The sequence below is a fragment of the Cibotium barometz genome, chromosome 54 (assembly GCF_041138505.1).
Source record: "Cibotium barometz isolate CiBa-2024 chromosome 54, ASM4113850v1, whole genome shotgun sequence".
NCBI classification, from domain to species: Eukaryota; Viridiplantae; Streptophyta; class Polypodiopsida; order Cyatheales; family Cibotiaceae; genus Cibotium; species Cibotium barometz.
The window spans coordinates 1,874,811-2,018,989 of record NC_141099.1 but is presented as its reverse complement, the minus strand read 5'-3'; the positions used below and the strand labels follow the sequence as shown (position 1 = coordinate 2,018,989).

Here is a 144,179-nt window from a genome sequence, read left to right as displayed (position 1 = left end):
TTTTTTTATTATAAAAGTGTTACTTTTATCATTATGGATTTTTATGCATAAAATGATGCATAAAAGATTTTTTTTAATTACAAAAGTGTTGCTTTCACCAATATTGATTTTTATGCATAAAATGATGCATAAAAGAATTTTTTATCAAAATAAGAGTTCACTTTAATCCTATGTTTAAATCCCATGAATATTGGAAAAATGAATAAGTAAATACTCACTGAAGGAAAATTATACCGTTTTATATTCTCTAGGATAGTAATGAGAAAATTTAGAAAAACTATCGAAGTCAAAAGTTTAGATAAATGACTAATTTATTCCTCATAGGAATTCGTGTTTAGTTTCGAATTCAGTAAAGTAGTAATTGAATTATTACCTTTGAGAAAGATAGATAAGGGAGAACCTTTCCAGATTCAAACCCTGAATCAGACTATGACCAAGACATAACTCCTTCGTCAGTTTCATGAATTGACAATGTGATCAGTTCAGTAATCTACACTCAAATCACCCACCGAATCTGAAACTAAGTTGAGACCTTTGATTTTGATATGAGGATCAAGAATTCAGAATTCGAGGAATTCTGCTTGGGAATCTAGACCTATGATCTAGAAGTCTTGGGATACGGATTTAAGATATACTCATTATATTCAAAACTGAAAACTTGCATAGAAACCCTGTTTTCTTAAAGGACTGTCTTATGCTAGAATGTTGGAGGGAGCATTTGGTATATGTGTGTTCTAAGGGAAGTTCGTTTGCAACAGCTGGTGGGGAGTGTTCAAAGGATGGCTCACATGGCAAAGCCTACCCAGGTCTTGACCAGCCTCGATATGGTTAAAATGGTGCACTTTTGGTACGATGATATGGACGAGGGCCGTCCCTGAGTGAAGTGCCAAGACACCTAAGGAGGATCCTGGAGAGTTCTGACCAGGCGATGCACGGGCTCGCGGTGCCGAGGACACCCATGCATATGTCGTGGAAGATATATGTATGGTGACAAGAAACTTATTGTTATCTGTTTACTGGATCTTGTTGTTGACCTGCTGGTCTCAATGGAGAGTCCAGAGTGATACTGTTTTGTGAGAAACAAGGATTGAATGGAAATTTTGAGTTGTGACATCTGTACCTAGTAATTGTTTGTCAATGGATTGTTTTATAAATTAAAGTTTCAAGAGGAGTGTGTGAGTATTTGTTTTCTAAAGAAAAAGTTAAGAAAGGCTTTCAATTATGGGTGGGTGAGTACTTGTCTGGTTCTACTATTCTAGTGGTTGGGCGGTGGTAGGCTGGAATGAGTAGAGTTTTAATAATAAAATTGATTAATAGGATTACGCCTAGAACTCGACTAGTTAATTAAAAACCTGAAGACTTCTCAAATGAATAGATCAACGACTATGCCTATTTCAATTAGGAAAAAAGTGTTGATTCCTTCAAGTTAAATCTATTATAGTTTCCCTTCTATCTGGTTTATTCAGATAAAGGTTAGATCAGCCTTGACTTCGTTAACCTTTATTCAGATAAAGGTTAGATCAGCCTTGACTTCGTTAAGAAATTCAAAATGGTGGAATCGTCCCCGCTTTCCGGGCATGGGAAATTTTCCCGATTTCGGTTTTTGGAATGACCACCAGCTTAGTCTCGTGCCCGGACATTCGAGGGCGAGGCCCCGAGTGGGAAACCCTGCCCCGCGCAAGAGGGAGCTGCTTCCGCTCTGCTACCATCCGAGAATCCGGTGCATAGAGGGGGCTGTGGGATCTCACAAATTCATTCATTTTGGTTTCTAAGAATCCAGGGGGGACAAAATCTATTCCTCAAATAGGCTTTAAGATTGTTTCAGGACTGGGTATTCCTATCCAGATGGTTGGTGTCACAATGGTTTCTCCATGCCACTTTGGTTGTTTCCACAATTTTCAGCCTGGCAACAAGAGCCATTTTGCTCCGCTCATTGTAGCCTGTGACATCAAAATACTCTTCCATAGCTTCCACCCATTTCTCCATAGCCTCGCACAGGTTCTCCCCTTATTCTTTGAAGGGTCCTGGTTGAGTTTTGTGAAGAGCCTTGCGAACATCAGGGTCAAGATCTTCCTCTTCAGAGAGAGGGTTTGGCTAACAGCCACGGTTTCCTCGCCTCATGATTCTCCAAAAATGATATATTATTAAATTTTTATTTTGATATCGTCCACAAGATCCTAAGACTTAAGAGGTTCAAAAAATAATTTCTTAAACAAGATAAATGATCTTATTGGAGATCTATGACATATGTCCGGTAATAGGTTTTGCTTTATCAGTTCATCCATAAACAATCACTTATACAATAAGGAATTTTTCTCCAAAAAACATTTCTTTATTTATATAAAAGTTGCAACATGTACATAGAGCAGCTCAGCTCCAGAAATCAAAATCTCCTCAAGAGATGCATAAGACGACGGTACTGGGGGCTATAGCCATGCCCTGATACAAACGTTCCCTTACTGCCAAGGGAGCTACTATCTTCTCCTTAGAATAAAGCGACTAAGGAGTCTGTAGATTTGGCATGAAAGTCTGAAATTTTGAGGCGTTGAGTGATAACAAATAACACCATGTATCACTTTCAGCTTCATCAGAATCATGGTCAATGAGAGATTTTGCCTTAGCATCGCACGACGCTGGTCGCAAGAGGTGCGGACATACTGCCCTGCAAACCACTTGTGCTGTCGTCTCTCCACTGGGTCAGGAAAATATAGATCCTTGAAATGGCATGCGAGTCTGGCTCGGCTCGTTCGAGTTGTAGTGGAAAAGATGAGATGCTTGAAGGTGAATGCAATCATGTCTTGTGACTGGGTAAGGTCAGGAACACCAGATAAGTGTGGAACTTCCATTTATAAAAACAGTTTCTTTGATTAAAATCTTTATTAATGAAGCTTACGGAATGAAAATACAATATGTAAATGCTTTTTTTGAGTTTTTTTATCATCAATTTATGATAAGAATTCATATGTCCTTATTAGCTTTCAACAAAGCTTTGATACCAGCTGTGAGACCCCCCTCCGGGGGCTCCGATATGGCAAAAGCAGCGTCGGCCTTCGGGCGGGGCGGGGATCCACACTCGAGGCCTCGCCCACGGATGTCCGGACGAGAGACTAGCCCGGCGGTTCCTCTGAAACCGAGCCCAGAAAAACTCCCCTCGCCCGAAAGGCACGGGCGATTCCGCCATGGGAAAATCTTCTAAAACGAGGGAATTATTCTAACGAGTCAAAGTCTTAACTAGTTAAACTGATCTAACCAAACCTAAAGTCACATGGTTAGATCAAGAAGAGACTTGCACTTGGTCCATGGAATCACCGCTTTTTTTTGTTGAGAATTTATGGTGCTCATGCTAGGTGACACAAGTGGAGGAGATAGAAGACACAAAGTCATACAAGAAATCTCTTGCTTATTAAATTTCTTGCAAATGCAATTGGGCTCTACTCTCACACAAATTGTGAAGAGTTCCCATCCTTTAAATAGGAGGAGGCCACCCCTTTGGGGTGCCTTTACACACGACCTTAATTTCAACCATCCAATATTTTGCCCAAGACTAATGGTTACAATGCCTATATTCTAATACCCCCCCTCAATACCACCTATGAATGCTTGGAATGGGTGGTATTGCACATAGAATCCCCCCCTTAATCTATGGATGGAGATGCCTTTATAAATAGGCGTACAATGGTGTTCATGGTGATGTGATTTACTAGGGTTTACCAAATACCTTAGAGCTTCAAAGGCTAATAATGGCCTTTGAGTCTTTAGTTGTTGTCGATGACGATGTACACCTTAATGCGGGTGCACTCCACTCTTTATACTTGCTCGTTCATCTTTCCACTTTGACCTTTCAAACAAGTGTTCAAGGGAATGGGTTGGGTTTGGGAGGGTCTTACCACTTGTCTTAATGATTTGACAAGAGCAGTGTCTACTCCACTAATACAATGAGAAGGTACAAGCTTATTTAGAGTGATTAAGGAGCTGATTTCATGGCTCACAATGACAAGAAACACTCTTCTTGACTCATGAGTACATTGCTTATACATGTGCCAATGTCTCTTACATAAACAATGCTAAAAGAGCTCATGCAATGTCACTAAAAAAATGAAATAGACGCATGTTAGGATGCATTGACCTCTTCTTAGGTTCAGCTTACATGCTAAACACAATGAGTTCATAGTGGAATAAGAATGCATTGAACCATTCATGGGTTGCACATGGCTTATGGGATGCCATTGCACCATACTTGCATGGAACAAACTCAAGAAATAAGTGAAAGTTGAATAGAAGCACCCAAAATTGATGTGCTTACCAAAAACCTTCATAATAGAAGATTTGCCTGGAGAGAGAGCCCAATCTAGACTGTAAATATTGAAATCTACAAGGGATGCCAGTTAAATATAAATTGCTCTTTGTGCTTGAGTTTGGATGTACTGTGCAGATTTGGAATGGCCATATGTCTCCACATCGCAGGGGGTCTGGGCATGATAGCCATGGTGATGAAACGTAGTATGTGTGTGGATTCCAGTGCCCAAAAGATCTTGATAAAGGCCTAAATAGGCATTGCAGTGTAGCATGGGAACCACCTTTAAAAAGTATATATATATATATATATATATATATATGTATATGTATAAAACACCACCAAGTGGCAAGTAACAAAGGAGCCAGTTGGCCGCTTCCTTTAGCTGCCAGCTTGTCCGCCAACACGACCTTCATGAAGGTTGGCGAAAGGAGTTTGGAGGGCGGTGGCCGCTTAGACAGAGGAGACTTCAAGCGAGTGGGAAAAGAACGGAAGATAGTATGTTTTTTGTGGGAGTGCAAGGCTGATTACGAGGAGAGAGCTGTCGAAGAGACGGCCGCTGGACAGAATAAGAGAGTTGTTTTGCTGGGGTTGCAGGGGAAGGAGTGTGAGTGCTGGCTAAAAAAACTGCTTCCACATACAGGTGGTGGATGACAGAAAGAGGAGTCCTCTTAGCGCATCAACTGTAGCAAAGGGAAGAGGCTGGCGCAGTACAGGGGGCCGCCTCGTTGATGAGAGAGTCGCTCTAGGTGAGCAGCCAGCAGAGATAGGCAGAAGGTCGCCTGGCGGGTGATCGTGCAACCACAGAGGTGAGAAGAAGGTGTTGCCGCCTTGTATAAGGGGTTGCTCTCTTGTGATACTGCAGAGGCTAGTGGCTGTGGGCAACGAGTGAAGGCTGGCAAAGAGCTGCAGCTAGGGGAAAGTTGTCGTCTTGCAGGGGACCATAATCCAAAAATTTTAGAAAATCTTGACCCTTAGGCTAAGGTCTTTTAAATAAATTTTAATTAATTCCAATTGCACCTTGGAAAATTTATTTTGATTTTTTGTTTCAAGGAAACATATTTTTGATATTTGTAGAATCTATATATCTAAAAATATCTCAATATTGAATTACCACTCTCTAGAATTTTTTATCTCACTAGGTAAAAACAAGGAAAAATAATATTTTCTTGTATTCAAAAACAAGGAATGATTATAGGGGATTGAAGTAAAGGCTTGTTCATTATTAAGGCTGAGGAGGAATCTTACATCCTCTCCCACTTGAAAAATGGGAGATGTCCTCATCTCGCCAAATGGGGGTAGTATTTTGCCAACTCTTCTTCTTTCTCCCAGGTGGCGTCTTCTAGAGGGAAGAACTTCCACTTTACTAAAAATTCTTTGAGGACTCTGCTCGTGAGAATCTTCTCCCAAACATCAAGGATTTCCTCAGGTTGGAGTACCATCTGGCCTTGAGTCAGAGAGATCAATTGTTCATCAATCACAAGCACGTGACTTGGGCTGGGTACGTATTTCTTAAGCAAACTAACATGGAATACATCATGTACCTTGAGATGGGGAGGTAGAAGAAGTTTGTAGGATAGATCGCCCACTTTCTTTATAACAGCATATGGCCCACAATATCTGGGAGAGAGCTTCTTGTACTTCCCTACGGATAAGGAACTTCTTTTTGGTCGTACTCGAATGAAGACCATATCTGATTCTTCAAACCCTCTCTCTCTGATCTTTTTTTATCTGCATACTGCTTTTGCCTATCTTGGGCTGCCTTTATATCTTTACGGATTGATTGCATTTGTTGGTCCATGTCAACAAAAGCATTTGTCTGGACATTTCGACTCTGATCAATGGGTCAAACCAAGTCAACGGTTTAAGGCAATCTTGCCCATACAAAGCACAAAGCTTTGAAAGGACTCATCCCAATGCTTTGATGATAAGAGGCATTGCAAGCCAATTCGACCAGATGCAAATTGCTTAACCACTTCTTGGGTTCCCTGCCACCGCAGCATTCTATTACCTAATTCACTCTTTCAGTCTGGCCATTTGTTTCAGGGTGATAGGTTCTGTTGAGATCCAAGAAAGTTCCTACTGCCTCGAAGAATGCAGTCCAAAATTTTAATGTGAACTTGGGATCTCTGTCACTTACTATTCTCCTAGGTAAGCCATGTAATCTGAAGATTTCTTTAAGGAAAACTCTGGCAATGTCATCGACTATAGTGTATGTTTCTTTCACTGGAATCAGATGGGCAACTTTGGTTAGTTTGTCAACTACCACAAAATTGGAGTTGTAACCTGATTGCACTGAAGGTAATCCAGTGACAAAGTCCATACTGATACATTCCCACTTCATCTGAGGAATGTCTAGAGGCTGCAGTTTACCTGGCATCTTGACTCTCTGACACATTAAGCATTTTTGCACATGATCAAGTACATCCTTTTTGAGTCCTGGCTATAGAAGAAGCTTTTCTTAACAAACATATAGGTTTTTATAAACCCTGGATGTCTAGCTATCAGGCTATCATGGGCTTCTCTCAAAATTCTTCCCTTTATTCTCTCATCATTGGGGATACATAGCCGATTATTATAATACATGCATCCTTTATCCAATTTGTACCCAAGAACTCAACTCAGTTCCTGAGGAGTCTTGCCTTCCTGCATCAGAATTCCTGCATCAGAAGTGTAGCAATAGGGGCAAAGAATTTGTCCTGCATGATTTTCTCCTTTGCTTCATTGATCAATGGATTTGACACCACTGTAATTGAAAGCAAGGAGGCTTTTCTGCTGAGCGCATTTGCCACCACATTTTCTTTTCTCGGTCGATACTTAATTTCAAAATTGAATTCTTGCAAGGTTTGCATCCATCTCCTTTGACGCATATTGAGATCCCTTTGGGTGAAGATCCACTTCAGACTTTGATTATCTGTCATCAAGGTGAACCTCTATCCCAAAAGATAATGTCTCCACAACTTCAAAGCATACACTACTGAGAGTAACTCAAAGTCATGGATGGGATAATTTCTCTCTTGTGTTCCGAGTTTTGTGGATTCATAGGCATCTGCATGACCTTCCTGCATAAGAGCACCGCCTAAGGCAAACCCACTGGCATCAATAACTACCTCAAAGGGTTTGGTAAAATCTGGTAACTTAAGGACATGGTTGGTTACTAAGGCTATCTTCAACTTGTCAAAGGCACTCAGACACATTGCAGTCCACTGAAAAAGTGTACTCTTATTGAGAAGGTTAGTTAAAGGGGATGCTATCTGAGCATACCTAGGTATAAAGATCCTATTAATCCTAGAAATCCTTTGACTTCCTTTACTGTCTTGGGTTCTGGCCATTCTACGACTGCTTGGATCTTTGTGGGGTCAGGAGAAATCCCATCCTTTGATACTATGAATCCCAAGTATTCCACCTGGCCAACAGAGAAAGAACACTTGCTCTCCTTTGCAAAGAGTTGGTGTTTCCTTAGGATTTCTAGGACCTTGCACACATGATCTTCATTGAAAGATCCCAGTCCCCACCGCGCAATGAATTTTGGGGTGCTAGCAGTGGAAGTAGCACTTCTTGCGTGGTCCCTCACTTGGGGCCTTGCCCACGTATATTTAGACAAGAGACTAATCCCTCGGTTCTTCCAAAACCGAATCCAAAAAAACTTCCCTTGCCCGAAAAACACAGGTGATTCCTCCAGGATATTTTTACTCTAACGTAGTCAAGAGCCTTTAACTAAGTGAACTAATCTGACCGTACCCGTAATTCCTATAGTCAGATCAAGGAAAAGATTGTACTTGGATCATAGAGACCAACTTTTTTTCCTCATTGAGAGACACAGCCGTTGATTCTTTTCCATAGAACAATGTTTACTTCATCTATCGTACCATAACAGAATTGAGTCTCATTTTAGGGATCCATTAGTCCAACCTAACCCCATCCAGTCTCGTGGGTTAGCCAACTACCCAACCACTGTAGTGATGGGATCCATTTAAGAATTTGGTTAGGTTTTGTCCTGGGTACCAGGGAAAAGAGTTCCCAGGTCCCCTAGCCGGATATTCATGCAAACTTAAAACATGTCACACCACTTACGCACCCAATATGAAATTACCTTTTTCACATATTCAGCTATCTTTAAAACAATCTTTTAATGAAACTATAGTATCACTGATCATAATCCTCCAAAGTATCTGGTTGAATCCTAATTTCTAATTTTTCCTTCATCGATGTACCTATGGCATCATTGGCAACCAGAATGCTCACCACCTGTCCACTTCAGGGGCCTTTTTGATAGTTCCTAGCTCATAGTACCTGGCAATATATTCACTTATAAAAATCAAAATAGAATCTCCGTTGAAGATCAGCAAGATCAACCAATAGATCCATATAAAAGAGCCATGGACCCATCCGTTGAGGACCAGCAAGGTCAATCAACCAGATCCATGCCCAAATTCAGAAAACAACTCTTACTCCTTGTTCCAATATCTTCCATGACGTACGTGTGGGTATCTTCGGCGACTACCCTATGGTCAGCACTCTCTCGGACCCTTCGCAGGCCACCTAGCGCTTCACTCATAGGTGGCTTTCTATTCATTCACATCACATATCACATCTATCCCAATTTACATCACATCTCATTCACTCACATCCTGATTCACATGACATCACATCTCATTCATTCACATCCCGATTCACATCACATCACATCTATTCACGTCCATCACATTCATTTACATCACATCCATCACATCACATCCATTTACATCCATCACATCACATTCATTCATATCCATCATATTCATTCATTCATATCCACCACATTCATTCTCATAACCATCCCATCACATACATTCTATCCACATTATTATATCACATACATTCTATCCACATCATATCTCATTCATACACATCTCATCTCATTCATCCACATCCATCCAATCGTTCACATGTATGACTACTCACATCTATCCATACATTCATATCTATCACTTCACATCCACATATATTCATGTCACATCACATTTCTTTACATCACATCACATTCTTTCACATACACATCCACATCCATTCTTTCACATACATCCACATCCATTCTTTCACATATACATTCACATCCATTCTTCACATACACATCCATATCCATTCTTCACATACACATACGCATCCATTCTTCACATACACATTCGCATCCATTCTTTGCATACACATTCACATCCATTCTCATCACATACACATCCACATCCATCCATTCATTCACATCTATCTGATTCACATCACATCTCATCACATCTATTCACATCACATCTCATTTCTATGCAAGTTTGATTTTCTTTTGAATACAAGGAGTATTTCTCAGTTTGATTTTCTTTTGAATACAAGGAGTATTTCTTGAATCAGTATCCCCAAAACTTCTTGATCGAAATTCTGAATTTCATACCAGAATTCCTCGAATTCCATAACCTTGATCCACTTTCAAAGGGTCTCAAACTTAGTTTCAGATTTGGCGGGAGTTTTGAGTGTATTTTTCTAAACTGGTCACACCTTCTTTCCTCAAAACTGACGAAAGAGTTTGGTGTTGGTCATAGTCTGATTCAAGGTTCAAGTCGGATAAAATTTTTCCTGATCTATCTTTCTCAAAAAGGTTTGATAATTCAGTTACTATTTTACTGAATTTCTTTCTTTGAATATTCACTTAACTGATTTCTAAATTAGTTACGAATTCCAATGAGGAATAGATTAATCATTTATCTGAATATTACGATCTTGATAGATTTCCTAAATTCTCTTTTTACAATCCGTGTGAATATAAAACGATAGAAATTTCTCTCTTAGAGTATTCATTATTCATTTATCAAATACAATCCGTGTGAATATAAAACGATAGAAATTTTTCTCTTAGAGTATTTAATTATTCATTTATCAAATACTCATAGAATTTAAACATAGAATTTAAGAGAATTCTAATTTTGATATAAATTTTCTTTATGCATCTATTTATGCATAAAAATCAACTTCAATGGGAATAACTCTTTTATATTAAAAAAATCCTTTTATTATGCATCTGTTTATGCATAAATTCAAATTTAATAGGAAAAACACTTTTAAAATAAAAAGAATTTCTTTATGCATCTATTTATGCATAAAAATAAAATTTAATAAGAATAACACTTTCGTAATAAAAAAATTCCTTTATGCATCTTTCTATGCATAAAAATCAAATTTAATAAGAATAACACTTTCATAATAAAAAAACTTCCTTTATGCATGCATCTTTCTATGCATAAAAATCAAATTTAATAAGAATAACACTTTTGTAATACAAAAATTCATTTATGCATCTTTCTATGCATAAAAATCAAATTTTATAAGAATAACACTTTTATAATAAAAAAATTTCCTTTATGCATCTTTCTATGCATAAAAATCAAATTTAATAAGAATAACACTTTTGTAATGAAAATAATTTCTTTATGCGTCTTTCTACGCATAAAAATCAAATTTAATAAGAATAACACTTTTGTAATAAAAAAATTCCTTTATGCATCTTTCTATGCATAGAAATCAATTTTAATAAGAATAACACTTTTATAATAAAAACAAAATTTCTTTATGCATCTTTCTTTGCATAAAAATCAATTTTATTAAGAATATCAGTGATAACCATGCATATTCATAGGTGAATATGTACATGGAGTAATTAGAATATTTCTTTTAGATGCAAAAATGGTGGGAATCACTCTTTTGGAATAACATAAAAACAAACTTTATTTTTCACAAAATTCTGGAAAATTTTGCCACAACCTCCTTTGAAACCATTTTAGACACTAGGAGGATTTTTATATCCAAAAATATCAATTTTGAATTACCTCCCTCTATACATTTTCTCTCTCCAAGCCAAAACAGGGTAAAATAGAATCTTTCTTTAATTTCAAAGAGGGGAATAATTGTAAGATCAAAAGGGAAGGCTCTTACACCTGCACACCTCAAAAGCTCGAGGAAGGAATCTTACATTCATGATTTGCAACATTTTTTTAGTATACCAAGATATCATCAAAGAAGACAAGAACAAAATCATCCAAGTATTGTATTCTCTGAGAATATCCTGCATAAGACGATTAAATGTTGCGCATTAGTCAATCCAAATGGCATGACTGTGAACTCATAATGCCTATAGCGAGTATTGAATGCTGTCTTTGGGATGTCCTGCTCCTTGATTCTGATCTGGTAGTACCCGGATTTGAGATCTATCTTTGTGAACATTTGGGTCCCACTTAAATGATCTAGAAGCTTATCAATCCTAGGGATAGGATACTTGTTTTTAATTGTTAATTGATTCAATCCTCTGCAGTCAATACAGAGTCTTAACATTCTATCTTTCTTCTTTTGAAAGAGAACGGGCGCACCCCAAGGTGAGACATTGGGTCTCATGAATCCCTGCTCTAACAGTTGTCTTAACTGCTCCTTAAGTTCTATGGCTTTTGGGACTGGCATTTTGTATGCACGCTGGGCTACTTTTGCTGAGCTCCGAGGGTTAACTCGATCTCATGATCTACTTCGCAATATACGGAAGCATCTCAGTCAACTCTTCAGGAAACACATCTGCATACACACTTAACCACTCTGGTTCTTTAGCCTTGCATTTTATCTCTACTGGATTCATTTTAACGACATACACAGCTTGCCTCTTTCTGAGCCCTTTTAATAATTTGGAAGCCTTGACTAATTGTAGCACTAGGGATCCAAAAATTCTAGTTCCTTGAACTTTTTTTCCGTGAAGGTCAAGGAAAAAGATGGTTCCTTGACTAATTGTAGCACTAGGGATCCGAAAATTCTAGTTCCTTGAACTTTTTTTCCGTGAAGGTCAAGGAAAGAGATGGTTCCTTTGTGACAATGAATGTCAGCCTGATTCTTTTGGAGCCAATCCATTATTCCAAGGATTCCATCATAGATTCCCAAGGGTAGTGCTCTGAACTGGCACTCTGTTACGTTCCCATCTAGGCTAAACTAAATAAGGTCTATCTCAAGGTGTGTGAAAAGAGTCTTTCCATTGGCCAATTCCACTTGCATAGGTTTCCTTGATTTTTGATTTGGGACTAATTTATACAGACATCCTGGGGAAATAAAAGAATGAGTACTGCCTGAATCAATCAAAGCTTGAATTGCTTACCCTGGTACTCTGCTAGAGTCTGGAGGACTGAGAATTGACAATTATTTCCCTGATGCTCTATTGTTGCATAGATCTATCCTTTTTCTTCCTCCACTTCATCAGCTACAGTGACTACTCTAGCTGCAGTCTGAGGTGGAACTCTCTCTCTCTTTGGTATTCCAATTCTGGGAGGGAGTTTGGAGACTGCTTTGCATGGAGGTTGCAGGCTGAGATGGCACTCTTCTGGGGTTGCCTTGATTCTGGCGGCACGGGGGACCCTGATTGGATTGATACGAAGGAGTTTGTCTTTGAATTCTGGGACCCTCACTTCCTTGGCCCACAGAAGGTGATGGGCAATCCTTGAGCTGGTGCCCAAACCCCTGACATCCGAAGCACCTGTTCTCACTTCAAAGCTCTTCCCTTTGCATTCTTTAAAGAGTCGGAGTTCCTGAGAAGGAACCTCAAGGGAAAGGTCTTCCTTCATTCCTGAAACTTCCCCTCTCCAAATTCTGGTTGGGACCTTGGTGTCTCTTTGGAGGCGGAAGGTTGGAAGAACTTCCCCGTGTCTGAAATCTTTTGAAGGATGAGGGAGCTGGCTTTGGTGGGACTTTCACGAGATGATGAAAGCTTTGGCAAAGTCCTTCGCCATTCTGACAGCTTATGCCATGGATACTGGCTTGACATTCTTGACCAGTGTGTCTAAGGGTTCGTTCATTCCCCGAATGAACCTAGCCATAAGTTTCTCCTCATCTGGGGTGGTGAATACTTGAGTAAAAGAGCAAATTCCTGGTGATATTCTTTGATAGTTTTGCTCCCCTAGTTGAGCTCTAAAAATTCATTCATTTTAGTTTCTAAGAACCCGGGGGGGACAAAATCTCTTCCTCAAATAGGCTTTAAGACTGTTCCAGGACTGGGTATTCCTATCCAGATGGTTGGTGTCACAATGGTTTCTCCATATGCTACCCTGGCTGTTTCCACAATTTTCAGCCTGGCGGCAAGAGCCATTTTGCTCCGCCTCATTGTAGCCTGTGATATCAAAATACTCTTCCATAGCTTCCACCCATTTCTCCACAGCCTCGCCCAGGTTCTCCCCTTATCCTTCTTCGGTCATGGTTGGGTTTTGTGAAGAGCCTTGCGAACATCGGGGTCAAGCTCTTCCTCTTCAGAGAGAGGGTTTGGTTGACGGCCACGGTTTCCTCACCTCATGATTCTCTAAAAATGATATATTATTAAATTTTTATTTTGATATCGTCCACAAGATCCTAAGACTTAAGAGGTTCGAAAAATAATTTCTTAAACAAGATAAATGATCTTATTGGAGATCTATGGCATATGTCCGATAATAGATTTTTCTTTATCAGTTCATCCATAAACAATCACTTATACAACAGGGAATTTTTCTCCAGAAAATATTTCTTTATTTATATAAAAGTTACAACATGTACATAGAGCAGCTCGGCTCCAGAAGTCAAAATCTCCTCAGGAGACGCATAAGACAACTGCATTGGGCTGCTATAGCCATGTCCTAATACAAATGTCCCTTAGGGAGCTACTATCTTCTCCTTAGGAATAAAGTGACTAAGGAGTTTGTAGATTTGGCATGAAAGTCTGAAATTTCGAGGCGTTGAGTGATATAAAATAACACCATGTATCACTTTTAGCTTCATTAGAATCATGGTCAATGAGAGATTTTGGCTTAGCATCGCACGGTGGTCGCAAGAGGCGTGGACATACTGCCTTGCAAACCACTTGTGCTGCCATCTCTCCGTTGGGTCAAGAAAATATAGATCCTCGAAATGGCCTGCGAGTCTGGCTTGGCTGGTTCGAGTTGTAACGGAAGAGATGAGATGCTCGAAGGCGAACATAGTCATGTCCCCAGTTTCATAGTGAGGATCCTTGATCTCTCATCATGGTAATCTATTTTTTTGACTGATTGTCCAACTAGATTCTTGGTGATTTCGGTCAAACGAAAACTAGTTTAGTTCAACGGTAGTCTATTCTTTATATTTAGGAACTGGAATCGGTCATGAAGTTTTTGCTTGATTCAGATTGAGAGATGGACAAGTAAGTTTACTGTCCATCCCTCTTGTAGTCTAACCAAATTCATTCGGTTTAGTTCTAATAAGGATTCCCTTCAGATAAACATCTATTTTTGGGTAAATACCAATTTAGTGATTTAACCAAATAGAATATCTAAAGATATTCTTTCTATCACTTAATTTCTCAACCTTAATTCCCTAGGTAGAATTATGGTGGAAATTCTTTCTATCACTTAATTTCTCAACCTTAATTCCCTAGGTAGAATTATGGTGGAAATTCTTCTTTTGACACTAAAAATTAATTCAAATCCTTCTTTTCTTAAATATCATAAAAATTTTCTTTCAACTAAAAACCAATATCTATTTTTTGAATAAGCTTGAAATTCCTCTTTTTCTCATTTAATGAGTGCAATCCAAATGTCATGGGAATTCCTCTTTTATCATAACTTAAATCTATCTAAAATTTCTCTTTAAATTAAATAAAAATATTTAATATTCCAAATATACCAAGAATTCTTCTTTTTCCATTTAAATGATTGAATTCCAAATATGATGGGAAATCCTCTTTCATCATTTAAATCTTTTCATGCATAAAATAATTTTAACTAAAATTTCTCTTAAAAATTACATAAAAATATCCATTAATCCTAATATGACAAGAATTCAAATTTTTTCATAACACTTTTACAATAAAATAATTATTTTTTTTGTAATATTTTTATAATAAAATAATAATTTATTTATTTTTTTCATTTCTATGCACGAAATTCAATATGATAAAAATAACATTTTTATAATAAAATAATCATTTTTTTCTTTACAGTTTTATAATAAAATAATAAAGTATTCTTCTTTTATGCATACCTCTATGCATGAATTTCATTTATGCTAAAAGCAACACTTTTATAATAAAATCTTCATCTTTTATGCATACTTCTATGCATGAAATTCAATTATGCTAAAAGTAATACTTTTATAATAAAATATTTATCTTTTATGCATGCCTCTATGCACAAAATTTAATTATGCTAAAAGTAATACTTTTATAATAAAATATTTATCTTTTATGCATGCCCCTATGCACAAAATTCAATTATGCTAAAAGTAACACTTTTATAATAAAATATTCATCTTTAATGTATACCTCTTATGTATAAAATTCAATTATGCTAAAAGTAACTCTTTTATAATAAAATATTCATCTTTTATGCATACCTCTATGCATAAAATTCAATTATGTTAAAAGTAACACTTTTATAATAAAATAATTATCTTTTATGCATAATATAAAAATTCAATTTTTCCATGATTACTATGAAATTCTTTCAATTAATCTAGGATGATAATTCCTAGAATATGGTAGGAAATCCTCTTTTCATGCTTTGAATGAAATTATTTTATGTGTAAATTTTTATAAAATTTTGCCATAGCTCCGTTACTATAACTAATAAATCTCAATTATTTTAAAGGATAGGTTATCTTTAAGGGAATGATTAGAATTATCCCTAATTGGATCATCAACCCTTAATGGATTGAATTAAAAATAATCATGGAATACATAAACTAAAAGTATAGATTAAAAGAAGACTATTAATTTATCCTCAAGCATAGATTAATCTTGGATTAAGAAAAAGCTTTATGAAAAGCTTCATTTGGATTAAGAATGGGTCATGAGTATGACCATTTCTTAAGTGAGAGAGAGAGAAAAAACCATTAGAATTAAACATAAATGGAAATTTATGTAATTCTTTACTATCATAAAATTATTAACTTCAATAGCATTTCAAAAACCATACCAATTAAGATTCTCAAGCTTGAGAGGGGTTGAGAAGAGAGAAACATTGAGAAATTATAGAAAAGATCAAAATTCACCATACTTACCTTACAATTTGCTTGATTCTTTATTCACGGTAGAGGCCCCCAACAACCAATCAATTGGTTGTGTATATTGATGGAGCCACCAATGGGGATTGAAGAAAGAGAGAAGTGCCAAAAACTAGTGAATTATTAAAGAATTCACAGCTCTTGGCTTAGGTAGAGTAGAGTAACAATGTGTAAACACTATATATTTTCAACAAGGGGGAGGCTTCTATTTATAGGAAAAATTGAGCTCCTAACCAAACAAACTGATTCTAGAATTTTCCAAGTCAGTTTGGTTGAATTTGGACTAGATTTGGACCTAGTTTGGTTACTTTTTTATTCTGTTTGGTTTCATTTTGATTTGGTTTGGTTCAAGAGAGATGAGAGATAAAAATATCACATTATTTTTGAGTTTAAAACTCATTCAAGCATGTGAAATATGCACCTCCTTTAAAGAACTCCCCTTCCTTACATATGTGTCAAAAAATGGAAAGATCATACCCAAAATATCTCATATTTTTAATATTGCTCATAGTTTTTTACTAATAAACCTTGTAAATATTCAACTCTTCATCTTATGTGAGCATTTACTCATTTTTGGATACTCAATTTATCTCATTTTTTTTATATTACTCATAGTTTTTTACTAATAAACCTTGTACATTTTCAACTCTTCATCTTATGTGAGCATTTACTCATTTTTGGGTATCTTCTTTTACAAATAGGATTTATCTCCTCCCTACACATGGATTGATGCTATTGGCCCATAGGAACCTTAATTGGACCATAATCCAAAAATTTCTCAAAATCTAGACCCTTAGACTAAGGTTCTTTATACCTATTTCCAATTAATTCCAATTGCACATTGGAAAATTCTTTCTGAATTTCTGTTTCAGGGGGATTCATTTTAATAAGGTGAGATATTTTTCTATCCAAAAATATTCAAAATCTGAATATTCTCTCTCTAGAATATTTTCTCTCTCTAGGTTAAAACAGTTAGAAACAAGGTCTTTATATTTCTGAAGAGGGATTGATTACAGGGGAAGATACTAGACATCAAAAAGGGGGTTGGGAGAGGAATCTTACATTCTACCCTACTTAAAAAATGCGAGATGCGAGATGCACAAATATGAGACTTAGAGAAAAATTTTAATCAAGATTAACCACCAAGAAAAGTCTTAAAGAGAGCAAGATTCAAAATAAGAACAAGATTTAAACTTAATTCATTCTCAGAACTTATACAGTAAAGATAGAAGAACTCTTTACACTTCCATAAGCCCGTCCATCATATGGTCACAAAAGCAGCACTCACAAGCTGCACAAGTATAGGGTAACTCATCTATGGGAATGATTCTGCTGGTTATTGCCGCATCTATCTCAGTGGTATGAGGTGATCTAACAAAAGGACCTCTGAGAGGCAACCCAAAAACAGGGTAAAGGCATATCTAAGGCTTCAATAACCATGGCCAAGCGAACATTGTTACGAAAGTGCTGCTGACCCCAGGGTGTTACCCTAGTTATGTCTTGATAGGTGCGCCATTTGGTCTGCGCTACAGAAGTTCCCAAGTGAGGGAAAAGTGAGCGCTCATACTGTTCTATAAAATCTTTCTTCACAGACTCTCTTGCGTCTTGAAGGTGAGAAATCATCATGGATAAAACTAATTCTTGTTGCCAAGCCATGAAGGAGATTAAGAAAGAAAGGAGATCGATGGAAGTAAGATTGCTGTGAGCGACAAGTAAAAGTTACGACTTATATAAAGGAGGGAGCTAGCGTAACTTAGAAGCCAACGGTAACTTGCCACTGAAGTTTTACCGTCTTTCCATGATTTGGGTTTGGCACATTTTTCTATAGAAGGCATTAAGAATTTTGAGATGAGGAGATAAAAGAAGCTTGTAGGCTAAGTCACCTACTTTCATTGAATTCAGATATAAGACCCACAATATCTGAGGGATAACTTCTTATACTCCCCAAGAGATAAAGAACTTCTTTTGGGTCGTACTCGAATGAAAACCAAAACCTTGGTATCCAAAACGCCGATTTTTACTTCTGAACTCATTCCCTTTTGAACATTCCTCTCGGGAATTTCAGTTAAGCTAGTCCTCAATTTGTCATCCCTTAACTTGATCTACCCGAGTCAAGTGTTAACAGTAGCAATCTGACAACACAATCTACTAATCTCATAGGGATTTGCTGAATTCATTATCATCATTCCAGTTATATGAATATCATCACAGGGACTCGTCCCATTAATCCTCATTGTGGTTTTGTTCAGATTATTATATTTCAACTAATTTCAGAAATCATCATTTTTCAATCAGAATCCAAATCAATTCATCAATTCTCAAATAGAATTAAAAATCATATCAATCACATTCGAAATCATCATCTGGATAGCATTAACGCTTATAATTTCAAGTCTTAGATTTACTCGTATATACTGTCAGTAAAGAGCTACAGTTATACTCTCGGTATATACGGTAGTCACGGCCCTTGGAATTATAAGGTAAATACCATCATGTCTAGGCCTCAAGCAAGGGATTCTATATAATTGCGGTATTTCCATCTGAAGACCCAATTACCAAATTACGAATTTCAGTTTGAATATCAAATTGTATGAATTATATCACACAATTACAACCTTTTTGTGCTTCTTAATAAATTTTTGACATATTTGGTTTCTCAGTTGATCTTTATTAGCCAAATGCTCTGATACCAACTGTAAGATCCCTGTTCCCACCGAGCAACAGATTCAGGATACTGGCAGCAGCGGAAGTAGCACTTCTCGCGCGGGACAAGGGTCCCACATTCGGGGCCTCACCCACGGATATCCGGATAAGAGACTAATCCGTCGGTTATTCCAAAACCGAACCCAGAAAAACTTCCTTTACCGGAAAGCACGGGTGATTCCACCAGGAAAACTTTTTACTCTAACGTAGTCAAGATCATTTCTGATCAAGCTGATCCAATTGCATCTTCAAGATACTTGATCAGATCAAGGAAGAAACTTACACTTGGATCATTGGGATCAATGCTTTTTTTCCCATTCAAGAGGCACAGCCGTTGATTCCTATCCATAGAACAATTACTGTCTGGGATTTACTTTATCTATCGTAATAATAAAAGTTGAGTCTCGATTTACGGATCCATCAGTCCAGCCTAACCCCATCCGATCCCATGGGTTAGTCAACCGCCCAACCACTGTAGTGATGGGATCCAATTTGGAATTTGGTTAGGTTTTGTCCCGGGTACCAAGGAAAAGAGTTCCAAGGCCCCCTAGCCGGAAGTTCATGCAAACATAAAACTAGTCACACCACTTACACACCCAATCTGAAATTGCCTTTTTCTCAACATCAGCTAACTTTAAAACAATCCTTTAATGAAACCATAGTATCACTGATCACAATCTTCCAATTTATCCGGTTGATTCAATTTCCCATCATTCCTTCATCAGAGTATCTATGGCATCATTGGCAACTAGAACGCTCACCACCTGTCCACTCAGGGGCCGTTTCAATAGTTCCTAGCCCATAATACTCGGCAATATAATCACTTATCAAGATGGACTCTCGTTGAAGATCAGCAAGATCAACCAACAGATCCATATAAAGAGCCATGGACTCATCCGTTGAGGACCAGCAAGGTCAGTCAACCAGATCCATGCCCGGTTTCAGAAAACAACTCTTACTCCTTGTTCCAATATCTTCCTCGACGCACGCGTGGGTATCCTGGGCGACCCAGAGCCCGAGCACCGTATGGTCAGCACCCTCTAGGATCCTTCGCAGGTGACCTAGCGCTTCACTCATAGGCTGCTTCCTTGGCCCCTCATCCACCGTACCGGAAGCTCACCATTTTAATCGCACCGAGGCTGGTCAAGACCTCGGCCGACCTTGCTACGCGAGACATCCTCCATTGACTCTTCGTCAGCAGTTGCAACTTTATCAGTTAGGTCTCCACGACCTTAATCACAAGATGGTCAAAATGCTTTCCCAGCATTCTTGACATAAAACAGTCATTTACAAACAGCATTTACAAACAGTCACAAAATACAGTTTCTATATGGAATTCCGTCTTTCCACATTATCCCTCCTCAATCCACATTACTTATTCCACATTCCCTTCATATGTACTCATTCTCATCCATTCATTCATATCAACGACACATTATTTCCCATACACATTCACCTTCATTATTTCCCATACACATTCACCTTCATTATTCTTCATACACATCCATGCATACATCCATTTTCACATCCTTATTTATACATCCACATCCACATACATACATCCTTATTTATACATCCACAGCCACATACATACATCCATACATACACATCCACATGCATACATTCACATCTACATGCATACATCCATACATCCACATACATACATCCATTTCCTCATTCCCATTCATATAACCCCATACACCTTCTCATCTATTCTTTTTCATCACATCCATTCTCACCCTATCACAACCTATATTCATCTTATCTCATCACATACAGTTCTTATCTCATCCCATACACATCTTATCACATCTTAACTCTTCTTATCACATCCTAACTTATCTCATATGCATCTTATCACATCCTAACTCATCTTATCACATCCTAACTCATCTCATATACATCTTATCACATCCTAACTCATCTTATTACATCCTAACTCATCTCATATACATCTTATCTCATCACATACACTTCTTACCTCATCCCATACACATCTTAACTCATCTTTTATGCATACCTCTATGCAAGAATTTCAATTGTGATGAAAGTAACACTTTTACAATAAAATAATCATTTTTTTTCTGTAATATTTTTATAATAAAATAATAATTTATTTATTTTTTCATTTCTATGCACGAAATTCAATATGATGAAAATAACATTTTTATAATAAAATAATCATTTTTTTCTTTACAGTTTTATAATAAAATAATAAAATATTCTTCTTTTATGCATACCTCTATGCATGAATTTCATTTATGCTAAAAGCAATAATTTTATAATAAAATCTTCATCTTTTATGCATACTTCTATGCATGAAATTCAATTATGCTAAAAGTAATACTTTTATAATAAAATATTTATCTTTTATGCATGCCCCTATGCACAAAATTTAATTATGCTAAAAGTAATACTTTTATAATAAAATATTTATCTTTTATGCATGCCCCTATGCACAAAACTTAATTATGCTAAAAGTAACACTTTTATAATAAATTTTTTTTTTTTATGTATACCTCTTATGAATAAAATTCAATTATGCTAAAAGTAACACTTTTATAATAAAATATTCATCTTTTATGCATACCTCTATGCATAAAATTCAATTATGTTAAAAGTAACACTTTTATAATAAAATATTTATCTTTTATGCATAATATAAAAATTCAATTTTCCCATGATTACTATGAAATTATTTCAATTAATCTAGGATGATAATTCCTAGAATATGGTAGGAAATCCTCGTTTCATGCTCTGTTGTCTTGTAAGAAACTATTAAGCATTACTTTTACAGATTAGAGACCAATTGCTAAATTGCATGTGAATACCTAGGATTTTGTACTTGATTGGTGTCAAAGGCTTTGATGATGAAGGTAGCATGCCTATTCTCTATATACACAACATTCTTATTAATTATTGTTCTTACTTATAATCATGTTTTTGTGGCTATGAGAAATAAATGTAAAACTTTTTCTCTTGCTTAAGGATCCATGATCCATGTGCTATGCGCGGAGAGAGGGAGATGGTGGGTTGCTACCACTACCATCTTCATCTAACCCCTACTCATCACTAGCAATAACTTCTTTCTCATCTTCTTGATCCAGCATCTTCCTCATCTTCATCCCTTTTGTCTCCAAGAGGCACAGACTGACCCCTTATGAAACAAAGGAGATTTTAGGATGCACATGCATAGGGGAGATGGGCTTAGGCGGCACATGGTGCTTATGGACATTTACACGTGGTGTTAGGGACATGTGGGACTTGAGACTATAAAAAGCACCAGCCCTATGAATATTGTACCTTTTTTGAAAGAAAAAAAGATAGTCTACTTATAACATAAACCATTAGGCAATATAAAGAAATAAGTTTGTAATCCTAGCAATAGCAAGTGTTTTAAGTCATTGGAGAGGATTACTTGAAGTGTAGCATAGCAGTGTGTCATCAACAAACAAGGTGGTATAACAACTTAGGATCTAGACTCTTAGTTGATGCAAGTGGGCATTTATTCATTAGTTTAACTACATACATGCATCCCTAATAAGAAGGACATAGAGGAAGAAGTGTTAGACATCTCTTGAAATCAACTACAGACTGAACACAATAACAATAGATAATACACATTGTAACAAGGTGGTATAGCAACTTAGGATCTAGACTCTTAGTTGATGCAAGTGGGCATTTATTCATTAGTTTAACTACATACATGCATCCCTAATAAGAAGGACACATAGCTAAAGAGTTTCTTATCACAGAGGAAGAAGTGCTAGACATCTCTTGAAATCAACTACATGCAGATTTCAGACTGAACACGATAACAATAGATAATACGCATTGTTGTTTAGTTTGCATGTAGTTTACATATTAAACAACAACAATAGACAATACAGATTGTGGATCATCGGATTTCTCTTTACTAGCATCTCAAGCACAAATGATGGATGTATTCTCTGACAGCACATGAGAAAGGACATGTCTACTAAACTCAAGCACAAATGATGGATGTATTCTCTGACAGCACATGAGAAAGGACATGTCTACTAAACTTTGAAGACCAGTATAATATTTTTTCTTAAATCAGTTTGTGAGGACAATGTCCAAACAAATTTTTTGCATTTACAAGAGGTGCATATTTGCTAAAAACATACACCAAGGTAATGGCTCTCCAATTGCCTAGGTCAAATGGAAATGTAGAGAACTAATATGTAACAAGGATCAAAAGGAAATCTAAGGCATGCAAATTCCAAGACAATGGCTCTGCATGATCTAGATCAAATGGAAAGGATAAGAAACCATTGTTGATGATGAAGCTAGCCGTGTATTCTCTAGGATCAAATGGATAGGCATGGTACGCACAACATGAACTCTTAAAGCCAATGTAATAATAGCTCCCAGGTCAAAAGGAAAGATCAATTTTGAGGAAAAGCTCACTAGCCCATCCTCATGATCGTTGTGCGAATCCGAAACCCAAAGTATCCCCACTAAGAAAGCTCAAAACCCCCTGGCCAAAATATCAAGAGATATTGACTTAAAAGAATCACTATGGGCCAAGAGTAGTATGTATCGCAAGTGCATCTAAATGTCATGCCATATAAACATCTACCATACATCTCAAGTGGCATATGATGCACCTAAAAATGAATGTCTTAGCTCTAAAGAAAATAGGATCGTGTCGACAAAGCACATCTCATGATTGGCATCGTGCAAGAATAAATGTGAACCAATTCCATCGTCCACCACTGTAACACCACTCAAACAATCCAAGGCATGATCCACCAGTGCATTAATGTTGTGTATGGGCATGATCTAAACCATGCACCAAATCCTCACGTACAAATCCCTCGATGTGTGTGTGATACTCCAAGGCAAAAGCATGGTTAATAGGATCACCATAAGCATCATCATCCCTAAAGACTAACAATGTATCCACACATGAGAGATAAGTGAAATCGTGCACCAAATCCTCATGTACAAATCCCTCTATGTGTGTGTGATCCAAGGAAAAAGCATGATTAATAGGATCACCATAAGCATCATTGTCCCTAAACACTAATAATGTATCCACACATGAGAGATAAGTAGAATCACCCACAAAATCACTTACCATGGAATCCCCAAGGTCACTAAAGTCATCCTCATAAGTATGGTCTATCTCTATCAACACTAGATCTAAGAAAATGTCTAAGTCAAACGCAAAACTCTTTATGTCCATATGCATAATCATGTCTCCCCTACAAGGTCTCACCTCAGTAAAGTCATCATACTACCCTCATGCTGAATGCCTAACTGCTCAATTATATGAACTATACCCACACAAACACTACCAAGTAAGCTATGAGAATTAGTAGTAGTGATACCGTGAATGTCTCCACATGTGAAAGTCCTAGAAGAATAGCTTGACCCATCTAACACAAGAAACTCAGGCCTATACTTATAGGTATCTTCCATGATTCCACATGCAACTAACTTGATGAGTACTACTGGATGCATCACTAATCAAATGATGGTCCACAAGATTAACAAATGCATCACTATGATCCCCAAGAAGGTAGATAGGCCTAGGTGTATCAACACTTGTAATGCTCGATGCCATCTATGCCCTCGAGATCATGATCAAATCTTTCATATCTTGATCATACTTTGTAAGATTTGTGTTTCTTTGTAAAAACTTCAAGAAAATCATTCCTCTATTGGTGGACAAGGTCTTGGCGGAGAAAATTTTCCCTCCCATAAAATCTATTAGCAGAATTTGTTATCAAGGTGCAAGCTTTTCTCCCAATGAAATAGACATGAACGTTCTCTTCCTTCCATTACATTGTCTTCTCCACCATTGAATGCATGACGAACTACAAGCTAGCTTGCTTGAGCTTCATCTACCACCATGAAGCCATAAAAGTTTGCCTTTCTTTGACCATTTCGAAGAATCACCTCATTCAATGTCTCCCAAAAAAGGATTTATGCCTCCTTGTCCTCAACTTTCATGTCACATGAGGATCTCCCCCGCAAAAACTACATCAACCAACACACAAGACATGACATTAGTGGCAACCTATGAGTTGACATTAGTGGCAACCTACGAGTTGACATTAGTTGAGGCAACAATGTTAAGTGTTTACATAAAAGGGCTTAAGTATTTGGGCTTGCCTTGGATCATACACATGGCAAGCAAAAGTTGTCCATCCAACTACGTGCTTCATGTGATCAAACATCACCCAACTTGTTTTTAGATCACCCTTCCCTTCCATATTCATCCTATTAACTAGATCTACCCCTGACGCTAGCCCCTTTGTTTACATCTTGAATATGAAGCATCAATCCTCTTCAAATCCTTGTCCTGAGAAGCGACTTGTTTGGAAAAAATCATACATACATTTTCGCTTCAGTTCCAATATATTGTCTAGCCCACCATTTCCTAACAAGCTGTCCCTCTTAGCCGTTGCAACCATCCGTTGGAGACTATAGAGATAATATCACATAATGCTAGTCAATTTAGTTATTTTAAAAACCGAAATCATTTTACTGGAATATTTTCAAAATAATGGACATAAAAACATACCTTTTTGTTTGCACAAGAGACCCCATCTCCTCAAACATGTGGGTCAGCTCAGTGTCACCAAATTGATGCATGGTGGAAGTAGAGTTATTCATTATCAATTCCTTAATTAGCCTCTTTGCAACATCCATTTGAACCTTTCGTGCACCTGCAATGTGTTGCAATTGGACAGTATCTTCGACCAATTTCTTCACCCGTAGGAGATGATTTCATGAAGTCCCTTCTTAAACTTTGTGGGAGTGTTGGCCCAAGTGTATCAATAATCGTGACATGCCATTTAAGGAAGGCATAACAAAGTATGGAGTACATGGACACTACATCACAATGCTCTGGCAAAAATGACATTTCAATGAACCCCCATTTGTTGTTGCAAGAAACTCGAGCTTAGGTTTCTTTGTCAATAGGCCCTTGAAGAGATAATCATTTCTGGATCCTACATTTAATAAACGTGGACAAGAAGGATTATGGCATTCAAAAGCTCCTCCACAATGAGTAAATGCACACAACACCATCAAACACTATATTGCTTTGTCATAGGCTTTGTCCTCCATAGGTGTCCATTGTACTTTTACTCCATCACAACCATACCTTGACCAGATGGCAATTCGAAAATGCAATCCCCATTTTATGTTTAAGGTAGCTCATCAACAATTTTCACATTCCCCACCTCCATATTAGCCTCACCAAGATGGTGTTGCTATACTTTGACATTATGATAGGAATAATGCTCTCACATGGTTGTTCCTTTTGAAGCACATCGTTGAAGAGCATCTCATCATCACTGTAGTCAAGTGTCATCATCGGGGTCACCTTCCCTTCACGGGTATTATCTCTAGCTAGAATAGATGATTTTGAAGATGACCCACATGCTTGAGAGCTTGTTGCCCATAAGAGAGTATCATATATATGTTGAAATTTGAGCATAATGATGAGCTATGGTGGATCATACACTAGAATCAACATCATTAACAAAGTGATTAGTAAATGATTAAGACGTAATTAGTGAATAATTAGCAAATAGATTAATGTAGGCATGGATACTCAAAAACCAGCAAATTCTCATTAGGGCTATGCCTCAATTTATAGAGTTTACATCAAGCATCAAATCCCATTGATTTCTCCATGATTCACTCCCAGAATATCTCCACCTCTTGCCTGATTCTCTCCACCTCTTCTCTTTTCCCTGAATATCTCCCAGAATAACTCCGCACTCCTAAATTCTCTCATGCTACCCTTTATTCTCTCCCAGTAGATTCTTCTCACCTTTTCACAGGTTCTTTCACAATTACATCTCCTCTTTTACAGCCTCTATCCAAGAGCTTGTTCCCACACACACCCTATTCACTTGTATTTTTCAACACCTCCCCTCAAGTGAATAATCCTAGTACACCTAGACCCTATACCAAGTTTGCCTCCCCTTACTTGGTAGTCCGTGACTAGTGCCTACACCTCCCCTCAAGTTATCTTAGCACACCTGGACCCTGTATCAAGTTTCTTTCTTACTTGCGACCAGTGCCTCAAGTCCCTAAACTCCATAGTCCTTGACACTCTCTCTCTCTATGTGTCCAAGGCTACTATAAGTGCCCGCCCGCGACCTTGACTAAAGTGCTCACACATACATCTACCACGTGGCCTACATCATCCGCCGGTGGCTCAGAGGTGGTTTTACTTTGTTGGGGAAGGTTACATTGGGTTGTGGGGTCTCTCTCTCTCTCTCTCTCTCTCTCTCTCTCTCTCTCTCTCTCTCTCTCTCTCTCTCTCTCTCTCTCTCTCTCTCTCTCTCTCTCTCTCTCTCTCTCTCTCTGAGATTTTTCACATGGCTCCTCACTCTTTGGATCCTCACATCTTCTCTTGTCTTCAGTCTTCTTGTCGTGGTGGCAGCTTCTCTCCACGCGTCCGTCTCTTCTTTCAGTCTTCTCGGGGCAGCTTCTCTTCTTGTGGCAGCTTCTCTTCTCGTGTCCATGTCTTCCTTCAGATCTTCTTCTCAGTGTGGATCCTCTTCTTGGAAAGAGATATTCTTCTTCTTTCATGGTTGGGGCCATGAGCTCTCGTCCGTCGTCGTCAGGTCATTTTGCTCCATGTGAGCAACATGTTTCAATGTTTTGCTGACAGTTCCTTTGGGCTTTTTATGTTTATCTTGTATCATTATGCAATGCAAACCCAAATTTATGCGGGAGGTCTTACCTCTTGCCTTATTCTGGACGACAAGGGCAGTGTCTGTTCCCATTTTTACACTAATGCAATGTGCCCAATACATAATGCGTATAGCATCCATTCTCATGCACATTCCCAAATGCAACTCTGGCTGTGAATAATCTTGAATTTGAGTGAGATTTACAGGCATTAACCAAGGGTTAAATGCAAAATAATGATTTTCACAAATTTATCAGCACAATTTTCCCAGAAATTACATTAAATCAAGGGTAACCAATTTGTACGGGATGGTTGGAGTATCAAACCAACTCCGATTTTCAATTTGAAGTTATAGGGATCTGTATCAGATACCTAATGGTTAATTTAAACCCTCAATTGCACCAAAATATAGTGATTAGCACTGATTAATCACTCATTAACAAATTAATGCTCTGTTTTGTGTGCAGAAAACAGAGTATGTGGGGAGCCCAGATCTGGTGCCTTCCACTTCAAATGAGCTCAAATGCTTTCAAAGGCATCAATAGAAATGAGTCTAGTAGAGGATTAAGCCAAGAAACACAAGATTTGACCAAATATTGAAAGCTTAATCTCTGCTTTACCAAAGTCACCTGCAGATTTGATGAAGAGATTGGATCTCACTGTAGACTTGATGAAACTCAATTCTGTCTTCACCAACTTGTAGAGCATGCTTGATTACACCTTGGGCTAAGAGGAATTAGAAGTATTTGACTTGATGAAGGAGAAATCTCCAATCTTCTTCAGAAAAATGGTGCCTAGTAATTAGCAAAAATCTGCGCATATTCGTGGCAGTTTGCAGCGCCGTCTTGATGGGCTTGAAGCTTGATGTGTTGGCTAGCTTGTGTTAGAAGGGCAAGACCTAATGTTATGTGTGCAAGGAGAATGGAGTCCTCCACTGGCTGGGGATGAAGGGGGAAGTGAAAAACTAACTAAAAATTTGATTTTTGCTAATTATCTACTAATCCTAATTAATTAACTAATGGGCTCATAAACCTAATTGATTCTAGGCATGGCTCTGATACCATGTTGAAATTTGAGCATAATGATGAGCTATGGTGGATCATACACTAGAATCAACATCATTAACAAAGTGATTAGCAAATGATTAAGACGTAATTAGTGAATAATTAGCAAATAGATTAATGTAGGCATGGATACTCAAAAACCAGCAAATTCTCATTAGGGCTATGCCTCAATTTATAGAGTTTACATCAAGCATCAAATCCCATTGATTTCTCCATGATTCACTCCCAGAATATCTCCACCTCTTGCCTGATTCTCTCCACCTCTTCTCTTTTCCCTGAATATCTCCCAGAATAACTCCGCACTCCTAAATTCTCTCATGCTACCCTTTATTCTCTCCCAGTAGATTCTTCTCACCTTTTCACAGGTTCTTTCACAATTACATCTCCTCTTTTACAGCCTCTATCCAAGAGCTTGTTCCCACACACACCCTATTCACTTGTATTTTTCAACAATATACTGGTTGCATGCAAGGATGACTTTAACCCTGAGTTAATGGATGTTGGAGCTATTATACATTCAATCTCATCACTCCTATCATGGCTATCTTCAGCATCATATGGCGTAACAATAGGGATTTCTTGAGAAGTGTTGTTTGACACATCTGATTCAATGTTGATTGGATGAACATGTGAAGATGTTGGACCACTGGTAGCATGCTCCTCTTTCTCATTTTCACATCATCAGTATGCTCCACTAAAGACATTGATGAAGATGGTTATAACCCAACATCAGTACTATAACCATGGACTAAAGTAACATACAATGAAGAGAGGCTACTATCACTGATGAAATGGGAGTAACCCTCTATGTCCCTATGTTCCTCTAATGGAAACATAGAGTCCTTGCTTTTTGGCGTCTGTATTACTGCATTGAGATGTTGTAGATGAGTTCCTAGAGGAAGTTTGGACTCAATGAATTTTTTGCTAACACAATTTCCACCAGCAGGGGGATGTGGATAGGTTGCAAAGAGAGGAGGTTCAAAAGACAAAGTTGCAAACAAACCCATAGATGGTGCACAACCTTGAAACCACTCACAAACTTTTTTAAGGGGGTGTGTAAGATGTAGGAAGAAAATAGGTTGTATTTTTAAAAAATCAATGTAGAGGTTTTTTAAAAACGGGTGCCCAACCATCGTATTGATGATCCATGAAAGCTTCATTAATAAAAAAGTGGTAAAAGTGGTCCCGAAAGTTTAAAAGGTCAAGGAAAAAGTGGCCCAAGCAAAAGTGGTCATGATGTTAGGGTGGGCATATCTTAATGTGGATTATATAACCGTTTAACTAATAAAGTGTGATAGGGTATGGAAGAGAAAACAAAAGAAGAGTGAAAGAGAGTAAAGAATAAGGAAGATGCACACAAGGAAGAAGCACAAGAATCTCCACAAGTTATGGTAGGTCCTCTCCCATTCGCTTTCTTTGTCCGCATCAGCCCTACTACTCGTTTTTGCAGGTATTTTGTCACCCTTTGTCATCCAGAGGGAGGTTTTGCGAGGTAAAAACCTCCTCATGGCTGACATAGGGCATCACAAGGTGCCTTTTCTCCCTCCCACTTCCAGCTGGGAGGTGGTTTTTGCCAAGCAAAAACCACCCGCCGGTGGGCTGACAAGGCAGCAAAAATTGCTCACTCACTCAAACCCTTTTCTTAAAGGTGGGTGTAATTTACAAATGTATTCGAGTAGTGCAAGCGCATGTTACTCCCTATGATCTCAATGTAGATCACGAGAGGAAAGGGAAAAAGACGAAGCCCCAGACCTATCAAAGATCACCTCAAGACAAAAAGGAAAGATGCCAATAGAGGCATTGTAGACAAAGCATCAAACCTATTAGAGATCACCTCAAGACAAAAAGGAAAGACGCCAATAGAGGCATTGCAGCTAATTCAAGAGCTCATTGATCAAGAGGCCTCTACTACATCTAAGGTGCTTATGCAAAGTGGAGGGGTAGGTGCATCACAAGGTGCTCTCCTTGACACACAGGATGGAGAAAACATGCTCCAGGAGGCAGTGGCATCACCTTCAAAAGGGCCATCAGAGGAAAAGAAAGGAAGTGAAAAGAAAAAGGAAGCACATCGAGATGTGGACTACAACAGGTTTGGGAAGGTGATTCAAACCGACCTGTTGTAGGATGTGATGGATAACATCAATTTGAAGAAGCAAACATAGCCTCCCTACATTCCCCTTTGTAGGCTTATTGCCAATGAGGCCATTAGGACTGTGGGTGGTAATATTCAAGAACTAGCAATCAAATTTGATAGCCAAGGATATGTGTCTAGTAGGGGAGACTTCCTTGTCACACTTGGAAGGCCTAGGGAGCAATATGTGGAGGTGAGCCAAGAGGATATTCAGCATTGGGGCCCTGTGTGGCAAACAATGTGTGAAGAGTTTGAGGTAGAATGTCTAGTAGGGGAGACTTCCTTGTCACACTTGGAAGGCCTAGGGAGCAATATGTGGAGGTGAGCCAAGAGGATATTCAGCATTGGGGCCCTGTGTGGCAAACAGTGTGTGAAGAGTTTGAGGTAGAATGTCAACAAAACCCTGAGTGGCAAATTCTCAAAGGAAAGAAATTTCTTGTGTCGAATGGAAACCATCATGGTTTTTGCAACGCATAAGCACAAGTTCCTCGTCATATTCAAACACATATTGATTACCTTGCATTAAACATCAACATCTTAATTATGTTCTTTTGGTGTGTAGTGTGGGCTGAATAGCGAGCAAAGGCATGTTAGGGTGCGCTGCAAATTTCTCAGCTTTGATCATACACAAGAAAGAGGAGGTCATCCTTGCACTTGCAGAGATGAATAGCTATGCATCCTACCCAACCTTCCCATTCCACAAATTGTTTATGTGAAAATTATATAAATCATTTAATAATCTCTTTGTAGGCTTTCACAATTTCATGTGTCCCACACCATTGCACATGACATATACTTGATGCAAAGATTTGGCCAAGCCAAGAAGGAGACCCTCAAGCGCTACTTAACCCAAGAAGAACTGATTAATCTTGAGATGATGATGGCAAAGGAGAGAACTTGTGCTTAAATGAAGCCATGGTATGACATGCCATGGTGGTTCTCTCGTAATACCATGCATATGGTGGTTCTCTTACAATTTGTGCTAAGGATAAACTCCTAATGATTTTCTACTTTCATAAGATCTATTGTACACATGTAATTTGTTAAAATTGATGGGTCTATGACAATAAGTATCATGAGGAGCTCAGTAAGGTAGATTTTTCTACTATGAGTCTTGAAGAATGCAAAGAAGCACAAGAGAAGTTAGTAAACAAAGCAGAAGACAAGGTAAAGAATAGAGGCTGCAAGCTCCAATCTATTGCAAATCCTACCAATGGTGAGGACTTCTATTAAACTCTCTTTTTAATTAATTGGGCGACAAAATCTCGCGTAGTAACTGAAGACAAACTTAGAATGCTCTCTCCTCGGCTAAGATATCACCTGAAAGGTACTCACATGTCTTATTTCTAATTAAATAATTTGTATTTATAATCTTACTCTATCATATTCTTGTGATATGTAAAAATGTGTGTCTAGAAAGAAAGAGGTGTTAAAGATTCTGGTGGGGAGAGAGAGGCTACAAGTAGATCTTGGTATTCCCAAGGACAACAAAGAATGGTGACATTATATTTCAAAGGACACCTACTAGAGTCAAATGATGGAGCAAGCATGCGCCTTGATGGTGGGCCTAGATATGGATGTGGCATCTAGTGTGCAAGTGCCTGGTGATGTGCTAAAGTTTTTTAGAGCGTGTCCCTAGTTGCACTTCACTTATGCATTCCATTCTCTACAAAGTGAGATGAATAGCTCCCTACTTCCCGAGAAGCAAGCACAAATACACCTATCTGTTCGTTGTCTACTAGTGTATAGATATGGTTCTATTTATGTCAAGAAATCATTTAAATCTTCTTTTGGATAAACTCAATCATGTTTGGTTAAGTATGTATCATTGTGTTGTGATGTGTTGTTTATAGGTGGCTACAAAGATTGAAGATGGAAAACTCCATTGGAGACTTTCCATTAGAATGCCAGGATTGGCTAATGGAGAATGGGCCAACCTTGATGTACCCACATGAATTGTGGACTGGAGGTTTGACTCATTGGGAGGTTATGGTTTGCCCTTGGTGGTTGGATTATCCAAGTGATAAGATCCACCATACTAAGATTCCCCTTAAACAACATAAGATGTGTCAACATTTTCATGTTGCATAGACCTAATTTTTGGATGTGGACTATATTCTCATCTTTTATAAATGCAACAGAGTTTGATGAATAAGTGAAGAAGAATAATCAAGAAATAACATATTTGGGATTTGCATCAAAGAAAAATGAGAAAAGGACCAAGTTTTCTCAAGACCCACGAGCGAAGGAGAACTTGGAGTTTCAACCAGGAGAGGGAAGCTAGCAAGGGTTTGTAGATGAGAACGTGGACATAGATGGTATGATTTATGTTTGCAAAATTCTATGGAATTTTCATGATTTTATAGCCTTCATTTTAGAATTGTCTACCAATGGAAGTGACACGCAGGTCACCAAGTATACCATCGTGTGGTTAAATCAAACATAGGAGAGGTTGGTCGGGCAATAAACATAGGAGCATCATATAAGTAAGCAAAATATCTTGCATTATTTTTTGATTTGTATAATTTAAGCCCAAAGGGTGAGTCATTATATTTTTTAAGTATGTTTGTGCACCTTGCAGCGTAACCCGAAAGGTTCAAAACTTCCTGAAGTTGACTAGTCTACCTAGATTGTTTTGGAAAGGGGATCCTACAAAGAAGATAGCCAATATGGTTTGGGTTAATTACCCAACTTCCACTCCTATATCACAATTTGGCCACAAATTTACTGTGCCATGGTGGAATGTATGGATGCCTGACTGGCTTGCTACATGGAGCTCCTACACTTGCAGACAAGATACTAGCTAATGGAGGCTGGTTCATAACAACTTGTATTGCCAACTTGTATATAGTCCTTGGGTTTGCTCATATAATGGACCAACCCTCACAAGCAGTGTGACCAAAGTTGACAAACACCTTGTAACATCATTAGTTATTTCACATTAGCGTGGCTTCCACTAGCTGAGGCGATCTTTGTCCAATTGCACGAGACAGTATGTCACGGTCTTATCATTTTTTTGGGGTCTGCTCCAAGCATTTATATCCTGCTTTTCTTTATCCTTAGGTTTTGGCATAAGAGAACTGGTCAATGCAACTTTCATTTTGCCTTTGTCCATGCTAACATTTGGGACATGTACATTTTTCTCCTTTTGGGGTTGCATTGTTTCCACTAGAGTATTCTCATTCGCGATTGCATTGTAGGGAGGCTGCTGGTGGTTGCAATAATAGCACACTTGGAGATTCTAATTACATATGACTAAATTTTCCTAAGTGTTCTCATGATTGCAGTGTAACGGGGCTGGTGGTGGTTACAATAGCAAAGTCGGACAATCTGATTGCATATGACTAAATTTACAAGTGAAGCAAGGGCCAATAAATCTTCCTCGTTTAAGTTTTAAAAAGACATCCTAGGAGGGCATGCCAATCACTCCACATCAAAGGCAACATCTGGTGGTGTGGGTTTATCAGTATTTCATAATATGCAAAACCTATTGACATTTTCATTCGAGCATGGGGGGCATACAACTTTACCCAATGCTTCTGCCAAAATGGTAGTGCAACCTGGCACACACACATGCACACCACGTATACATACATACATGTATACTTACACATATATACATATACTCACACATACATGCATACATACATATATACATGCATACATACGTGCATGCACACACACATATATATTTATAGAAACACACACACACACACACACACACACACACACACATATATAGAGAGAGAGAGAGAAGCTACCAGTAAGAAAATTTTAAAAGTGCCTCTTTAAAAGACTATATGGCCTTCTTAAAGAACTATATGGCCTCCCAAGACTCTATGGCCTCCCAAGTGTGATCTTCCTTATAAGAAGAATATATATAATAAGGAAACTTTAAAAGTGCCCCTTGAAAGACTCTATGGCCTCCAATAGTGACCTTCCTTATAAGAAGAATATCTAAAACATACTTGCTCCTAATTCCTCTTTTATAATGGTTCATGAACAAGTCTTTTTTGTGAGGAACAAATTGAGTTAAATCCTCTCATTGAACAAGCTTGTCATCCATACCGACGTTATATCCACCTCCCCCAACATCTCTTTCAATCTACTTCAACTTTTTTGGATCTACCTCACTAAATACTTGAGTAGTCCTAAAAGGCTTTCTTCACTTAGGAGAAAGCTTGTAAATCCTTAGAAGGTCTACTACACTAAGCAGAAAGCTTGTAAACCCTTTGAAGGTATGCTACACCTATAAGAAAGCTTATAAACCCTTATAATTTTCATAACTTAAGAATCCTTTGGGATTTTAAGTAAACTCTCATCAACATAAAACATCCTAGGTGGAAATTTTTAAGTCATATTAACTTAGCCCTATCATATTCCATGCACATACTTTCCTTTTTGCTTTAGAGGAATAGCTTTATATATTAATAATAGCTCAAGTAACATAGTGAAAGGGCATCAAATGCAAAATGCCTACAAAACATCTACATAGGTAGCCCTATCATGTTCCATGCACATAATTTCCTTTAGAGGAATAGCTTTATATATTAATAATAGCTCAAGTAACATAGTCAAAGGGCATCAGATGCAAAATGCCTACAAACCATCTACATAGGTAGGTTTATGATGAATTTATAAAAAGATGTATAACACCCCTCAACTGCCTATACACCATCTACATAGGCATGCCTATGATGAAGATATACAAAGATGTATAAGGTCCACCTCAAACTAGGGCATGAGAATTTATTGGTTACATCTAGCTATTCATGGCTGGCACACCTTGGCCATACAATTGACCAAGGGTAAGACTCTACAACATATTAAAACTATAGTGAGTAGAGATGACTCGTCAAAGAAAACATTAGAGTGGAGAAAAAGGAAACAACCCACACAAAAATGTGGCAAGCAAACAAAAATATAGAGAGAAATACACAATCAGAAGAGTGTGTACACATGCTCAAGGGAAAAATCCTCCCAAGGAGGGAAAAAGTGACCGGACCCATTATAAGCCTACGTACGTCCACACATCACTACCACATAAATGGCTATAAATCCCCCCTGTAGTGATGATGCAATCATATATCTAAAAAAATATAGGGATCATGTAACTAGTAAATCCCAAAATAAAAATAAGCCCAAAGCTTTGACGAAAAGTTTCAAACTTCTCTCATGAGGGAGCCTTCATGAACATAGCTCCCACATTTTAATATGTACAGACATAAGCTAGGCTAATCTCTCCTGTAATGAGACTCTTCCTTACATAATGATAATGCACCTCAATGTGCTTTATACGAGCATGAGACACTCGGTTCCTCAAAAATAACCAACACAGTAAACATGGAGATGGGGGACTACTCCCAAATTTGCCAAAAGGTGTATGATCCATACACACTCCACAGTCACTATAAAAAATTCCATGTACTCAGCTTCACAGCTCAAAGTGCCCACTGCTAAATGGTTCTTACTAAGCCATGATATACATGAATCACCATGATAAAAGTAAATGCTACTAGTGGACACTCGTGTGTCATAACATCCAACCCAATTGGAATCACTGAAAGAATTCAAATGAATATCATCCCCCTTCGCACATAATAGCCCAAGGAAATGATGAGTACCTTGTTAGTATTGGAATGCTCACTTGGCAACCTACTGCCAAGTGATGTATCAAATGGTTCACATCATCCTGGAGAATGAATCTAACACCTATCTCTATTGATGTAGCAACATTCTTACAACCTTTAAGACTAGACCATGTAAGCAGTCTCTTTATGTAATTTGACTATAACATCACAATTCCATCATTATGTTACATAAACTATATGCACAAATAATAATGTAATGAATCCAAATCTCTCATCTCAAGTGACATATGTAACTCAACCTTGAAGGCTAAAATATTCTCCTCATTAGGGCACGTGAGTAGCATGTTATCAACATTTAAAATGATGACCAAAAAATAATTTTTGATTCTCTTTACATAGAGGGTACTCTCAGTTGGAATATTACAAAAATCATTTGCAACCAAGTATGCATTTATCTTCTCATACCATGCTTTGGGAGCCTCTTTAAGGCCATACTAATTAGTTTGCATATTATAAATTATTAAGATTATAACTCCATTAAGGTTTGAATAGTGGACGTGTGAATGCCATCCATTAGATGCTTTACACTAGGATGATCATCCAAGACCTTGAACCCATCTCAGATAAACATTGGTCTAACTTTGGATGTGTAATTCCCACAGGATCATGCTATTAGATGTGTTAATATGAAGATACTAGATGTGTAATTTTCAGAAAACTAATCATCTCAAATGTGTCAATCCTGATAATCTTTGGATGTGTCAATCCCAAGGCACCAGATGTGTAATTCTCAAAAAAATGAAGATCTCAAATATATTAATCCTGACTGCCTTCAACTGTGGTGCTATGATAAGTATTTGATAGTTTTGAACTTTTAATGGATACAATGAAAGAAGCAACAAGCTCACCCTTGCTCACATCTAAAAATCGTAAGAAATGCCAAATTAGTTGAAAGCATTGTTGTCAATCTAACCACTAGAACCAGAATCAGTTTTATGGGATGCCATGAAATTACACCTTCGTGAAAGGTTTTGTCCTCCAAGATTTCGAGAGGATAAAATGAATGAATTTTTGGAGCTAACCCAAGAAAGGAAGACCCTAAAAGAATACCACCAAAGTTTTGTTAAACTTCTCCAATTTACTCTAGAGATGGATGAGGTAACTCTTCTCCATCGATTCATTTAGAAGCTTAATCTACCTTTGAATGACCTCATCAAGAATGTCAAACCATCCTCTATTTTAGAAGCCATAATTATAACCAGAGACTATGATAAAGTTTTTTTTTTATATAGAAAGTGTCGAGAAGGACATGAGTCCTTCTATGTTATTCAAGAAGAGGTTCCCTAATTCAAGAGGAACGTTAAGCCCACCCTTGGCTACAAGGAATCATGAGCTAGAGCAAAAATTAGGTCAAGAAATAGGGATAGCAGGGCTAAAGATAATCGAGTTCAACAAGTATTTCTATAAGTAAATAGAAGAGGACTGGTGCAAGATTCATGTGAAGTAATAGGGATAGCAGGGTTAAAGATAATCAAATTCAACAAGTATTTCTATAAGTAAATAGAAGAGGATTGGTGCAAGATTCATGTGAAGTAATGTGCATGATGAATAGAGGTATTCTACAAGATGATACTAAGATTATGAAATTGCTATCATAGGTTAGATTGCATGTAAAGGATTGATTCCCTTACTTTTCTCTATGAAAATTTGTTAAGAACCATATTACATGGGGGTGTAGAATAAGGAATTCGAAGGTTCTAGCATTTGAGAGGTATATGGATGCATGAACTTAGGATAATAAGGCCAATTAACTTTAGAATAATAGGCATTTTGAAGGCAAAACAAAATAAGCCAAACACATGAAATAGGGAACTCGGAACAATGTTTAGATAATCATTTGTATTCCCAATAGAGAAATAGGAGTCATCATCAAAAGAAATAGCTGAAATAGTTGGCCTACTTTTTGTAGATCTAAATTTGGAAAGGGACAAGAAAGGCAAGTGCAAAATGGATCAGGGGGCTGAGAACCAATGGGAGTTTGTACGACAAATTCCAATGACAAAGGTATTTTAGGATGGCCCACTTCAAGAGGTCTATAAGGACTCTTTAGAAGGATATTATGCCACAACTAGATTGCCAGAGCTAGATCTTCCTCTAGCACTAGTGGTGGTAGTCGAGAAGCTTGCAGGATACAAGAACCAAATCGTTGATAAATGGGCCAATGAATATCGAACCTTAGATTGGAAGGAGATTCGTGAGCTCACGTGGAGAGGACAACCATTATTCATGGAAGTGTTCTCAACTAATATAGCTAAACCAGGAGAGACAGCCTTTCTTGGAGAAACTGTTGCTCCTTCCCTATGAAAGTTCACTAGAGAGGGATCCTGGACCACTGCAAGTAGCCCAACTCTAGCACCAAGATATTATCCTACACCAAAAGTGCTACCACAGATCACACCACAGCAACGTTTCTCTCACTATGACAATCGGAGGGTAGGGGAGCCAACTCGGCCTCCCATAAATGCACCTCCTGAAATGCGGGTAACAAGATCTTTGGAGGGGGTTGGTGAGGCAAGTAATAGGGGACCCACACCAATTTGGGATGCATGTGGACCATCTTACCAAAGAGAGGAACAGTTCCCACTGAGAGTGAGAGGCCGTAGGCTCGATGATGAGTATTCAAGGCGAGTAAGGCCATCAACTCTTCAGAAACTGGTAAAGAAGTACGAAGGGTCAGGAGATCCATATGACCATGTAGCAGCATTTAGGCAAGCAGTTTGAGCTGAGCAAGTGACTAACAAGCATACGCAAATTGAAGGATTTGGACTCACTCTTGAGGGAAAGGCCCTTGCTTGGTTTCAGGCACTAGAGGCTTTAGACAAATCTTCTTTACGAGTTTTGGAAGAGAGATTCATTGCTGCTTTTTCCTTGATGGAGATTCAGCATGACATAGTAGCAAACATCTACTCTTTCAAGCAAGGCAAGACTGAGAGTGTTAGAGACTATGTAAATAGAATGAAGTAGTACATTAATCATTGCCCAGAAGATGAGAAGCCCACCCAGAGTCGATTAATTTCTCTCTTCTTAAAAGGACTCAAAAATTCAACACTGCACACACATCTCTATGCAAAGAAGCATACAAATTTCAATGAGTGTTGCCATGATGCTATGGATTTCATAGATAACTTCAAATTCCAAGATGGTTCTGGCCCTGAGGTGCAACCTAGGGATCAGTGGGGTGATGACCAAAGTTCAGGATCTAGCACACTAGTAAATCTAGACCAGATAGCTAACCTAGTACTAAGGAGATTGGGACAAACCTATCACCCACCCATGTAGCCACAACAACAGCAGCAGCGAATGAGGAGTGTACTACCTACAGGTCCTCATCTTTATAGAGCATGTGGCGGTAACCATAAAACCGAAGAATGTAATACCTTTTCTCCTCTAGTCACAAACCAACCCACAAAGAAGTGGTGCCGTTTTTTCTTGGAGTTATAAAGATCTCAAAAGGAGTTGATCCAAGCATATGTCAGCATACAATTCCATTACGAGAGGATGCAAAGCCTTCCAAGCAACGTCCTTATACTTACAATGAGAATTTTGCACGAAAGATAAAAGAAGAAATAGACAAGCTCTTAGAGGGCAAAATTTATCTATGAGATTGAACACACTGAATGGGTCTCCCCTATTGTAGTGGTGCCCAAGAAAAATGGAAAACTTCGAGTATGTGTAAACCTCAAGAAGGTAAATGCAACTACTGTACGTGATCATTACCCACTTCCAATCATCATCACGGATCATGTTTTGGAACGTGTTGCAGGGAAAAAGGCATATAGTTTCTTGGATGGATTCTTCAGTTACAATCAAGTGTCAATTGATCCGAAGGATCAACACAAGACAGCCTTTGCAACTGAAGATGGCATCTTTGCCTATCATGTTATGCCATTTGGTCTAACAAATGCACCTGCAACCTTTCAGGTTAATGAGTCATGTATTCAAGGAGTACCTTAGGCTATTTCTTGAGATCTTCATGGATGATTTATGTGTTCACTCACAAGAGCGTGATGATCATATAGAACACCTCAGACTTGTGTTTCAAAAGTGTCAAGTTTATCGTATATGCTTGAATCCTGACAAGTGCAAATTCATGGTAAGACAAGGGAAAATTTTGGGCCATATTGTTTCTCACAATGGTATTTCAATAGATATGGATAAAATTGATGTCATTGTCTCATTACCTTGGCCTATCAACCCTAAAGGGGTATAAATATTCATGGGACATTGTGACTATTATCGTCGATTCATCTACATGTACACTATCCTAGCCAGACCATTATATGCTCTTCTTGTAAAGTTTAATTGGACTGACGAGTGTGAGGAATCCTTTAAAAGTTGAAGCAAGCATTAGTGTCTGCACCCATCTTACGGGCACCAGATTGGAACCAAATCTTTCATGTCCATATTGATGCTTCAAACTTTGCAATTGGATGTATTTTGGCTCAATCAGGAGACTTGAAAATGAAATTTTTGATTACAATGAAATTTTTTATTACAATGAAATTTGAGATGGGTTTTTGGGGAGAAATGTAAGTTTTGAGGGGATCTCAAAAATTTCAAAATTTTAAGGATTTTTTGAGCCACGAAAATGGTGGGACTATACATATCCTAAACCCCCTACCTTTTTTAAAGGGATAAGTGTAATTAATAGTACTAAAAGCCTAGTCCCCCTCCCTATAGCCTAGTCTCCCTCTCTATATTCAAAGGAGACCAAATGTGCACAATCCTCTATTCCTATTGGTCCATTGCTAATTACTTTCATTAGTAAAAGGCCCAAAATATGTCCAAATGTCCCCTAATGTAGATATGTAATATAACAATTTTGGTAAACACCAGTTTACAACTCAAACCTTAAAAAACTTTAGACCTTAATGTACACCTTTAGCAACATAGTTGTTTTAGTCAGATTAAGAACGTTTTTTGCATTACTTAGTATTTTTGAGCAATTAAATCTAGTATTGTGTATTTGATCAAAAAAACAACAGACATCTTGTTAAAAGCCATACAAAGACATGACCCCCTACCAATATGCATGCAAATATTTCCATGACAACCCCAACTCATCAAAGGGTAGCCTACAATACAACACAATGTGACAAATAAACCATAGTCTTAAGAGAGAGAAAACAAATATATGCACAAAAGTACCTTGGATGTAACACTCCTAGTAGACGAGGCTAACACCTAGTCATGTTATAGGTATTGATAGCAAGAAATAACACGTGTAGACTAAGCGAGTCTTAGAACTTACCTACAAATAGAAATAACACATGTAGACTAAGTGAGTTTGAGAACTTACCCCCCGCAAATAGGGTTATATAGCCAATGATGGAAGCCCAAGGTGGATACTAGCTACCCTAGTAGTAGATGCCACCTCGAGTCATAAATCGCTTGTGTAGAGATGCCTCATGCCATATCAGCCCCGCACAGCGAGCAAAGCTAGAAAAGGAAATTGGGTAAAGTCTATTAACTTGCCACCCTTTAGCCCTGAGTAGCCATAGTCCAAAATTACTTGTGTAGAGATTGTCTCGCGCCGTACTGGTGAGTAGAGCCAGAAAAGGAAATTGGGGTAAAGTCTATTAGGTTGGCTACCCATCAACCCTAACTAACCACAATCCAAAATGGTTATGGGCCCAAAGGTGAAGCAAGTTAGGGGCCCAAACAATGATCAAGAAATGTTTACCTCAACTTAACTTTCAGCCATTTCAAAAACGAAAATGGTTGGTCCAAAACAAGTCAAGAAGAATTAAGCCAGTAACACAAATATATAAGAGTAAAAAAAAAATTCATAGATAAGAGAAAATTACCTCAGATTTTCTAGTAGCTAAGAGGTGAATAGAAAATGTGTATGTCTAGTAGAAAGGGGTTTTCTAAGCAATGTGTCCATAGTGAAAGAAGCTCTATAGTGAGTGCATATAGGAATTGATAGGTGAAAACTTGTGTATGTGTTGTGTAAAAAATAGTCCCTCAGAATAGTGAGGAATTAGGAACCATGAGTGAGTGTGTGTGTGTGTGTGTGTGTGTGTGTGTTAAACATAATACAATAATCCACTGCCGAATTAAAAAATCTACTCAAAAAAACACTACCAGCTTGATTCAAAAAATATGTTTACATGACCCATGAAACAAGTGTAGAGTTACATAAATCATGTTTTTAAAAGTACACGATGAAAAGTATCATCAGAAAGTATCCTTAGTGAACCACAATAACAACATTTCGATAAAACTAGCAAGCATTGAGAAGCTAGGCCCTATTACTTGAATATAGGAGATATATATAGCTTGCAGATGTGCCATACTAGATACAATCCTTTCATGTAAATGCATATTCCAGCAGTAAATCCCCATAACAGAGGTCATCTACCTCACAATAGTTGGCCAGACCTAAAAATAGGAAGAGAGTGAAGGCGAGCAATAATTCCTCATAGCAGAAGTTGCAATTTTCAAAGCCGACCAAGCAGTCCCAAATATAGAATTATTGTGAAGGCCACCAACCATATAGCCAAAATATGAGTGGTTACAACTCAACATAAATCTACCATGTGTGTATGTGTGTGTGTGTGTGTGTGTGTGTGTGTGTGTGTGTGTGTGTGTGTGTGTGTGTGTGTGTGTGTGCGCGTGTGTGTGGCACCAATCATATAGCCAAAATAGGAGTGGTTACAACTTAACATAAAGCTACCATGTGTGTGTGTGTGTGTGCACGCATGCACCTTCCTATACCCAGGCACCATACTCAAAGTGAGGCAGTAGGCCCCATGAGTATGGGTCTACTACCTCAGCAAAGTGATAAAGCAAATAAGGAAAATCACATGCCAATCATTTATAGCTAAACTTTTAATGAATAATATGAAAATGTCTGACTTTTAAAAGCCATTATTTTAGAACTTATTTATTAGCTTTACAATATCTTCACATGCAACAAAAGGGTCCAAGTCGCAAGAAAGGAAACATGACCAAGCTGAGGTATTGTGATGGATCTACTCAAGGCCCATATAGAGTAGGCATGGGGTGTAGGTCACCATCGCATGGATTAGGAATGGGTGTAGGTCACCATCCTAAGGCAATAGCCAAGAAGGCCATGAAAGCTCCAAGTAAAGTATATCATATGATAAAGTGGTAAAAGTGATAAAAAGTACAATAGCCTAGATGAAGGTCACTTATGGCCATTTCACACTGGCTAATCAATATGCCCATGCCCCAAATCTATGCTCAAGGGACCCAAGGTCTATGTGCCTGGCCCATACCCATACATGTGCATGTGCATATATAATTGCTTCATTACACAAATATAGTGTTTATTGCTTGTGTATAGGGATGACTCTTGTGTTTTACGAATTCAGCTGTACAATAGGGAGTTTCTCCTCTTCCAAGTATAGCGTGTCACATAATCCCATGTAAAAGGGCTGTAGAGTGAAAGTTTCAAATTTAGATAAGTAGTTTTAGCAAACAACAAAGACAGAGTTTTCCATATCGAGAAATTTTGACCAAGTTGGCTCAATGGAAATAACCTCCAAACGAGGTATATTTCTTTTATTAAGGAAGAGAAATGTGGATTGTTCAAGCAAGTGTATCATCCATGTCTCTAAAATAATAATCAAGTCTTTCAAGCACATACTTGTATCTGATGTCTACGTATATCATCCATGTATCTAAAGTAATAATCAAGTATTTCAAGCATAGACTTATATATGATGCATGAGTGTGATAAGTAAAAGCTATATTCAAAAAAAGCAAAGATAAGCTACACATCACTGGTGAACATGAGAATCCCATTGGAATTCCTTTAAGCTGCCTAAAAGTCTCCGACCCTAGCTGCATAATGATGTGGTTAAAAAGCTAAGTTAAAAATGTTTGTAATTCTATGTAGTCAATTGTATGAGGGAAAACTACCAAGGGTCTTTTGACCAAGCGTGTGGTGGCCCTTTTTAAAGTTTGTTAAAACCATTTATCTGTCCTCGCTCAAACACCCACTTGCATACTTTATCAAGTATGTTCATGAGCCCAACCAAACCTATTAGAGGTATGTTTTCCTAATATTGTGTGATGTCTATAGTAAACTTACAATACATTCTGGAGGGGAGGTTTAGAAGTATCTATTGGAGATGCTACCCTTGCTCTCCTCCCCTCGCGTCTTGACATGTTGCATTTTTCCCACATGGTGTCCTCCCTCACCTTAGTCTGAGTTCATATACCACATTGGTATCCCCCCCTCCATTGTCCCTGGATCCACCTTTTAGGGATGGTAGGGGGTTTGGGTGGCTAGGCGATAGGGGAGTGGGACCCCCTACACACGCGGACCTTCCCTACAATTGCTATAGTTTCCATCATTGGTATCAGAGCATCCACATTTCAGCCTCCACAATTAGCTATTGGTGTGTCCGTATTTGATATCTACATCCACTATGGCCATGACATCCTTCCTTTGCTAGTGTTGGTTCATACTGGTCCTCCTGTTCTGCAATCCGTGCATTGTTATTTGCATGGGGAGGGGAGATGTTGGAGATGCTATCCTTGCTCCTCCCCTCACGGCCTGTCACATTGCATTGTGAGTTTATATACCACATTGGTATTCCCTCCCCCATTGTCCCTGGATCCACCTTTTAGGGATGGTGGGGGGATTGGGTGACTAGGTGGCAGGGGAGTGGGACCCCCTACACATGCGGCCCTTCCTACGGGCTGTTGTTGTTTCCATCAGTACCTCAATGGAATTTTTAACCACCCAAAAAGGATTCGTATTACTCCCAAGAAATATTTTTAAGTTGCGTTATTTAGTGGCAGAGATCTCATGAAAATCTTCAAGTACCAAATTTAGAGTGTTAGTAATCATGCACGTAGTCTCAATGAAAGTGCAAGACAAAGCATTGGAAATCCAACGAAACTTATTCTTGTGTATCTTATATGTGGGAAAAAGTACAAGTATCCTCATAATTTGACATGTTATTCCCAAATGGTTGAGCTCTACAAGGAGGATCAGAGGCTATCTAAAACAAGGTTTCACATAGTTTGTAGATTTATCCCCTAGGAGTCTTTTTCATCCAACCAAATAGGAAAGTCTTTTGCAAATTAGAGTTACATTGTTAGGGGCCTTATCTAAACCGACAATCATAAATTTATCTCAAAATCCTCACATGTAATGTAAGGTGTCATCCAAGTTCTATCCGTTTCTCAAGAGCCATTTCTTTGGAATTCCCTTATTCATTTCCATAAAAATGTGCGGAATGGTCATGGAAAGACCATGGTAATTTGCACACTCCAATTGGATTCTTCTAGCAATTTTTGGTAGGAAATCAAGAAGTGTGTCAATTTCCATATGTGGATTAAGAGGTTTAGAGGGAAAATGATTTAAACCCTTTGCCACATCAAGATTATTAGTACATAAGGATCCTTCACCACATCAAGATTATTAGTACACACATGAGTCCAAAACTCCTTAAAATCAATGGTTAACTTATCATAATCCTTACAAATAACATTTTGGAATCTTTTCCCCTCTTAAAAAAACAGTTCTAGATAAAATCTTTTTTTAAAGGATGAAGTGTATTTCCAGCCAATTCTAATATGTTTAATCTCATCATGATTGCCTAAAATATGGTCAAAAGAACCAAATAACACATCCCTAGGAGAGATGAAATCAAATAAATTATTGACAAAGAGACATTGGAAAATGGTATCCTACAATTCATCCTCCTGATATAGAGCATTTTGCGAGTCGCCGGTCCTCTTGTTGCAACCTGTAAGAATAGAAGAATGTTGCATCTCTTGAAGATTTCGAATAAGGAAACCACATCCTCATCCCCTAGCTAGCTATTACAGATTTTATTTTTCCTCTTGCAAAACTGTTACCCATCATAGGAGAAAGAAAAGACGTGAAAATATTAGGTGTACCAATTGTTAGAGAAGATCATTTCCTAGGTGGGGAAGATGAGTCATGCTTAATACAAGGGTTTAACAAAGAGTTTATCATACTCACCCCTTTAAACTGGCCATAAGTAGTAAGAATAGTACAAGGTTCATTTCCCCTAAGTTCTCTAAGCACCTCCAAGATTGTGTTGCAAAACTGAATGAATGTAATCTGAGCAAGAACCAAGTTTCGTGCTTGGCCACCGAGCCAAGAATAGAGAAGTGATAGATGAAACATAATCGGCTTGTCTAGAAACAGGTCCTCCAAGTGATTTAGAACATACCATATAACATGGTCAAACCAAAAAATTCTAGAATCATAAGGTGCATTTGGATCCAAAAACTTACAAGCACATTTTAAGTATGGCCTATAAATATTCTAGATGATTTTGGTGTAATATACTGTACTAGCCTTAGTGAAAGCCATGGTGCCCTTCGTTCTCCCATAGATCCCTAGTGGTGGAGGGTCGAGAAAACTCACTTGGACCTAGAAGTGCATGCCCAAACTCATTACAGATGATATGTGTTCCTCTTTGGATGCTCCTTTCTCAAAGGATGAGTTGAGGTTGTCTTTGCTTTGGCTATCCCAAAAGGAAAATGTTGTCAAGGGCAGATTGGCAAGCTAGAGTGTGATATGTTATGGGCGGACATGTGCTTTTTGGTTCGCTATTGATAGCGTGTGATTTTTCGGCGTTCCTTCCTTATTTATTGGGGGGAGGGATACCAGTTGCGCACACACCGATAGATGGAGCATGAGTGCAAAGCACGTGGAGTGGGAGCACCATTGCATAGGAGGCCGTCATCCTTGGGGGGACAACCCTAGGTGGTATGGGACATTACATGAGGACGATGGTAGGGCACTCACGAGGGCATGATGCTGTAGCTAGTGGCTTGATGGGGACGGCCAAGATTGTGAGCCTCGCTCACACGGCTGTCATGGTTGGGTGGCGAGTATGCCTGCACCCATATATGTTTCTTCCGCTTTGTAGGGTTAGGATTTGTTGCTTCGTCTTGCGTTTCATGGCTTGTATTGTAGGTTTCCTTCTTGGAGAGATCTCAGGATTTGAAAGTGGTATCAGAGCCTCTCCGGGAGGAGGAAGATGCAAGCGAGACACCTTCGAGTGAGTTCTTTCTATGTTTCCTGTATCGTACATGTGTAGGTTTGTTGCAAGCGAGAGAGAGAGAGAGAGAGAGAGAGAGAGAGAGAGAGAGAGATGGCGGCTATGTAGCCCAGACTGCTCTGATAGTCTTGTGTCCAAGGGTAGGACAATGTTGTGCACCTATGGGCAGTGAAAGGGTCCAACGAGTACACGCAGACCTAGGAACAGTGGCTGGAGAGATGGTGGCCAACCTGGGGGGCGTGAGCAGGCCGAGGTGACATGCAAGAGCCCAGCTTTGATCGCGGCAGCCTGCGGGCAAGGAAGAGGGTTCCACCTGGGCTCGTCGACCAGGTCAAGGTGACCTTTAGCTAGTGGGTAGCCCAAGGGTGTGGCCATGGCAGAGGGCCCCTCCTTTCTTTAGTGAGCGGGCAGGTCAAAGAACCCTATAGGCAGGCTAGGGCAAGGCATGGTGGACAGCCCAGGTGGGCGCTGGCAGATCAGGAGGCCTCTCTCTGTGGTGTAGGTAGGCAGCCAGGAAAGCAAGTCGAGTTGCTTTCTTAGGCAGATCATGAGGGGATTCCCCTCTCTCTGTGGTGTAGGTAGGCAGCCAGGAAAGCAGGCCGAGTTGCTTTCTTAGGCAACCAAAATTTTTTTTAATGAAATGTTAAAACTATGCTAAATAGTATTAAAATAAAATTCCATAGAAAGGACATTAGAGAGAATTATGTACTTATGCTGATTAGTATTTAAATGAAACTTCAAAGAGAGGACATAGGCAATATTATATAAGTTTTACCTTGTATACATATGTATTATGAGACAATTTATACAAACATCAAGATTGGTATTAACAAGCATAAAAGTTACAGAAAAAACTGTATGATAACTACATTATAAAAGTGCAACTCAGATTGAAAGCATATACTCACTAGAAATATCATAAATGAAATCGCAAGAAAACACCATAAATAAAATCGCCAAGTTGAAATACTCTCAAGGTGAGGGTAGTAGAACAACATAAGGGTTCATGGTGGTGAGGGCATGCAATAAACTTAGCAGTGTAGCGTGCTGTATAGATTAAAAATAATCAAGAGCTAATACAAACAAACATTAACTCTGAACACAGTGTAGCACAATGTTATTTCCAACCAAAGATGTACACGGACTGAAGGCGCAGAAAAACGAAGTGAAGGTAGAAAACAATGAAGGAAAGTCAGCGGCTTAACCTGTGTTGCAGCCATATCCCACTCTTGTTTAGTTGCAATAGATAAGGTGTAGTCCATCAACTACATGAGGTATTTATAGGTGCTTGAGTGAGATTAGTTAGGACTTAATTATCCCTTAATTAGGTAACGCACCGCCACCCTTACTCGACTCATAGCCTGCCATTGATAATGGTATTAACTGTGCATACTGATGCCAACGAATAATGTATTAAATTAACGCGATTACTCCACCGACTTTAATATATAAATAAATTACTATTGTAAAGGGGGTCTATATCCTTATTTATTGGACTATTTGCTAATTAAAAGTTAATTGGTAGATAATGAAACTCTTAAACTTTGCTCAAAATAGGAAAAAATACCTAACAAATTTTTTTATTAAAAAAACAGCCTAGGTCCAATACAAATGCACTTGTGAGCTAATACAGATAAATAAGAGAAAATATTTATTTAAAAATAATATAAAGGGTCAACTAGGTTCACTGAGAAAAAAATTTCACTCATCCAATATCCCCTATGTAGAGAGAATGAGTATATGTATAACTATACTTAGAGAAACATGTGTGGAAACATGATATTATTACCATTATGATCAATATATTCAACCATAAATTTTCCTAGTACCAAACTATATATTTCAAGAAATCATTACAAGGGAAAACATTATAGTGTGCATTCAAAATATAGGAAATGATAACCATGTAGTTCCAATAACAATAATGGTAAACTAAGATTCCAAATACTATAATCAAGCTAAAAGAGATTACACATTGAATTCTACCAATGTCCCCATTAATCTTCAGTCAATGAGATAAGTTTATACACAACAAATGAAATATTAATATCCGAAAGTATTAAATATAATATGAAGCATTATTAATACTAGTATTAAGAATATTTTTGTGTGTCTGTGAATGTGTGTGTATAAAACTAAAATATGAGGTAAATGAATATGTGTACGTATCCAGAGTGTGAGTGTGTAAGTACATTTTTTTATTAAGGAGAAAATTGCATTATGTGTGTGTGTGTGTGTGTGGCCCACCCCCATCCGAGAGGGTAAGTCCATATGAGGTAAGCCCACCAAGTGGACTTACCCCCCACTTTAAAGTTTAATAAGGGGATTAATGTCAAACCAAAGTTTAAGAAATGTGTTCTTTTTTAAAAAAAATAAAGAATGTTATTACAGAACCATTATTTACGAAAAGATTCATTAGTCTACGTAAATCAAGATAAGCCCATGAGACATGTGGTGCATTATAGATAAGAGGTAACACTTGAGAAACACAAACCTTGTAAGCAATATTTTTTGGTCTATTACTGTCTTCATGGATAAATGAAACATTAGGGTACGGTAACGTATCTTTTTTCCAGTTAGTATGTGTCTCAAAATCCCCAATAAAGGGTCTGCTAAGGGTGATAAAAGTGTTTCGATAAGTGGTAAAATAAGTATTATAAGTAGATTTGATGGTAATCATATCCAAAGGATATATTCTCAAATGATCAAAAGGATCAATAGACCTGTTATGAGAAAGGAAATCCAAGATAAAATTATTGTTAATAAATGATGAATCATCCATAAAGCAAAATAACAAATATAAGGCTTTAAGCATATCAACTTGTTTAAGTTTAGGCAATTTTCGAATAAATTATAATTCAAACTATGCTAAGTATATATTGCACCAAAGGGGTGAACAGGAATATCCCATTGGGATGCCTTTAGTTTGAACAAAAACAATATTTCCCAACTTAGGTTAAGACCTATAAAATCTTCAAAGTTAATAGCAATATCCTTGGTTTTCTTAGTAAGCATGAATTGTTTTCTATACTTCTTGAAGCCACCATATCCTAAATTTTGTATCATTCTGATAAATTTTGTAATTGAGTCAATTAGACTATTATCACCTTGATGATGGATAGCTTCATAACACGACATAATATCAAAGGTATAGATAAAGTAGATATGCTTTGGAAGATTTATCAAAAAGTCATATTGATTATGGATAATCCAATAAGCATTAGTGAAGATGATGCAAAAATGTCTTTGTGAAGTTTCTCATTGAATTCTATGAAACCAACATCTAGGGCTTTAAGTAATTTAGTAATAAGATCAGTTATATTAGAAAACATACAGTTATGTGCATTAGTTAGTCATCTAAAGGTATTTTTGTGAACCCTATATGTGCCCATAATATATGGAAAGGTAGAGCTAGTAGAAGGGGTAATCTCATAAGAGAGTGAGAAGCTTACCCCACTGACTCCAATACTTTTTTTTTAGTACATGAAGAAGGAGAAAACTCAAGGGAATTAAGTTGACGTGCTACAAGTCTCATGAGATGTTTACAAATAAATGTGGGTGTTCCAGAAATGTAAAGATGGTTAGTAAGGTACTCAATCTCGTTCATAATTTCAGGGTCTTTGAACTAGGGTGTTTTATTAAACCTATGGTTAGGAAAAAGAGAATTAAAATCTCTAAGAACAATGTATCTAATAAAAGTGTTATGTTTACTTGAGACATTAATACACATCCAAGCACAAAGTTTAGACCAGGCAGTATTTAATTCTTTAATGATGGGGTATGGATTAATGGGGATGAAAGGGATATGGTTAATACCTTTTTTCATGAATTCATGCAACATAGGATCCCTACAAACAGAAGGGTCGGTTGTAAGAGTGTGGACCCCAAATTCTCAAAGTCTTTCGTAAAAGACTTAAATCTCTTTGAGGTGCCACAAATGCATGGTTTAGAATAATTTAGAAAATTACAAAAGGTATCTAGTGGTTTGAATTTCTAGAAAACTTCCAACTAAAACCAATATTTAAATCAATAAAGGATTTATTAATACCAAACTTTTCTAAAACTTCTAGAAATACTTTATCAGGTGCAAAAAATCAAATAGTTTATTGACAAAAAGGAGATGAATGAAACTTTTACTATGTTTTTTCTTTCTATTAAGTAAATTTAAATCATTAGTTTTTTTAGTAAGAAATCTTTCATGATCATCTTCGGTGTTGAATTCTAGAGCCTTTGTGGTATTGTTGAAGTCCTCTGTACCTTGAAAAACACAAGGTTTCTTTGTAGAAGATTTCATAGTACTTGGGGTAATGGAAAGCCTTTTAATATCACTATTCTTTGTGGGTTTAAGAATAGCTTCAATAGTATTAGAAACAGGGGTGTTAAGCAAGTGAGGAAGCAAAGGGGTATTAGGAGTGTAAAGATCTAGATTGCAGGTTGCTTCGAGCATAAAGTCATGAAACCAAAAGTAAACAATGAGAGTACTCCTAACTTCACTAGGAAAGGAGCCCACCCATCCAATAAAGACATAGATAAGAGGGAATAATTTGGGAAGGTTTTGGTAGGTGATCTAACTAGATGATGGAAGCAAAACAAGTAGAGTAAGGATTAGATTTTTTACATTGGCATTTAAGAAAAGGTCTAAAAGTGTTCCAATAGTTTTTAAGGAATTTTTTAGGTTCACGAACTTTGTTTTGTGATTAATGGGTTCCTTAGTTCTAGCAATCAGAGCCGTGTTGGAACATTTAGAAGGATCGATATCTGAGAGTTTAATTTGTCCAAGTTCAAAAAAGAAATCATTAGAAAGTAGATGTTTGGCTTGGATAGATGTGGACCTACATTGATCCACTACTTCAAAGCAAAAACTACAAAAGAGGGCTAAGGAAGAGATAGTGAAAGGTGCACGATGGTTGATTACTTCAAAGTCCCATAATTTATGATCAAGTATAATAGAGTCCAACTCAAGTTGTCGGGGAGGGAGGAGATGGACAGCACCCAAATAGGAAGGAGAAATCACTTTCTGAGAGAGGGAAAGGAAGAAGGAAGAAGGAAGAATAAGGCTTAGATGATAAAGAAGAAAGGGCTTCTTTTTCATCATGGTCCAAAAGATCAAAGTCAAGGAGGGGATTGACAATTTCAAGAGTAGATTTTATTTCTAAAGGAATGGAGGGGAGACCATTAATTTGAAAGAGCTTGTTTACAATAGAAGGTAAGGTAGAAAAATAGAAGTTAAGGTCACAAGAATCCTGAAAGTCAATAACTGGTAGAGAAGAAAGTAAATTATTGAAGGCCTCTACGAAAGAGGCTTGGTCCTTTTTTGAAGTAACAAGAAGGGCAATCCAATCATTAACAGAGGCAATAGTAAAAGCAGAAGGGGTTTTGGTTAGCAAAGCTTGCTTTTCAAAATCCAATAATTTTTTATGAATATCTAGACCTTTAAAGCATGAAAGAATACATTGGGTCCCAATAGTAGGAATGGCGAGTGAGACATTAGTAGCAGCATACCCCGATTTTACCAAAGAGGGGATCCATTGATACTGCACAACCAGAGAATTATTAATACAAAGGTTAAACAATAAACAATAGTCTGAAATAAATAACAATAGTCTGAAATAAGATTGTATGGTACTAGCTCGATCATTAAAATATTATTTTACAATTGGAACATGTTTATATCTCTAGCAGAGTGGCAACGTCTTTAACCACCATTATCCAAGGGATGATCAACTATACATGTCAACCAACCAGACAACATACAAAGTTAGGACTTTGAATACATTATATGGGTGACAAGTATCCAAGCATTATTCATCCGCTTATTATCGTTGTCACGTTTAATAGAGTTTAAAGAACAAAACCAACTCTAAAGCTAGAAAAGAGTATTGATCATCCATCTAAATCAATGTGTTAAGAGAGAGACTTTTAATCCTTCTATTATGGCTATTAAATAAAACAATGGTTAAGTCAAAAATATTAGCACAAACAAAGTGTAGAGTTCAAATAATTATATATTAGTAAGTGATAACTAAATACAATCCTAAAGAGATTAATTATATTGTTGATTATAAGTATAATTGGCCTAAAAATAATTATATCAAGTCCCAATTATGTCAATAAGTGCGTGCTCCTCATAGTTAATTGTAGAAAAAATGGCAAGCAATATTATTACCTAATGAAGTAATCAAAAGCTGTTAAAATGAAAATTTCTTCAATTATCATCAAATTGGTGTTTATATATAAATGTGTGTGTGTGTGTGTGTGTGTGTGTGTGTGTGTGTGTGTGTGTGTGTGTGTGTGTGAGAGAGAGAGAGAGAGAGAGAGAGAGAGAGAGAGAGAGAGAGAGAGAACAAAGAGAAAATTAGTATTTAAATGAAAAATCCATAGTGAGAAATGAAACATTGTTAATAAAACATTTGGGTAAGATATTAGTGTTAAAGTTATTAAACCATTGTTAAAACTATTAGTGTTAGTAAAACAATGTTAAAACTATTAGTGACCATATAATCATGCTAAATAGTATTAAAATAAAACTCTATAGAAAGGACATTAGAGAGAATTATGTACTTATGCTGATTAGTATTTAAATGAAACTTCAAGAGAGGACATAGGCAATATTGTATAAGTTTTAACTTGTATACATATATATTATGAGTTATACAAACATCAAGATTGGCATTAACAAGCATAAAAGTTACAAAAAAAGTTGTATGATAACCACATTATGAAAGTGCAACTTAGCTTGAAGGATATACTCACTAGAAACATCATAAATGAAATGCAAGAAAACACCGTAAATAAAATCGCCAAGCTGAAATACTCTCAAGGTGAGGGTAGAACAACGTAAGGGTTCATGGTGAAGGCAAGCAATAAACTTAGTAGTGTAGCGTGGTGTATAGATTAAAAATAATAAAGAGCTAATACAAAGAAACATTAACTCTGAACACAGTGTAGCACAACGTTATTGCCAAAACCAAAGATGTACATGGATTGAAGGCGCAGAAAAACGAAGTGAAGGCGGAAAACAACGAAGGAAAGTGGGCGGCTTAACCAGTGTTACAGCCATATCCCACTCTTGTTTAGTTGAAATAGATAAGGTGTAGTCCGCCAACTACATGAGGTATTTATAGGTGGTTGAGTGAGATTAGTTAGGTGGTTGAGTGAGATTAGTTAGGAATTAATTATCCCTTAATTAGGTAACACACCGCCACCCATACTCGGCTCGTAGCCTACCATTGATAATGGTATTAACTGCGCATATTGGTGCTAGCGAATAATGTATTAAATTAACGGATAGTCCACTTTAATGTATATATAAATTACCATTGTAAAGGGGGTCTATACCCTTATTTATTGGACTATTTACTAATTAAAGGTTAATTGGTAGATAATGAAACTCTTAAACTTTGCTCAAAATAGGAAAAAACAACTAACAATTTTTTTTTTAAAAAAAACAGCCTGGGTCCAATAGAAATGCACTTATGACCTAATACAGAGAAAAAGGAGCAAATCTTTATTGAAAAATAATATAAAGGGTCAACTAGGTTCACTGGAGAAAAAAATTTCACTCATCCATATCCCCTAGGTAAAGAGAATGAGCATATGTATAACTATACACATAACTTGTGTAAAGTGGGCTTACCAATCCACTGACATGTCCCCAATGGTGCATCCTCACACCCCACCAACCAAGCCAGCTCTCCATGAAACGAACTTGCTTTGTGGGTGCTAATTGATTTCTCCAAAAGGAGTGGATATCCTGAAATAATTGTTCAACTTCCTCCTTGGTTGTTGCTAGCCGCCACCTCACATGAATCTTTGTGATCATCGTGATGCTCTTTGAAAACATATCTTTGTTATCAAGGTGCAAGCTTTTCTCCCAATGAAATAGACATGAACGTTCTCTTCCTTCCATTACATTGTCTTCTCCACCATTGAATGCATGACGAACTACAAGCTAGCTTGCTTGAGCTTCATCTACCACCATGAAGCCATAAAAGTTTGCCTTTCTTTGACCATTTCGAAGAATCACCTCATTCAATGTCTCCCAAAAAAGGATTTATGCCTCCTTGTCCTCAACTTTCATGTCACATGAGGATCTCCCCCGCAAAAACTACATCAACCAACACACAAGACATGACATTAGTGGCAACCTATGAGTTGACATTAGTGGCAACCTACGAGTTGACATTAGTTGAGGCAACAATGTTAAGTGTTTACATAAAAGGGCTTAAGTATTTGGGCTTGCCTTGGATCATACACATGGCAAGCAAAAGTTGTCCATCCAACTACGTGCTTCGTGTGATCAAACATCACCCAACTTGTTTTTAGATCACCCTTCCCTTCCATATTCATCCTATTAACTAGATCTACCCCTGACGCTAGCCCCTTTGTTTACATCTTGAATATGAAGCATCAATCCTCTTCAAATCCTTGTCCTGAGAAGCGACTTGTTTGGAAAAAATCATACATACATTTTCGCTTCAGTTCCAATATATTGTCTAGCCCACCATTTCCTAACAAGCTGTCCCTCTTAGCCGTTGCAACCATCCGTTGGAGACTATAGAGATAATATCACATAATGCTAGTCAATTTAGTTATTTTAAAAACCGAAATCATTTTACTGGAATATTTTCAAAATAATGGACATAAAAACATACCTTTTTGTTTGCACAAGAGACCCCATCTCCTCAAACATGTGGGTCAGCTCAGTGTCACCAAATTGATGCATGGTGGAAGTAGAGTTATTCATTATCAATTCCTTAATTAGCCTCTTTGCAACATCCATTTGAACCTTTCGTGCACCTGCAATGTGTTGCAATTGGACAGTATCTTCGACCAATTTCTTCACCCGTAGGAGATGATTTCATGAAGTCCCTTCTTAAACTTTGTGGGAGTGTTGGCCCAAGTGTATCAATAATCGTGACATGCCATTTAAGGAAGGCATAACAAAGTATGGAGTACATGGACACTACATCACAATGCTCTGGCAAAAATGACATTTCAATGAACCCCCATTTGTTGTTGCAAGAAACTCGAGCTTAGGTTTCTTTGTCAATAGGCCCTTGAAGAGATAATCATTTCTGGATCCTACATTTAATAAACATGGACAAGAAGGATTATGGCATTCAAAAGCTCCTCCACAATGAGTAATGCACACAACACCATCAAACACTATATTGCTGTCATAGGCTTTGTCCTCCATAGGTGTCCATTGTACTTTTACTCCATCACAACCATACCTTGACCAGATGGCAATTCGAAAATGCAATCCCCATTTTATGTTTAAGGTAGCTCATCAACAATTTTCACATTCCCCACCTCCTTATTAGCCTCACCAAGATGGTGTTGCTATACTTTGACATTATGATAGGAATAATGCTCTCACATGGTTGTTCCTTTTGAAGCACATCGTTGAAGAGCATCTCATCATCACTATAGTCAAGTGTCATCACCGGGGTCACCTTCCCTTCATGGGTATTATCTCCAGCTAGAATAGATGATTTTGAGGATGACCCACATGCTTGAGAGCTTGTTGCCCATAAGAGAGTATCATATATACTGGTTGCATGCAAGGATGACTTTAACCCTGAGTTAATGGATGTTGAATAATTTGTATTTATAATCTTACTCTATCATATTCTTGTGATATGCAAAAATGTGTGTCTAGAAAGAAAGAGGTGTTAAAGATGCTGGTGGGGAGAGAGAGGCTACAAGTAGATCTTGGTATTCCCAAGGACAACAAAGAATGGTGACATTATATTTCACTAGAGTCAAATGATGGAGCAAGCATGCGCCTTGATGGTGGGCCTAGATATGGATGTGGCATCTAGTGTGCAAGTGCCTGGTGATGTGCTAAAGTTTTTTAGAGCGTGTCGCTAGTTGCACTTCACTTATGCATTCCATTCTCTACAAAGTGAGATGAATAGCTCCCTACTTCCCGAGAAGCAAGCACAAATACACCTATCTGTTCGTTGTCTACTAGTGTATAGATATGGTTCCATTTATGTCAAGAAATCATTTAAATCTTCTTTTGGATAAACTCAATCATGTTTGGTTGAGTATGTATCATTGTGTTGTGATGTATTGTTTATAGGTGGCTACAAAGATTGAAGATGGAAAACTCCATTGGAGACTTTCCATTAGAATGCCAGGATTGGCTAATGGAGAATGGGCCAACCTTAATGTACCCACATGAATTGTGGACTGGAGGTTTGACTCATTGGGAGGTTATGGTTTGCCCTTGGTGGTTGGATTATCCAAGTGATAAGATCCACCATACTAAGATTCCCTTTAAACAACATAAGATGTGTCAACATTTTCATGTTGCATAGACCTAATTTTTGGATGTGGACTATATTCTCATCTTTTATAAATGCAACAGAGTTTGATGAATAAGTGAAGAAGAATAATCAAGAAACAACATATTTGGGATTTGCATCAAAGAAAAATGAGAAAAGGACCAAGTTTTCTCAAGACCCACGAGCGAAGGAGAACTTGGAGTTTCAACCAGGAGAGGGAAGCTAGCAAGGGTTTGTAGATGAGAACGTGGACATAGATGGTATGATTTATGTTTGCAAAATTCTATGGAATTTTCATGATTTTATAGCCTTCATTTTAGAATTGTCTACCAATGGAAGTGACACGCAGGTCACCAAGTATACCATCGTGTGGTTAAATCAAACATAGGAGAGGTTGGTCGGGCAATAAACGTAGGAGCATCATATAAGTAAGCAAAATATCTTGCATTATTTTTTGATTTGTATAATTTAAGCCCAAAGGGTGAGTCATTATATTTTTTAAGTATGTTTGTGCACCTTGCAGCGTAACCCGAAAGGTTCAAGACTTCCTGAAGTTGACTAGTCTACCTAGATTGTTTTGGAAAGGGAATCCTACAAAGAAGATAGCCAATATGGTTTGGGTTAATTACCCAACTTCCACTCCTATATCACAATTTGGCCACAAATTTACTGTGCCATGGTGGAATGTATGGACGCCTGACTGGCTTGCTACATGGAGCTCCTACACTTGCAGACAAGACACTAGCTAATGGAGGCTGGTTCATAACAACTTGTATTGCCAACTTGTATATAGTCCTTGGGTTTGCTCATATAATGGACCAACCCTCACAAGCAGTGTGACCAAAGTTGACAAACACCTTGTAACATCATTAGTTATTTCACATTAGCGTGGCTTCCACTAGCTAAGGCGATCTTTGTCCAATTGCACAAGACAGTATGTCGCGGTCTTATCATTTTTTTGGGGTCTGCTCCAAGCATTTATATCCTGCTTTTCTTTATCCTTAGGTTTTGGCATAAGAGAACTGGTCAATGCAACTTTCATTTTGCCTTTGTCCATGCTAACATTTGGGACATGTTGTACATTTTTCTCCTTTTGGGGTTGCATTGTTTCCACTAGAGTGTTAGCATTCGATTGCATTGTAGGGAGGCTGCTGGTGGTTGCAATAATAGCACACTTGGAGATTCTAATTACATATGACTATATTTTCCTAAGTGTTCTCGTGATTGCATTGCAACGGGGCTGGTGGTGGTTACAATAGCAAAGTCGGACAATCTGATTGCATATGAGTAAATTTACCACAAGTGAAGCAAGGGCCAATAAATCTTCCTCATTTAAGTTTTAAAAAGACATCCTAGGAGGGCATGCCAATCACTCCACATCAAAGGCAACATCTGGTGGTGTGGGTTTATCAGTATTTCATAATATGCAAAACCTATTGACATTTTCATTCGAGCATGGGGGGCATACAACTTTACCCAATGCTTCTGCCAAAAATGGTAGTGCAACCTGGCACACACACATGCACACCACGTATACATACATACATGTATACTTACACATATATACATATACTCACACATATACACATACATACATATATACATGCATACATACGTGCATGCACACACACATATATATTTATAGAAACACACACACACACGCACACACACACACATATATATAGAGAGAGAGAGAGAGAGGGAAGCTACCAGTAAGAAAATTTTAAAAGTGCCTCTTTAAAAGACTATATGGCCTTCTTAAAGAACTATATGGCCTCCCAAGACTCTATGGCCTCCCAAGTGTGATCTTCCTTATAAGAAGAATATATATAATAAGGAAACTTTAAAAGTGCCCCTTGAAAGACTCTATGGCCTCCAATAGTGACCTTCCTTATAAGAAGAATATCTAAAACATACTTGCTCCTAATTCCTCTTTTATAATGGTTCATGAACAAGTCTTTTTTGTGAGGAACAAATTGAGTTAAATCCTCTCATTGAACAAGCTTGTCATCCATACCGACGTTATATCCACCTCCCCCAACATCTCTTTCAATCTACTTCAACTTTTTTGGATCTACCTCACTAAATACTTGAGTAGTCCTAAAAGGTTTTCTTCACTTATAGGAGAAAGCTTGTAAATCCTTAGAAGGTCTACTACACTAAGCAGAAAGGTTGTAAACCCTTCGAAGGTATGCTACACCTATAAGAAAGCTTATAAACCCTTATAATTTTCATAACTTGAAAAACCCTTTGGGATTTTAAGTAAACTCTCATCAACATAAAACATCCTAGGTGGAAATTTTTAAGTCATATTAACTTAGCCCTATCATATTCCATGCACATACTTTCCTTTTTGTTTTAGAGGAATAGCTTTATATATTAATAATAGCTCAAGTAACATAGTGAAAGGGCATCAAATGCAAAATGCCTACAAAACATCTACATAGGTAGCCCTATCATGTTCCATGCACATAATTTCCTTTAGAGGAATAGCTTTATATATTAATAATAACTCAAGTAACATAGTCAAAGGGCATCAGATGCAAAATGCCTACAAACCATCTACATAGGTAGGTTTATGATGAATTTATAAAAAGATGTATAACGCCCCTCAACTGCCTATACACCATCTACATAGGCATGCCTATGATGAAGATATACAAAGATGTATAAGGTCCACCTCAAACTAGGGCATGAGAATTTATTGGTTACATCTAGCTATTCATGGCTGGCACACCTTGGCCATACAATTGACCAAGGGTAAGACTCTACAACATATTATTATATACACAACATATGAACTGTACAAGTCCCGTGTTAAAATCCCATCACTTTATAGATCCTTAAGCTAAGTGGTTTTTTCTCTGACTACTAACAATTGGAGCTTCCACTAACATATCCTTTCCTCTTTTACATCATGATAACTTGAATATACACTAGTCTAGAGAGGGGTGACAGTCAATCAATCCCAAAAAATAGAATACATGCCAAAGCCATAAAACTATACTGAGTAGAGATGACTCGTCAAAGAAAACATTAGAGTGGAGAAAAAGAAAACAACCCACACAAAAATGTGGCAAGCAAACAAAAATATAGAGAGAAATACACAATCATAAGAGTGTGTACACATGCTCAAGGGAAAAATCCTCCCAAGGAGGGAAAAAGTGACCAGACCCATTATAAGCCTACGTACGTTCACACATCACTACCACATAAATGGCTATAAATCCCCCCTGTAGTGATGATGCGATCATATATCTAAAAAAATATAGGGATCATGTAACTAGTAAATCCCAAAATAAAAATAAGCCCAAAGCTTTGACGAAAAGTTTCAAACTTCTCTCATGAGGGAGCCTTCATGAACATAGCTCCCACATTTTAATATGTACAGACATAAGCTAGGCTAATCTTTCTTGTAATGAGACTCTTCCTTACATAATGATAATGCACCTCAATGTGCTTTATACGAGCATGAGACACTCGGTTCCTCAAAAATAACCAACACACTTTGGCTGATAGTAAAGATGGAGGTGGGGGACTACTCCCGAATCTGCCAAAAGGTGTATGATCCATACACACTCCACAGTCACTATAAAAAATTCCATGTACTCAGCTTCACAGCTCAAAGTGCCCACTGCTAAATGGTTCTTACTAAGCCATGATATACATGAATCACCAAGATAAAAGTAAACGCTACTAGTGGACACTTGTGTGTCATAACATCCAACCCAATTGGAATCACTCGTGTGTCATAACATCCAACCCAATTGGAATCACTGAAAGAATTCAAATGAATATCATCCCCCTTCGCACATAATAGCCCAAGGAAATGATGAGTACCTTGTTAGTATTGGAATGCTCACTTGGCAACCTACTGCCAAGTGATGTATCAAATGGTTCACATCATCCTGGAGAATGAATCTAACACCTATCTCTATTGATGTAGCAACATTCTTACAACCTTCAAGACTAGACCATGTAAGCAGTCTCTTTATGTAATTTGACTATAACATCACAATTCCATCATTATGTTACATAAACTATATGCACAAATAATAATGTAATGAATCCAAATCTCTCATCTCAAGTGACATATGTAACTCAACCTTGAAGGCTAAAATATTCTCCTCATTAGGGCACATGAGTAGCATGTTATCAACATTTAAAATGATGACCAAAAAATAATTTTTGATTCTCTTTACATAGAGGGTACTCTCGGTTGAAATATTACAAAAATCATTTGCAACCAAGTATGCACTTATCTTCTCATACCATGCTTTGGGAGCCTCTTTAAGGCCATACTAAGCTTTTCTACCAGCGTACTTTAGACTCTTGTCCCTTCTCAACAAAAGCCACAAGGATAAGATATATAAACCTCCAAATGAAAATCACCATTCAAGAAGGCGGTCTTGATATCCAAGTGATGTACATTCAAACAAGATGCATAGTGCTTGGGAGCTTCATGAGGCTCATATGCCATCATGGATTAGATGTTATGGCTTGTTTTGAAGGCATTTGGGAAAATTTACAACCATATACATGTGTTCTTGGCACCATATACATGTTGGCATGAGTTCTTGGTGCTATAATCCATCCATGTGGATTGTATTTGTACACATCTATGGTTTCGAGAACAAAACCTCTTGGGTGGGGATAGTTTGTAACAAAGTTAAAAAGGTCTCATGTGACTTGTACCCAAGGCCAAGGGTCTAGTGAATGGGAAAAGAACCATGCCCATGGACACATTAAAATGTAGTGTGAAAGGGTGGTCATGTATATAAGTCAAAATAAGCATAATTTGATACTAATCACTTTACTAATGAAAAATTACCATTTCTCTATCTAATCATATGCTAATCATTATAAGCTAAGCTAATTTAAGGCTAATCCATGCTAAGCTAATCTAAGACTAATCCATACTAATCTAGGCTAATTTAGGTTAATCTAGGTGTAGCTTTCTTTTAGTGATATCATTTATAACAAAGTTAAAAAGTTCTCATGTGACTTGGGCCTAAGGCCAAGAGTCTAGTGAATGGAAAAAGGACCATGCCCATGGACACATTAAAATGTAGTGTGAAAGAATGGTAATGTATATAAGACAAAATAAGCCTAATTTGGCACTAATCACTTGATTCCTACAAAATCAACTCCCCATTTTTCAAAAGGTTGTTGAACTATTATTGGAATGAGGGGCATCCTATTCCTTTGTTGTGGTACAACAAATCTTTGACACTCATCGCAATCCTTGACAAATTCTACTTCGTCACTAAATAATGTCGACTACTATAATCATGTTTAGAGAACCTTTCATGATGTTAACTCCCCAGCAAAATATCCTCCTTCAATTCTCGAGTGTGCATCGTCCAACCTATGTATGAATTCGTCATCTCGAACACACGTCTACCAAAATATTATCTTTACCCAGCTTATATAGTTGTCCTGCTAATCAGTTGTTAGGGACCACTAGCTTGATGAGTCATCGCATCTTATCCTTGTTTAAGGGTCGATCTTGCATAAGCAAGATATTGACATATTTTGTCAGTCCAATTAGACACCATGTCGATCTTAAACAAGCACATATCTAGGAGATCATCATCTACTCCAGTTGGCCAGTCCCCCCATAAGGAATTCATGATATATGATACGCTAAAACATGTTGTAATCATTCTCTTACAGTTCAACAAAGCTTCACTATCTAAACTTGTTAACAACTTTGATTCTAAAAGGTCAGCATAGTACCAACTCTTATCATAAAGATGGAAGTCAATGAAGAAGAACCCTGCTTTGTTAAGTCCAAATCAATGTACTTTCTACCACCCCACCTAGGGGAGTACATCAATTGTTGACAACACGTGCATCCAATTTTCACTAAAATATGGAGGAGGAAGAGACATATACATCATGTCCGCCCCTCCCCCAACATTTGGGAACAACTTCTCGTTCAGCCATTATAGACTCATTTCCAAAGAGGTTACCTCATGGGATGAGTCTTCCATGTTTGCATGTTCATTATCACGTAAATAGACTTAGTCTAAGGCCCAATCACGTAACAATGTCGCCTCTCTAGTGAAAGATTTGCCAAGTGTGACATCATTCCAATCTAGTTAGTGCAAGAAATTCATCCCCTATGAATGTGTAATGATATCAGAACGAAAATGTTTTCAGTTTAAGACATTTCAAGACTCCCATGGGATCTTGCTGATGTTTCATCATCGACCATGTTCACAACAAGATCCATTCATTCAAAGGCAAGCTTTCCCCATTTTTTCCAACCATTTTTTAAAATGATCCTCATTTTGCTCCACCACCATCTAGGATAGCAATTGCCTGATATCTATTTTGGTGGATAGGAATGGTATCATTTGTATCCTCATTTTCATGGTAGTGTTCCAATTCATTGACTAGAATTTGGATGAATCCAGGAGCATTACTATCCTTTCTCAAAGGTTGTGAGACATTGACTTCTAGGTCATTTCCCAATTTAGCATGTGGTTCTGGAGTTCCCTTCACCCATTATTTCACGTCTCTCCGAAGGGTAAGAATACTACGAAGCAAGGGTCCTATTAGCATTGTTACCTCTGACTATAAAAATGACAATAAGCTAGCTATGTTCTGTGGTCTGCATCCTACTTTATTTTTTCCAACCAACTATTCTATTGTCTATTGTGATCTGGGTGTATAAACCCCATCCCTTGTTTCAAACATCCTATTCATGAGGTTATTTTCGGATTCATCATTGGAGCTCAGTTTTTTCTCCTCTTCTTGCTCTTGAATTGGCTCTCGAATATCAAATTTTATTTCTTCCCTTACCTCCTCATGGGGGTACACTATTTGAATAGCCTTATTGCTCCTCAATATTTGCTTACATTTTCCCTTCTCTAATCAAGGCCTTTGCAGTTTTCTCCTTTTCAACATTGGGATATTCCCCAATGCCTTTTGGGATCACTGGCCTTTCCAAGGCGGTCTGTTTTAGGAGATTTCTATATCCGGATGCTATCCTAGCTAGATCATGTTGACCATGTTTCTATAGACCCTTCATTCTCGAAACATCTTGGATAAGGACTAGTGATTCACCCTTGCCCACTCTCTTCTCCTACGTATTTTAGAGGTAGAAGTCGGTAACTGATGGGCATCCACCTACGGAGAGAGGTTGACCAATGAACAATTGTTGCCATGCTTTCGGAAGGAGGTACAAGATCCAAGAATGCATGACTATCTGCTCTTATCAAGACCAGCTACTACATTGGATGATGTGTGCTGCAAGATGGCCATTGAATTCGAAGATAACATGTTGGAACTACTTCAGTCTGAAGAAATAAGACTCCATCCTAGCTGCGGCATCCCGAGTGTCAAGTTGGCATGACTAAGGCACTAGGGAAAGACATGTCGATGATTGACCTCGGCCATCCTCGAGATGGTCAACTTAAAGGAAGTAAGGGAACCTTTAAAAATGCACATCTCTACCCAAGGAGAGAGCTAGCTTGGTGTTTGATATGTAGACAAAACCACACAAGCACTAAGTGCCCTCATCTGTGACCCAAACCACTTTATTGTGCACATTGCAGACGCCTAGGGAACCATGATACATCTATGTATAGATATGGTGCCTCAACTGCTATCACAAGTACCACTAGAGCTAGACCAACTTTAACTTTACCCGCACCATCAGTCTAACATAACGGTGATGCTGGACCACCACAAACACCAGGACAAGGTTATGCGTGGGGAACGTATAGGGTACCCCAATGTACCCTTACTACCACCACCAGTCCTACCACCCCAACCACCTTCACCGAAGATAATACCAATCAATCAGGTTTTGGTTGAAGAACCACTACAAAAAAGTGAGTATTCTCATGCGTTGGAACTAAACCATGACTATTATGAGGAGCCACAAGATATTGTGCCCAACTTTTATGTTATGCAAGGAGCTACATGAGTGCCAATGTTTCAAACTGTTGTCCAATGGAAGGGGAGAGAAATGAATGAAATAGCTTATAGGGCCCAATCGAAATGTTATCATTATCAAGGACCCATCGAATAGCAGAGTGCCCACTCAAAATGGTTGCTCTTGCACAATAGGAAGCTCCGCAACAAGACTCCAGCATTCACCTATACAAAGTGTGGAGTAGATCATCTCATCAAGGATTGTTCATACAAGCCAAGAGGAGAAGTGTCAACTTCTACCAATCTTGCAAAGCAAGCCTTCACTTGATAAGTATACAACTAGGACGAATAGTGGCCCCATTAAATGTGTTAACCTGAGCCCAGACCCATCAATTGAATAAAGATAAGGTGGATGTCTATCAATTACCGACTTCTACCTCTTAAATAGCTTACATCAAGAGATCAGATGTTTGAGACGAGAGACATAATCTCTCATGAAATCATGCTCATGTTGTTTGATATTGTAGAGATGTGCCACTAGGCTCTACTTATCACCGCTACTTGCAAAACTTGGCACAAAGACATTCTTAAGCCAAGAAAAATTAACCTTATCCTCTGACTTTAGAGTTCTATATCATTGGTGTGCCTTCCCATAATGTTAGAGAAAAAGAATGGATCTTTGTGAGCTCATCAATGGGCCCACATGTCTCACAAATAGCCTTAAAGATTTTCACGTGTTGGATGGATTCACAAACTCCATCAAAGCTTTGCATGAGTTTTGCAATGTGGTATGGCTTCATGGGGTTTTGCCTTGGGGCATGAACCTACGCAGACGCCCAATTCCCTTGCCACCCCCTACCTATTTCCATTGCCATCCTCGATCAAGGTTGTTGTGGTTAAGACTAGAGCTAGCTCAAAAGTTGGTCTTGTGGGGTGTATTACTCATCTTCCTCTTTCCCTCCCCCTTTCTCGACAGGTTGGCTTCTTGGTGGTACTAATCTTTGCCTAAGGTCATGGGAAAAAGGTGAGACTTCCATATTTAGTGCATTTTCCCTCAAGGGAACCAAGTTGTTCCTTAGGTTTTTCCTCCTTTTCTACGTTGGGTCCTACTAGCCCATGGAGGGTAGTTGTTTCCCATTCTCCTTTTGGATCTTCCCTTATTGACTCTAAGGGTGGCATTCCATCTGCCAAAGCTTGAGCAAGGGCTTGGGCTTGTGCCATATGATCCATTATATCCCTTTCCTAGGTGTTTCGCTCTAGAGCTTACATCCTTTTAAGCTTTCTTTGTTATGCTAAGGCCCTTCTTGCATCCAGTTCTTATTTCCTTTGATTTAGAATTTACACCTTTTTTAAGTACATGTGATTTGTAGACCAATCATACGCCAGCTTGGATTCTTGCATAAATGGTCGGCCTAGTATAACATTATATGACTTAGGTTGCTTTAGAAAATTCTTCACCACACAATTGGGTAAAAGTAAATCTTGATTTTGAAGTCACGTTGTATTGGTCATTGTATCATCCGCAATTAGATTTGCTCTTTCCAAAGGAGGTTTGCCTCATTGTTCCCGTTAGTGCTTGGCAAGGATTGTTACACCCACAACATTGTTCCTAGTAGTGCATAATAATGTTTATTCCCATTAGTGCTAATGATTGTTACGCCCACACCACTATATATAGAATTGCAATGGCTTCCCAACCTTTGTAAACAATGAATAATAATGTTAATTATAAACAATGGACAATGTTTATCTTTCTCATAATAATCTCCCGTATTGTTGACTGGAATGTTGGTCAATCTATGTTCCTCAATTTCTTCAATCATACTTGGTACTTGGGTAGGAGTAGGTTTCATCCATCCAGTCTTTCAAACTTGGATTCCTTTGCAAAAGAGATCCAATAGGCATGCTGATTTTAGATGATAAGAAAGCTAACAAACTTGTAATATCCCTAGAATATGCCCTTGCAACACACTCATATTCAATGTGTTACCGATAGGTGATTAAGGTAACTCCACCTCATCCAAAGGTGCAAGCCCTCCCTCATCAAACATTTTAACCATCAAACTTCTCGGGTTTCTCTTCAAGTTGTTCAAAAATATGATTAGGTATTGTCGAAGGTTGTTGGGTCGATAAAATATTTGGATGCATTATTACAGACTCTGTAGAGCTCACGGATCATTCCACTTGGCAAGGTGGCTAGAGGTCAATATCTTATTCGAAACGAGATGATAGGGTTTGCATACCGCATAGTACTGCGGTTAGGAGGAGGAACCTTTTATGACTATCACAACACTCTTACAACAAGTCATCCAGGGATAGCTTTTCAAGTCATATGGTTTAACTTGTGACATTGTGAGCGAAGTTTACTGAACAAATTCTAGCAGCTAGTCTTCCAAAAATTGGAGACCAAGCTAAGTTTGAGTTCCTCTACGACCAAAAGATGGAGAGGTGAATGAGATTTTGGAGGATGTGCTTCGTGCATACATCTGCTAAAGACCATCAGACTAGGACAGGTATATCATGACGGTTGGGTTTGCCCATAATAGTGCTAAGTATACGACCATTGGTTACAGCCCGTTTATGCTGATGTACGGATACCAACCTAGATATCTGATAGCTATTGGATTTTAGGGTATTCAGGCAAGTAGAGATTTCTTGGCGCATATGCATAAGATGCTAGCCAGAGCTAGAGATTCTATCATGAGTGCTCAAGATAGAGCACACTTTCCTATGCATTAAAACCAATCACTCACACCCTCTGCAAGGTGCATCTCCTGAAGTCCTCTAAGGGGGTCTCTGCTCTCTCCAATCAATGGCCCAAACAACTATGCCCCACGTAACCACAATGGCCTCAATGGCCCAAGCAACTATGCCCCACGTAACCACATCTCGAACATAGTGTTGGTCTACCTCCAATGGCCAACCACTTGCCAGCTGCCAAGCTCATATGTGCCAAGCTCCTATGTGCCACATGAAAAGAGTGATCTTTTAAGGTCGAAAACTATCCCACAACTACTTTCAAAAATCTGAGAGAGTGCAGTGGGAGGGCCTGAAACCACCAATGTCATGCTGCTACTAGGATGGCCTCTACCTTTGATATCTGAATCCTATGGCCTAGCCATGCAATGTAACCAAAAAAGGGATCTCCTCACTATCCTTTGGATCCTGCCATGCCCACTCTCCCAAGTCCCACTAGAGACGCATGAGAGGTTGGCCCTCCCAAATCCATAACTGCCAAAGTCTCTCTCTGGCCGCCTTGGCCAATGGAGGGTCAATGTGCCACTCCTATGCATTAAAACCAATCACTCACAGCTTCTGCAAGGTGCATCTCCTAAAGTCCTCTAAGGGGGTCTCTGCTCTCTCCAATCTGCCATAAACCCAATAGAAAAGGTAAGGCGGAGCTCTCATCCACGCCATGAACTGCTCGTGGAATATCGTGCCTCGTGAACACTCCCAGCCACTGAGGGAGGGAGGGTCCGGTAGTGAGGCTAGCCAATCCGGTGGCATGGAGGCGTCAATGTCGAGCCTAAGTCTATCTCCACCCCAGATCCCCCTGAGGCCTCTCTCTTAGGCCTCCGGGGGCAACTGCTTGAAAGTAAGCCAATCTCCAAGGAGCACGGCTGTGCTCAAATCTCCCCATGATACGTGCGAGCAAGCCCCGAAAACTAGGCATAGACAAATTCTTTTTATAGAGAGTTAGGAGTCAATCAAGGCAATATAGGCCAATACGAGGATGTGTTTTGTGGTGGTTCTACAAGTGAGTATGTGCCTAGACGAGAGTATCTACGCTTGCCATGGACATTGCAAATCAAAGATAGTCTTACCAAGGGTCCCTATGGGCAGGCATTGGTGGTATGGGACGCAAATGCTGACTAGCATGTGTTGATGGAGCGGGGCCTTAGCCCCTTGGCTCGAGGGTGGATTAAAGTACTTATCGTACTGATCCTACGGTTGGGTGGTGAGGTTGCCTACACCCCTTTTGTTTGGTTTCTCTAATCTTGTTCGGATTGTGTTTAGGAGATCTTGGTTAGACAAGCCTGGGAGGGCTCTCACAATTCTTCACTCGTGATCCATGATTGCTCAACCCAATCCCATCATCCTTCTTCCTACGGGCCCTTACATAGGAGCCTCATAAAGCATCTACATGTTCGTTGAGGGTAGAGGTTCAAGAGAGAGAACTCCTCTCTCCATAGGCTCCAGGATTTCGGGTCTAGCCCTCCAAATGGAAGGAGTCTGCAAGCCTTGATCATTGGATGCCATGTCTATAGTATGACGCAATTGCCACTCAGACTTGTCATTTTTCCAAATTTTCACTTATCTAAAGTCCCCTTTTTAGGCTTACTTTTAGAGCCCTATCTCTTATACTAAATGTGGACACACTTTTCTTATGCCTTCTCACATAAACGCATGCTTGCTTCTCTTGTTCCGTCATGTGCCTGAGATGAGGTTCATCCACAACCAGCAAGTTTTCTACAACTAAATTTAATGGAGGATTTCAACATGTCAGCAGAAGCAAAACAAATTCTGAGAGAGCTGATGTGGGGATCACTTAACGTGTCACAACAAGTCTGCACTATTTAAGCTGTCCATAAACTCTGCTGCAGGCTGTCCTTATCAGACCAAGTAGGCTCTCCCCATAATAGGCCAGGCAGGGATCAGCCGTTCCCAAAAGAAAACGTTCACAACTGAAGCTGTTCACCCCTTTCCTCGTATCAAAGACCCTTGCATGCCCTTTCCCTAGTCCATGCTGTGTTTCTTTGGTTCGCATTCCAACACTTGCGTACGCTATGTGCCTCCAAAACTGGGGAACTCTTCACATGCTTGCATTTAAAATATCCTAACCCTAATCCCTGATTGCCATGTCGCGTGCATCCTTGTCCAGGGATGATGCGTGAAACCCCACACAGCCGGCATTGTTGGCTATCCATGTAGTGACTTGAATCCATTTAAATTTTACTACTACTCAGGATCATGAAATTGATACTACATCGAAGGCAACACCCTGAGAAGAGCATTTTAAAAATTGTTTGGATCCAACCCTAGACAAGGCTTGAAGCTACTTAAGACCCTAGTAAAATCAATACATAGTATAATCTCTTGGAAGCTCTAGCGTGACAATTTGCGTCTGATTGTCTAGTTGACATCCTCACGCATAACTCACAAGAAAAGATCCTCCCAAAAAAAAAAAACTTGGAAATATTTCTTTTGGCTGCATTATTTTTAGTGGCTGTAAAAACCAGGGCTATTCTGCCGCACATCAACGCAACTCTTTACAATAATAAGGAAGCCCAGGCTCCTATGAAAGCAAATCCACCCATTGGAGCCAGGAATGAATAATTCCTATCTTCCAGGTATGCTACAGTGTAGCAGCTACACAGTCAAAAGGCATTAATTGTTAAATAATGTTTCGTAGGAATTTCCAAGTATTTAGCATGGATATGATTCTCTTAAAAAGACACAAGGTTTGCTTTCTTTGGAAATTAAAATGCACACAAAATCTATTTTACTTACGTTCCAGAGAAAGCTATGATGCCGACTGTTAGAAGACCTCCAAACTGCACAAATTGCAAACAATCAATAACTGAACTTCCAGCAAAAAGACTGTACACATATCACAAACAATCAACAACTGAACTGAACTTTGAAAGAAGAGATCGTACACAGCAGACCACTCAAAATTGCTTGTTTTTCAAACTTACAACATGAGGATGTTTAGTAAGAGGTGCAGCAAGAAGAGCGGAGGTATGAACAAGGTGGTACAAACTGGCTGTTTGCCAGACCTGCAAAAATTGTCAATCAAAGCAGAGCTTGAACGACTCAAAGTTCCCATGAAAATTTGAATTTTGAATTCCACATATACAGCTCTCCAGCACCATGCAGATTGATCTTTTTTCTTCCCAACAGTACAAACTTAACTCTTAGTACCCTATGTTGAGCAAGCTGCCAAATTATATCTGTGAAAGCAAATAACATTAAAGAAATTTGTTTAAACATAATTGCCTAGGTGGGTGATGGCACGCACACCTTGCATTTATGGGTACAAAAGCCCCCATCATATGACAGACATGTCTAAATTGTAGAAACTTAGTCAAGAACCTCTAGGTCTATGAGAACCTTGCCACACGAAAACAGAGATAGAAGCAACAAATAGGCAAAGGAAGACACCAAGGTCCAAATTGAATAGCATAACCAGCTTTGAAGAATCCACTCATCCACAATCCCTCCTGGTTGTCCAATAGCCCATTTGGCTCTTCCAAGAGTCCACTTGGCTGTTCCATGAGTCCACTTGTCGATCCCACAGCCCACATGGTTGTCCAATAGCCCACTTGGCTTATTCATGTGCCCAATGGCTGAATTCCATGCCTAACAGCTGAGTTCCATGCCCAATGGCTGATACATGTGCCCAATGGCAGAGTTCCATGTCCAGTGGCTGCTCAATGTGGATACATGTGCCCAATGGCTCCCCAGTGGTTGACAAGTTCCCGATCACATTTCCATGCCCAATGGCCACCCAATGGTGGCTACATGTGCGCCAATGGCTGTGCCCAACGGTGGATACATGGGCCCAATGGCTGATTTGGCTTATTCGTTAGCACTACCTCCTGGATTCTTAAAGGAACGTCTGGGTGTGAAGGTGATGAGATTGTGCCAGTAGAGGAAATCCCTAATCTCAAGGACATGACTAGATACATTCCAATGGAACCCACGTTGGTTCTAGATCAACGTACTAGACAGTCTCGGCATACCATCTATTCACAGTACTTGATCAAATGGAAAGGACGGTCTGAGGTCAAGGCTACATGGGAGTCAATGCATAGTCTAAAGATTCCCTGGATTTATTGTTGAGGACATCAATGGTTCTTAAAACGGGAAGTATGTTACGTTCCAAGGCTAACCAGGGTTAAGACCTTCGGGTTAGGTTAACCACGTGGAGCTATACTATCCCCCTGTGCTTGAGGGTGAGCTTGAATGGCTCCGTGGTTGGACGGCAAGCTAGATGCCCGAGTCTTTTTGTGTGTTTCCTATTTGTTAATGTTTAATCACAAGATCTACTAGTCTGGGGGCTTGACAAATTCGTCAACCCAAAAGATAGAACCATAACTCATAGTGGCCATAAACGCGTCTCAAACGCAATCTTAGGTACGTCCTCAAGTTTAATCCTTATTTGATAATAGCCTGACCATAGATTAATCTTGGTGAAATACGTAGCACCTTGAAGATGATCTACCAAGTCATCCATCCTCGGCAAAGGATGTGTGTTCTTCAGAGTGAGTTTGTTCAAGCCTTTGTAATCTACACAAAAGCGCATGCTACCATCTTTCTCCCGTACAGAAGAACGGAAGCGCACCATGGAGACTTACTAGACTGGACAAATTATTAAGATAATCTTGCAGTTGCTTCTCCTTGCTAAACCGATAAGGTTACCGAGAATGGGATAACCACCAAGAAATAGCTGAATGGCATGATCAATGCCCCTAACGGGTGGTGGACCATGAGGTAACTCGCTCGAAAATACAACATGAAACTCTCTTTAAATATCATCCAAAATTTGTTCTCTTCTTTATCGTTACCTTGTTAAGAGCACAATAATCCACACATTCTATATGTACGATCTTTCTTTTGCACCAATAGCACAAGTGAACAATAAGGAGAAGAGTTGGGTTGTATTAACCCTTTCTCAAGTAAGTCATTTACTTGCATCATAATCTCTTCTTGCTAACAAGCATTTACCCTTTATGGAAGCCAACTATGCAGTGTGCTACCAGGTATCACATCCATATAGTGATCTTCCGGACACTCAGGTGGTAACTCACCAGGCAATGCGTCTCAAAAACAATCACTATAGAAATGTAGAAAGTCTACTTGCTATCAAGTTAGTTGATCAACATTCAATCTTTCATGCTTAGCACTCTCTCTTGTGAAAACCAAGTAAGAACAAGCTGATTTCTTTATTACTTTATTGACCTGTACATGACTTACGATAGGTACGGTACTTTCTAGAGTACCAACATCTATAGCAATCTCCCTAGCTCTATGCATAAAACTGATCTTCTTGGCTTTGTATGGTTTCTTTGGCTCCATACGAACATGCCAAGACATTTCCAACAAAACATCACAACCTGTGAGAGGAGCAACCATAAAACTCTCATGATCGAGATAGCCATGTATGCGAATGTGGAGTATGCCAATAATTGGTGTTACATTAACTCCTTTACCCTCAAAAGTTGCATCTACGCCCATTTGAGTGCCATAATCAAATACATCCAATCCTATGGCAGCAGCCATCTGCATAGAAATGAAATTGTCCCTGGATGCATCATCAAAAAGAAATAGTGCACATTGATCTTTTAATTGTCCCCATGGTTTATTTATGAGTCTCTCAGTAGAAGTGTGTCCTGTGTTTCCGTATACATCCAGCACAGCATTTACATGAGGCTTTTTTGTACTGCTATCTACATTCCTTGGGTTTCGTGGGCACTCGAGATATATGTGATCTTTACTACCACATCCAAAACATTTCCCATCACGTACATAATCTCTCCTTTGCTGTTTTGACAGCCCATGGTCATTACGTTTGCCCCACGGCGTCTTGAATGAGCATTCCTTCGCATCTTGGACATCTTTCTAATCACTTTTAAAGGGCTATCCGCCCTTTTTCTAGTCATAACCAGCCCTCTTCTTACCCTTGAAAGAATCTGAAAATGGCTTAGATTGGTCTTGTTTTATGTGTAACTTTTCAGCTACAGTAGCCAAATGTATTAACTGTTGAAGAGTTTGATTCGGATACACCTCAAGACTCTCTTGAATGATCGGATGCAAATCGGACTCAAACTTTCTTTTCTTCTCTTCATTAGAGAGTGTCATGAAAGGAGTAACCTTTAGCAATACCTTCCAATACTTAACAAAGTAAGCCTGCACCAACTCCCCATCTTCCTACATTAACCAATCCCATTCTTTGCACATATTTTTGGCAAAATTTGGCAATAGGAATCGAGCATAAAACTGCATGTGCGAGCAACACTGTGATCTAAAAGTTTGAGCCATCCACCAATCACTACTTGTGTCTTTTAGATGCATACCCACATGCCTCAGTTTAGACCTTTCTGAGAAGTCTTCGTTGCAAAAAGCTCACGTCGAGAGAGTTCCTTTCAGGCCGATTCTACTCGATCTATGAGTACCACTTGAGATAGTGGAAAGAGGACTTGAGATGAATCCCGTAACTCTGAATTTGATGTGCGGGGTAGATCTCATTCAAAGAGAGAGCCAAAGAGTTTAAGTTAGGGGATAAGGACATTAAATTTGAAAATTGTTATGACTCACCCTAACCCTCCTTCAAACACATCTAGCAAGAGATTACCTAGTGAACCGCAACTGTCGTGAGGATCTTTCCAATGGCCAAGCTCGTAACCCTTGAGGTCTCCAAGCTCTATAACTCCTTGAGAAGCAATTCCACCACGCCTCCCGCGAGCGTTGTCACACCGCCGCGTTGCACTACGGGCACTCGTCCCTCCTCTCACCTCACTTCACTCACACACACTCACTAGCATGCATTAGGGAGAGGGATTAGCAAGAGGATTAGCAAGAGCTCGTAACCCTTGAGGTCTCCAAGCTCTACAACTCCTTGAGAAGCAATTCCACCGCACCTCCCGCGAGCGTTGTCACACCGCCACGTTGCACTATGGATACTCGTCCCTCCTCTCACCTCACTTCACTCACACACACTCACTAGCATGTATTAAGGAGAGAGATTAGCAAGAGAATTAGCAAGAGCAAGACTCTATTGCACAATGGGAGAGTATATTATATTATGAGAGAAATTCACTTATATACATGGCCATAAGTGTTCACACTCACTCAAACTGTGACCGACCGAGCATTTTAGACTCATAAGAGGCCTAATGCTATTACAATGACTACTCTCATAATATATCCATGAAGTATATCACTTGGGACTTCATCCTATATGCTACCACATGCTCTTGAAGTGAGAATCACCATAAATACTCCATCACACCATTATGGGTGCCCGTCCAAATGGTAGATTTGGACACCATTGCTTCATATCTTGAATGTATGACCCTTTGGTGTATTTACCTTGACTCTTTGATATAAGATAACGGTAGTAGTTCTTGTTAATCCTAATAATGGGTTAACATTTCCCCCTTCCTGATGCCGATCATATCCTCATGATCACATTAAAGACCTTTTGTGTTGAGAGAATGAACAAGCTTTGTCGATGGTTTTGATGTTGAGTGACGTTCAATGGTCTTTGTTCCTCCGGAAGAAATAAGAAAAGCTAGTTAGTGAATGAAAAGGTTAGTGGTTTGTTGAGAATTCCTAATGGAGTAAGGGAGTGGGGTTTTTTACAAGTTTTTATATTTTTGTGAGCTTTTTTTTTCAGGCTCACTTTGTTTTTGGCAATCATAAGCAAGATTACATGTGATTTGTGTTAGTGGGGATGCTAAGAGATGTTAATAATGGGAGAGAAGAGAGGTAAGGATCCGAAAAAACGTAGACATAATCATCAGAATGAGATGGTGATTCTCACTTCCTCATTTGATTCATTGAAGCAACACTCATCATTTAAAGAAATTGATCTTCGATGATGTCCCTTTGTGTGGCATGATTCTTGTTAAATTTTTTTGAGTAGAACCATTTCCTGCATGCTTCTTCCCATGTGCTTTTTATGTTTTTATATAAGTATATTCAAGTACTCTTATGAAGCAGATATACATGAAGTACAAGAAGTAAGTCATGTAGACTCTTATTGAACTCCTCGGTGTTGAAGTAGCCACTTGTTGGCGAGGCTTGAAAGAATTACGTCAACTTGCGTGACTAATATAGATATCTTCACTAAGAATTGAAGATCATTGATTTGTGAAGATGATAGCGTCGTTTGGAGAGGTTTGTAATTTGAAGGAAAATTCTAGACGATGGATTGTACCATTGACCAGGCTTTCGTCCACCATGGCTCCCCCATCCAGAGATATACTTGGAAGTTGTCGATGGTGAGGCTTTGGTGCAAATGTTCTCCAATGCATGAGTATGGATATGTACTCATGGAGCAGCTGCTATATTAACATAGCCAAAAGAATAGTAAGCGATAAGCTTCACAAAATATAATGGCTATTGAAGATCCTTGGGAGTTACTTGTGATTTTTATCACTTCTAGGTAGACCATATGTGTGACTTCCTTATGTTTGTGCTTTTTTTTTTTTTTTTTACTACCACCTTGCGAGCAACAGGTTCTTGTGGCTACTCTCCTTTTATAGAGAATAGGTTCTTATGTCTGCCGCGTAGTTTCTGCAGTTTTGCTTCACATCTAGAGAGGTAAAAAGAGCATTGTGAGTTTGTCTTTGATGCACTCATAAGTCTTCGTTGCATACGTGAGAATTGATTCTTGGATTTTTGGCTCAAATGTTGTCGAGACAGTAGATAAGACTACTAGTTGGTTACCATTGGGATTACTTGAACACAAAAGCTCTTGTGTAGGTGCTGAATGCACGAGAGTGTTTGAGTGACTTGCTTGGTGTTGCTTGGGCCTCCATTCTTGTCAAACTTTAGATGAAGTTGTTGGGTTGAAGTCAGTGGTGAGGTTTTCTTCATGTTGTTCGATTTTGGCAACCATATGATGGGATTACCATCATAGTATCCTTGATGCAGAAGTATATACACAAACACCCATCTTCGATGTACATTTTGGCGCAAGACAGTGGCTTTTTGGATCAGTGCTCCGGCATGGAGCCCAGACCCGGATTTTAGATGGATTCCTCCTGGCACAGCAGTGCGGTATCTGGGATACCAGATTGGACTTGATTTGTCACCTGAGCAGCAGATCGCCCCGCTTCTTCTGAGCATTCGGAAGAAGCTTTTATATTGTAGTACAGCTCGGCTTTCCTTGGCTGGGAGGGTGGTGGTGACAAATCAGGTGCTTTTAGCGACTATGTGGTATATCACGTCTTGTTGGATTTTCTCGAGCTCTTGCATCAGCCAGGTACAGAGGCTGATCAGGAACTTTCTTTGGTCTGGGCGGGATGGTCAGCCGGCTCGGGCTAAGGTTGCTTAGGCAGTTATTACTCTTCCGCTGGCCCAGGGGGGCTTGGGCATTATAGATCCAGCTGATCAGAGTAGAGCCTTGTTGGGGAAGGTTATTGTTCGTGGGCTGCTTCCAGGCGCTGAGCCTTGGAAGGAGCTTCTTTTTCAGCGGCTGCAGGCTAGAGCTCCCCCAGCAGGGGGCACTTGGGCACCAGAGATACGATGGATCTTCACAGAGATGAGGAGGACAGGCCTCAGTAGAGGATGGGAGGACAGATTTGCCTTGAGTATCCTACGCGCGGAGAGGCTGAGTCACTTCAAAGGGGGGCTGATTATGAGGGACAACATTCAGAAGACTCTCACTGAGGAGTGGTTCACGCCTTTTGAGCCAGCGGCCCCATGGTGGATGGGAGCCTTTACACAGTTGGAGATCCTGATTGCTGTCAGAGCTTGCACTGAGGATGGTAGATGCCTCTACTATGAGATACACGATGAGGGCAGACTTCAGACAGTGGAGGCGGAGTCGCCTTTGGTTGCAGAGTGCATCTTTCAGAGGATACGGGTAGTGGCCGCCGCTTCTCGGAAGTGGCATATTGATCGAGACCCTGCAGATGTGGACTCTGATTGGTGCATATGGACATATGTTGCGCGTCCCTTGGCCCGGCTCCACAGTGGGACCCTGGCGAGTACGAGTGGCATGATCCTTATGCGTCCCCCGAGGCCACAGAGATCACCTTTTTCCAGTACACTGTTCGGTTGGGGAGGCATATTTTGACTGCGTGGACGATGGTCTATCCAACTACATCGGAGCATTGGCGGCTACAGGGACTCTCACAGGAGTTCCTAGAGGATTTTTGGACCAGGCTCTGGGCTAGCAAACACGCACGCAGGATCTCGGCTTTCTAGTGGCTGGTTGCCCACAGGGGCTCTGCAGTTGGCACCTGGCTTGTCTACAGTGGCCTTCCGTCGGCCTGCGTCCGATGCGGCCACCCATTGGAGACACAGCGACATTGCCTATGGAACTGTCCACAGGCGCAGCAGATTTGGCTGGGGATTCTGCGCATTTTGGCCCCCCTCTCTCCAGAGGGAATGTATACGTGGGGAGCCGCTGCTTGGTCGACTTCGTCGGGGCTAGCTCTGGGATACGAGACGGAGCAGGCCAGCCAGGCCATCAGATTCATTGGGGGCCAGCCTCGCCTTGTTCCTTCACTGGATTTCTCGACAGCTGGCTGGACACAGGAGAGGGATTTACGATGGGAGCTCCTCAGCAACCTCACCATATGGTTCACCTGGAGAGCCCGTTGTTTCAGGGCCTTTGAGAGAAGACTGGAGCCACCAGCAGAGACTGTTCGGGCTATCTAGTAGGAGATGATTCACACCCTACGAGGCCAATATGACCGCATCCGGGGCGACTCGAATCGAGCGATCTTGCGACGCCAGGCCTTCCACACCACTTGGTGCAACGGCCCTTTCTATACTCTACACGCGGGTACCCCCGCTGGCACTACAAGCCACCTGTTTGGATTTTCTCCCCTCCTATTGTATGATATAGCCTCTCAGTTATTTGTACTTTTCTGCACCTAGGGAGAGTCTCTCTAGCTGCCTTCATTGGATCTCTGCTCTGCCTTCTTATGAGCAGGAGAGGGTTTGTAGCCCATTGGGCTTTTTTCTTTTTATAACTAATGAAAGGATCTTTTCATGGAAAAAAAAAATTCCATACCTCCACCGATTATTTGAGTAGCATAGCTAAAGTAACCTCGAACTTCAATGTTTTGTCCATTGGCTCCTCTTGCAAGACCATTGTCTGTAGGGATGAGTTTAAGTTGTCCCAATGACACCCAAGTGTCTATTTTCATGATGTTATGACTAGCTCGAGGGCTAATCAACACGCGATTGCGCTTAACGTCATTATCTGTAGGAAAATCTAACCATACTATGATAGAATCTTCAAGAGGAACCATGGATGTTTCAATTTGTGTTTTAGCTTTAGATTCCGTTTCTGTTTCATATTTCCATTCACTTTCGTCCTCTTTTTGGCTATTAGCTTTTCTAGAGTACCCAATGTGTACAATAACACACTTATTCCTTTGACGATTCTAAAGGAGATCTGTTTGAAAACTTGTGAATCCTCACAGTCCTGTTCTATGGAGCTCTTTATGTCTTGGTATAACTCATGTTGAGTCCTTAAAGGAAAGGTATAAGTGCTGATGTTATGTTGGCTTCACCGTGTAAGTGCTGATGTTATGTTGGCTTCACCGTGAGAGGAGCATTCCTCCAAATGAGATTTTGAGAGACTGCTTTAATTTCATAAGGGATTCATCGAATTCCTCACGTACTTTCTCAACCGCATAATTCCTGCAATCTCTCTCTAATGACTCTTCTATAAAGAGTATGTCTTCCTCTTGAAAGGGGAAGCGGTACTTCTTTGGGCTTTGTATTTTGGTTGCTTTTTTAGGATTGGCATTATGAGGCTCAATCACAACCGGTGATCCTCTAAGACACTCAACCATGCTAAGCATGCTCTCCTGAGCTTGCTTTTTGCGTTCTGCATATATCATATGATCATGATTTTCAATTTCGGGTAGTTGGGTGGTGGATTCTAGTTTCTAGATTAGTTTGGGAAGTGTACTAAGTGAAGAGTCAAAGCTTGTTTCATCCTCACTTAGCGACGTACTAGAACATGTTTCATCTTCTGACTTTCTTTGGATCGTCAGGTTTTCATTATGTTTACCCATGCAACGAGATCTAATTTTCTTTTGGGCTTTTTGTATCCTGTGTCGCACATATGGGTTTTGTGGTTCGTGTGGTGGCCCTTGAGATGGATGCTTCCGCATCATATGTAGCTTTTGACTCTTTTGGATTTTTGTCTCCTTTTGGGTTTATGTTCTCGAGAGGCTCCTTTTCCATGTCCTTTAATTCAACTTTGGTTTCGATAGTTTGTTGTCCCTTGTTTTTCTTAGATTTAGAAGGTTTTGTTTTCTTTTTCGGTTTCTGCTTTAAGGCATGTTCTTCTACCCATTTCGAAGTATTATCTTTTGCATTCTTTTTTACTATCTCTAGTACCTTGGTTTATAAGCATGTAAGCACATTAAAGAGTATCATGAACAATTGTCCATTTTGTATACTTAAGATGTTTAGAGTTGTATTTTGTGAGACAAGTTGCATTGAAGCAACTCGTTGAACATGTGATTGATGCCACATCGTTCACACTTAGTGACTATGGGCATGGAAGTATTCCAAACTGTGCAGTCTGCCACTTTGTGAGATCCACGACAATAGAAACACTTAAGTGTTTGCTTAACTGTTTCCTAAGCAGTTTCTACCCTTTGGATTGTTTCTGTTTGGTGCACGAGAGATGGAGGTTTTGAGTTATTTGTAGATGAATTGGGACACTTTGTAGTATCATGACCAAAGGATATACAATATATGCAGTACAGAAAAACAAGTGCCTTGTATACACAATGGGAATTGGGATGGTCATAGTGATTGCACTTAACACAAGGCATTTCGCTCCTCACTTGTAGAGGCATTAAGGATGGTTGGTTTTGAAGAAGCTCATCCTCTCTTAGAGATGTCAATTGAAAGCTTTTAAGCAAGGTTACATAGAATTCGGGAAATGACAATTCCGAGATCAATCTTTCTTTTGTCATTGCTTCACTTGGTTTCAATGAGGAACATCTCGTAGCATGATCATCTTCCAGAATGTTGTCATCTAAACGTACTTCGAATGTTTCCGAGTTGGATACAATGATCAAGTTGTGTAAGCTGTTATCCTTTAAGCCCATCATGAAACATCTCTTCAATTGAGAATCGTTTGATTTCTCCATGACTCACATCGTGAGTCCAAGAGTTTTATCCGAAGGATAAAATCTCTAGTGGTTTCGTTTGGTTTACGCTCAATTGAATAGAGTTCTTTTGCTGCACTCCACCGATCACCTTGTCTTGAAAAGCCATAAAAAAAGGTTGACTTCAAGGTTCTGAAGTTTGTCTTGATCGCCAGCATCAATGTGATGAACCATCGACTAGCTTTTCCCTCTAAGCATAGGTTCAACGCATGTACCTTGTGGAATTTCCAAAGGCTTCACATCTCTGTTCAAATATTTAAATGAATTGAACAAGATCAGTTGCTCCGTCGTATTTGCCCATAATTTTAAAAATCTGTACGGCCGTATTTTTGTATAAGTCACTGAAGCTATATGTGAGTGCACTTGTTGGTATGGACTCATTGAGTCCTTGGGCAACCCCCCTTCCTAGACTAGTCAGTATGTCCAAGGTGTGGACATCCAAGGGTTGGTACCTATAGTATTTGTGAAAATTTTAGGTAAGGGACCAAAGCCCAGTGAGATTAAAGTGACAGGGAGTGTAAAACCCGATGGCACTGGACGGGAAGCCCACGAATGCGGGTCAGCAAGCTCTTCAAACTTTCTTTGGACTCCCTCCAATAGCCTTTCGCTACGCTCGTCGGTCCCTGACCTCCATTATGCCGGCTGAAAGCGAGCTTATGGATTTGGGAGGTGCATTTGTGGCATGGATCTCAATGGCTCGAAGCTGTCGACCATTAGGTTCAGTGAGAGTGTCGGCCCACGTAGTCCCTCTATCGTTGCCATGTCTAATTGCCTAATTACTCCTTAATGAGCAAGCACACGTGTTTTTTTTTTTTACTTTTTATATTTTTTCACAGTCTGTTATAGTCTCAAGAGGCTTGGCATACTCTTTGTTGGGTCAAACGAGTGTCCGTTTGCCCTGATTAGCTTAGACGCTACACGCACGTGAATGACCTCTTAAGGATATTTTTTCGAAAAAGTGCATGCTAGTAACTTCCCAGATGCAAGAGAAGGTTCTAAAACCTATTTTTCATTACTGTCTCAAGATGAAACATTTTTCCAAGAATTTTTTTCATGTTTCGCAACATGTTTTTTAGGGTGTTCCAAAAGGACTTTGAAAAAACTCTCTATGAGAAAGTTATAGTATTTTTGGAATACTATAACTGTCTCTTTGAGTCATTTGTGATTTTGTCGTTTAAACTCTCAAAAAGTAGCCTGAACATGGTTCGAAGTCATTTTCGTGCTATATTTTACGATTTTTAGTGCTATTCAAGCTGTTTTTTACCTCAATTTCCAAGTTGAATTGTGAGGCTACTGGTCAGAGACCAAAACGATCGATTTTGACTTCGGACAGTTAAGACCAAATTTTAAGAGCTCGATGTCGACTTTTCGATGAGCACTAGAGTGCCCTCATCGAATTCACGGTTTAGGAGATTTGAGCCTCCAAACAGGGGTGTTTTTCAAAGTCTCTTTTTTTCTTTTTTCTTTTTTGTGCTGACGGATACTCTTTCACGTCGTGAACTAGCAAGGTGTAGTTCACGGCGTGAAGCGAACTTCACGGATTTTATCAAATTTGATTTTGTTTTTACGTGAGGTCTTAAGGCATGAGCCTCTTAAGCCGTGAGATGCTTAGGCCGTGAGACGCTTAGGCTGTGAATCGTCGTAAGACACGTCTCTCACGCAAGTTTTTTTTTTTTGCACAGACTCCTAAGAAGTGAGTGCAAAAATGATTCATGACGTGTTTTTTTTATTTCCTTTTTCTTGCGTAGACTCCTAGGGCATGAACTCTTAAGGCGTGGGAGTGCAGAAAATGGTTCACGCGTGAACCATTTTTTTAAAATTTTTAAATTTTTTTTCTAGTGGAAAATTTAAATTTTCTTGTTTAGGGGAGAGATTTTTTGAATTTTAAAATAAAGAGATATGGATATTTTTTCAAAAAGATAAGTGAGAATAAAAAAAGTCAACCTTTTTATGACATCCCTTTACACCCTTCATAAATGACTCCCAAAATGGATAATTTGACAACTCATGAGCATCTACTCATTAAATGCTTATTATCCTCAATGAGTTATGTTTAAAAAATGATTAAGAGTTAATCAAAAATTAATCTCTTCGATAATCTTTCTCTCTTTTTCACTAATCAAGGACTCTAATTAACCACTAATCTCTAATTCATTCATACAATTAAGCACATCATTGGATAAAGCAAAGAATTGCTAACTATGTGCATCAATTAATGTGTAAATTAATCTAAAATAAGAGGTTAATTAGACTCTTAATTTTGGTCTCTTCTTTTAAGACAAAATTAAGCAAAAGAGAGTCAAATTCTTCCAATTGATAAAGAAATTGATGTAATTAGATATTTTAAAGCATGTAGATGCTCTCAAAACACTCCAATAACTCCAAAACACTAATTTCAACTACTTACATGATTAATTTGGATCCCAATTAACACATTTTCTAAATTTTCTCTTAAACAAGATTAATCATCCTTAATGACAAAAACTAGTCTATTAAGATAAATTACTCAAATTCAAAGATTTTTTGATAGTTTTGAAAAAAAAAATTAAAAGATTAAGCTACTCGTAATGCTTACTAATACTCTAATGTAAACAATTTCAACAAAAAACATACAAATTAATCTAAAATTAATAATTTTAGTTCTATCTTTGAGACTAAAGAAAGCTAAATTGCATTCTATTGCATTGTTTGATGCAATGGATATAAACTAAGCCTAATACAAACTATGTACAAGCCCTAAGAACATTAAAAACCACATTAACAACAACAAAAACAACAAATTAAGCTAAAAATTAAACAAAAAAGCATTCTTTACAAAATAAAAAACAAAGCTATTTCTCACAAAATCACACACAAATCATCATCAAATCCACATCTTTTTCATCGGAAACCATTAATCAAAATAATGGGCAATGGATAATGCCTAGATTAGAGAAAAAACGATGGAAAAAGCCAAGGGATGGCTCCTCGGCAACAGCACCAAAAATGTTATGGCTCACTCTAACTCTCCTTGAAACACATCCAACAAGAGATTACCTGGTGAACCGCAACTGTCGTGAAGATCTTTCCAATGACCAAGCTCGTAACCCTTGAGGTCTCCAAGCTCTACGACTCCTTCAGAAGCAATTCCACCGCACCTTCCGCGAGCGTTGTCACACCGCCACATTGCACTACGAGTCCTCGTCCCTCCTCTCACCTCACTTCACTCACACACACTCACTAGCATGCATTAGGGAGAGAGATTAGCAAGAGGATTAGCAAGAGCAAGACTCTATTGCACAATGGGAGAGTCTATTGTATTATGAGAGAAATTCACTTATATACATGGCCATAAGTGTTCACACTCACTTAAACTATGGCCGACCAGGCATTTTAGGCTCAGAAGAGACCTAATGAAGTACATCACTTGGAACTTCATCCTACATGCTACCACATGCTCTTGAAGCGGAAATCGTCATAAATACTCTGTCACACCATTACGGACACCCGTCCAAATTGTAGATTTGGACACCATTGCTTCATATCTTGAATATATGTATCTACCTTGACTCCTTGATGTAAGATAATGGTGGTAGTTCTTGTTAACCCTAGAAATGGGTTAACAAAAATAACTTTGGAAAGATGGAAATTACCACAGTTGTTCCTCTTATTCAGCAATTTGAAATTTGATAGAAATGTCATATAGCCTCTTCTGAATCACCTGAATCTGCATGTGCTTCTAGGCGAGAAGCCCTTCTTCCACTGAAGTCCTCGGATATATCCTTTCGTCCTTCAAATAGGACACGACCAATTCACAAGGATCTTTGTATCCCATCTTTGTTGCCATAGCCTCAAAGGTTGCATCATCTAGAGAAATTTCTCTTGTACTCAAAGCTTTTTACACATCAGGATCTTTTCTCAAATACCGCCATTCTGTTGTCTCATCTCGATAGTGTCTAGCTTGATGCCTAAGGGCCTCCAACTTAAACCTTACATCAACGCAATCTGTATAAGTAGTTCCAACAGTCCATTCTGCATATGCCCTCTCTTGTTCAAGAAGAGTGTAAGCAGTCCCAATAGATCCTTGTGCATATGCCTTCTCCTGATCAAGAAGCTCAGTGTGAGTGCTTATGCTATCTGTTCTGTATACTTAGCCAAATTTCTATAAGCCCAAAAATCGGCAGCTAGACAAGCTAGGCAAGCAATGAAGATACGAGGGAGGCATGCCGGCTATATATACACCTACATGAAGGCAGCCGACAAGAGATAAAGTGCCTCCACAACTGGAAAAATACCCAGGACCATAAAATGGGGAATAAATATGGGTAAAATATATGTGAGGGGTGACCAGCCCCTCTGACTAACATGGTCAGTCCTAGAGGCTAAAATAGGACACCAAATAGGAAGCCAACAAGTAGGGGATGATGTCTAACACCCCCTCTCAACACCGGATGCTGAGTAAACTCCAAGCAAGGTTGTTAGAGACGTCAGAGGCGTTTGGTACGAGGCGGGTATGGTACGTGCCTCGAAAGACTCGTATTTTTCAGAGACGTTAGAGGCGTGTCAGAGGCGTCTGTTATATTTATACATATATATATATATATATATATATATATATATATATATATATATATATATATATATATATATATATATATATATATATATATATATATAGTGATAGATAGATATAATGTCACCAATTGGCCGACCATTTGGTCCATTCCCACATTTTTGCGTCTCGTTCACTTGAGGCCAGGCCGGTGTCTCATGTGAAGAGGCCAGTATTTTGCTGACATGGACGGGAGCCAGACTGGTGCCACCCGTGTGTTAGCAGGATGGTGTCGTATGGACGGGAGCCAGAACAGTGCCACCCGTGTATGACCTGGACTATGTTCGATCCATGGGACTGTCACGCCATGGAAGAGCCAGTATTCGTGCCGTGTTTTACCTATGGGACTGTCACACCTAGGGAAACTCGTGCCTGGAACTGTGTCTTACCTATGGGACTGTCACTCCATAGGAAGACCAGGTTTTTATGTTTTATGTCGAGCCAGTTTTGTGCCGACAGATATTTTGTACATGTTCCATGAACGGGAGATATGTCCATGTTACTTTTTGCACATGCACACATATTTTGCATGCTTGAAACTGTTTTCGCATGACATGTATTCGTGTGTTTGCCTGCCTGACGTGTTACTTACTGAGCGGGGACGCCTGCCAGTGAGTCGTGAAGTGTGCCCTGTATTCTGACAAGTTTCAGTGCATGTGAACAGGTGGTAAGTATATCGCACATGTTTGTTTTAATGTTTTAAATACTAACCCTTTGATTTATAAGGTTAGGGGTCCACACTTATTTAAAAGTGGGCACCCCCTTTGGGCACCCACTTTGGGGCCAAGGTGGGGAGCCTCACTTTTAAGTGAGTGTGGGGGTGGGCATGGTCACCAACCCCCACTAGTCCCCTTCATGCATGCGTGGGAATCTCAAGTATTAACTCCCTCTTCAAACCTTACAAAAAAACATCACCACCTTTCGTAAGGGAGGACTCGCTTCCTTCATCGTGGAGAAAGACAGGCCGGCGACCCTCTATCTTCGGTGTAATCTCTCTCTCTGTACGGCTGTACCACAGCAGGTGGTTTCTTCTGTACGGCTGTATCACAGCAGGCGACTGCCTCTCTCTACAGGCGGCTGGCTGCAACCATCTCCTACAACAGCAGGCTGCGCTCCATTCCTCTACAGGCGGCTGACTCTGTTGCTGGCCGCGCTGGTCATCCTGTGGGCTGCTCTTTCATCTACAGCATCTGGCGGCTGTTACACCTCCCAAGGAAGCAACTGTTTCTCCCTCCACTCTACAGGCGACTGCACCATTGGCTGCGCTGCCCCCTACTCAGCACTGGAGTTACCTGCAGGCTGCATACTACACCCTCCTTCCTCTCCAATAGGCGGCTGCTTACCCTGCACAACAGCTGCCACCTTTTGAGGGCTACGTTTCTCCTCCTACAGTCAGCCGGCTCTCTGCAACAAGGTGCTTCCTAGTGGTTGTTTTCTCTCATCCTCTCAGGCGGTTGTGGTCTTTCGAGGTGATGCTTGTCTTGGTGGTTCACCACGAGGCAACTGCTTCTTCTTCAAGGGTGGTTTCATCCTCAGCAAACCACAAGTTTTGGTCTTTTATCAACCAACTACAAGTAAGTGATTTTCAGATTTGAGTAAAGCATTTAATGTTTAAATCTGGTAAAAGAGTCGTCCCGCTCGGCCTACACCCGTTCGGTGCCGGGTTGTCCAAGCTATATGGGCGAACCTCGGTCCAAAGGTGCTGAGATCGGGAGAGCCAGGCGTTAGTACGAGAGCGCCTGTCTGTGCGTGGTCTCGGAACACCAGTGTGGTGCTCTCCGCGGAGTCCAGTGAAAGCACAGGACCGTAGCGATTGGACCACACTAGTGGTCAATCTGCTTCGAGCTTCTACATCGAAATTCGAGTTATTTGTTTAATACTGTTTTCATATGTACATGGACATCATCTGGTTCTCAGAACCCATGGAGCAGTGTATTCTTTAAATACTCCCAATAAATATATCATATATTGAGGGGGGGGTCGGCCCGTTCCGGCCCCAGTGCTGGTGTCCATCTTTCCATTTCTGTTCATTTAAATTTCAAGTTGTTTTAAGTTGTCCATTTCATATTTGTGGTTTTAAAAGTTGTGCTATTAAACGTGTAGGTGTCCAACTGAGTCTTTCCCACTTGACGGGATCGGTTTCATTGGTATCAGAGCACGGTTGTTTCCCTCTTCCTAGTGGGGAAACGAACCTGTGTATTGGACATCCCGCTTTTAGCAAACTTTGAACACAATGGACAGCCAAGGCAACCCTTTGGAAGTGCCAAATTCGAGGGGTCCCTCTAGTGCTTCTCGTGGGTCTGATGCCCTGCGAGGTAGACACAAGCCCCTTGAAAGGGTTCTGGATAGTGAATCCAAAGGTCAACTGTCTCCAGGAAAGACAGTTATGCTTGAACAAGACCCTGATGCTATGAGGGCTGAAATGGAACATATGAGAAAACTTTTGCAGGCTCAAGAGCAAGAATTGAAGTTTTTGCATGAAGATCCTCATCTGCAAAGTGCTATTGAAGCCAGGAAGGCTGATGCTATGGTTGATGTAACCTTTGAATCAATGGCTCGTGAAGTGGGCAAGAAACCAAGGGAGTTGGCACTTGCCTATCTCCTTCGCAAAGGTGATATCAAAGAGGGGGATGACGGAGAACTAAAATTCAGAAATCCACCTCGTTTAAAGCATGGAGATCCTGCATCCCAGAGGCTGAAATCTTTTATGCAAAAGGAAGAGGTGACTGTCACCTCTCGTCATGCATCCTCTCCCCAAGGCACTAAGCCTGACAGATTTATGTATGCCAGTGCTCATGGAGGGCACGAAAGTCACATGCATGCAAGATATGTATCTCATGGTGACAGGTCTACTTCCAGAAAAATTTTGCCTTCTGAGTTGTCTCATGGAGAGACCATGCCATATGCAGGTAAGTCACATGCATCTGAGCTTCGAGTTCGTGGAGCACATGCCACCGTGCCCCATGAAGCTTCTATGACGGCCCATGGAGCCCATGCAGACAGGGCTACCCCGTTGGATAAGGGGAAAAGAAAAAGAGAGGACCATGAGCCTCATGCCAGGAAGCTCAAGGAGTTCAAAGCAGGTGATAAATCTGTCAAATTTGATGTCTTTCATGGTGAACATGATGCCTCTAAGGTGCTAGCGTTTGTGGCACAGTTCGACATTGCTTTTAGCGATGAAGACTTTACAGAAAAGTCGAAGGTGCGCCATGCTAGTATGTTTCTGAAAGGCACTGCTGCCCATTGGTGGATCACCGAAAAGATCACCAAGGATCCCATCTCTACTTGGAAGGAATTCAAAGAAAGATTTTATGCTCAGTTCCTGCCACCCAATGCAGAGCAAACTCTCACTCAAAAGTGGGACAGGCTGGAACAAAAAGATAATGAGACTGTGCAACAGTATGTGAACAAATTCTGGAAAGTGTTGCTGGAAGTGACTCCCTTCATGCTAATCTCTGAGGAGGAAAGAAAGAGGAAGTTTCGTTCTGGATTGCAACCTGCTTATAGATCGGGTATTGAATTGCACCCAAAACATACGTTGCAGCAACTCACAGCTTCTGCCCTTGCTACAGAGCAATTGGTGCTCAAGATCAAGCAGGATCAAGGAGGTTCCAAGGCAAAGGACAAGGCTGCCCCAAATCAGCAAAAGGGTGGACAGCCACCTAAAAAGAACTTTCGGGAGTCCTACAAGGGTGGTAAAGCTGAAAATAAAGAACAGGGCCCAAGAAAGAACAAATTTGGATTAACCCCGGAGCAAAGAGAGCAATATGCTAAGGATGGAAAATGCTTTTCTTGTGGTAGCAAAGACCACATGTTCCGGCAATGCCCAGATCGCAAACCAAAGCACGAGGATAAGAACACCAAAGCAAATGTTCATGCAGTTCCTGATGTGCAAGGTAATACAGGTCATGATGCTAAAGAGCGCATGGTTTGCAAGGCTTGGGGGCAAGTTAAGGATCAGCCCGCATTATTCATGTTTGATGACTGTGCAACTGACAATTTCATCTCTATGCAAATGGCAGCTGCATTGGGAATTGAGGTTGAAAGCATGGGGCCTCAGATTGAAGCCGAAGCTGCATTTATTGGCAAAGAGGTGCAGGTTACCCCTTTGATTGGGAAGTTGCGTATTCATATTCAGGGCTACCTTGACAATGAGCATTTCTTAGTTGCTCCTTTGAATGGATGTGATGCATTGTTGGGCAAGCTGTGGCATCATAGGCTTGAGCCCCGCAAAGACTACAAGTCCAATATGATTTCTTTTATGCATAAAGGCCGCATGCACTTTATTGATGCTGGCAAAGAAGGGGATTCCATCCCAGTTGTATCACACATCCAAATTAATAAAGCAATGAAAAAGAGTCTTTCTGCGTACTTGGTTTTTGTGCGTGATAGTCTTGTGCCAAATCATCAAAATGTGGATGCTATGTCTAATGATAGGCTGAATTTTCTTACTGCATTCAAAGACTGTTTTGCTGACTCGTTGCCAGGTGAATTACCTCCCCAAAGGCCCGAAGATCATTGCATAGATCTTGTGCCAGGTAGTTCTCCACCTAATAAACCCGCATACCGAGTAAGTGCTGCACAACAAGAAGAAATTATGAAGCAGGTTAACGAGCTTTTAGAGAAAGGTTTGGTTCAGCCCAGTTCCTCACCTTACTGCTCTCCTGTGCTTCTTGTTCAAAAGAAGGACGGCTCATTCCGTATGTGTGTTGACTATAGAGCTTTGAACAAGCTTACCATCAAGAACAGATTCCCAATTCCACGTATTGATGATATCTTGGATAAGCTTGATGGCTCGGCTTGTTTTAGCAGACTTGATTTGAAGAGTGGTTATCACCAGATCCGAGTGGTGCCACAAGATGTCCATAAGACTGCATTCAGGACAGCCTTCGGATTATATGAATTCTTGGTAATGCCTTTTGGTCTCACCAATGCTCCTGCTACTTTTAATCGTATGATGGATAGGATATTCCGATCCCATCGTAAGTTTACAGGAGTCTTCTTTGATGATATCTTGGTTTTCTCCAAGAATGAGCAGGAACACAGAACTCATTTGGTCACAGTGTTCGAAGAGTTGCGGAAGCATAAACTTTTCGTCAATGCCAAGAAAAGTGAGTTTTTCCTTTCAGAGATTCATTATCTGGGACATATTGTATCCAAGGATGGAGTTACAATGGATCCTGCAAAGATAGAGACTATTCGAAATTGGCCCGAATTGCAAAACGTACATCAAGTACGAAGTTTTCTGGGATTATGTTCATACTACAGGCGTTTCATAAGGCATTTTGCTATGATTGCCACTCCTCTACATGATCTCACGAAGAAGAAAACTGTTTTCAAATGGACTTCAAAGGAACAGGATGCCTTCTTGCAGCTCAAGCATGCGATCATATGTGGTCCAGTATTGATAGTTCCTGACTTGCACAAGTCATTCGTGGTTGAATGTGATGCTTGTGGTGATTGCATAGGAGCTGTCCTAAATCAAGAAGGGCATGCAGTTGCATACGAGAGCCGTCGTTTGCATGATGCTGAGCTTCATATGGATATCTATGAGAAAGAGCTCTTGGCTGTAATTCACGCCTTAAAGATTTGGAAACACTACCTTCTTGGGGCTGAATTTGTGGTCAAGACAGATCATCAAAGCTTGAGATACTTTCTATCTCAAACCAAGCTTTCAGAGAAGCAAATGAGAATGGCGAATTTTCTTTCCATGTTTCATTTTCAGATTGTGCATACTCCAGGAAAGAAAAATGTGGTGGCCGATGCACTATCTAGGAGGCCTTATGTTGCTGCAGTCTCAGTGGCCTCTCATGGAGATCTATCTGCTATGAGAGATTTGTATCATTTGGATGCTGATTTTTGCCATATTTGGACTGATTTGATGGCTGGTCATTCACATGCCTCTTATGTTATCAACGAGGGATATCTCATGAAGGATAATTGCCTATGTGTGGTGAAGGATTTGCGTCCAAAGGTTATGGACGAATGTCACGCTCCACCATATGCTGGTCATCGAGGTATTATGCCTACTACTCGCATGATTCAGAGGTATTTCTTTTGGCCAAGCATGCGTAAAGACAGAGGTTTATGTGCGTGCATGTATTACTTGCCAAAAGGTGAAATTTGACAGGCAAAAGCCTCCAGGTTTGCTTCACCCATTGCCTATTCCCTCGCAACCTTGGGAAAGTATCACGATGGATTTTATTATGGATTTGCCTAGATCCCAGCATGGGAATGATGCTATTTGGACTATTGTGGACAGGTTTAGCAAGCAAGCTCACTTCTTGCCCGTCAAGAAAACCATCAAAGCTGATCATATGGTAAAGCTTTTTCTTGCTAATATTTTCAAGCATCATGGTATGCCTAAATCCATTGTTGGGGATAGAGATCCCAGGACTACAAGCCTATTTTGGAGGGCTTTGTTTGATAATATGGGTACTAAGCTTGAATTTTCATCAGCTTATCATCCCCAAACGGATGGCCAAAGTGAAGCTGCGAATTCAGCTGTGTTGGATTTATTGAAGTGTTATGTGGCAGATCAAAAGCATGCATGGGAGAAGTATCTTCCACTTGTTGAGTTTGCCTACAACAATACAATCCATGCTTCCACAGGAAAGGCTCCGTTTGAGATTATTTATGGCAGAATGGTCTTGCCACCCATCCTTCGTACCAAGGATGAGATTTTTGCAGCTGATGAATATGTTCGTGACTTGGATGTTGCCTTTGGTCAGGTGCGGACAGCCATTGCAAGATCTCAGGATAAGCATAAAAAGGCTGCTGACAAGCATAGAAGGGACATGGAAGTCAAAGAAGGTGATTGGGTATTGCTGAAATTTGAGAAGGCTAGGCTTCGGAAGAGGCCAGGACGAGAAGGATCATATCCTAAGCTTTCTCCTCGCTATTATGGACCCTTCAAGGTGATTCACAAAATCAATGAAGTGTCCTACAGGCTTGCTCTACCTAGTCATTGGAAGATTCACAATGCTTTTCATGTGAGTCTATTTCGGAAATATGTGGGGCCAGATCCTGATGAGCCTGTCACAGAAGATCCGCCAGAGATTGAAGAGCTTGAGGAGATCCTCCAGCCAGAACAGATTGTTTTTCACAAGGAGAGAAAGCTACCTGCAGGAAAGCTTTCCAGGAGATACCTTGTGAAGTTTAAAAATTATTTGCCTATTGATGCCAAGTGGGTAAATGAGGATTATTTTGCAGATTATCCGCAATTGTTGCAGACATATCTTGAGGCTTTTAAGTTGAGGTCAACTCTTTAGAAGCCCGGGGGGATGTCACCAATTGGCCGACCATTTGGTCCATTCCCACATTTTTGCGTCTCGTTCACTTGAGGCCAGGCCGGTGTCTCATGTGAAGAGGCCAGTATTTTGCTGACATGGACGGGAGCCAGACTGGTGCCACCCGTGTGTTAGCAGGATGGTGTCGTATGGACGGGAGCCAGAACAGTGCCACCCGTGTATGACCTGGACTGTGTTCGATCCATGGGACTGTCACGCCATGGAAGAGCCAGTATTCGTGCCGTGTTTTACCTATGGGACTGTCACACCTAGGGAAACTCGTGCCTGGAACTGTGTCTTACCTATGGGACTGTCACTCCATAGGAAGACCAGGTTTTTATGTTTTATGTCGAGCCAGTTTTGTGCCGACAAATATTTTGTACATGTTCCATGAACGGGAGATATGTCCATGTTACTTTTTGCACATGCACACATATTTTGCATGCTTGAAACTGTTTTCGCATGACATGTATTCGTGTGTTTGCCTGCCTGACGTGTTACTTACTGAGCGGGGACGCCTGCCAGTGAGTCGTGAAGTGTGCCCTGTATTCTGACAAGTTTCAGTGCATGTGAACAGGTGGTAAGTATATCGCACATGTTTGTTTTAATGTTTTAAATACTAACCCTTTGATTTATAAGGTTAGGGGTCCACACTTATTTAAAAGTGGGCACCCCCTTTGGGCACCCACTTTGGGGCCAAGGTGGGGAGCCTCACTTTTAAGTGAGTGTGGGGGTGGGCATGGTCACCAACCCCCACTAGTCCCCTTCATGCATGCGTGGGAATCTCAAGTATTAACTCCCTCTTCAAACCTTACAAAAAAACATCACCACCTTTCGTAAGGGAGGACTCGCTTCCTTCATCGTGGAGAAAGACAGGCCGGCGACCCTCTATCTTCGGTGTAATCTCTCTCTCTGTACGGCTGTACCACAGCAGGCGGTTTCTTCTGTACGGCTGTATCACAGCAGGCGACTGCCTCTCTCTACAGGCGGCTGGCTGCAACCATCTCCTACAACAGCAGGCTGCGCTCCATTCCTCTACAGGCGGCTGACTCTGTTGCTGGCCGCGCTGGTCATCCTGTGGGCTGCTCTTTCATCTACAGCATCTGGCGGCTGTTACACCTCCCAAGGAAGCAACTGTTTCTCCCTCCACTCTACAGGCGACTGCACCATTGGCTGCGCTGCCCCCTACTCAGCACTGGAGTTACCTGCAGGCGTCACTCCATAGGAAGACCAGGTTTTTATGTTTTATGTCGAGCCAGTTTTGTGCCGACAGATATTTTGTACATGTTCCATGAACGGGAGATATGTCCATGTTACTTTTTGCACATGCACACATATTTTGCATGCTTGAAACTGTTTTCGCATGACATGTATTCGTGTGTTTGCCTGCCTGACGTGTTACTTACTGAGCGGGGACGCCTGCCAGTGAGTCGTGAAGTGTGCCCTGTATTCTGACAAGTTTCAGTGCATGTGAACAGGTGGTAAGTATATCGCACATGTTTGTTTTAATGTTTTAAATACTAACCCTTTGATTTATAAGGTTAGGGGTCCACACTTATTTAAAAGTGGGCACCCCCTTTGGGCACCCACTTTGGGGCCAAGGTGGGGAGCCTCACTTTTAAGTGAGTGTGGGGGTGGGCATGGTCACCAACCCCCACTAGTCCCCTTCATGCATGCGTGGGAATCTCAAGTATTAACTCCCTCTTCAAACCTTACAAAAAAACATCACCACCTTTCGTAAGGGAGGACTCGCTTCCTTCATCGTGGAGAAAGACAGGCCGGCGACCCTCTATCTTCGGTGTAATCTCTCTCTCTGTACGGCTGTACCACAGCAGGCGGTTTCTTCTGTACGGCTGTATCACAGCAGGCGACTGCCTCTCTCTACAGGCGGCTGGCTGCAACCATCTCCTACAACAGCAGGCTGCGCTCCATTCCTCTACAGGCGGCTGACTCTGTTGCTGGCCGCGCTGGTCATCCTGTGGGCTGCTCTTTCATCTACAGCATCTGGCGGCTGTTACACCTCCCAAGGAAGCAACTGTTTCTCCCTCCACTCTACAGGCGACTGCACCATTGGCTGCGCTGCCCCCTACTCAGCACTGGAGTTACCTGCAGGCTGCATACTACACCCTCCTTCCTCTCCAATAGGCGGCTGCTTACCCTGCACAACAGCTGCCACCTTTTGAGGGCTACGTTTCTCCTCCTACAGTCAGCCGGCTCTCTGCAACAAGGTGCTTCCTAGTGGTTGTTTTCTCTCATCCTCTCAGGCGGTTGTGGTCTTTCGAGGTGATGCTTGTCTTGGTGGTTCACCACGAGGCAACTGCTTCTTCTTCAAGGGTGGTTTCATCCTCAGCAAACCACAAGTTTTGGTCTTTTATCAACCAACTACAAGTAAGTGATTTTCAGATTTGAGTAAAGCATTTAATGTTTAAATCTGGTAAAAGAGTCGTCCCGCTCGGCCTACACCCGTTCGGTGCCGGGTTGTCCAAGCTATATGGGCGAACCTCGGTCCAAAGGTGCTGAGATCGGGAGAGCCAGGCGTTAGTACGAGAGCGCCTGTCTGTGCGTGGTCTCGGAACACCAGTGTGGTGCTCTCCGCGGAGTCCAGTGAAAGCACAGGACCGTAGCGATTGGACCACACTAGTGGTCAATCTGCTTCGAGCTTCTACATCGAAATTCGAGTTATTTGTTTAATACTGTTTTCATATGTACATGGACATCATCTGGTTCTCAGAACCCATGGAGCATTGTATTCTTTAAATACTCCCAATAAATATATCATATATTGAGGGGGGGGTCGGCCCGTTCCGGCCCCAGTGCTGGTGTCCATCTTTCCATTTCTGTTCATTTAAATTTCAAGTTGTTTTAAGTTGTCCATTTCATATTTGTGGTTTTAAAAGTTGTGCTATTAAACGTGTAGGTGTCCAACTGAGTCTTTCCCACTTGACGGGATCGGTTTCATATAATATATATAGTGAAAGTTGAGAGAGAGAGAGAGAGAGAGAGAGAGAGAGAGAGAGAGAGAGAGACTAGAGTGTGTATGTATGAGCCTTGAGGGAGGGTGTGTATGAGAGAGAGAGAGAGAGTGTGTGAAAGAAAGAAAGTTGTATTAAACGTCTGCAAAAGGCCAAAATGACCTATGAGACCAAAATAGTCCATCCTCATCATCTGGATACATCATCAAGATTCAAGGGTACAAAGTAAAATGAAATGAACTGAAATGAGCCAGTAGAGTATAGAGAGAGCTCCAAAAGTGGGTATAAAAAACATCATCATCCTAGTGTGTTTGAACTTTGAACTTTGAACTTTGGGTCTTGAGAAAGGCTTAAGGGAGGGAGGGAGAGATAGTGTGTGTGAGAGGGGCTGCCTTGGGTCCTTAAAGCCCCTGTCTAAAGACTCACACCAGCAAAGCAAAAAAATTAAAAAAAATTAAAAATAAAAAATATGGACGCCTCGATCAAGCAGTCGGACGCCTCGAACGCCTCGTACGCCTCGAACTGTTAGAGGCGCGCCTCGTAACAACTATGACTCCAAGAAGCCAAAGACGCCGTCCTCAATCAAAGATGAAAGACTGCAGAAACACGTACCAAGAAAGCTTCACAAGCAATCTCCTCAACAACTCAGCTACAAAAGCAACAGAACAAGCTGCCAGGTACACCGCTCCTCTGGAAGAAAACGATCATATAGGCTGCGACGTGGTGCTCCAAATAATGGTTCCAATCCCAAGTGTAAGAACACTCCCCAAAGTAGAATGTCGTGTATCCAACCTGGAGAAGGTATGAAAAACCTCATAACCAACCAAGATCAGATCCTGTATATAATCAATCCTAGGAGAAGCAAACTGCTCCTCACTGGAACCCTCAAAAGAAATAGAGTCAATAAGCTCCAACTATGTACCAAGAGTAGCCAAATGCTACACAAAAGCATCCTCTGAAAAGGTCGGCATCGCAAGATGTAAAGACACTGTAGAAAAGATGGGGTCCATCTACTCAAACTCCATAACATGAGTTGCCCAAAGCTGTACATAAGAACACACCACTGAGGTGCGCATCGCAAGATGAAAGGACTCCACATCCCCCTGTGAAAAAAGATATCGTCGAACTAATACAAGCCCAACCTGATTTTGATCCAAATCCAAAAAACTCTGGAAGTACCACTGTGCCCCAGGCACGATCAGCAACCACAGATCCAAAGCATCCCACCAGGTCCAAAAAACCATCCTCCAAAACAACAAGCCTGCAAAACTGGCAGGGGGAGTGGCATTCTCAGAAGTATCACAAAGAGTACAAAGATAGACTCCTCACAATGAGGAAAGGAAGTAGGAATATAAACTGCAGTGGTAACAAAGTTCTCAAAAGCATCACAGATCCCAAGAATCAGCAACAAATAAATGATCCATGTGAAAGGATCACACCGCAAAGGGCAAAACACCCTCCTTGTTCTGCAAATACTGCAAAGAACACAAGCTCGAAGAGGAAGAGGAGGGAGCATCCAACACTGACAATCACCGGTGCTCTGATACCATGATAGAATGTGCAACGGAAGAAGGGAAAGTGGAAACACAGGGGAGAGAGAGAGAGAGATGGAGTGGAAACACAAGTGAGAACATGCTCTCAATATAATCACCAAAAGGAATACATGTCCCGAGCAAGAGGGGAGAACCTCGTATGTGAGGGACTGCAACTAGACAAGCTAGGCAAGCAATGGATGCCAGCTATATATACACCTACATGAAGGCAGCCGACTGGAGATAAAGTGCCTTCACGACTGGGAAAATACCCAGGACCATAAAATGGGGAATAAATATGGGTAAAATATATGTGAGGGGTGACCACCCCCTCTGACTAACATGGTCAGCCCTAGAGGCTAAAATAGGACACCAAATAGGAAGCCAGAAAGTAGGGGATGATGTCTAACACACACAACTTGTGTGGACCTATGTAGACCCCATCTTTGGGAGGCTCTTTGTATTTCATGCTGCTTGTGGATGATTGTAGCTGGTTCACATGGGTTTATTTTCTTTCACAAAAGGACCAAGCCTTTGCTCGGTTCAAGGATTGGCATGTTATGGTGGAAAAGGAGTCTAGATTGCAAGTGAAGGCTGTTATGGCTAACAAAGGAGGGAAGTTTTCTTCTAATGCTTTTGTGTGGTTTTGTGCGGAGCATGGCATCAAGCGGCAGCTGGCCAATACAGGGTCGCCTTCAGAGAATGGAGTGGTTGAGCGAAAGAACAGGACTGTGGTGAAGATGGCAAGGAAGATGTTGGAGCATCGTGATCGTCATCGTCCACTTTGGGGAGAGAAGCTGTGGCTACGGCTATCCATACCCTTAACCGATCTCTGACGACTTCAGTACCTAAGATGACTCCATTTGAGACTTATTTTGGCAAGAAACCAAATGTCTCCTATTTCCGTGTTTTTGGGAGTGATGCCTATGTTCACATACCAAAGAAGCAGAGGGGGAAGCTCGACTCAAAGTCCCAGAAGCTTGTTTTTATGGGATACAACTCTCTTTCCAAAGGTTACAGGTTATATATGACCTAGAGCAAAATGAGGTTGTTGTCAGCAGAGATGTTGTCTTTGATGAGCATGTTCTAGCTTCCACTGTTGAGGAGCCACCACTTCTTGGAGAACCAGATGCGTATGAAGATGATTCCCAAGCTATTATTCGAGCTAGCCAACCTAGGTCCATAGTAGAGGTTGAGCCCGAGGTTAGAGATGAGCCACAGCAGCAATAGGATGCTCCGTGTTCTATTGGAGTACCAGAGTGGTTATTGGACACCATTCAGGAGTAGTGTTGCGGAGTATCCCTCCGAGTGGACCACGGAGGATGGACCTCAAATGTGAGGACTTCCTAGTTTATTAAGACATGATTAAAATTGAATACAAGAACTAAAGATAATTAGAGAGCGGAAAGCTGAGTTGTTTGCATTGAGACAGGGGCCTTTCTTAAATAGAGGCCGAAAGGATACAAGTGAAGAGATACATCCCTGGGAAGAGTGTGGCTCTTGAATCAACGGTTATGTCCTTTGGAGTTAGGGGTGAGTCTTTTAATGAATAGACATGTCCTATGATAGTGACCCATGTGTAAGGGTGTGACCCTTCACAGGTGTCCTTTCAGTTAATAAGAGATTAAGGAGTAATTAAGAAGAGATTAAGAGAGTTAGTCACAATCGTGACATTCCCTCCCACTTAAAATAAGACTCCGGCTAAGAAGAGATGGTTGTCTTTGAAAGAATTCCCGAAGAAGTTTTGGATATTCCTGTAAGTATTCATCACTTTGCCAAGTAGAGTCGGAATCATCAAGATCTCTCCATTTAACCAAAAATACTGTAGTGAGTTTATGTCGTGTTTCTTTCTGTCTGACATCAAGAATTGTCTCTGGAATTAAGAGTATGTGTTCATCTTCGATTTCCGGAACATAATCCAAAATATCTAAAACTGGAAAATCACCGTCCACAAACTTCTTGAGCCAAGAAATATGGAAAGTTGGATGAATGCTGTCAAAAGACGATATGTCTTGTTGATGCCTGGGTGTGCAGCATAAGTGACCTCGTGATGTTCTTCCACCAATACTCTTCGAACATCAGTATCATGAGGTACACAAATACGGTCCTGATAATATAATAAACCATCCACTATTGTATATGCTCCATAAATCTTCAAGTCGGAAGGAGTTGCATTCTGAGAATTGAGAATTCGAAATGCATCTCCAAAATTACGATCTTTTGAATAACGGTCCTTGAAACTTTGAGGTATATCCATTTCAACTGTAGATATAGCCAAGACCAAAGCTGGCAGCATACGACTGAGGGCATCCGCAACCACATTGGTAAGACCAAGAACATACTCAATTGTCATATGAAAATTAGCTAAGAATTCGACCCAACGCGCTTGCCTAGCATTCATAACTGGCTGCGTGAAGATATATTTCAAAGAATGATGATCTGTTTTCACCATTGAATCCGCACCAAGGAGATAATGTTTCCATGCACGATAGGCATGAACAATAGCCAAAAATTCCTTGTCATATACCGGGTATCTTCCTTGAATTGCAGAGTGCTTATGACTGTCAAACGCAATAGCACGTCCTTGTTGCATTAAGACGGCACCAGTGGCAATATCAAAAGCATCCGTGTAAACATCAAAGGGGAGAGTAGAGTCATGAATAGCCATGACAGGAGTTGTTGTCAAAGCTATCTTTAAATTTCCAAAAGCTTGTGTTGCGGCTTCAGTCCATTTGAATGCAGGAGCGGACTTTAGAAGTTATGTGAGAGAAGTAGCTATTTCGCAAAATCGATGAACCTTTGTGTGATAGAAGTCGGCAAGTCACAAAAAAGAACGAACATCATGGATGTTTGTGGGAGTTGGCCAATTGACAATAACTTTTCTTTGGATCCATGGAAATACCGTCTGCTGAAACAACATGTTCAAGGTACTCCAAGGATGTCTTGAAGAATTCACTTTTGCCTGGATTAATATAAAGAGCATTGTCACACGAAGCACCTGGAAAACGATCTTAAGATGTGCCTTGTGTTCTTCCATATTATGACTGAACACCAAGATGTCGTCAAGATAGATAATGACGAACTTGTCCAAAAAAGGACGAAAAAGATCATTCATCAGACTCATAAATGTTGCAGGGGCATTGGTTAACCCGAATGGCATGACCAAGTACTCGTAATGACCATATTTTTTTGTGAAAAGCTGTCTTATATTCATCACCTTCGCGAATGCGAATTTGATGATATCCAGACTTAAGATCAATTTTGGAGAAGACCTTTGCATGGAGCAATTGATCAAACAATTCATCAATGCGCGGAAGAGGATACTTATTCTTGATAGTCAACTTATTAAGGGCACGATAGTCGATGCAAAGGCGCATAGACTTATCCTTCTTTTTCACCAAAAGTACTGGAGCTCCAAAAGGGCTTTTGCTTAGTGGAATATATCCTCTCCAAAAGTTCAGTAAGTTGTCGTTGTATCTCCTGAGATTCCGTAAAAGAAACTCGATATGGAGCACGAGTAGGTGGAGCACTTCCAGGAAGGATATCAATAGCATGGTCGACTGGTCGCCGAGGTGGGAGAACCGCAGGAAGCTCCTGAGGAAAAAGATCCAAGTATGGAGCAAAGAAAGGTTGCCTGAGATACATCACCTTTGTATCTATGTCCTTGGGAGGATCGTTGGCTGAATAGACCATTAAAAGTGCTGAGGAACAACCACTCTTGCGGACCCACCGTTTCACTTGAAGAGCTGAAAGGGTTGGTGTAGAAGGTTGGTCTCTCATTCCTTCGAGTGCCACAAGCATATCATTTTGAGCAAATTGTATAGAATGGTTCCGGAAACTAATCAGGGGATCATATTGATACAACCATTCTTGACCAAGAATCATATCATAATGTGCCAAATTCATGACTTGAAAATCCAATTTGTCACGATAGTGCTGAATTCGAAAGGAGAGGTGTTTGGCAACGGTGTTACACAAGGATGTGGAACCATCGGCAAGCTCTACTTCATAAACAACAGCACTTGGAGAAGTCCGAATCTTCAATCTCTGAGTCAAGGTGGTTCCCACAAGGTTATGAGAACACCCACTGTCAATGAGCACCTGAATAGGGTGACTGGAAATAGAGCCTTGAAGAACCAAAACCTGAGTAGACCGCTGGGGCAACGGTGAAAGGGCAGCTTGTGCTGTAGCAGTAGCAGTAATCACTGAAGCATGTGCAATAGCATGGTGATTAACTGCATGCTTTCCTTTGTCAGCAACTAGGGGTTTCTTCTCAGAAGTGGAGGGTTCAGCATTAGAATTCTGTCGATGGGTTGGTCTTTTGGGGCACTCAAACCAACGATGAGTCAATCTCCAGTATCAAGTTGGTGAACTGGGAGATATAAGAGGCCAAGGAACCAGTTTGGTCCAAATGGCGTAAGCGAGTACGGGCTTGGAAATCCGCATTGGCAGGTATTATTTGCTTACGGAGGACCCACCCGAATTTTTCCCACGTTGTAACAGATTTTCCGGTGTGCTGTCGTCATTGCCACCACAATAAAGCAGTGTCTTTGAGAAGGGATACCGCAAAAATCACCTTTTTGGAATCATAAAGGATCATGGTTTCAAAGTATAACCGCAGTTTGTAGAGCCATTGGTCTAAGATGCGCTTATTGCGCTGACCACCATAAGAGTCAAGGGGTTTAATTTCCAATTTCTTTGTTTTACTAGCTTGTAAAAGACGATAAAGAGTTTCAAGGTCGTCGCCTTCTACCTCGGAAGAAATGACGTCTGCATTTGCTGGTACTGTTGCTGAAACATCTGTTGCTGGTACGGAACTCGTGTAGGAGTGGCGATCCGTGTGGAGCTGTTGGATCTGAGAAGCCAAATGCCATATACTCCTAGAGTTGCTGTTGGAACTGCTGTTGAAGTTGCTGCAAAGCTGGCTGCCATTCCGGAGGGGCTGGTATGTCAACAGGTTCTCCCATGAGAGAAGATGTTGATGTAGAGGCTTCAGGATGATGAGGCTCTGGGGGTTTTTGCTGTTGATGACGTCGCTGGGCTCTAGTAAGAACCATCGGCTGGAGGGGGTGCGGCATCTGGAAATCCCGAGAGGAGAGGCTACGTATTGGTGAAGCGGCTATAGACCATCCAATATGGTAAGGGCGATCCTCTCGGACTGGGCTCGCACGAGTCTGCTACTGGAGAAGAAGGTATAGGGGTAGGGGCAGCTACTGGTGTCAAGGGTGTATACTCCGGTGTAGAGGGGCGCACTGTGAATGAAGATGGATTAACGTCCTCAGAATAGGTGCAATATTCATGAAAAATGATGCTACACTCGGGGAGGATAGCACCCAGATAAGGATGACGCTTGAGTATAAAACAATAATGACCTAGATCCTCTGCAGACGTACGAACACAGATCACCCACACGTCGAATTCTCGGAGGTGAGAAGTCGGTGTGGCTATTTGAATGCGGTAATGAGTGGGCTGGAAAAAGGGTGGCACACTCACTCAAACAGGGACTGAGACTGGTGGAGAAAAACGGGTAGGAGAGAGCACTATGGACTGAGCAGGTGAGTCTCTACCTCCCACCATTTTTTTTTGAAAAAAAAATTGGGAAAAAATGCTTAATCAAGCAAAATTGACAGATTTGGGAAAAATTAAATGGAGCATTCTTTCCTATTCTTCCATACAACTCTTGCTATCTCTAATTCTAAAGCTAATTTTTTGATTTAGGGTTTCTGATTTTTAGGGTTAGGGTTAGGGTTTTTTGGATGTGGGTGGCAGCCAACTATTACCTTGTCTTCTACTGAGGCAAAATATCGGGCTGCTTGTGGTGCTGCTTGCGAGGTGGTGTGGCTACAGAGGTTACTTGGCGAGATTGGGTTTCCACAGAAGGAACCCAGGGTCAACCAATGCGACAACCAGAGCTATATAGCTATTGCTCGGAACCCAGTCTTTCATGCCCGGACCAAGCACATAGAGATACAATATCACTTTGTTTGTGAGAAGATTTTGGCTTGTCACGCTTGTGACATCTTGCTTATCTATTGTTCGACGGAGGACAATGCAGCGGACCTCTTCACGAAGCCTCTACCTCAACAGATGCTCCGTCAACACTCCAGCTCAGTGGGGTTGGTTCCACATCCATGACTTGAGAGGGGGTGTTAGCAGTCATCTCGTGCATGTACCAATTACTCAGTAGGGAGTGAGAGCCTCTGTTGTGGGTGTGCCCACCCGGTTAGGAGTTTCTCCATTTTTCCTATTGTCCATATTTTTCCCAGCTTTTTGCTAGATGTGGGGGGACTATATGAGGTGGCCGACTGTTTTTCTCCTGGCCGACTCATTTTGCTGCTGGCCGACTTGTTATGTGTTGGCCGACTGGAGCCGATTGGATAATATCCAGTCGTGGGCTGGTCTAGGGACTGTCGGTCTGTTTTCTTATGCCCCCCCACTTCTCCATGTACCGGATTCTGGTATATATAATAGAGTTTATACCACCCTCTCCTCTCTTTCATTTATGTGCTTCTACTCTCAGTACTGTCTCATTTCTCCTGCCTATTTTGATAGTGTCACGTGCACACCCGTGCCATGGCTTAATCTTCGGCATGAACATTCTTAATCCTTGATTAGTCAACAGTTAAGTCATCATCAAAATCATCCTCATCAGTAGCATCAGCATTAGATCAACATCATCATCAGTAGCATCAGAAGCATCATCAATAGCAGCAGCATCCTCAGCAGAGGTCTCAGCTTCTTCAGCAGGAATATTTACAAGTTCCAAGAGCGGGATATAGATCCATTGCATAATGCACATGCACGCATTTCTGCTTGCTTGAAAATGATTTCAAGTGACTTGTTTTCATGTAACTACCTGCTATGACATGTCAGTTCCCGGGCAGGGGACACCCACCCGTAAACCGTGGTGCGAATGCCCTATCTTCTAACTAAGTTTGTGGCATGTGAACAGATGGCAAATATCATTTCCAACCTCATTTGTATTTGCAAAGGTTTTATAACCTTAGGAGTTCACACTCACTTTAAATACCGGCGGGCCGCCCGCTAGCCAGTGCTTGGGGCCCACTTCCATAAGTTTTGTCCAGCCAGCTTGGTGGGCACATTCACCTCCTTTCTCATCCATGTGAGGCCATTTAACGGCTTGGGTAATGCCCACCCTATACTTAAGGGGCACTGCCACGTGGTAGGAGGGGATTGGACCCCTTCCACTATCTCTCCACCCACTTTTCTTCACAACTTTCTCTCCCCCTAATGCTATCATATATTTTTGGCAACTAGCGTATCCCTTCCTTACTCTCTATCTGCAAATCGATTAGCTCAATGTGTGCCAGGTGCCTGCTGTACCTGCTGTGTACTTGGTGTATGCACTTGTTGTACCTATTGTACTTGCTGTAGGCACGTACTGTACCTGTTGTGTACTTGTTGTAGACACCTACTATACCTATTGTACCTGCTGTAGCCACCTACTGTACCTATTGGACCTGCTGTGTACTTTGCTGTTGTACCAACTATAGGCACCTATTGTACCTAATGTGTACCTGTTGTAGCCACCTATTGTACTTGCTACAGGCACTTGTTGTACCTATTGTAGTCGTCTCTGTTGTACCCACATGTTGTACCTGTTGCGTGCTTATAGCCGCCTACTGTACCTATTGAACTTGACTGTGTACCTATTGTAGCCACCTACTGTACTTGCTGTACCTGATTGTGTACCTGCAACTACAAGCTGAAACCTAACTATACTTGCAAGTACATGTTGAAACCCTAACTGTACCTACAAGTACAAGCTGAAAACCCTATTGTACTTGCAAGTACATGCTGAATATCATCTTATGTCTACAATACCAGATGTACATGCTGTGAACCGGTACCAGGTGTACCTGTTTAAGTACCTACTATTGTTACCGCGCATACCAGTACCTGTTTGTATTCTCGTACCAAGGAGGCTTGAACCATGGTCCTGGTGTGAGCTAGGCTCTAGTACAAGAGCACTTGTTTGTGCGTAGTCTCGGAACGACAGTTTCGTGTTCACTTCCCTCCATGTGTATGAGACTAGTGGCCAGGCTATTTAGACTTTTACGAGTCTGGCATTGACAAACTACTCCAAGTTCACTTCCCTCCATGTGTATGAGACTAGTGGCCAGGCTATTTAGACTTTTACGAGTCTGGCATTGACAAACTACTCCAACACACTTCTGTTTGGGTAACTTGTCTTTTGCATTGGATTATCTGGCTAGCAAGCACTTGGAACTTTGTACAGATTTAAACACTCCCATAATATACTTCAGTATTGAGGGAGGGGTCGGCCCGTCTGCAGCCCTAGACGGTGCCCAAGGGCATTCACACCTAGCACCTTCCCCTTTTTGTGTGTGTTTGTGTGTGTGTGTGTGTGTGTGAGAGAGAGAGAGAGACAAAGACAGAGACAGAGACAGAGAGAACGAAAAGAAAACGACTTACCTCTTTGTAAGCTGGATTTTGTGGCTTGAAAATATGCGCCCCATAAGTGCCCAACCCCAAGGCTGCCCGAGACGGTGCCCAAGGGCATTCACACCTAGCACCTTCCCCTTTTTGTGTGTGTGTGTGTGTGTGTGTGTGAGAGAGAGAGAGAGAGAGAGAGAGAGAGACAGAGACAGAGACAGAGACAGAGACAGAGAGAACGAAAAGAAAACGACTTACCTCTTTGTAAGCTGGATTTTGTGGCTTGAAAATATGCGCCCCATAAGTGCCCAACCCCAAGGCTGCCATTCCTGCAACGCAAAAAGATCATCTCTCGCTTTTATCCACTTATTTCCATCATCTTGCAAAGGTTCTCTGTTGATGTTCGTAACTTTATTCAAATTTATTTCAGTTTTAAGAGAAAACAAAACAAACGGACTACTGACCAGAAAAGCCCGCGACCCTGAGCCAGACTTTAGGATCCATTCTCAAATATAAGTTTCAGAAAAACGACGAGCCGTTTTATCTCAAGCTATAATTATAATTTAGTGCCTATGAACATCCGGGCACCACCAATCTTTTTTTTTTTTGCGAGGCATATTTTTTTAGTGTGGGACGGCAAGAGCCCCTCCTTTCTCCAATCTTATGGACACTCAATTAAATTTTAAAAAATAACCTTCAAATTTTAAGGTTGAAGGTTCAAAATTTGCTAATTTTAATGCTAATACCTATGAATTACTAAAAAATACAAGATTTCCCTCACTTCTGTGAAACAAAGTTTAATAAAATCGCTTAACAAAGCTAACAAGACTTTACATCTCAATTTACATAGCTTCTAGACACTTTTCTCTCTCTATACAATCTGCATGCCCCCATCTTGCATATCCTCTAGCTGTCATAATTCAAAAGCTTACAAACTAGTTCCAGAACCTCATTTTCAGTCAAAAAGGGTGACTCATCCAAGCACTCAAATGATAACCCAATTGCATCCTAGCATACACCAAGGCAAACAAAGTAGCTTCCTTTGCGAAAGCCCCCTACGTATCCATCCCCTTTTACCCATACCTTGATGACAAATCCTTCATGTGTAGGCAGTTTCACAATAGCAAAAAATCTTCCTATTCTATCTTCTTGTACCATCGGAGTGTTTTGGGCCCTGCCTTACAAATCCCTTTAGGATTTGCACTGAACCTGCTCAAGACTTGCTAACCCTATTGCTCTGCTTCCCTTTTTCTTTGCAAGCTCTTCCTTGGTAATTTTCAACCCTACCAGATCATGTAGATCTTCTTATCGCAGCCCATCCTTCTCTATCTTTGTAGATGGGCAATTCAATGTGACCCATTAGACCAGTCCTTCAACCACCTCTCCCTATTGATTGTTGCTATATATTCCTAATATATTCAAAACTTGTTTGATTAGCTGCATCTCCCTCCCATTAACATCAAACATCTCCTTCAAGTACCCAAACTCCCTCCACCCTTCCAATGGGCCTTCCCACCACAAATCTCCAATGTATCTTAGTCCTTTATTATTAAGCCTTTTGGTAGCTATAGCATCATTGATAGGATGGGGGGTAGTACTGTCTTAAAGGGTGAGACAAAAATTTCAACTTAATGGATAAAAACTTGTTTCCTAAACATTGATATATATAGGTAGTTATTGGATCTCCTACTCACTCAATTGATTATGAGTGGTACATGAATTTAATGGTTTAATCCATTAAATTCATGAATGAGTGGTACATGAATTTAATGGTTTAATGCATTAATAAAATGGGAATATTACTATACATCATTTTTTCCGCTAGCTCCAATGCCCCCCTTTTAATTATCTCCCGTCCTATTATACAATCTTTTTTTCCTTGTAGCACAAATATTGCTTTCCACCTTAATTCTCATTTAACCATGGCATGGGAAAACTATGTAATAAAGCTCTATGACTCCAATGCCCCCTTTTAATTATCTAAGGTTTCAGTCCCCTTTCTTCCTATTGTGCAGTATTTTTTTCGGTAGCTCTAGCACCCCCCATTTAATTACATAAAGCCTTACACTATGGGAAGAATCACCCAATGGCTTCTAATCCTACTTGAGTTTGACTTCATAGTTATTACTGAGAGGAAGGGTTCACAACATGTGCATGCCATCACACATTCTAGGAAAGGACCAAGCAAGATGCCTCCTAGAAATTATTGGTACCAAGCCTAAGAATTGGCATTAGGGCAAGGTTTATTTTTTGTAAGGTCAAAAGACCCAACAATAACATCATGCAATATTTTAACATGTTCTTGACCAAGAGGTTATCCTCACATATATATGTGTGTGTGTGTGTGTGTGTGTGTTATTGTTGGGCCTTTTGTCCTTATAAAAAATATATGTATATATTGAAAGTCCTCTATAGGGCACCAAAATGTTTAAAATCTTTTGACCTTTCAAAATATATATGTATATATTGAAAGTCCTCAATAGGGCACCAAAATGTTTAAAATCGATGACCCCATCAATTTAATGTTATTTGTCTTGGTTGCTTCACTCTCCCTCTCCATTGTCATTGCATGTGATGCAAATATACCCACTTGCTCCCTTGTCATTGCATGGGATGCAAATATACCCACTTGCTCCCTTGTCATTGCATGGGATGCAAATATACCCACTTGCTCCCTTCATTGCATGGGATGCAAATATGCCCACTTACTCCCATGTCATTGCATGTGATGCAAATATACTCACTTGCTCCCATGTCATTGCATGTGATGCAATTATACCCACTCGCTCCCATGTCATTGCATGTGATGCAATTATACCCACTCGCTCCCATGTCATTGCATGTGATGGTTGTCATTTCTCCAGGTCATTTCACTCTCTCGATCCCTTGTGAATATATTTGCATGTGAAGAAAATGTACCCACTTATTATTATAAGCATGTTGCTCTCCCTAGCTACTAGATTTCTCTCAGAAGTTGCTCCTTCTCCCAAAACTCTCCTTGATTAGGGTTTCTAAACTCTCTCTCTCTCTCTCTCTCTCTCTCTCTCTCTCTCTCTCTCTCTCTCTCTCTCTCTCTCTCTCTCTCTCTCTCTCTCTCTCTCTCTCTCTCTCTCTCTCACACACACACACACACACACACACACACACACACACACACACATGCACGTGCATTCGCGTACACACACGCACAAACACAAACACAAACACACATGTGTGCACACAACCCCCGCCCTCTCTCATTCTCAAGATCTCATGCCCTCATGGATTGGAAACTAGTGACCTCTATCTTCTTAGTCATCCCATGAAGGTTCGAATGTCAACTAAAGTTCCTCTCTCTCTTCTCAGTCATCCCAAGAGGGTTCCTCTTCTCAACTAAAGTTTCCAAACATATTTTTCTTTGTCTATAGCAGCAAAGGGACACGATTCTTGGATCTCTCTCTCTCTCTCTCTCTCTCTCTCTCTCTCTCTCTCTCTCTCTCTCTCTCTCTCTCTCTCTCTCTCTCTCTCTCTCTCTCTCTCGCACACACACACACACTCACACACACTTAGTATTGGATGTTCTTTGCCTCACTTGAGGTTTGATTGCTACTAGGATCATATTACGAAGGAAGCGGAGAGGAGAAAGATAGACAAGGTACATTTGTTGCTTCGGTTTGTTGACTGAACCAATCACCTCAAGTTGAAATGGAAAGCGTTGGAGCTAAAAAAAAGCCTGTACAATAGGAAGGGGGTTTGCCGTATGAGCCAAAGTCCTCACTTTCAGTTGTGTGGTATAATTCTATTCAATCAATAACAAAGATACTAAATCATGTTAAAAAGTAAGTGATGAAGGGTACTTGGAAATGAGGGGGAGTATGCACCTTAGAGAAGAAATGCTACCAAGGCTAAATAAAAGTCACACCAATAAATGTTGGAGGCATTGTAAAGCCTAAAAAGGCATTAATGTGGCTACATAAAAAGGCATTAATGTGGCTACATAAATCACTAGAAACATGCACCTACTTCAAGTGGGAAAGTGGAGTGCACACAAGTCTTTCATCAGTATTAACTAGGCCTCAAGGTGATAAGATTAATCTAATCCATGGGATAATGATGATGTACTCTAGCCTATTTAAAGCCCCCTAATCTAATGGAAATTGTATGTGTTGGATCATTTTGGTACTAATTATTTTTCTCTACTTAGACATTGCTTTCACCGAATCATCAAATGCAATCTTTTGTGAAGAAAGTTGGCTGAAAATTGTATTGAACTCATTCAAGTGATTGGACATAGATGTCCCTTCTTCCATGCGAAGATCAATGAGTTTCTTTAGCCAGTAGACTTGGGAAGCAGCACTTTGCTTCCCATAAAGATCACAAAGCTTTTGCCAAACTCCATAAGCTCCTCCTCCACTATCCTTGACATTGAAGCAGACTGACTTAGAAAGTGTCAGCATAATGGTAGAGTGAGCACGCTCATCCAATTCAGCCCAGTCATCGGCATCGATATCCTCTGGCTTTACACCTTTGCATTTAACAAGCTTAACCTGCTTCTTTTGCACTAAGACATTATAGATTTGCTCCTTCCAGTAAGAGACGTTTGTACCACATCCAACTTCTCAATGTTGAAGAGCACATTCTCCGATGATGAAGCCATCACAACAGATGTAGGTACAAACCATGAAGCAAACCAACAAATGCAAACTAAGTGGCCAAACAAAGTTTTGGAATTCTATTGTTTGCATGACTTTTCTCTGTTTTTGATAGTCAATAACTTCTGAACAATAAGATACTGTAAACGGTAATATTGTAGCTCACATATAGCTCTACAATTTCTCTGTTGACTGCAAGTCCCAAATCTCTACAAATTCTCTGCTATCTGCTCTGTTTGTACTGCATGTATAGCAATTTGCAACAACTTATATCAGTTTTGAGCAGACAATATATCCTAAACCATAGCCCAGTTGATAATAGTGTCAATACCAAAGTTTTAGCCTAAACAGAGATCTAAAAAACTCATGTTAGTCTTGAGGTCAAAATCCTTCAGGATTCTCTGATATCTGCTGCTCAAAACTGATGCAGGCAACTTTCTAGCAGGGCATAGTCCAGGTCTGAACTTCTGTCACATGCATATGAATACGTTGTCCTATCCACATGATACATACATCCACAATAAGAATGATTGATAAATACCGCCTAGCGGTTGTCCTCAAGGGACCCACAATATCTCATACATAAGATGCCTGCAAATACATAATCTGCCTGCAACAATCAATTGTGTGTACGAGAAACCTCGCGGGTGAGGACCCATCGAGCACGTGTGGACCTGCTGAGAAGTAGAAGACCCGCTCCGTGCAAAGTGTATGCTCGCCGAATGAGCACACATACACCGCTAATAAGTGGCTGCACGCATACACATGCATAGAAATCCAACTCTCTCACTCTGACAAGCATACACATCAAGCACATGTCATTGCATCTCAAAGGGTTCCCACACGCTGCATCTTTTCGAAGTAGCTCAATGCTTAACCAAAGTGAACTTCTTGTGCAAATCCCTACAACAGTCTGCACAGAATATCTCAAGGCAGCTCAAATCCTACAAACAGTCTAGTCTGGTTGATCTGTTTTGAAGCCCATCCCAAATCGGTCTGGTGCACCTTCTCTGGCTCTTGGTTTGCTCACACAACTTGTAAAAGGTAGTAACACAAACCAGCTAGCGATGGCAGAAGCTAGAGAGCTCTGGATGCTCTAGCTAAATATCTTTCACTGGGTCCTCAAGATGCCATTGAAGAGGCTATAGCTGACTTACTTAGAATTCTCTTCAATAGTGGTGAGCTCAGACGACATGAATCTGCACTTGGAGCTGTAAACCAGCTTGTTGCAGTGCTTCGCCTAGGAACAAGAGGCTCAAGGTACAGTGCAGCAAGGGCTTTGCATGGACTTTTTACTGCATAGAATATCAAGACTGAAGATGCGGGGAAACAAGCTATTCCTCCACTGGTAGATATGCTGAATTCAGGTTTTGAAAAAGAGCAATGAGCTTACGATTCTCATTTAATTTGTCAAAACAAGGATAATCTGGTTTTGCATTGCCTTCCCAACACGTTCTCCGATTAGAAGCCAAACATTGGCATAGCAAAAGATAACCCTTACTTAACAAACTCAATTGGGCATCCTGCACAAGAGCCTATGTAGCTAGTGCTAATCCAACCCTCAATAGCTTAATCAAGCTCCTTAATTGCACTTATTAGATTGTCTACAGAGAATGAAAAACCTGGTCCACTCTATAGAGTTGCTCCGCTATGATGTTGTGGTCCTTGTCTATGGTGTTGAGAGTGATGACGCCCTTGGCATCCCTAGAGAAACCCTCCCTGGTGATCTCCAAAGCTCTGATACCAGTTGAAGGATTGGAGATGCAACGGAGAGAGAGAGAGAGAGAGAGAGAGAGAGAGAGAGAGAGAGAGAGAGAGAGAGAGAGAGAGAGAGAGAGAGAGAGAGAGAGAGAGAGAGAGAGAGAGAGAGAGAGAGAGAGAGAGAAAGAGAACCAACAGTTTGGTGGGTGCTCATTCACCCTTATCTTCAGGATATTCACTAAATGAATAAATGGTATATCCAACTGTACACGGGGTCCCGCCCACATGGGCCTTTAACCCCAACAGAAAATGCCCATAGTGGGCAAGCCAAAGAGCAGTATAAGAAGAGCTTGATGAGAGGCTAGAAGTTCAAACAAATGAGAGATTGGAATCCTCCTAAAAACTGGTGATCTTGTAAAGACCACCCTCTTGAATGCCTCGAGCAATAGTCCTATGAGAATCTGTGTGAATGATCTCCAAAACTTGATCATCGAAGTATAAAGCCATAGTCTTTCTGGTCTATCTTAGAGACAAAAAGTAAGTTTTGGATAACTTTGGAACATAAAGAACATTCTCTAGGTACTGGGGCCTCCGTGAGCGGAATAGCTAGAGGAATATTACCCATAATCAATGTATCAATAGATCGGTTGTTTGCAAGTCGGACCTGCATAGACATAGTGAGAGTCCTCCAAGATATCCTTGTTTATGAGGCATGTGAGAAGTAGTCCCAGAATCCACAATCCAGACTCAAGAGAGGTAGTAGTCCTTGCCTCAGGAGGTGCCCTCTTCAACTAGAACAAAGGCCACATCTTTGTCTTTCGGTTTGGATTCTTTGTTGTTGGAGTCCTTCTATTTTGACTTTTTCTCCTCGTCTCTCGTCTCTCTTCTTCTTGAAGCAATCGGGTCAAAGATGACCAGCCTTGCCATAGTAGTGGCATTTCCTCTCTCTATATTTGCCCTTATCTTTTCCTTGGAGCCTAAAGTAGACTCCTTGGAGCCTAAAGTAGACTCCTCTTTAGATTTGCTGCCATTTTTGTTACCTCCTTTGGGTTGCCACTTGGGATTTCCTTTGGTTGAAAAAGCTGACTCGGTAGGGGAAGAGTCAAAGATCTTCATGAGATCAAGCCTATCCTAAAGCATGCAATGGTATCATTAAAGGATTGATAAGATGGAGGAAGTTTTCTCAATAACTCAATAACAAAGTCATCATTGGGAATTTGGACACCCAAGATGGCTTGTTGTTTTGACGGGTCTTCTTGAGTTCTTACACACTTTGGCATGACATCATCCATCTCGGTAATCTTTAGCTCATTGAGTTGGGCTTTTAAATGAAGCTTGTGTGGCTGCAAGTTTTCCTCTGAAAATGAGTTACAAGTGCATTCCATAACTCCTGAGAGGTTTGGGCAGCTTTATCTCCATACTGCAAAATTCCTAGAGATATGGCTAGTCAAGTTATAGAAGGAGATGACTATGCATGCCCAAAGATCTATGCTAGTCCAGGAATTCACAGCTGGTGGGTGGTGGTGAGTTAGCTGCAGGGTTGGGCTTTGGAGGAGAAGCATCGACAAACTGCCAAAGATCAAGACCCATCAGAGGGTTAAAAATGACATCCTTCCACTTGGGATAATTGGAGCCATTAAATTTGGAGTTTCTCCAAATGGGGAATGCTGAAAGTATTTGCAGCCATCCTTGTAGAAAACTCCTCCTCTAAAGAGTCAAAAAACGTAGCCTACAATGTTGAAGAAGCAGGAAAGAGAGAGAGGGTTCTGAAGGGTGGGATAGAAAAGGTAGAGATACAATCTAAGCAAAGAGTAGATGCTTAGGGAGGAAAAAACATGTGCAAGCTATTTGGGCAGTAACACAGCCTCCTATAGAAGAAAATGCAGCCTAGGCAAGTTGCTCGGAAAGAAATGCACCCTCTAAAGCAAAGGCACAACCACTTGATGATGTTGTGGAGCCTGAGCAGGCTGTCCAAGCAAAAACACAACCCTCTAGAGCTGAAAACTCAGCTTGGGCAGAAACACAATAATCTAGAGCCAAAAAAAATGTAGCCTGCTATAGCAAAGAAAAATACAGCCTATAGAGGCTTGGGCAGAAACACAATAATCTAGAGCCAAAAAAAATGTAGCCTGCTATAGCAAAGAAAAATACAGCCTATAGAGGCTTTTACAGCCCACCTCCTCTGGAAAAAAAAGGAAGGTGTTGTCTAGCAAATCCTTAGTCCTAAACCTACTCTGATACCATGATAAAGTGCCAAACAGTGAAAAAAAACTGAAGTTCACAAATATAGGATGCATAGGAATTGAAGGAAATGATATTCACCAAAAGGTGGTTACAAAGCTGAGTAGCACGAGACACATTATAGGTGTAGATAAGATCCTAAAATATGCAAAAAAAATGTGATAATACAGTTGAGAGTAGAGCCTATGCTTATATACCACCTAAAGAGCCTAGTCAGCCCAGCACAAAATAGGCCAACAAGAGCATAATTTGGAACATGCCAAAAAAAAGTGCCAAAAATGTGAAAAAATCCCAAAAATATGGGAAATTTTCCCAAGCTGGGGGAGGTCATCTAGAGGTGCAAAAAACAATAGGGAAGCACCTAGAATAGTGGAGATGACCCCTCCAACACAACTTGCCTAGTCGCTCAGCAGAAAGAGATCATTGAGAATCAACTCCAAGTACCTCAAGATAGATGGGCTCTAAATGCCTGCTTGCCTTATTATAGGTTCAAGCCTTACATTCAGAGGACAATTGTATTATGTACTCGCTTGTCCCCTACATTTTAAAGTGGTTGTAGGCACACGCATACTCTCACCCTCCCCATAATTTGAGTGACAAGGTCAATAGCACAAGTGCTATTTCCCTCCCTCCACCTTTTTCCTTCCACCTTTTTCCCTTGAAAAATCAATGAACATATATAAAGTTGGCATTGAACACACTTTAAGGCTGCTCTCTCTCTCTCTCTCTCTCTCTCTCTCTCTCTCTCTCTCTCTCTCTCTCTCTCTCTCTCTCTCTCTCTCTCATAATAGAAGATATATTACCAAAAAATACTTTACAAATGGCCACATGGCCACCATGTGATGTACTAGCTTTCCCTCACTAATTACTCCGAGCCACAGGTGTAGCTCGGACCACCCTCATCCAATATATAGCCGTGTCATTCTCCACCAAATAAGTTGACCGCAAGGAAGAGACTTGCCATAATAGTAGCCCTTTTATACGACCTATGTGAGCTGTAATGCCATTTTTTGCATCAAATATGAAGGCATTCCTAGTTAACCAGATATGCCACAAACCTGTCCACTTGAAAAAATGAAAGAAAACTGAATATTTTGGGTTATCTGGCCCATTCAAAATCTTGCCAAAGATCTAGTCTTTAACCTTTACCGGCCTATCTATCAACAAAATATATATGCGAGAAAGGAATTCCCACACCCTCTTTGCCACTAGACATGAAATAAAATGATGTTTATATTTCCAAGCATGTAGTATAAAACACACAATTACCAAAAGCAATCCGTCACTTCTGCAAACTAATCCCCCAATGGTAGGCCTCCAACTAGCATGTGCCATAGGAACACCTTCCCTTTATATGGTATCTTAGACCACCAGTCCTGTAAGATTACTTCCTTCCACCAGGCCCTACTTTTCTTGATGTTCCATACCGTATTAGCCTTCTCAGCGATCCAATGCTTATTTTCCACCATCATATGGTACACTTGATTTGTTGTATGATGGAAAATGTCTTAAGGTTTTCTAAATGCCCAATCTAACCAAGGTTGTTGATTCTCTAACTGAGGAATATCACCAAATGGTATAAGTCATGTCCTCACCTTCTCCCACAATTGTACATATCCACGCGGAACCTAAAAATATTGGCAGATTTTTTGAAAAGGAAATAAGCGGCCTCTACGTGAGCAACAAAGCATCCATGATTCTCACTAGTCCAATTGAGCGATTCTATTGAATTTTGGCCGCTCAACAAGTTTGTCATGCCACTCCAGAAGTCATGAAGTAGCCAACACCTCACTTGCCATAGAATTCAACTACAACCGCTGATCTGAAGGCTTCCATTTAGTGTGTGCCAACACCTCCTTCCATGAGATCATCAAATGAGAAAGGACAGGTGAAGCCACCACTCGAACCTGTTGGGAACCATTTACTACATCCCACCATGTACCATCAATCCTCATATTATCATGCATAAGTGTGACCTCCTCCATGAGGACCTTAGCCATTACCACCCATGGCTTCACCTCTCCTTCCATGAGATCATCAAATGAGAAAGGAGAGGTGAAGCCACCACTCGAACCTGTTGGGAACCATTAACTAAATCCCACCATGTAACATCAATCCTCATATTATCATGCATCCTCCATGAGGGACTTAGCCATTACCACCCATGTCTCTTGATATACACACATATCTTGCAATAAAGGCCATCTCCTAGTGACCAAATGTAATATGACATCTAAAAGGGTTGCCCCTCCACTCCTCTTCAAAGTAGTAACATGTTCCCAAGAAATCCATGTCTGCCTTGGCTTATTTCTTGCTCTTTTCCATAGCATAAATCTAATTGGTTGTTGTAGGCTGATGCAAAGCTTTGCCCGTCCATGGCAATAAAGGCAAGAAAAAAGATATCATGCTAATCATAATGGATTGTGCCACTTTGAGCCAAACATGCATAGGCCAACCCTAAGATTTTTAATACACAAACTTATCATTTATCCTTGCAAAAACCCATGCCAACAAAGCGTGTGAATCAACATCAACTCCAATCGGATAACCCAAGTGGTGTGTGTTGCATCCCCTTTGTATGACCTGCCCATTCCATCCCAAACCAAACAAATCGCTCTCGATACAGTTTATCAGAGCATATTTCAACATATTAATGTATAGCCCTGAAGAAACAGCAAAAGTATCCCAAAAATTCATAGCCTTCTGAACATTATCTCTTTGAGCCTTAAGGAACATGAAAGAATCATCTGCCAATGCTTTAAGGAACATGAAAGAATCATCTGCCAATGCCTAGCTGACCATCTGCTCTCCACTTAGAAGAGTAAGCCCTACAACTTCAATGTCCTCCACTAGCTTATCCAGTTGAGATAAGATTGGATGTGTAAGAATTGAAAACAAGAGAGGGCTAAGTGGGCATCCTTGACCGATCTTGTCAAATGAATGGGCTCAGTCACCTCACCATTAATCATAATCCTAGCCGCTGCATGTTGGCAATAGTATAAATCAAAGAAGACATGCAAGAGCCAAATCCCATAGCCTGCATAAGTTGTGAAAGAAAAGACTAGCTAACGTGATCTCATAAGACTTTTCAATATCCAATTGAATCATAGCCACCTCTTGCCTCGAAGCCCTTGCATAATCAATTCTAATTTGTACATTCAGTATATTATGCAAAATATTCTAACCTTTAATAAATCCATATTACCTTGGATGAATCAAAGTAGGAAGAAATCAGTGCAACCTGTTGGCCAAGACTAAAGTACTCTAAATATGACCTCTTATCACCTAAATTTGAAATTCTATTTTTGGGGATACTTATCTCTTAATAGAACTATTCTTATGTTCTTATTTCTTTTAGGATTTTTGGAGCTAATATTTTTATTTTAACACTTTCCTAATGTTTCTAGCCTTGTTGTCTCACTCTTCTCTAGTTACACTCTCTTTCCTTATTGAAATCTATATTAAAAGAGACACATACATACATGGCTTGAGAGGGACCTTACAAAAAAACAACGCGTTCTAAAGATGGCGCGTTTGTGGCTATATACAGACGTTTTTCTACATTTTTAGTATGCATGGACTCTAAATGTGTAAAAGTACTCTAAATATGACCTCTTATCACCTAAATTTGAAATTCTATTTTTGGGGATACTTATCTCTTAATAGAACTATTCTTATGTTCTTATTTCTTTTAGGATTTTTGGAGCTAATATTTTTATTTTAACACTTTCCTAATGTTTCTAGCCTTGTTGTCTCACTCTTCTCTAATTACACTCTCTTTCCTTATTGAAATCTATATTAAAAGAGACACATACATACATGGCTTGGGAGGGACCTTACAAAAAAAACAACGCGTTTCTAAAGATGGCGCGTTTGTGGCTATATACAGACGTTTTTCTACATTTTTAGTATGCATGGACTCTAAATGTGTAAAAGTACTCTAAATATGACCTCTTATCACCTAAATTTGAAATTCTATTTTTGGGGATACTTATCTCTTAATAGAACTATTCTTATGTTCTTATTTCTTTTAGGATTTTTGGAGCTAATATTTTTATTTTAACACTTTCCTAATGTTTCTAGCCTTGTTGTCTCACTCTTCTCTAATTACACTCTCTTTGCTTATTGAAATCTATATTAAAAGAGACACATACATACATGGCTTGAGAGGGACCTTACATTAACTAATAAACCTTGTAGGGTCAACTCTTCATCTTATGTGAGCATTTACTCATTTTCGGGTGTTTTTCTTTTGTTCTTCAATTTGTCTCCTCCCTACATTTGGATTATTTCTTATTGGTCCATAGGAACCTTAATTGGACCATAATCCAAAAATTTCTGAAAATCTGGATCCTTAGGCTAAGGTCCTTTTTACCTATTTTCAATTAATTCCAATCGCACATTGAAAAGTTCTTTTTAAATTTTTATTTCAGGGGAAACCATTTTAGACACTAGGAGGATTTTTATATCCAAAAATATCTCAATTTTGAATTACCTCCCTCTAGACATTTTCTCTCTCCAGACCAAAACAAGGTAAAACATGATCTTTCTTTTATTTTAGAGAGGGGAATAATTATAAGATCAGAAGAGAAGATTCTTATAACTACACACCTCAAAAGCTGGAGGGAGGAATCTTACACCATTGAACACCATGAATGAGCATTTTCTCTCTTTTGTAAATAGTTTATGCTCCCTCATTACTTCAAACACTTGCTTCACATGAGACAAGTGCTCTTCTTTGCTCATACTATATATCAATATATCATCGAAGAACACTAGCACAAACTTGAACAAGAAAGGACCCAATACCCTATTCATCAATAAGTGGTCAGTGTATTTGTAAGACCAAAGGGCATAACCATAAAGTGAAACAACCCTCTTTTGGTCCTAAATGCGGTCTTCTCTTCATAACCCCCTATCATCCTTATTTGATGGTATCCCGATCTTAAATCAATCTTGATGAAAATTCTTACTCCCTTGAGTTCATCCAAGAGATCATCAATGTGTGGAATGGGGTATCTATTCTTGATGGTGGTGACTTTGTTCAAGTCATGATAATTAATGCACATGCGAAAATACCCATCCTTCTTCTTCACCAATAGAACGAGAGAAGAAAATGGAGATTGTGAGGGTTGAAGAAGACCCATGGAAAGAAAATCTTGATGGAGTGACCATAAGCTGAGATTTGGGACAAATCATCATGTTGATTAACACATGCAATTAGCAAGAATTCATACACAATGCCTAAATGATTTAGCCTTTCACCAAAGGATGGAAATAGCCTTCCATAAGCTAAGGTATGGTAGCTTTAGGCTCCAATGTATATTCAAAAAGTCATATGATCAAAAGATACAAATGAAGATCCATGAGCCCCTTTTATAGTTGAGCCCATGCCTATGCCCTAACTAAAGTTCCTAATTTATTACATCCTTCTATATATTCAACAAAGCTTATCAGGTCAAAGACTTGCTAGATATATAATTTTTAGCTTATCATAGTAGAGGATGATACCATAATTTTTTTTAAAGTATCCTACTATGATTCATTTTATCATAGTAGAGGATCAGAAAAACAATAAAAAAACAAGTAAGGTATCCTACATGCACATGGATTAACTTTACAAAATACTATGCCTTTTGAAAAATATGAAAGAATATTTAAATATTTTTCTTACATTTTTATCTTTCTTTTTGCGACGATAAACAGATGATTGGATTCAATGAAGCCAAATCATATGTCCTACCTAGGCTATGAGAGAATTGTAAATGCATTTTAAAATTGCATTGTTAGCAAATATGCATATTTGCATCATTAGCAAATATGCAAAAGTTTTGGTTACAAAATATATCCATTATATATATACTTACAATCACATTAATTCAAGTTTTGTTCATAAAAAATGGACCATCTACAAATTTTATGGGGGGATGAGAAATTAAAGGCTAGAGTTTTGGTCCAATCATTAGGCGCATGCATCCAATGGAGATAGAGTTTTGGTCCAATCATTAGGCGCATGCATCTAATGGAGATAGCCATAGGAGAAAATTGATAATTTTTTTAATACACTGAGAAATTAGGCATTTTTTATGGGCTAAGATGGTTAGCCACCATTTTCATCAAAGGTCCAAGAAAACTATATGTGTGATGGTTAGCCATTTTCATCAAAGGTCCTGAATTGTGAGTGTGGGGCTAGACACGATCAAGATATTGTACATAATGAAAGAAAGTTAGTATATGTTCTTAATAAAACTAAACTCTAATTAGCACATGGTGATGTTTGGGTTACTTTGAATCATGTTTCAATTGTTTACGAAACTTTTTAGATCAATAAGCATAAGCATATGTTAAGGGAAGGAGAGGTTAGAAGAGATGACATGTGAAATTAGTCTATATAGTTCAAAGACTAATATGCCATAGGCAAGTTCAATGGCGCCTATCATAATAGGCAAAAAAATAGCAAGCAACAATAGGAATGAAGTTTGGAGGAAAAATTATATTGTTTTGAATTTTTGGAGACTGTGTTGATATTCTTCTCATCATCACCATACTTAAGGTAGGTGTAACAGGTACGTCTTGCTATTGAAGTCTCTTTCTTTTCTTAGATTTGGAGGTCTTGGATGATTAATAATTCTAAATATACATTGAGGCATTCATTGATGTACAAACAACTATTATCATGTCACTTTACTGTTGGGTAAAAGTCTCTAAATAATCTTCTTATTGAGTAAGAGATTATTTAGAGACTTTTACCCAACAGTAAAGTGTCCTTTAGCTTAGTAGTTCAGAGTGGTTAATGTTTTTTAATAGCAAAGTTGGGAGAAACAACTTTTAACTCGATGGGCATGCTATACAACATTGTAATATTGAAAAGATTAACACAATCTAATGTAATGAAGATGGCTCTATTTTTTCAAGGGCACACAAAAAGCAAGAACAAATATGGAGGGATTTGAATTTTAAAGCAAGAACACATATAGAGGGATTTAAAATTTAAAGCAAGCAGATCTTAGTAATTTTAAAGTAAGAACACACATAGAGGGATTTAAATTTTAAAGCAAGTAGATCTTAGTAGTTATGATAAATTTCCATTGCCAAGAAAAATGTCATAGATTTACAAAAGGGTTTGTAAAAAGCTTAAGAAATTTATGAACAATTGCATATGAACATAAGGTAAAGGTTACTAGAATGGTGGTTGGAGCCTTGGTCAAATAATTTACATGCAAGAATCAAATACAAATGAAGGAGAACATCATCAAGCCAATGTTATAGAAATTGACGACAATGATAATGATGTCTCCATGAGCAAGATAAGACGTGGCAGATTCACTCTTGAATAAAAGAGAAATTGTAAGACCAATAATTAAGGTTCATGGTGATAAGGGATTTACTTCATCAAAGAAGAAAACGTTTGTTCTCTAACAAATGACAATCTTTGAAATAGGTTGGCATTATGTCTTAAGGAGCATAATGATGTGAGAAATAAAATAAAGGGCATTTCAAGATGTTGTGTGGTATATTTGGTGGGAAGGGTTCAAAAGATGAGAAAAAAAGATTAGTAAGAGTATTTGGAATATAAGAGCAAATTAGTAAAGGGTATTTGGAATATAAGAAAAAGGTGGATGTGGATAAAGAATAAACTAGAAGTTAAAAAAGCTATACTTCTTTTTTTTGCTAGCCTTTGTAAATCCAAATAATTAAAATTTACTATCTTCCATTTTTTTGCTCCTTTTTTCCTATTACATGTAAGATACGTATGCAAGAGTGATGATGATAGATCAAATAGTATGATTCATTAGCTTGGGTAAGGATGGCCATGTTGTCATGGTATTGAGCTTAATATGGTTGTACCATGCTCAAAGGAGAAAGTGATTTTTAGAGTCATGAGGCTTCTAGCATTTTCTAGACCATGGAAAAATATATTGAAGTTACTAATTTTTTGACCTTTCCAAAAAGTGTTTTATAAATGTCTTATCAAGAAATAATATCTAAACAATGGGTTAAAAAAATATAGTAAAAATTTACAAAAAGGTGATAAAAAACTAAAAATTTACAAAAAGGTGATAAAAAACTAAAAAATAGTCAAAGCCTTACCTAAAGCTTATGTTATGGAAATTACATAGTCGTATATACATTAGCATAATATGTAGGATCTTTAACGAGAAAATACTAGTACCAACTACCTCAAAAAGTGATTATATCATGGAAAATATATATGTGCTTTGGTAATGCAGCAAACTTAATCAAGACATCTCAAATCATCTAGCCTACACTTGCATGTGGTTTGGTAAACTAGAAAACGTAACCAAGATAGTAAATAGTCTTATGCTTTGATTTATATGTCGTATCATAACAAACTCAATGGAAAACTTATTAGCATGAAAGCTACCATTATAATTTGGTCTTAAAAACATGAATTAGTAAAAACTTTATGTTAAATTTTTGTGTATAAATGGTCACTTTTGTAGTATTGGAAGATGTTATGAGCTATGAGATTATGGATTTAGCTAGTAATCATGTATGTATCTACAACATTGTGGTGGTGTTGGGGACAAGGCCTAAGGTATTCCACTTAACATAATTCTCTCTCTCTCTCTCTCTCTCTCTCTCTCTCTCTCTCTCTCACCAAGGGTTAAACTTTAGCTTATTACTAGTGTTTTACAAAACTTTATAAACTATAAGTTTTAAGCTAATTCATAACATGGCCATATTCTCTATTTTTTCTTCCCTTGAGAATCACTACCTCTTCTACCCTTGATAATCACTACCATTTTTTCTTCCCTTGAGAATCACTGCCTTCTACACTTGATAATCACTATGTGTTTTGATATGAAATACTAATTTATATCCGAACACTAGCCTACCATATTAAATCCTTCAAGGTAAGAGAGTAACTCTTTGAAAATACTAACGTGTTTTGATATAAAATACTAATTTATAGCTGAACACTAACCTACCACATAAATCCTTGAAAGCTGAGAGCGTAACTCTTTGGAAATATTAATGTGTCACATGAGGCTTCTCTTCATTGAGAAAAAACCCTCTAATCTTGTTGTCTAAAAGATTGGTCTTCCTTTTGATTTGGCAAAGGATGATCTCTATAGGAAAGGGTAAATTTTTCCTTGATGACCTTCTTATTTGGCATCTAAAACATCTTCTTTCTTGAAGGGTCCTGATGCAATGTTTACGAGTCGCAGATCTGCTCTCTAACCCTATTATCCCTATTTGTTGACCTTGATTTTATAAACTCTAGGTCACGATTCCTCTTAGCCCAAGGGTGGGCTTGACATTCCTCTTGAATTAGGGGACCTTTTCTTGATTAAAATGGAAGGACTTATGGTTTTCTGAACACTTTCCATATAAAAACTTTATCATAGTCTCTGGCTGGCTGCTCAAATGGAGGATGGCTTGGTAATTCTTGACTAGGTTATTCAAAGGCGGATTAAGTTTCCAAATGAATCGATGGAGGGGAGTTACCTCATCCATATTTGGAGAAAATTGGAGAAGTTTAACAAAAGTTTGGTGGTATTCTTCTAGGGTCTTCCTTTTTTGGGTTAGCTCCAAAAATTTATTCATTTTATCCTCCTCCAAAAATCTTGGAGGACAAAACCTTTCATGAAGATGTACCTTCATGGCATCCCATGATGACAACTGATTCTAGTTCTAGTGGTTAGATTGACAATAGTTCTTCCAACTAATCTGACCATTTCTCACGATTTTAAAAAAAGCTAGGGCGAACTTGCTTCTTTCATTGTATCTAGCTACATCAAAATACTCATCCATGGACTCTATCGAAGCCTCTTTTTCTTCTACCAAATTCCTTCATTCACCTTTGAATGGTTCCAACTAAGCTCCATGAAGGACTTCTTTAATGCCATTACCCAGGTTTTCTTGGCGAGACACTAAATCTCTTGCCTAAAAATTATCCAAGAAGTCTCTCAGCCTCAAACTCTCGTTCTTAAGAAAAGGTCTTTACTTAGCTGGTCTATATAAATTTCATGATAGTTCCTATATGATATAATAATTACAACACTTAACATGGTTAATCGTTGGGACACTCTCCATCCACACTAATAAATCTACTCATTTAAATCAACTCCTCCATAAAATATGATGTCATATATTATAAGAAGAGTAATACTCTACTTAGATTGCTCTAATAGGCTGAAGCAATAATTATCCGTTATTGTCAACACAATAGATGACTAACTTTACTTATATCCTTGGTCATAGGCATGTTAACCCATAATTTCCATCACAATAAAATCATGAAAGGGTAAACTTTTAAGTTTCCCTTGGTAATACTAGAAATTTTTGTTCAAATTATTTTATTTTATTTTTTAGTCATTGAGCCTCCTATTCTTGTCGGATAAGAAAGATAAAAAGAAAATCATACAAACTTCAAAAAGACTAAGTGTCATCAAGAAAGCAATTCAAAATTTAATCTTCCCTTACCATCTACCATAAAGCTATCATCCATGAAAAGTTCAAAACTATCAAATACTTATCATAGCACCACATCTGAAGGCACTCTGAAAGATCCCTGCCCCCTCCGCGCAATGAATTCGGGGGTCTAGCAGCGGAAGTAGCACTTCTTGCAGAGGGCAGAGCCTCTCACTTGGGGCCTCGCCCCCACGGATATCCGGACAAGAGACTAAATCTTTGGTTCTTCCAAAACCGAACCCGGAAAAACTTCCCTCACCCAGAAAACACGGGCAATTCCTCCAGAATATTTTTATTCTAATGTAGTCAAGATCCTTAACTAACCAAACTGATCCGACCAAACCCATAAGTCACATGATCAGATCAAGGTTAAGACTTGCACTTGGATTATAAAGACCAACGCTTTTTTCCTCATCGAGAGAGAAGAGCTCTCCCTCACCTATATGTTAAGAATAAAGACAACGCAATGAGCTTTTCCATGAGAACAAATGCTCCATGTGTAAACAAAATGGCCACATGAGAAAAGATTTCCCAAACGAACAAAGACCCTTCTCTTCCCAAATCATGGAAAGGGGATACCCAATAGGATGGGCCTATATGAATCCAAGAGGCGAGAATGAGGCCAGCATGAAGCCTAGAATATCCAAACTAGGAAGTGGTTGCCTAAGTTGTGATTGTTTTGAATTAAGCTAGAGATCATTGATTCTTTAATCAAAGTTTAATTAAAATATGTTGGGGAGTATGTTAGAGACTAACATAGGGATTGTGTTAGGAAGTATTATAGAGATTATGATAAAATTATAAACGAGAGATTAAGTTAGAAATTTTGATATAGATTATATATATGATGGGTTAAAGATACCCAAATTCAACAAGTGTTTCTATGAGTAAATAGAAGTTAATTGGTGCAAGATTCATGCGCACAATAAGGTATTCTAGGAAAGGATGCTAAGGTTATGCATGTTGCTGTCATAGGTTAGATCACATAGGATTGTTGCTGTCATAGGTTAGATCACATAGGATTGATCCCCTTGATTTTTTCCATGACAATTTATGAATTACAATATTATATGGGCATATGGAATAAGTAATTGATCCCCTTAAGTTTTTCCATGACAATTTATGAATTACCATATTATATGGGCATATGGGCATAAGGAATTCGTAAGGTAGAGTTAGGGATAATAAAGAATGGGTTCGTATCATATGAGAGTGTATATGGATGCATGAACTTAGGATAATAAGGCCAATTAACTTTAAAATAATAAAGACATTTTGGGAGCTCAACAAAATGAACTAGACACATGAAAGAAGAGACTCTTAGGAACAATGTTTAGATAAAAGAAGATTTCTACCTATAGTGGGGACACCACTTTGGGAGAGAGGAGAGGATTTACTTAGAGATTACCCCAGCTCGTGAGATGAGGACAGCTCGAATCTTTTAAGTGGGGGAGAATGTAAGATCCTTTCCAAGCCATGTTACGATTCTCTTTTAATATAGCTTTCAAGAACAAAGAAAGTGCACTTTGAGAGAGACTATAAGACTAGAAACATTAAGAAAGTGATAGAGTAAAAATATTAGTTCCAAAATTTTGAAAAGAAAGGAGATAAGAATAGATCTATTATATGAGATAAATATCTCAAAAAATAAAGTTTTGAATTTAGGTGATAGGAGGTCATATTTAGAGTACCTTTACATATTTAGAGTACATGCACACTAAAAATATGGAAAAGCAACGCGTTTCTAAAGATGGTGACTTTGGGGCTATATACAGACGTTTTTTCCTATTCTACCTACGTTAGCTTGTTTACCAGATGCCTTCCTATTCTTTTCACTAGCTACATGACCATATTTTGAGTATTTATCAAAGAGTTATGGCCAAAACAATTTGTTGGTTTCGTCAAGGTCTCTACATAGGGAAATTGTAAGAAGGCAGCATGTAGCCTCAAGGTGATGCTAGACCTTGAGATATATATATATATATATATCTTCATTCTTAGTTGTGCATACCCTTAGATGGTGGTGGAGTCCTCACACACATCGTTTTCAGCAGAAAGTTGTTGTAATTAAGGTAAAAATTTACTGCTTGATCCCATTTACGTGTTGTTTTGTCGACCTTGCATTAAAACTATTCTCTCATTAAGTAAATACTCTCATATTAAATTCCTTATGCAAATTAGTGATTCAATAATCTTAATTTTTGAAATCCTTTCAAAAATTGACATTTCTTTTTAAATTCCCACTCTTTTATGCATGAAATTGTGTAAATTTCACTCCATAATTACTCTATAATTAGTAAAACGCTTAGAAAATTTGAATAAATCAAGTTAAGCTAAATTATGCATGAACTCATAGAATTTGATTTAATCCCATTGTAATTCATTTTATTGCACTCTTAATCATACATTTTTGGCCTGAATTGTACAAATGTGACCTGGAAAATTGAGCACACTTTAGATTAATCACATCTTTGCATAAATTGCTGGAATTTGCATTCTTTCTACTAAAGTAGGCATTCAAAGGCTGAAATTTAGCGGAATTGAATAAGGAACCAAATTAGCATCACTTAAAGATGTCGCTTTTTGCACAAATTTTGTCATGGAAGCCGAATTCTTAGCACATACGTGTAGCATTAGGTGTACTTTTTCTTAATCTTATGAGTTTTCAAGTTGTGTCACCCAAATGGGCACGTGGGATGCAAGTAACATCGCGGGACCAAGCAACATCTCCGCCAAACCAAGCAACATCTCCGTCGAACCAAGTAACGTCGTCCGCCGCAGACACTATCGTCGCTGTCAATATCATCCAGGTTAGAAACGCTCTTTAAGTTTTGCATAGACCATTGCATTACGCGACCTAGTAAGATGAGGAAGTCCTACACAAAAACTTGACTAAAAAAAGAACTAGAAGGGTGTATCGTCCATGAAACAATGATAAATTCCTTAATAAAGAATGTCTTATCCGCAATCTCAAGTTGAAAAGATTGTTTTCTCTTGTTTGCTGTGAATGTGATGGAATTGTATTTTCTCTTGTTTCATTGGTTGTCGCCGGTCCACCCTAAAGCTTTTCTCCCGCTTTTCGCAAACAACCCACTAGATGCTCGGAGTTGGGACCCATCTAGGTGGATGAGGTGCTTGCTTCCGGGTGTGAGAGGCAAGTGGTGCAAATAAAAGCCAGCTAAGTGACACACACTTTGAGGGGGTAGGTGGGACTCCGTGGGGGCTATGAGTTTTAAACATCACCGCGCCGAGGGACGAGGGAACTAGGGACCCACTTAGTAGTAGTACTCACCAAGCGGGTGAGTGATGTTCGGAGTTCTAGACCCCTCTAGAAATAATTGCTACCGCCCGTCGCCGCGGAACCATGTTGCCCATGTTGGTGTGAGGGTTGCGTGGGAGCACGTGAATAATGTAATGAGAAAATGATAATGTTATGACTGTGTTTAAAGATCCATTTGTTTTCAACTATTTTGGAAGAGCTGTCTTAATGAATCAGTGACGGGAAATAATTAAAGAACCTATTTTTATATGTTTCACAGTGTGGTAGGACCTAATTAGATAACAAAAATGATTGGTTGCATGGGTGGAAAGGGGGTGAATGGATGCACCATGGTTCCTAGGGGATGGGTGGACCTGATGAGTCGGGTATTTTTCAAACATAATTATTATTTATGATCCGTAATTATTATTTATGATCCGTAATAGAATAGCACCCAAACATAATTATTATTTATGATCCGTAATAGAATAGCGCCCAAACAAATTTGTTTTAGGAGACGAGCTAGTGGCCATGCCTCATAAAGAAAAGAGGAAAAAGGCGTTAGCTTGCATGAACCAAGTGTGAACTTGTTCCATCCACGATCACACACATTGAGTGCCGTTTGATCGAAGGAATAGATTCCTATTAGAATAATTACGTTTTCCTTGTTGCGAGATAGAGTTAGGTTCCTTTGTTTGCTCGTATCCTCGTATTTCCAAGAGATCAAGGTATCATCAATCGAAGACAAAGGAGACTTAGCTCCCTATCAAAAGGATCCCCTTGAGCCAGCTAGGGGCGGGGACCTTATAAGTGGTAATAGAGCCGATCTTAGTTCATAGGGTTTGTTATTTAAAGATTAACTATCAAGGGATTAAAACAAGGATAGACCGAAACTTTGTTTAGAGAAATTTTTAGGATATATCTCATTAATTTGTATATTGTAAGCTATTAGGATTATAACTACATTAAGGAGAGACCTATGTAAGGTACCAATATATGTTTGAATAGTTGACGTGTGAATGCCATCACTAGATGCTTTACATTAGGAAGGTCGTCCGGTTCCTGGCCCCATCTCGGACAAATGTGGGTCTAACTTCGAATGTTACCAAAAAAAAAACTCTCATGTGTATTAATCTTGAGTGCCTTTAGATGTGGTGCTATGATAAGTATTTGATAGTTTTGAACTTTTCATGGATGATAGCTTTATGGTAGATGGTAAGGGAAGATTAAATTTTGAATTGTTTTCTTGATGACACTTAGTCTTTTTTGAAGTTTGTATGATTTTCTTTTTATCTTTATTATCCGACCAGAATAGGAGGCTCAACGACCAAAAAAATAAAATAAAATAATAGTTGAACAAAAATCTGTAGTATTACAAAGGGAAACTTGAAAGTTTATCCTTTCATGATTTTTTTGTGATAGAAATTTTAGATTAACATGCCTATGACCATGGATATAAGTAAAGTTAGTCAACTATCGTTGACAATAACGAATAATTATTGCTTCAGCCTATTAGAGAAATCTAAGTAGAATACTACTTTTTTTATAATATATGAGGTCAGATTTTATGGTGGAGTTGTTTGAAACGAGTAGATTTATCAGTGGATGGAGAGTGTCCCAACGGTTAACCATGTTAAGTGTTGTACTTATTATATCGTATAGGAAATATCATGAAATTTATATAGACCAGCTAAGTAAAGACCTTTTCTTAAGAAAGAGAGTTTGAGAGACTTCTTGGATATTTTTTAGGCAAGAGAAAGTGTCTCGCCAAGAAAGCCTGGATAATGGCATTAAAAAATTCCTTCATGGAGCCCAGTCAGAACCATTCAAAGGTGAAGGAAGGAATTTGGGAGAAGAAGTAGAGGCTTGGATAGAGTCCATGGACGAGTATTTCGATGTAGTTGGATACAATGATAGAAGCAAGTTCACCCTTGCTTTTCAAAATTGTGAGAAATGCTCGGATTAGTTAGAAGAACTATTGTCAATCTAACCACTAGAACTAGAATCAGTTGTCATGGGATGCCATGAAGGTACATCTTCGTGAAAGGTTTTGTCCTCCAAGATTTTGGGAAGATAAAACGAATGAATTTTTGGAGCTAACCCAAGAGAGGAAGACTCTAGAAGAATACCACCAAACTTTTGTTAAACTTCTCCAATTTGCTCGAGAGATGGATGAGGTAACTCTCCTCCATTGATTCATTCGGAAACTTAATCTGCCTTTGAATAACCTAGTCAAGAATTACCAAGCCATCCTCCATTTGAGAAGCCATAATTATGGCTAGAGACTATCATAAAGTTTTTTATATGGAAAGTGTCTAGAAGGACGTGAGTCCTTCCATGTTAATCAGGAAGAGGTCCCCTAATTCAAGAGGAATGTCAAGCCCACCCTTGGTGTAAGATCCCTCTCCCCACCGCGCAACAAATTCAGGGGTGCTAGCAGTGGAAGTAGCACTTCTTATGCGGGGCAGGGTCCTACACTCGAGGCCTCACCCACGGATATCCGGACAAGAGACTAATCCATCGGTTCTTCCAAAACCGTTTCAAAACCAAACCCGGAAAAACTTCTCTTGCCCAAAAAGCAAGGGCGATTCCTCTAGGATAACTTTTCTCTAACATAGTCAAAAGCCTTATCTAACAGAACTCGAACCAAGGCTGGTCAAGATCTCGGCCGACCTTGCTACGCGAGACGTCCTCCTTTGACTCTCCGTCAGCTGTTGCAACTTTATCAGCTAGGTCTCCACCACGACCTCATTCACAAGACGGTCAAAATGCTTCCCCAATATTCTTGACATAAAACAATCATTTAAAAACAGGTCATAAATACAATTTCTATAACAAACTCTCGTCTTTCCACATTAATCAACATTACTTAATCCACATTCATTTCATATAAATTCCCATTCTCATCCAATCACATCATTTTTCATCTCATCACTTCTTTCCTCAAATATCCTCATCAGATCTCATCCACTTGCATTTACCCATATCCACATCAGATCTCATCCACTCGCATTTACCCATATCCACATCTCATCTCATCACTTCTTTCCTCAAATATCCTCATCAGATCTCATCCACTCACATTTACCCATATCCACATCTCATCACATCACATTTACCCATATCCACATCTCATCACATCACATTCATTCACATCTCATCCATTCAGACCACATCACATTCACTCACATCTCATCCATTCAGACCACATCACATTCACTCACATCACATCTCATTCAGACCACATCACATTCACTCACGTCACATCTCACTCAGACCACATCACATTCACTCACATCACATCTTATTCAGACCACATCACATCTCATTCAGACCACATCACATTCATTCACAACACATCTCATTCAGACCACATCACATTCATTCACATCTATCCCGATTCATATCCCATCACATCCATTCACATCCCATATCATTCATTCACATCCCGATTCACATGACATCACATCCATTCACATCCCATACCATTCATTCTCATCCCGATTCACATGCCATCACATTCATTCACATCCCTTATCATTCATTCACATCCCAATTCATAGGCTATCACATTCATTCACATCCCTTATCATTCATTCACATCCTGACTCACATGCCATCACATTCATTCACATCCCATATCATTCATTCACATCCCTTATCATTCATATCTATCCAATTTACATCACATCTCATCACCTCTATTCTCGTTCATATTCATCACATTCACATCCACATATATTCTTCCACATACATCCACATCCATACTTATCACATACACATCCACATCTATCCTTTCACCTGCATCTACATCCATCCTTTCTCACATACATATATCCACATCCATTGTCAATATCATCCAGGTTAGAAACGCTCTTTAAGTTTTGCATAGACCATTGCATTACGCGACCTAGTAAGATGAGGAAGTCCTACACAAAAACTTGACTAAAAAAAGAACTAGAAGGGTGTATCGTCCATGAAACAATGATAAATTCCTTAATAAAGAATGTCTTATCCGCAATCTCAAGTTGAAAAGATTGTTTTCTCTTGTTTGCTGTGAATGTGATGGAATTGTATTTTCTCTTGTTTCATTGGTTGTCGCCGGTCCACCCTAAAGCTTTTCTCCCGCTTTTCGCAAACAACCCACTAGATGCTCGGAGTTGGGACCCATCTAGGTGGATGAGGTGCTTGCTTCCGGGTGTGAGAGGCAAGTGGTGCAAATAAAAGCCAGCTAAGTGACACACACTTTGAGGGGGTAGGTGGGACTCCGTGGGGGCTATGAGTTTTAAACATCACCGCGCCGAGGGACGAGGGAACTAGGGACCCACTTAGTAGTAGTACTCACCAAGCGGGTGAGTGATGTTCGGAGTTCTAGACCCCTCTAGAAATAATTGCTACCGCCCGTCGCCGCGGAACCATGTTGCCCATGTTGGTGTGAGGGTTGTGTGGGAGCACGTGAATAATGTAATGAGAAAATGATAATGTTATGACTGTGTTTAAAGATCCATTTGTTTTTAACTATTTTGGAAGAGCTGTCTTAATGAATCAGTGACGGGAAATAATTAAAGAACCTATTTTTATATGTTTCACAGTGTGGTAGGACCTAATTAGATAACAAAAATGATTGGTTGCATGGGTGGAAAGGGGGTGAATGGATGCACCATGGTTCCTAGGGGATGGGTGGACCTGATGAGTCGGGTATTTTTCAAACATAATTATTATTTATGATCCGTAATTATTATTTATGATCCGTAATAGAATAGCACCCAAACATAATTATTATTTATGATCCGTAATAGAATAGCGCCCAAACAAATTTGTTTTAGGAGACGAGCTAGTGGCCATGCCTCATAAAGAAAAGAGGAAAAAGGCGTTAGCTTGCATGAACCAAGTGTGAACTTGTTCCATCCACGATCACACACATTGAGTGCCGTTTGATCGAAGGAATAGATTCCTATTAGAATAATTACGTTTTCCTTGTTGCGAGATAGAGTTAGGTTCCTTTGTTTGCTCGTATCCTCGTATTTCCAAGAGATCAAGGTATCATCAATCGAAGACAAAGGAGACTTAGCTCCCTATCAAAAGGATCCCCTTGAGCCAGCTAGGGGCGGGGACCTTATAAGTGGTAATAGAGCCGATCTTAGTTCATAGGGTTTGTTATTTAAAGATTAACTATCAAGGGATTAAAACAAGGATAGACCGAAACTTTGTTTAGAGAAATTTTTAGGATATATCTCATTAATTTGTATATTGTAAGCTATTAGGATTATAACTACATTAAGGAGAGACCTATGTAAGGTACCAATATATGTTTGAATAGTTGACGTGTGAATGCCATCACTAGATGCTTTACATTAGGAAGGTCGTCCGGTTCCTGGCCCCATCTCGGACAAATGTGGGTCTAACTTCGAATGTTACCAAAAAAAAAACTCTCATGTGTATTAATCTTGAGTGCCTTTAGATGTGGTGCTATGATAAGTATTTGATAGTTTTGAACTTTTCATGGATGATAGCTTTATGGTAGATGGTAAGGGAAGATTAAATTTTGAATTGTTTTCTTGATGACACTTAGTCTTTTTTGAAGTTTGTATGATTTTCTTTTTATCTTTATTATCCGACCAGAATAGGAGGCTCAACGACCAAAAAAATAAAATAAAATAATAGTTGAACAAAAATCTGTAGTATTACAAAGGGAAACTTGAAAGTTTATCCTTTCATGATTTTTTTGTGATAGAAATTTTAGATTAACATGCCTATGACCATGGATATAAGTAAAGTTAGTCAACTATCGTTGACAATAACGAATAATTATTGCTTCAGCCTATTAGAGAAATCTAAGTAGAATACTACTTTTTTTATAATATATGAGGTCAGATTTTATGGTGGAGTTGTTTGAAACGAGTAGATTTATCAGTGGATGGAGAGTGTCCCAACGGTTAACCATGTTAAGTGTTGTACTTATTATATCGTATAGGAAATATCATGAAATTTATATAGACCAGCTAAGTAAAGACCTTTTCTTAAGAAAGAGAGTTTGAGAGACTTCTTGGATATTTTTTAGGCAAGAGAAAGTGTCTCGCCAAGAAAGCCTGGATAATGGCATTAAAAAATTCCTTCATGGAGCCCAGTCAGAACCATTCAAAGGTGAAGGAAGGAATTTGGGAGAAGAAGTAGAGGCTTGGATAGAGTCCATGGACGAGTATTTCGATGTAGTTGGATACAATGATAGAAGCAAGTTCACCCTTGCTTTTCAAAATTGTGAGAAATGCTCGGATTAGTTAGAAGAACTATTGTCAATCTAACCACTAGAACTAGAATCAGTTGTCATGGGATGCCATGAAGGTACATCTTCGTGAAAGGTTTTGTCCTCCAAGATTTTGGGAAGATAAAACGAATGAATTTTTGGAGCTAACCCAAGAGAGGAAGACTCTAGAAGAATACCACCAAACTTTTGTTAAACTTCTCCAATTTGCTCGAGAGATGGATGAGGTAACTCTCCTCCATTGATTCATTCGGAAACTTAATCTGCCTTTGAATAACCTAGTCAAGAATTACCAAGCCATCCTCCATTTGAGAAGCCATAATTATGGCTAGAGACTATCATAAAGTTTTTTATATGGAAAGTGTCTAGAAGGACGTGAGTCCTTCCATGTTAATCAGGAAGAGGTCCCCTAATTCAAGAGGAATGTCAAGCCCACCCTTGGTGTAAGATCCCTATCCCCACCGCGCAACAAATTCAGGGGTGCTAGCAGTGGAAGTAGCACTTCTTATGCGGGGCAGGGTCCTACACTCGAGGCCTCACCCACGGATATCCGGACAAGAGACTAATCCATCGGTTCTTCCAAAACCGTTTCAAAACCAAACCCGGAAAAACTTCTCTTGCCCAAAAAGCAAGGGCGATTCCTCTAGGATAACTTTTCTCTAACATAGTCAAAAGCCTTATCTAACAGAACTCGAACCAAGGCTGGTCAAGATCTCGGTCGACCTTGCTACGCGAGACGTCCTCCTTTGACTCTCCGTCAGCTGTTGCAACTTTATCAGCTAGGTCTCCACCACGACCTCATTCACAAGACGGTCAAAATGCTTCCCCAATATTCTTGACATAAAACAATCATTTAAAAACAGGTCATAAATACAATTTCTATAACAAACTCTCGTCTTTCCACATTAATCAACATTACTTAATCCACATTCATTTCATATAAATTCCCATTCTCATCCAATCACATCATTTTTCATCTCATCACTTCTTTCCTCTAATATCCTCATCAGATCTCATCCACTTGCATTTACCCATATCCACATCAGATCTCATCCACTCGCATTTACCCATATCCACATCTCATCTCATCACTTCTTTCCTCAAATATCCTCATCAGATCTCATCCACTCACATTTACCCATATCCACATCTCATCACATCACATTTACCCATATCCACATCTCATCACATCACATTCATTCACATCTCATCCATTCAGACCACATCACATTCACTCACATCTCATCCATTCAGACCACATCACATTCACTCACATCACATCTCATTCAGACCACATCACATTCACTCACGTCACATCTCACTCAGACCACATCACATTCACTCACATCACATCTTATTCAGACCACATCACATCTCATTCAGACCACATCACATTCATTCACAACACATCTCATTCAGACCACATCACATTCATTCACATCTATCCCGATTCATATCCCATCACATCCATTCACATCCCATATCATTCATTCACATCCCGATTCACATGACATCACATCCATTCACATCCCATACCATTCATTCTCATCCCGATTCACATGCCATCACATTCATTCACATTCCTTATCATTCATTCACATCCCAATTCATAGGCTATCACATTCATTCACATCCCTTATCATTCATTCACATCCTGACTCACATGCCATCACATTCATTCACATCCCATATCATTCATTCACATCCCTTATCATTCATATCTATCCAATTTACATCACATCTCATCACCTCTATTCTCGTTCATATTCATCACATTCACATCCACATATATTCTTCCACATACATCCACATCCATACTTATCACATACACATCCACATCTATCCTTTCACCTGCATCTACATCCATCCTTTCTCACATACATATATCCACATCCATTGTCAATATCATCCAGGTTAGAAACGCTCTTTAAGTTTTGCATAGACCATTGCATTACGCGACCTAGTAAGATGAGGAAGTCCTACACAAAAACTTGACTAAAAAAAGAACTAGAAGGGTGTATCGTCCATGAAACAATGATAAATTCCTTAATAAAGAATGTCTTATCCGCAATCTCAAGTTGAAAAGATTGTTTTCTCTTGTTTGCTGTGAATGTGATGGAATTGTATTTTCTCTTGTTTCATTGGTTGTCGCCGGTCCACCCTAAAGCTTTTCTCCCGCTTTTCGCAAACAACCCACTAGATGCTCGGAGTTGGGACCCATCTAGGTGGATGAGGTGCTTGCTTCCGGGTGTGAGAGGCAAGTGGTGCAAATAAAAGCCAGCTAAGTGACACACACTTTGAGGGGGTAGGTGGGACTCCGTGGGGGCTATGAGTTTTAAACATCACCGCGCCGAGGGACGAGGGAACTAGGGACCCACTTAGTAGTAGTACTCACCAAGCGGGTGAGTGATGTTCGGAGTTCTAGACCCCTCTAGAAATAATTGCTACCGCCCGTCGCCGCGGAACCATGTTGCCCATGTTGGTGTGAGGGTTGCGTGGGAGCACGTGAATAATGTAATGAGAAAATGATAATGTTATGACTGTGTTTAAAGATCCATTTGTTTTCAACTATTTTGGAAGAGCTGTCTTAATGAATCAGTGACGGGAAATAATTAAAGAACCTATTTTTATATGTTTCACAGTGTGGTAGGACCTAATTAGATAACAAAAATGATTGGTTGCATGGGTGGAAAGGGGGTGAATGGATGCACCATGGTTCCTAGGGGATGGGTGGACCTGATGAGTCGGGTATTTTTCAAACATAATTATTATTTATGATCCGTAATTATTATTTATGATCCGTAATAGAATAGCACCCAAACATAATTATTATTTATGATCCGTAATAGAATAGCGCCCAAACAAATTTGTTTTAGGAGACGAGCTAGTGGCCATGCCTCATAAAGAAAAGAGGAAAAAGGCGTTAGCTTGCATGAACCAAGTGTGAACTTGTTCCATCCACGATCACACACATTGAGTGCCGTTTGATCGAAGGAATAGATTCCTATTAGAATAATTACGTTTTCCTTGTTGCGAGATAGAGTTAGGTTCCTTTGTTTGCTCGTATCCTCGTATTTCCAAGAGATCAAGGTATCATCAATCGAAGACAAAGGAGACTTAGCTCCCTATCAAAAGGATCCCCTTGAGCCAGCTAGGGGCGGGGACCTTATAAGTGGTAATAGAGCCGATCTTAGTTCATAGGGTTTGTTATTTAAAGATTAACTATCAAGGGATTAAAACAAGGATAGACCGAAACTTTGTTTAGAGAAATTTTTAGGATATATCTCATTAATTTGTATATTGTAAGCTATTAGGATTATAACTACATTAAGGAGAGACCTATGTAAGGTACCAATATATGTTTGAATAGTTGACGTGTGAATGCCATCACTAGATGCTTTACATTAGGAAGGTCGTCCGGTTCCTGGCCCCATCTCGGACAAATGTGGGTCTAACTTCGAATGTTACCAAAAAAAAACTCTCATGTGTATTAATCTTGAGTGCCTTTAGATGTGGTGCTATGATAAGTATTTGATAGTTTTGAACTTTTCATGGATGATAGCTTTATGGTAGATGGTAAGGGAAGATTAAATTTTGAATTGTTTTCTTGATGACACTTAGTCTTTTTTGAAGTTTGTATGATTTTCTTTTTATCTTTATTATCCGACCAGAATAGGAGGCTCAACGACCAAAAAAATAAAATAAAATAATAGTTGAACAAAAATCTGTAGTATTACAAAGGGAAACTTGAAAGTTTATCCTTTCATGATTTTTTTGTGATAGAAATTTTAGATTAACATGCCTATGACCATGGATATAAGTAAAGTTAGTCAACTATCGTTGACAATAACGAATAATTATTGCTTCAGCCTATTAGAGAAATCTAAGTAGAATACTACTTTTTTTATAATATATGAGGTCAGATTTTATGGTGGAGTTGTTTGAAACGAGTAGATTTATCAGTGGATGGAGAGTGTCCCAACGGTTAACCATGTTAAGTGTTGTACTTATTATATCGTATAGGAAATATCATGAAATTTATATAGACCAGCTAAGTAAAGACCTTTTCTTAAGAAAGAGAGTTTGAGAGACTTCTTGGATATTTTTTAGGCAAGAGAAAGTGTCTCGCCAAGAAAGCCTGGATAATGGCATTAAAAAATTCCTTCATGGAGCCCAGTCAGAACCATTCAAAGGTGAAGGAAGGAATTTGGGAGAAGAAGTAGAGGCTTGGATAGAGTCCATGGACGAGTATTTCGATGTAGTTGGATACAATGATAGAAGCAAGTTCACCCTTGCTTTTAAAAATTGTGAGAAATGCTCGGATTAGTTAGAAGAACTATTGTCAATCTAACCACTAGAACTAGAATCAGTTGTCATGGGATGCCATGAAGGTACATCTTCGTGAAAGGTTTTGTCCTCCAAGATTTTGGGAAGATAAAACGAATGAATTTTTGGAGCTAACCCAAGAGAGGAAGACTCTAGAAGAATACCACCAAACTTTTGTTAAACTTCTCCAATTTGCTCGAGAGATGGATGAGGTAACTCTCCTCCATTGATTCATTCGGAAACTTAATCTGCCTTTGAATAACCTAGTCAAGAATTACCAAGCCATCCTCCATTTGAGAAGCCATAATTATGGCTAGAGACTATCATAAAGTTTTTTATATGGAAAGTGTCTAGAAGGACGTGAGTCCTTCCATGTTAATCAGGAAGAGGTCCCCTAATTCAAGAGGAATGTCAAGCCCACCCTTGGTGTAAGATCCCTATCCCCACCGCGCAACAAATTCAGGGGTGCTAGCAGTGGAAGTAGCACTTCTTATGCGGGGCAGGGTCCCACACTCGAGGCCTCACCCACGGATATCCGGACAAGAGACTAATCCATCGGTTCTTCCAAAACCGTTTCAAAACCAAACCCGGAAAAACTTCTCTTGCCCAAAAAGCAAGGGCGATTCCTCTAGGATAACTTTTCTCTAACATAGTCAAAAGCCTTATCTAACAGAACTCGAACCAAGGCTGGTCAAGATCTCGGCCGACCTTGCTACGCGAGACGTCCTCCTTTGACTCTCCGTCAGCTGTTGCAACTTTATCAGCTAGGTCTCCACCACGACCTCATTCACAAGACGGTCAAAATGCTTCCCCAATATTCTTGACATAAAACAATCATTTAAAAACAGGTCATAAATACAATTTCTATAACAAACTCTCGTCTTTCCACATTAATCAACATTACTTAATCCACATTCATTTCATATAAATTCCCATTCTCATCCAATCACATCATTTTTCATCTCATCACTTCTTTCCTCAAATATCCTCATCAGATCTCATCCACTTGCATTTACCCATATCCACATCAGATCTCATCCACTCGCATTTACCCATATCCACATCTCATCTCATCACTTCTTTCCTCAAATATCCTCATCAGATCTCATCCACTCACATTTACCCATATCCACATCTCATCACATCACATTTACCCATATCCACATCTCATCACATCACATTCATTCACATCTCATCCATTCAGACCACATCACATTCACTCACATCTCATCCATTCAGACCACATCACATTCACTCACATCACATCTCATTCAGACCACATCACATTCACTCACGTCACATCTCACTCAGACCACATCACATTCACTCACATCACATCTTATTCAGACCACATCACATCTCATTCAGACCACATCACATTCATTCACAACACATCTCATTCAGACCACATCACATTCATTCACATCTATCCCGATTCATATCCCATCACATCCATTCACATCCCATATCATTCATTCACATCCCGATTCACATGACATCACATCCATTCACATCCCATACCATTCATTCTCATCCCGATTCACATGCCATCACATTCATTCACATCCCTTATCATTCATTCACATCCCAATTCATAGGCTATCACATTCATTCACATCCCTTATCATTCATTCACATCCTGACTCACATGCCATCACATTCATTCACATCCCATATCATTCATTCACATCCCTTATCATTCATATCTATCCAATTTACATCACATCTCATCACCTCTATTCTCGTTCATATTCATCACATTCACATCCACATATATTCTTCCACATACATCCACATCCATACTTATCACATACACATCCACATCTATCCTTTCACCTGCATCTACATCCATCCTTTCTCACATACATATATCCACATACATGTTTGCCATAACCTCCTTTGTATGGCTGACCATTTTTCAATTTTTACACTATAAATCTACTTAGAATTTACCCCAAGATGAATTTAGCACTCTAATTTAATCAATTTTTATTTTTTTAAGAGAAAACAATACGAAAAGTTTAACTCTATTTATTTGATTACACATCTTGGATAAAGAAGGGCTGAATTCAATGAAGAGAAGGGGGAAGCCTTTCCATCAAGGCATGACATCCAATTTCAATTTAAAAGAAGCAAGAAATCATAAAACCATAGAATAGAATTAGAAAAAAGTAGAATTTCTAAATTACATGGATTTTTGTGAGCTATCCTTTGGCTTGAGGAATTGAGGGTTCTACTCTTGCTTGGATCAAGAGTGGCCACCAATTCTTTGTAGAGGAAATAGTCAAAAACAAGTGAATTATCAATGAATTCAATGTTTTTGGCTCTGGGGAGGAGTAGAGTAACAGTGCATAAAACACTATTAACCTTTACAAAGGGGGAGGCTTCTATTTATAGGAAAAAGTGAGCCTCTAACCAAGCAAAGTGATTCTAGAATTTTCTAGATCATTTTGGTCACTTTTTTACCATTTTTAGGTCAGTTTAGCTTACTTTTTGCATCTAGTTAAAACAGGAGAGAGGAGAGATGAAAATACCTCATTATTTGTGAGTTTAAAACTCATCCACACATGTGAAATAGGCGCCTCCTTCATGAGGGAAATTCCCCCACACTGAGGTGTAAAAAATGCATCGTTTCCTCTAAATATCTCTTCTTTTTCAACTAATAACCTTGTCCTTAGTCAACTCTTCATCTTATGTGAGTATTTACTCATTTTTGGGAGATTTTTCTTTTATTCTTCAATTTATCTCCTCCCTACATTTGGATTAATCTTATTGTTCCATAGGAACCTTAATCCAAAACTTTCAAGAAATCTGGACCCTCAGGCTAAGGTCCTTTTTACCTATTTTCAATTTATTCCAATTGCACACTGGAAAGTTCTTTTTGAATTTCTATTTCAGAAGAAAATCATTTTAATAAGAAGGGATATTTTTCCATCCAAAGATATCTAGAAACGAAATTATCTCTCTCTAGAATATTTTCTCTCTCTAGGCCAAAACAGATAGAAACAAGATCTGTTATTATTCTGAAAAGGGGGATTGATTACAAGGAGAGAAACTGGACATCTTGAGGGGCTGGGGGAGGAATCTTACACTTGGGCTAAGAGGAATCGTGAGCTAGAGTTTTTAAAATCAAGGTCAACAAACATGGGGACAACAGGGTTAGAGAGAGTAGATCTCCGACTCGTAAACATCGCATCAGGACCTTTCAAGAAAGAAGATGTTTTAGATGCTAATAAGAAGGTCATCAAGGAAAAATTTTCCCTTTCCTATCAAGACCATCCTTGGCTAGATCAAGAGAAAGACCAATATTTTAGACAACAAGATTAGAGAGAAGAGCTCTCCCTCGCCTATATGTCAAGAATAAAGACAACGCAATGAGCTTTTCCATGAGAACAAATGCTCCAGGTGTAAACAACATGGCGACATGAGAAAAGATTTATGTAACTAACAAGGACCCTTCTCTTTCGAAATCATGGAAAAGGAAAACCCAATAGGATGGGCCTATATCAATCCAAGAGGCGAGAATGAGGCCAGCATGAAGCCTAGAATATCCAAACTAGGAAGTGGTTGCCTAAGTTGTGATTGTTTTGAATTAAGCTAGAGATCATTGATTCTTTAATCAAAGTTTAATTAAGAATATGTTAGGGAGTATGCTAGAGATTAACATAGGGATTGTGTTAGGAAGTATTATAGAGATTATGATAAAATTATAAACGAGAGATTAAGTTAGAAATTTTGATATAGAATTATATATATGATGGGTTAAAGATACCAATAAGTGTTTCTATGAGTAAATAGAAGTTAATTGGTGCAAGATTCATGCGATCTAAGGTATTCTAAGAGAGGATGCTAAGGTTATGCATCTTGCTGTCATAGGTTAGATCGCATAAAGGATTGATCCCCTTACGTTTTTCCATGAACATTTATCATAAGGTAGAATTAGGGATAATAAAGAATGGGTTCATATCATATGAGAGTGTATATGGATGCATGAACTTAGGATAATAAGGCCAAATAGCTTTAGAATAATAAAGACATTTTGGGAGCTCAACAAAATGAACTAGACACATGAAAGAAGAGAGTCTTAGGAACAATGTTTAGATAAAAGAATATTTCTACCCAGTGGGGACACCACTTTGGGAGAGAGAGGAGGATTTACTTAGAGATTACCCCAGCTCGCAGGATGAGGACATCTTGAATCTTTTAAGTGGGGGAGAATGTAAGATCCTTTCCAAGCCATGTAACGATTCTCTTTTAATAAAGGTTCAAGAACAAAGAAAGTGCACTTCGAGAGAGACTATAAGGCTAGAAACGTTAAGAAAGTGATAGAGTAAAAATATTAGTTCCAAAAATTTGAAAAGAAAGAAGGAGATAAGAATATATCTATTATGAGATAAATATCTCAAAAAATAAAGTTTTGAATTTAGGTGATAAGAGGTCATATTTAGAGTAATTTTACATATCTAGAGTGCATGCACACTAAAAATATGGAAAAGCAACGCATTTCTAAAGATGGTGAGTTTGGGGCTATCTATAGACGTTTTTTCCATTCTACCTATTACGATAGCTTGTTGACCAAATGCCATCTTGTTCTTTTCACTGGCTACATGACCATATTCTAAGTTTTTATCAGAGAGTTATGGCCAAAACAATTTGTTGGTTCTATCAAGGTCTCTACACGGGGAAACTGTAAGAAGGCAGCAAGTAGCCTCAAGGTGATTCTATACCTTGAGAGATATATATATATATATCTTCATTCTCAGTTGTGCATACCCTTAGACACTGGTGGAGTCCTCACACACATCGTTTTCAGCAAAAAGTTGTTGTAATTACGCGGAGTTAAGGTAAATATT

The 144,179-nt window shown here is 39.5% G+C and overlaps 1 protein-coding gene across 6 annotated transcripts; it reads right to left on the bottom strand.

Moving 5' to 3' along the window:
• Positions 1–52,885: 52,885 nt before the first annotated feature.
• Positions 52,886–107,066, bottom strand: LOC147607770 (uncharacterized). 6 transcript variants are annotated; one of them, XM_086789731.1, is made up of 5 exons: positions 106,931–107,066; positions 106,725–106,795; positions 71,483–71,563; positions 71,295–71,338; positions 52,886–53,135 (listed from the first exon to the last, which is right to left on the bottom strand). In XM_086789731.1, the coding sequence occupies exons 1-5, from the start codon at positions 106,968–106,970 to the stop codon at positions 53,111–53,113; spliced, it is 261 nt and encodes an 86-aa protein (XP_086645857.1). In that variant the 5' UTR covers positions 106,971–107,066; the 3' UTR covers positions 52,886–53,110. The 6 variants fall into 6 exon arrangements, 5 of the variants coding, with proteins under 5 accessions (XP_086645857.1, XP_086645855.1, XP_086645856.1 ...); XM_086789729.1 differs by lacking the exon at positions 52,886–53,135 and adding an exon at positions 70,186–70,718; XM_086789730.1 differs by lacking the exon at positions 52,886–53,135 and adding an exon at positions 70,719–71,153.
• Between the last annotated feature and the right edge of the window lie 37,113 nt (positions 107,067–144,179).

Bases quoted from the DNA above. Each gene is read 5' to 3' on its own strand.
- LOC147607770 (XM_086789729.1), bottom strand. From the start codon at position 106,970: ATGGATCCTAAAGTCTGGCTCAGGGTCGCGGGCTTTTCTG. The intron at 106,796-106,930 runs GTCAGTAGTCCG...TTTGCGTTGCAG, and splicing joins CAGGGTCGCGGGCTTTTCTG to GAATGGCAGCCTTGGGGTTG. The intron at 71,339-71,482 runs GTAAGTTTGAAA...CAATTTGTGCAG, and splicing joins TTACTAAACATCCTCATGTT to TTTGGAGGTCTTCTAACAGT.